Genomic DNA, 139,242 nt, shown 5'->3' with positions numbered 1-139,242 from the left:
GTTACTTACAGTGCTTGTTTCATTGCCTGTCGTGCTTGCTACTGACCGCATTTCTCTACTTATTCTTTTACGCTCCCCTCATCCTTCTCCCCCAGTTCAGGGTAGCCAACCGGAACATTTTACTGGTTAACCTCCCTGCCTTTCCTCGACCACTTCTCTCTCTGCATTTGTGAATTTTCCAGGTAGCACCAAAACATTATAGCAATGTTAATTTTTGTTTGGTCGAACATTAACTCAATGCTCTTAATGTATTTGTAAGGCCGATGCTTGTTTGGGCTAGATTCATTTTTATTAGTGTATGACGCTTTCCCCGCAGAAGATAGAGCAACGCCACTCTGCCGGAGACGAGCTTGCCAAGGATCCACCCAAATGGTTTCTCATTGTACAAAGATGCACGTGCTGGGAAACATGTTGCCGGTGGGAAGGTGGTCGGAATCATTTACTGGCTGCCGCCGTTGTGGCGAGGCCTCTCAAGCCAGAGGGGCACTCAGCCGAATGCACATTCCCTATGGTTGCCGGTTCGGTGGCCGGCGTACGAACGTATCCTGATTATAGCGAGCGACGAAGGCGAAAACAAGATGCCCTGTGCACTGTCTGCCTCCGTGTCGCTATCTCTCTAGAGATCAAAGAAACAGACACCCATCTCAAGACGGCTCGATACACATGCTCGCCGGTGACCCTGTATACATGCAACAGGTCGCCCTTCAGCAGAGCTAACGATGGCGTCGTTTGAAAACGGCGGAACGACGCGTGCCCGGACGCTGAACTTCGCAGGTGTGACCCAAAGCATGGAAGCGGGGCTGCTTTTACTCTTTTGGCTGAGCGCACCGCAGCCCCTGGCGTGCGGCGCTTTCAGGGACGTTTTCGCCATTAACGCAGCCATCACTCACGGTCCGAGTGAGGAGGCGCGTCGCAGTAGCACTCAGGGCGAGGATGACGGCGGCGATGTGCGGGGGGGGGGTGAACTCGGATGCCTTTTCAGGAAAGAGGGATCTTGTATTTAGTTACGGTGTACGAACATACTGCCCCGTGTATTTAGTTTTAATTTGGTTTCTGTTATTGGCCGGGCGCTTGGTTTGAGGCTGTAATGTGGCGGCCGCTTCGAAAGCAGGATCTGCTTGTTGTCGGTCTCCTCGACTGCCTGTCAAGTCGCTTACTCGCTGGTCATTAAGAGCGTCCTGGCGTTTGCCCGCGCCCGTTCTCGAAGAGTGCCGGCTATGCTTTATGGCCGTCATTTTTCCCTCTTTTGCCGCTCCATATGATTTTAATCGTTCTCTCCGAAGCCAAGCTGTGGCGTTCCTTTATACTTGTTTTCATTACATACAGTACAAAAAAAGCGCGCGGGTCTCCATTTTTGGTGTCTCTCAAATACTTATATGAGAAAAACGTTGCTCCTTCCCCTTTCTCCGGCAAATCATACCGCAGACGCACTGCAGCTGTTTTCATGGCAGTGTGGCTTTGTGGGTGTTTACACTGTATAAATTCGTCCGAAGCGCTTGACAATCGTTTTCATAACCAGAAAATGAAGCAAAGCATAGATTCCTACATATTACACTCTTCCATTATTAAAAAACCTTATTTAATTGATTATCCTATTTTGATAGGTGTCCATACGCAAAATTTATTTGCGGTTGCATTTATGTAGGACCAAAATAATTATATGGTCCTATATAAATTTGTTGAAATGGATCGCATATTGACACTATTTGCCTCGGCTTTCAGTGCACTACAAGCGTACAAGCTTTTTGAGGGGCGGATTCATATAGGCTCGGTTTGGGTGCCGGGGTGGTCGAAATTTCGTCATTTCGGCAAGGAGTGTCTACAAGCAAATGTGACGCCACAGGAAGGAGCCACACTTTTCTTTCTAAGCGTGGTGCCCTAGACTTCTTCCTAAATGTAGCCGGCAATTTATGAGAAGCGGAAGTTCTCGCGATAATACCACGTGAGTCTCTAAGTTCAAGATAGAAAACCTCAAGCGTTCCTCTCAGAATTGTTCGCTAACTTGAGCCTGTCATTCTTTCACTGCCATGCCAACACCAGCAAGATTACGCCATAGTGTGCAGAGTGCAAAGCTTGCTTGTACTCAAAAGTTTGCTTGCAAACATTCGCACAAACTTGCTCAAGAACAAAAAAGACCCCTCCCTCCCTGTCCCAAGAAAAAAAAGACTGAGGGACGTCACAGCAAGTTGACTGCTTGCAAATTCATACACGATATAGAAATAATTACTTTTGTCGTTCCCAAAGGCAAGTCGCAGACTTTCGGCAGGGAATCGGTGTACTACGCAGCAGTGACGAACCAAACTTTCCAGCGTTGCAGCCCGCTGCTGAACTGATCGCACTTACGGAATGCTCCTATCGCCTCCAACTTCTGGGCAATTCTAATATGCTGCAGCATGTTCTTCCGCTTAGTGAAGACCTTGTAGTAGACGCTGAAACGTCTATAACGATCAGGATTGTCATGATGTGTCACGGTCACCGCGATCAGGTTGATGTCGACCCTCGTTGGGACACTGTCGCCATTCCGGACAGAAGCATGGTAGCGAGAGAAGGACGCGCGCGCTCTGAAAATGTTGGGAACTAAAAAAAAATCCAAGGAAAGCATTTTTGGTCCTAATCGGACATGACGTCATTCAAAATCACTTGACCAATGACGTCACACGCCACACATGCGAAGTCATGTTTTTTTGACCAATAAGCGTTTCCAGCCTACCTGGCTTTTGCTAAAGTTGAGGGCCGCGCCAGACACCCTGCTGTAGACATTTCGATGGACGGCCTCCTGGGCGTCGCCACATTGCTCGCTGGGCATCCCACGCTAGCGCATCCCATGTTTGCATCCTACGCTAGCGCGGTGGAAACGGGATCGGAATCGTTTTGCAGCAGCCCCGACAGGAGGCGTTTCGACATGCGAAGGCCCCACATGCGACATCTCTCGAATAAAGTGATATATGTTCTTCCCCAAAAGCCGTTACCTTTATTGTCATGCTGCCTGGGAGCTGAAGGCCGTGCACGCCAGGGTTTTTAACGATGGCACAGTGGTAGGATCTAAGGTCAATGCGGACAGCAGATATCAGACGGAACAGCCCTACCTCACGAGTGACGGGGGAGGGGAGCTCACCGAACCCTCTCTAGGCGCAGTGCTGTGGTTACCCTCGTACACCGTGCAGACAAGCTGATGGAGACCTACAGGAAACCTGGAGACCTGATGGGCGATAAATATGCACCCGCGTGCGAGGAGCGCAAACACCTTTTCCTGTTCCAAGAAAACCGGGAGATCGCTTGCCAACTGCCCCTCAGTGTAGTCGAAGTTGTCACGTGTAAGAAACGACAGTCAGTGAATTTCTCTTCCCCGCACGGAGAGCAGGCCTAATGGTTACGGATGAGCGTTGCCGTCTCACCCATCAAGCTCCGAACCACAATGGTTGCAGAAGCCTTCTAATCAGCGTTAACAAGTGTCATTCGCCTTCGCTTTTGCGGCAGAGGGGACTCCGTGTGTCGTTCGGGGATAAGGACAACTCGTCAAGCTCGTAAACTGGAAGGGATATCAAAACACTGGAAGCATCGGCGCAGAACGGATTTTAAAGGCGAACCTAGTCTGTCTCAGCACGCCGAATACAATTTAACCCGTAGCCCGTCCCGACGAGGAGTCGATATAAGTTTCATAGAATCTAGGAGAGGTTTCATCTCATCTGTAGTGGGAAGTGCACTTAGCGCATCACGCACCTCAGAGGCCAGTTGCCGCAGCACCGTCATCATTGGATGTGCTGCGATAGCCCCGGCATCTACGGGCGTCTCATTGCGCCATATATCCTCGAAATGGGCAAGTAATCCCGCCGAATCTCGAAACCTGTGACGACACAGCATGCTATTAGCCGAGCTACCACGAGCTTCGAACGTAGCGGCATCTTGCAAAGCGTAGCATCTCGGGCTGGGCATACGGGCGACGCCGACAACGCCCTGCCGCTGCGGAGAGGGATGAAGGCGTGCACAATGAGGCGTTGGTACTGACTCTGCACTTCGTCATACCAAGCGGGTATGAGCGAAGTTTGGAAGTTTGTCCACTGGACAACTCGAAGTTTCGCAGCTGTGTCTGTCAGGTCATCTGACAGGCCACGGCGCAACACGCGGCCCTCCACTGAGCAACACAAGCGATATAGTTCTTTCAGCGCCTACCACGTACCGTGCTGCGGCCAACCAGGGAAGCGCGCAGAGCACGTGATAGGCTCGCGTGCGAAAGCGATTTGTGCAGCATGAGGAAATCAAAGAAAAACTGCATTTAATTCAGAGCACACCATAGGCCCCCAGGACCCCACTGCACGCAAGTGTTTATGTTGCGAGTGGAAATCGAGAAGTCTTTGAGTGGAGATCAAGATGCCACGGTCGACTTGTTTCAAAATTAGGGGAAGAAAGCGGGAGCATTGCTGGCCGGTGGCCATGTCTGTAGGTACGCTGTAAGTAGGTACGCAAGCAGAAAGCGCCCGAGCCACAGTATATGCGCGGTCCAGCCTTCTGGCGACGACTCATGGTGCCATGTCCAACAAAACTGTGAGCCGTGCATCAGAGTTCAAGAGATTTCCAGCTTGCTAGCCCCTGTCAAGCCCTTGTACAACACTATTGGTGTCAAGAATGCATCTAAAATTGATGCCCGTCCGTCATAAATGGATGTGGATTAGCTCAGCTAATCCAGGATATGCAAAGCGAAATCTCTCGGCTTTCATTGTGTTCATTGGCGTTGCCATTGACAACGTTCTAGATTTTGAGAAAAAAAGGGCGCATAGCTGGCTCCCTGGGCCAGTGTACGCCGTTATTCGCTCTTTGAAATACGTTACCGTGGTGATAGAGAGATGTAGGCTGCATGCATTAGCGCTGACAACATTTTTAGGGAAAGGAAATGGGGCAGTATCTGTCTCACATATCGACAGACACCTGAACTGCGCCGTAAGGGAAGGGATAAAAGAGGGAGTGAAAGAAGAAAGGAAGAAAGAGGTGCCGTAGTGGAGGGTTCCGGAATATGAAGCATTATATACGCCGCAGCGTTCATTGGGTGACCAACCTCTTGCGATGTCATTACCTGCCACCTGCCAGGGTGGGCGCGCTGCATATATCCAGTGTGCGGAACGCTATCAGAGCAGGTTTTTGGAGTTGCACAACAATTCCACTACATGAAAGCGAGGTTTAGCTATCCACTCACCCAGGGAGCCAGTTGTGCGCCTTTTGGGAAAATGAATGGCCTCTGCAACGTTGTCAACGCCAAAGAATCTCGAGAACGACGGCGGCTCACTTGTTTTCTTTGGTTTTTGAGTAAAGGAAATGGCGCAGCAACCGTCTCACATATGTCGGTGGACACCCGAACCGTGCAGTAAGGGAAGGGATAAAGGAGGGAGGGAAAGAAGAAATGAAGGAAGAGGAAAGAGAAAGTTGAATTTTGAGGAAAGCCGCGCCGCAGCGGTGGAACGCCCTAGTGGCGCATGCGCTGACTAGCGACGCTTACCCGAAATGGCTGCTGACTCGCATACTGTTGCTTTCGCTACAAAAACATTGAAATTACTGCGACTCGCATTATTGGATGCCTAAATTTGTATACTTATCTATATTTGAAACTGCTACACGATACAAGAGCATTCACACTAGGCAATTGCAGGCAGTGAACAAAAGGAGCACTCGAGTACAGTGGATTAAGTGACCGTTTCTGGCACTGAAGATGAAACTTCAACGCCTGTTCGGCCTTATTGCTTCTCTTTGTGCAGGATATGCAATCTCATCCAAATAGAACTTGTTACACTGAATACGAAACCTGCAACGCTAGGTAGTCTATGAGAAGACACTGTAGTGATATCGAATTCGAGCTTGATACCGCAGCCGTTCCTTCATGCCGTGCTAGAGAACATGGAAATGTGCGCTTGTTGTGAGCGTAACTTCTCTTTAATTAGGTAATACATTCAAGTTGTGCATAGTAAATACAAGATGGTTTTTTGCGTTTCTTCGTAGGGGCACCGGACCTCTCCAAACTTGAATTCGACGGTGTTGAAGGAGCAGACGATGATTGACGCCAGATGATGGAGACAAAGAGGAAATATATTTACAGGATGTACAAGGGCAAACTGCGTTACAGGTTGAGTCACACAGACGGTCAAGCTGTAACTGACACAGACAATTCTCACACAGAGAAACACTCTCTACAAGCCCTTACTCATCGACGCGAGGTTAGAGTCAAGGGTTGCAGAATTACCTGCCACTGCACGGAGCCTCTAGCTCAACTAGACAAGACTGCCCTCCAACGATTTTACATGCAATATTAAAGCTTATGCAAACAAAAAATTTAGGGCGGTCATATTTCGAGTCCCGCCCTAAGCTTCGATAACCAATGGAGGTAGCCACAGCCCCTGAAGGTTGGGCCCAACTTCGAGCCCGGGGCTTGGCTAGAAAAAAAAAGAAACACATACAGAAAACATTCCGAAAACTCTCCCTGGGGAGAGTTCTCGCCCTTAGTGCTTGATGCTTTCCCCTTCCCTGCCGCACCCGCGCGTCGCCTCTCGAAGGATGGAGCGTTTTTTTTTCCAGCTAATTGGCGGGACCACTAATCCACTGGCTCGCCGCAGGAATGTGAGACTGCGGAGACCCGCGACGCTTCGGTGCCATCGAGCATGCCAAAAAAGGGGCCCATCGCGGAATGCGAGGTGGTTCGCATTCCGAGGTGGTTCGCATTCCGCCGCCGTGGGAATGCTGCCTAAGACCAAGCGGCACCACGTGCTCGTTGTGTGCGCCTCGCATGCTTTCCTGTTGCGCTTAACAAAGCCAGGTGTCTTCGGCCGTCACAGCTGTGCTGTCAAGCAGCCAGTGCCTCCTGCGCCTTTGCCACTGCTTGCGGAGGAGGGGGAGGGGGCACGCGGATAGAGGGAATTCGGTGCTTCACTGATAGCTCTCCAGGTAGACCGGAGGCCCGCAGTGACTGCAAGCTAAGGGAATGAAAAAATGTACGCGTTGATGAAGCGCGGCCTTACAGGCATGTGGCGCACTGACACAGCTGAATCATAACTCAACAACACCTTAGTCTGCTAACTTAGCTGTTAGGTAGAGCAGCTTCAAAAGCAATCAGTATAAATACGGGATGTGGCTTTTTGAATAACCACCTGCTTCAACTGCGCCGTTTTGTGTTTTGTCCTCGCCCGATTTTCACGAAAAATGAAAATGAAAGTTGGTTTTTGAGGAAAGGAAATGACGCAGTAACTGTCTCACATATCCAGCTGCACTCCCGAATCTACGCCATCTATAGCGTGAGACCACGGCTTTCACACGTGCTACATTCACACGCGCATCAGGAGTCAACAGCATGTCTCGTAGCCAGCCTTCGCCACGCACCGCCACTGTATTGCACGTTTTTGATGCGCTACGCGTTTGGAAACCTGGCCGAATTAGCTGTGAGGAAAGTAAAGGACCAGTAACTGTCTCACTTCTCGGTTGGCACCTGAACCGGTCTGTATGGGAAGGAATGGAGGAGGCAGTGAAAGATAAGAGAATGAAAGATGCGCCGTTGTAGAGGGCTTCAGATAAATTCCGACAGCTTCCTGGGCTGCAAGCTGGGAGCTTCGTAAACACGGTCAGGGCATATCATGTTCAGCAAGATGAGAGAGAAAACGATAGTGCAAGCACTGTGGGACGAGAGGGACCCTCAACCACATAATCTGGGAATACGCCAGCTCTCAAGGCGCTAAAGCAAATATATATAAATTAAGAGAAACCTGGGAAGCCAGGCCTGCTGCGGGGGCGAGGTCTCTGCTCATCAGCCCGCCGCTGTGGCTCGCTGTGACCCGCCGCGGTGGCTCAGTGGTTAGGGCGCTCGGCTACTGATCCGGAGTTCCCGGGTTCGAACCCGACCGCGGCGGCTGCGTTTTTATGGAGGCAAAACGCTAAGGCGCCCGTGTGCTGTGCGATATCAGTGCACGTTAAAGATCCCCACGTGGTCGAAATTGTTCCGGAGCCCTCCACTACGGCACCTCTCTCTTCCTTTCTTCTTTCACTCCCTCTTTTATCGTTTTCCTTACGGTGCGGTTCAGGTGTCCAAGGATATATGAGACAGATACTGCGCCATTTTCTTCCCCCAAAACCTATTATTATTATTATTATGCTCCACAGCAACAAGCCATCCGCCTGGCGGAAGAAGCCGCGAGGAGTCAACACCTCTTTGGCTTCGAATCGCGGGGGTCCCGGCCCCGTCACCCAGGCCTGCGTGCCGGGAAGGGGGAGTAGGGGGCCTCCTTATCTGGTGGAAAATAAAGTTGGTATCATCATCATTATCATCATCATCTAGACCTAGCTGCGTGCGACATTCACTGTATGCGATTCCAACGAGAGATCACTTTTACACGACGGAGCACATAGCAGACAGGTTTGAGGAGCGGAATTTCTGCAAGCGTATGCAATTTCAGGACTTAAGGATGCCTCTACAACTTCCAATGCGTGCGCTGTCTTCTTTCCTTGGAGTACCTCGTGGGCTGGAGTCCAGATTAGGTTAATTAGCTCTGCCGGTGTCGGGCCGGCATTCAGAATTTTGACTGTTTCGGCAGATACCCTACCTGCGCTGTTGTTCCGCGGATAGCCGATTTGAAATCAGTTATAATCACTCGGCCATTCTGTTGAGTTAAGGCCAGCGTAATGGCTACCTCCTCAGCCGCTGTTGCGTTCCACTGTCGGGTGCTGCAGCATGAGACTCGGCCTCCACCCTCCCTGGTTGCTAGTGCTACGAAACCTGTTCTGCCTTAGTATTCCGCTGCGTCCGTGTAAACCACGTCCTGTCTGTTGGCTAGTTTTTACAGCTAAAGCTTTACTGGCCGCGAACTTGCGATTTCGCCGTGGCGGTGCTCCGAGGAGGCACATGACGTCACAACACGCACCTCGCCGCGGGACCGAACCGGTCTGGCCGGGCGGGCGGCGGCTGGCAGCGGCGCACTCGGCGCGAAAAAGAGGCGTGCACTGAGACTCCAGCCGCCGAACGCTTCGGCGGTCAAACGCAGTTGGAGTATAGAGGGTCTCGCTTTGGCTGACGTGACGTCGCCGTGCAGCGCACGTAGTACGTCGTAGTATAAACGCGCCTTCACAGAGCCTGCTCTTAACCGCTAACCAACGTGTACGGTTGCGCCATCTATGGGAGCCACTGAACCCTCCCCCGCACACTCACTGAGTAAAAAGATAAAACCTGTGCCGAGGCTCAGAATCGAACCGGGACTTTGGCGTTTGAGGTAGGGACGTTACCAGTCCGCCACCAGGGCTCAAGTTTTGACCATGAATAAAGGGGCATCTAGGGAATGCACTCTTTCGATGCAGAAGTCTCCGCGCTTTCGCTACGTATATCCTAACAGAGTTAGGCCATCAGAAATTTTTTCTACAGAACTTTCGCTCTGTTCTTTCCTCTACCCTCATGGTGTACCGGATGCATGTTCTTTGGTTCTGGTGGGATTTTGATTTTAAAGCGAAAGCTTTACTACACCAGCCAGCGAGCCATTTCGGCTCGTCGCGCCCTGTACGATGGCGGACGAACGACCTTGAGCCACCGTCGCCTAGCAACGCCGCAGCCGAGCCGCGCTCTAACAGATGGCGCCGCCGTCGACGATGCTGCCGTCGCCGCTCGCTCCACCAGGTGTGCTCAGCTGGGGTAGAGGGAGAGGACGTGTCGCCTCGCGGCGATTATATATATATATATATATATATATATATATATATATATATATTGTGACGATGAAGACGAACTGTGCAGTGGCGCGGGAAGGAGCGCTCGCGCTAGGCTACCGGCCATTAAATAACCTCATTGCCATCGATTATCTCGTCTCTTTCTTCGGCTGGCCGTCACGTAACATTTGGTGGAGATTGCGGGGTACCATCGACATCCTGGTCCGGGGAGCTTCGGCGTACTGCGTCAGCCGTGGTCGTCAGCCGTGAGTTCTTGGCGTGCGTCGCTCGGCCGTGCCCCAGCCTTACAGACCCGAACCGACCTCGCCGTTGTTCCCCCCGCCCCGTCCCCCGCCCCGACCACTCAACACGACGAAGTGAACCCGACGCAAGTACCTGACCTATCGACCCCACCGACCCGAGATGGCGCTTACACCTGAAGACACCGATCCCCTGCCCAGGCCGTTCGGCGCGTCCTGGGAACTCGACCGTCAGCTCTTGGCGACCTGCGGCCCGGAAGCTTCAAGGCCAGGAATCATTCAGCCATCTTATTCATCGTGGCGGCCAGCACCTCACCCCTTTTTCGTTCCTGTCCAACCATCCTCTTAAGCCAGTAACCACTTCGCGCGTCTCTTTGTCACCGATCGAGACGATCGCTCGGTGGCCCCGGGTAGTGTGACGAAGAAGACGAACTGTGCAGTGGCGCGGGCAGGAGCGCTCGCGCTAGGCTACCGGCCATTAAATAACCTCATTGCCATCGATTATCTCGTCTCTTTTTTCGGCTGGCCGTCACGTAACAATATATATATATATATATATATATATATATATATATATATATATATATATATATATATATATATATATATATATGCGCTTTCAGTGTATTGTAGCCGTTATGGAGAGCGCGAAAGAGAAGCACCAACGACAGAATGGAGCGAGGAAGAGAGAACGCGCTCAAGAGATGCCAGAAGAACGCGCCGCGCGACTCGAGAAGCGTCGTAACGAAGATGCGGCTAGAAGAAGTTGTGCCACGTCCCGGAGTGACTCTTCAATTGCGGGAGACCGGTTTGAGTTCTAGCATCGGAATGAGACGCTGTGTAGACGACGTGCAGAGGAAACGAAACTTTCGCAATTCAGCTAGGGTTAACCAGAGCTAAAGCACAGTCAAATTTTTGTTCCTTATGTCTGTTGGGAAACGTCCGTTTGTTCCTTATGTCTGTGTCCGAGCTGCGCTCGAGGTTCGAAGCCTAACTTTTCTAGTATTTTAGCCCCGAATGGCTACGCAGGAGTCCTTGTTTTTGTGCTACTCTGGTAGTCTAATGAGCTCGTCTAGTGTGTTTGAATTCCCCATGTTAAGAATTTTCCGGGTGGATGTGTACGGGAAAGGTCCAGGGCAGTTTTGATGCCTTTCGATGGGCTCCGGAAAAATTTCGACAACCTGGAGATATTTTACATGCAGTGACAACGCATAGCCCCCGGCCGCGGCGGCCGCGTTTCGATGGAGGCGAAACGCAATGGAAACAAATGAAAATTGTTTTTTGGGGAAAGGAAATGGAGCATGATATGCAAGCTCAGAACAATGAAATGCAACTAATAAACCACTAAGAGAAACCCACAAACAAATAAGCAAAAAATGGAGGCTACAGCAGCAGCCCACGCACTCCTGTAGTGGCTTTGCGTATGGACATTAGAAAGATCCTTAAAAAAGGATAAAAGGAACACTGTTCAAGATATGCCAGAGAAACCACGCAGAAAAATAAGTGTGTACAGGGCAGAGACCAAGAATGAATAAAAATAGTCAAGACAAACAACGAAAGGGTCTATGAAAGGCTTCTGGCGCTGGCGCACAGAAGGTCACAAGTTCCATACGCTAAACCCAAAACCTTAAAGGGGCGGAGACATCAAATTTTTGGTTGGAGTGTTCTTAGTTTCAAACATTGCATACTCCCACCCGGCGCGTGATACGTGCTCCGCAATTCAAATATGCACATTAAATATTATCGCATTATTTATACTGAGCGATTTCGGTTTCTGAGTGCAGGGGTGCATTATGACGTCACTCCCGAGGGAGAGCAGCAACCTTGGTCATGTGGGCTCCAAGAGTAGTGACACAGGGACCGCTGCATCGCCTGCTCTCGTACACATGCTGTGCATATCAGGGCCTTTCGAAATGCCGGCCAGTACTGCGATATGCTTTATTTTGGAGTAGTTCCAATTACAAAACAGATATTTGAAATTACAATACAAACATGTTTGCACAAAATGCAGTGATGAAAAGAAATATTTCATTCCTCTTCATAATTTATCGCATCCTAAGCTTATTGAGCATCTCAATTAATGAGGGATAATCATGTAGAATGGTACAATTAGTCTGAGCCATAACTGTGTTCAGGAAAAAACATGACAGCTTGACTTTGTAAGCTGCCGAACGACAATCTTTCGGCTTTTCATTTCTCGGCCTTTTGGCGAAGATCATAGCACCAAAGCGCGGCCTTGTGGTAGAGCATCCGCCTCACATTCGGGAGGTGCTGTGTTTGATTTCCAGTGCTGCCGGGTACCCACCGGTTTTAAGATTTCACAGCCATGGTGCTCGGCTCATCTAGGGTGAGATGCTTGGGAGAAGGGTCTTCGACCAAACCGTTGCCTTGACAGGTCAGAGATAAGTTCCGCCGTCAAGCAACCCTAAATACAACTCGTGCGGTAGAAGCCCATCTTTTTTTAACCCGTCATGCACACCTGCCGGCGCTTGTGAGCCAGCCACAACGGTAGCAAGCAAATACCGCTGCACTTTGCTCGAAGGGGGTTTGGGAGCGGAGAGAGCTATGGCACATCTCTCTTGAGGCTAGAGAAGTGAACGTTGTAAGTTTTGTAACTGGCACAAGGCGAGAGTTTTGAACTGCGGGATTTAACCACGTGGAGACGTTTTTGTGCCCACATTTTACGGGAATTTTTAGGTGCAGGCTATCCTTCCCACGCAGTGCACCCCTGGAGAGCCGAACACTAGGCCGGGGGACCGCCTGTTCTCATTGCATTATTTGGCTGGTGGACCGGAGGCCGCGAGAATCGTACCCACGACCTCCCGTAGCCGAGGCGAGCACTCAAGCACGAGGCCACGGCTGCGGTGGAGATACTCTTGTCACAGTTCAGACACTGAAAAGGCGTATGAAGTGATGTGGCATTGTTGAGAAACATTAATGACACAAAAAATCGATGAACAGCAGCTCAAGCTACAAGAAGAGTGACAGCATTAACAAGACGACCTCTTCCACACTCCCTTGTGACACCTCCAGCTGTGGAATGCCCCAGATGCAGCATTCTTGACGGGACATGGCCCGCTTAACTCTTCTGTATGGGTTTCACCATACTGGAATCCCTGCCCGTAACGGACGCACAGATGCTGGCACATTTCAACTAGGAATCTGTGCAGGCATTTGAGCAGATGTTTCCCTTCCCACTAGATGAAAATTGCCTGGGTGATCCGGAGTCTTAGATTTGAAAGTTTGTTAAATTTATGCTCACAAGTTTTTTCTTTTATTTTAATGGTTCATAAGAGCGGTGGCCATATGTGCTGACATTACATGTGCTTTCACAAAAGGAACAAACTCTACTTTGAGAAAATTCTGGAAATTTTCTTAACGGAACACTTTGCGTGCTTTCAGGGGCTTCATACACTGCTCATTGTACTGCAAAATAATATTTGAGGCTTTCAAGAAGGAACCCTTGAACAAGAGGGCTGACAAAGGTTGGTTTGCTCATCACTGCGAAGCACCGCCTTTTACTGCCTTTCCAATGAAGGCACACTCCGGCATCCCTTTCGAAAGCAGCAATGCTACAGGACAAGCGCCAAGCGATTTCCACAAGAAGTAACAGCTTTTTACGACCTCGTCATCACAGCTCGAACCGCTGAGAAACTAGCCTCTATTTGTTTCTGCAATAACTTGCAAGATTGACGAGGCCTAAGAGCAAGATTTACAGATCGATTTTGATGCCACACTGAGGTGGCGTGGCACCTTGCATCAGTATACTGAAAGTGAATGAATTCTGCACATTACTATGACTAAGGCTTATTCCGGAGAAAATACTTTTGAACGTAGCTGTGTCTATTCATATGCACCAGACCAAATTTAATGAGGAGTGTGGCAACCTGTAAAGAACCAACCAGTATATACAATGCTCACTTAATTGAAGACAAGAAAAAGACAGCTAGAACAGACAGGCTGCCATGCCTAATATTCATTAGAAGCAAAAATATGTCATGCCAATAAGAACGGACCGTGTGCTGGACACTCACAGTATCGTTAAAACTCGCAGCAGACCTCTGCGTAAATTTCAGTCCGTCCTTTTCCGAGACTTGACCACTTTCTTGATGGTATCCCACACAACTCCCCGATTTTTCGAGGTAAACGAAATTCCTCCTCTTGACAATTCTAGGTTGCCAGACACCCTTTAAAACCGTCACAGCCCTTCAAAGAAATACAGTAGAACCTTGCTGTTCTGTTCTTGGTTCGTGTAATCTGCAGTATCACAAAACTAAAAATTATGCGTGTTGTGCAATTTTTATTCGCAATACAAATCCTGGATAACTTTTTGAAACGATTTCCTGGTATACATGTCTATAATGTTGCCAAATTCTGACCATATGATGCATTCAGAGACCTAGAGAAAATGCCAGCCAAGCTAGTCATCATTTTTGGATGCTTTGCCCACATGCAACTGAGCGCTGCAAAGAAGACGCCGCTGCTGCCCTGCACAAAGGCAAGGACACAAAGCATCTTAGGAGCAGCTGCGGCTGTTCCACAATGCACAAGTGTAACGGGACAAAGTATCGGAAAACGGTAAGAAATAGTTGACGGGCTGGACGTGCCATGAAACTTCAGACCCATGGAAAAATAAATATGAAAACAACTTGCAAGTGCTAGAAAAGGAACTTTTCAAAATTTGTGCCAGCACATTCACAAAAGTTTGAATGAAGTGAAAGTGCCAATAAATGCCAGGGACCAGGAAATGGCGCAAAACCTGGACATAGAGGCAATCACGAGCAGAACAGCAAAAAATTTTTCGCAGATGCTAATTCAAGCTTGTTGCTAAAACATTGCATTCATAACATCCAAAATATAGAAAGGGGAAAAAGGCGGGCGAGAGAAAAAAAATAAAGGTAAGGTGGCACAAACCTTTGCCTTAAAAATGCAAAAGGCGTTGTCTCGTACCATTTACAGACGCTATGATGTCAGGATTTCACATTCATTGAAAAGCAGGGTGCAATCACCTTGAAATCAGTGGCAGACTAGTCAACAATTAAATTACTGTAATAAAATTACAGTAATTAAATTACATTTCTCGGTAATTTCTAATGTAATTCATTACTGTTGCGGCCTGGTAATTTAGTAGTGTAATTAACTACTTTCAAACAGTAATTTCACGGAAAAGCAATTAATTACTAGCAATATTAATTTCGCTGCATACCAAATCCATGCTTCTCGTATATGCCATGCTTTGGCCTCACGTTTGTGTAGATGAGCATATACAAAGTAAAGATGCAGTTTATCGGGGTTTAACGTCCCAAAGCAAGCGACTCGGGCTATGAGGGACGCCATAGTGAAGGGCTCCGGGAATTTTGACCACCTGGGGTACTTTAACGTGCACTGACATCGCACAGTACAGGAGCCTATAGCATTTCATCTCCACCGTAATGAGACTGCTGCACTCGGGATCAAACCACAGTCTTTCGGGTCAGCAGCCGAGCACCATATAACTAATGTGCCACCACGGCGACTCCCAAAGCAAGAATAAATTACGGAGGGCACTTGAGACTACTTCCATGCTTTGAAGGCGAAAAACATTCACTTTTTATTTTATATTGTTTCCTTCCTTTCTAATGACACACCTACTTATTAGCATAGAGTCATAGGGCAACACATACAATAAATGAACCATTATTTGGCAAGAAGCAACGCGGTGTTGTGGCCCATGGGTTGCGCGATCGCCTCACAATCTGAAAGCTCCTGGTTCAATTCTCTGCACCCTCAGAAGAAATTTTTCTCTTTGCTGATGATGTCATTAATTGGGGGTTGTGTACCACTTTTCCTGGACATCGACGACGACGCCGGGTATCGATGTTAATGTGCCACTTAAGGCTTGTGCCTTAAAAGCGCGCAACCAGTAATAGCCAGCACCCCTGGGAAGCGGCGCACGCGGACGAGAGGTGATGTGCGTGCAGGCGTCAGCACTGCTTTGGTGAAGAGTCTGCATATCAGTCACAGGACTGCTACGCATCTTCCTGCACTGCATACGGTCTCACATACAAACGCACTGCATGGCGACCAGGAGAGCTCCATCACCAAGGCATGTCATATGACACCTTCGCGCAGACGTACTGCGAGTGCTTGAGCAAGTACTTTGACATCGCCGCACTGACAAGAAGTCTCAACTGACACACCTCAGAAAGTTGGCCGTGAGTTTTTGTGTTTTTGTGGCTTCATTTGAGGCCCTATTTCTAACTCAAGGGCAACACAGGCAACAGCGTCCCATCGACATGCAATGTATTTCCACTAACTTGCCTCCAGAAAAAAATCGATTGAACAGCAGAATTGGCAGCCTCTCCCGCCCCTGTGCACTTCTGGGATGATGCACGGATAAGCAGTCAATGCACTCCCGCTGTTTACGCGGATGACAAATTCTTCAAAATCAGGATGGTGGGACCATATTACACATCGAACGATGTAATTCTGATTGAAGAGCGATATGAGAAAGATGTCATCTACATCAGCAAAGCGGCTGTTCAAATTGATTAATGAGGAGCAAAATTGCAAAATTTCCGACGCCCATTTTTAAGCTCAGCGGCGGTGCAAACAAAAAACTAGAAATTTTGCACTTTGAGCAATGCGCAACATTTTAGCATCAAAACTAATAAGTAATTTTTGTTACCTAAGGCAGGTAATTGCAATGTCAGGTCATTACTTTTTGACAGCAGTAATTTGTAATGTAATTAAATTACTGCTGTGAAATTTCTAGCAAAGTAATGAGTAATGAAATTTAATTACTTTTCAAAAGTAATTTTGCCAAGTATGGTGTGTGGTCAGCGGCTGCCTAGGGAACTTGCCAGTGTCCTTAAGTTCTTACACAAACGATGATACACCACCGAGTTTCCTACATGTGACAATGTTCATGAAAAAAAAGGAATATTGTGACAAAGACGACAAAGCCGGCAGTGGCGCGGTACAGAGCACTCGGCCATTCCCTCCATTCAAATCATATCTCTGACATCGCTCATCGCGCCTCACTCTTTGGCCGGCCACCACGTCATAATATTATACACCACACAGCATTTGCATGGAGGGAATGGCCAAGAGCATTTTCCATTTGGTTTTCTTCATGTTAAAGGAGTATAGGCACGTAATTGTGGTCGCATGTTTTCTTCTCTATAATGATGTGGAAAATACTTCTACACATGAATCATGTAATATTTGCCCACGGCCGCTAAATGATTTGTAATTTGGTTCTGCCATGCTATCTCGGTTTCAACAGCCGAACAATGGCGGCGACGTCAAAGGGTGCTTTTGTGCCACGTGAGGCATCGAAAAACGCCCATATAATCGCTGCTTCATCGTTATAATTTACTGCAGTGCTGAAGCCAGCTTTCCTCAAGAGCTGGAATGACAACTAATGTGGAAGCAGCGATTATATTGCAGTTTTTTTATGTCTCACGTGAACTGTAGGCACATGTTGGCGTCACAGTCCTCATTCGGCTATTGAAACTGAGACGGAAACGGCATGAGAAAGAAATGAGATTATAAATTATTTAGTGGTTATAGAAGAATACCAGGTGGTAATCAATGTTTAACAATGCCTTACGAATAATTACAAACAAAAAACAAGCACCTGAAAGTTGGGTGTCTCTACTCTTTTAATTCTTTAGACCCACCATTCTGCTCACTGATCTTGCTTTACAGTTCATCTCTTCAGTGACTTAGCAATATCACTTGTGAATCGCAACATTACTAAGGCGTCCTCCATTAACTCTTATCCTCAACTGTTCCCAACCCAGGCCTTGGAATAGAGCAGGTATTCCTAAATACCTTCTGTTTACCGGAGGCATTTTGTTGCAGAGGAGGCATTGTGGAGACTCATTTTTTTGCATGATTGGTGATGTATTAGACACTGCAGTCCAAGACTTCTTCAGCACAGTTTGGTATTGACACTGTTGCTTCCATCATTGGCGAAACGCCATTCAATGAAAGTAATGCCTATATGGAAGCTGAAGACAGCTAAACACGTACTGTTGGAAAAAACTGCACGTGTGCTAGACACTTGCTTGTTCACTCAAATACGGCCTAATAGAGCAGCTGGGACACGGGACCTGGCTTACATGCCTTTGAGGCTGCACTCGTAGCTATGTGATTAAAAGGTTTCGCCTGCGCATTATTAATAGAGCACCTGGGACACGGCACCTGGCTTACCTTCGAGGCTGCGCTAGTAGCCATGTGAATAAAAGGTTTCACCTGCGTATTCTTTGAAATACCTCAGGTATCATCTTTTACCAGGTCAACGGATATACTCAGGCTGCTTTCAGTTTGGGCATATTGTTACGTGGCGACCAGCCAAATAATAAGCGGCGATGAACGATGGCAGTGAGATGATTTTAATGGCCACTCGCCTTTAACGCGACCTTTCCGTTCCTGCTCCCCCTGACAGCTTCGTCATCTTCGTGACAATATTGCTTCTTTCACATAGTTTTTCCGCAGCGCCACGAGGTACGCTTTAATGGGGTTTTGCTGTACCTGTGAGTACTAAGGTTGCTGAATTTGATGTGTCTAAATGTGAAATCTGAACCGATTCATACACCTCCTGCATTCATACGCCCATGAGGCAACTATAAAATTGAAGTTTTGATCTATTGAAGTTCTGATCGCTAATCTATGTGATGCGTTCAGAACAGGCGCTGCCCTTGGTGGTCTCACAGAAAACTTTGACCACAATGGCAACACAGGCATCAATGGTTGCCTGCAAACTATAGCTCTCCACCATTCATGGCACGTTTTCCGCTGTTCTACTGTCTTTTTCCTCAGTGGCCCACTCATAACTCACCTCAGTTCTGACTGCGGGGCCAATCCAGCAAACAAGCCTTACGCAGTGCTTTTCGGATGGACCTTATGGTCATGCCACTGCTCTAATTACACCCCACCACTTTCGCTCGGCCCCATGACGACGTTCCTAACAGAGGTGGGGGAAGGAGGAAGTTGGAACACCAAAAAAGCCAAATGTACAAGGACATAGTGCAGTGGCCTCGCTCAATGCTCTTGCCCTGAGCTCAAAGAGCACAGGTACTTCTGGTTGAGCTTACAACTTTGTCATGCCCGAGCTGACAGCTCACCAGCCACACACACCGAAACAAATTTTTAATTACACATGCCAACAATGCCACATCTATCAAGATACGGAAGATGGTGTTAAGCCATATATGCTCTAACCAACCCAAAATTCTTACCACTGTCAAGTAGGTGACCTCGGTTCTCTTCGGCAATACATCGAGCTCATTACCGTTCACGGCTATGGTAAATTGTCATTTTGACCTCTCAGATTTTCTCATCAAGAGGCACAAGGGCAATTGATTAACTGTCTGGTTGTTGGGACCAAGTGACATTAAGCAATCACTAAAAGTTCTGGTCAAACACCCCCTGAAGGGGCCACAGAAAATCTTTCACCAAAGTTGCAAATTATACTGTTTGAATTGGGACTACTTTTTTTATCTATTTGTAGCTCAAAGGCCCACAAGGGAGTATTACCTGAGGGGTGGGCTGACATGTATTAAAACCTCCTGCCGCAGATTTTTTCAGAAAAGGCAAACTCTAGAGCTAAAAACATAACAGAGTGGAAAATGGGGACTTCAAGAGTAAAAAACACAAGACAAGCGCTTGTCCTGCGTTTTCTACCCTTGAATTACTGGTTTTCCGCGCTGTTAATTTTTTAAATATGTATTACCAACTCACCCTCGCTTATCCTGTGTTTTTCTACCCTTGAAGTCCCCGTTTTCCGCGCTGTTAATTTTTTTAAATATGTATCACCAACTCGCCCGCCTTGCTATCGTGTTAAAGAGCTAAACTATTCATCCACATCCTTGAGGCTTTTTTGCTCCCATAATTCCTACTGCACTAGAAGCCGTGTGTTGGTGCTTTAATCTGAATGCCACACACCCATATGCATGCAGCACACATCCTTTACCAGCATAGCACCACGTAAGATCATGTCAATGCCCCATTTTGGGGCAAGGGGTACAGGCACACAGAACAGTAGGAACAGAACGCAAACACTTATGTTGTTTGAGTCACTCCTGTGCTCTGTCTTTTGGGCTGCATGTCTCAAGACGGAACAACCCCCTCCCCATTTTTCTCAAAAAGTGAAAATACAACATCAACTCCTAACTTGTGAAAATAAAACGACAAACATAGAAGGAAGACAATAAACATGCCTCGTCCTTGTCTTTCCATGTATTCTTCAATTATGGGAACTACTTCCTTGTTCAGCTACCTGTCCTACCTACATTCGCCTGTGACTTCTCGCCTCTCACCACTGCGTGTCTCTAGGGGCACAAACGTTGCCAGTTTCACAGCAGGAGGCCCACTTTCAAAATTATAATTTGCTAGATCCGTGATAGCCTAGCTGCTTTGTTCACTATACAGGCAGGCTTTGTTCATTTGGGGCCTGCAGGTGAAAGCTGTCGTCTTAATAGTGAATGTTCCCACGTTTCGTTTTTTTTCTTCTTTCTGTGTAATGGCTAAGACAAAAAACTCGCCCATCCAGTGCAAAGGAAGTAGCCACATATTCGTAAGGTCTCTTCCATTTGGCTGCACTTTCTGCACTAGTTCAAGAAGTGCAGCACGAGTTCTAGGCTGGCTTGCACTCGCCGAAATGGAAGCGCAACTGCGGTGCAGCAATATGGCGGTGCCCATGAGTAGGTCAAAGAAGCGGAGAAGGTATGGCACTAGTTATTTAAAGAAATGATGACAGTTCTTTGTTGAAAGGTTTATGGCTTATGGGGGTTTAACGTCCCAAAGTGACTCAGGTTATGAGGGATGCCATAGTGAAGGGCTCTGGAAATTTCGACCACCTGGGGTTCCTTGCCATGCACTGACATCACAGTACATGGGCCTCTAGAATTTTGATGGAGGCAAAATTCTAGGGGCCCGTATACTGTGCGATGTCAGTGCACGTTAAGGGAGCATAGAGACTTAATTTTGGTGGCATATTTTCTTCTTTATAATAAAGCGGAAGGCACTACAATGCATAAATTACCATGTAGCATTCGCCTACGGCCGCTAAATAATTTATAACAAATTTTTCTGTCATGCTGTTTCGGTTTAAACCGCCGAATGACAACTGTGACGACAGAGAGGTTTTAGGTCATTAGAGGCATAGAAAAACTGTGATATAATTGCTGCTTTATCGTTTTAATATACTGATCTGCTGAAGCCAGCCTTCCTCAAGAGGAGGAATGACAACAAATGTAGAAGCACCAAATATATTGCAGTTTTTCACGCTTCACATGACCTACAACCTCTCTTTAAGGTCGCAGTCATCGTTCGGTTGTTGAAACTGAACCTGAGACTGCACGATAAAGAAATTCAGTTATAAATTATTTAGCAGCCGTAGGAGCATACCACGTGGTAATCTGTGTATAATTATGCCTTGCACCTCATTAAAAAAAGATTGGTTTGGTTTATCGGGGTTTAACGTCCCAAAGCGACTCAGGCTATGAGGAACACTGTTGTAAAGTGCTCAGGAAATTTCAACCACCTGGGGTTCTTTAACGAGCACTGACATACATCGCACAGTACACGGGCCTCTAGAATTTCGCCTCCATCAAAATTCGACCCCCGCCGCCAGGATCGAACCCATGTCCTTCGGGTCAGCAGCTCCCTTAAAGAACACCAGGTGGTCAAAATTTCCGGAGCCCTTCAATACGGCGTCCCTCATAGCCTGAGCCGCTTTAGGACGTTAAACCCCCGTAAACCATAACCTTCCAGCAAATAACTGTCTTCATTTCATTAAATAACACGTGCCACACCTTCTCTGCCTCTTCGACCTACACATGGAGGAGTTGAGAGACTGTTTGAGGCGTCATAATGAAGACCTAAGCGGTCAAGTCGGGTCGCATGGGCAGCATTTCAGCGATAATACGTAAGTCTCGTGTGTGTAGACATGCCACGATATTTTTTTTTCTCTGAAACGACGATTTCCTAGAGCATGTTCACGGTAAGACTTCTTTGCGATTTGCTGCTTGAAAATTCTTCCAAGTGTTTCAGGATTATGGCGGTCGTTGCTGTCGGCGGCGTGCAGTTGGCTGCAAATTCGTGACGGCAGCAAGGCCATCAGACAATCGGGCCTGCACTCAACCATTCGTTTTGGAAGCGGCCAGCGCCAAGCTGCATTTGAACTCTCTGAACTGACGCTGCACGCTGCCGGCACCACCGTGGAGCTTCGCAGAACTAGTGCAGAGAGTGCAGACAAATCAAAGAAACCTATCATGGCCACAATCTTAACAAAGTGGTAGTTTGGGCTTGTTGGTATAGCATATTAGAAGACATCGCGCAGCCCAACGGGACAAAGAAAAGGAGCACACAGGACGAGCGATTATCCTGTGTGCTCCTTTTCTTTGTCCCGTTGTGCTGCACTATGTCTTCTAATATCACCACAATGACCTGTCACACACTGCAACAGTGCCTTGTGAGCTTTATGCACCTCACAAGCTTCAAAACAGTCAAAGGACATCAAGCACATTGTCCGCAGTGTTCATCTCTTTAAGGCCTCTTTACAGCATCAGCTGTAAAAAGGTCTTAAGATTAGAGGTTTTAAAAGAACGCTTGCTTTTTCAGTTGCCTCATGCGCTCCATGCTACTTGGCCACCTAAGTCCAAACAACTTCCCCATGTAAAACCGATGTTCGGTGCAGGTGGCACAGCACTCATTTTAAAATTATCACAGAAGGTGGAGGGCTCACCTTGTGGCGTCTTAAAGCCTTTGCTGCCTCAGGATTTTAACGTCCCATTTGTTCAGCCTCTGCGCCAGCAAGTGAGCGCCGGACTCGAAGCAGGAATCGGGAAGGCCCATGCATACCAGAAAACTGCCTGCCAGTTTTCAAGTGCTGTTTTCTGAAATAAATATGAATTTAAAAGAACATGTTTCGCTCTGCAGACACCAAAGCGTAATCGCTTAACTCGCCGCAATTTTTGCACCTGTTTTAGAAAGCGGATTGTAACAGTAGCACACAATTGTGAAGTGCAATGAAGCCAACGCTCAACAGACTTTCCCAGCCGCGGGGCCACAAAAAATCGGACCGCGTACAAAACCTATCGCACAAACGGTTAGTTCAACTCACGACTGGCTTTATTAGTAATAAAGCCGGTCGTGGTTCAACTGGACTGTTGTCAAAAGTTTCCCACCTTTTTTCGGGAGCACGCAAAAGCTGGTAATTATGCGTGTTTTACAGGACCATGAGTTACGTTGGGCTTGGTTGACAAAAGATATAAAAACACGCTCAGCACTTGCTCTTTTCCGTAGACCTGCACAGAGCTTTTGGGCAGAACTTACGATAAAACAGATGAGTCTTTCCCTCCGGGCCTTTGGGTCCACTGGCGGGCAAGCGGGCTCCGTGCTTGTCCTGGGTTATCTTCTAACACAAAATATTCGGGCGCAAGGAAGTTGACAACGGAATGCCGAGTGTCAGATACCAGGCAATCGCTCAGTATGTGCATATTAAAAGATAGAAAGAACGAATTACTCACTTGCAACACGATTTCACGCCCTACCTGCCGACCGGCCATAGTGGTACTGAAAGCAATGCTCAGCTCGACTCAAACATGGCTAAAACAGCAAAAAAATTGCCGGACGGGACGTCTTTTCTTCAAACCGGATGCGACGTCATGGGTTGAAATAACGCTTGCGTTATTATTCTTCCCAACCACAGCGCTTCACGCGATTTGAAAACCGTTTCAGCTTCCCTTTAAGAAAGACAAAGATTGCAAACCTCCCCGCAAATGTGCTTCTAACCTTCCACCCCCCCCCCCCGCCCCCATCCCTCACCTCTTAGGATATCGCCTATACGTGACGTTTAACTCGTCCTCACACTGTTATTATCTTTTCCGTGTGTTCGCAAAGCGATTTATTTGTTCTGTGACCGCCTGTAATTGTGAGCATGTATTCTAGTGTCCAGATCGAATACAGTGAATGTCTAACGTTATGCAGATAGCCTCGCCGCGCCCGGTATTAAGACGCGCTTTAGGTGATAACCTACTGTTTCTCTCATCTTTATAAACACATGAGGACCTCATTCAATGACTTCAGTATTTTGCTTTCTAGTCTCTGCTAACTTAGGCAAGCCGGTGTTTTTCAGTTGGCTCATTTTTAAAAATAACACTGTAGTCTAGTGTTCATGGCCACTAAATACTTTAACGAAGTCATCTATGTATAACGTCTATATCTTGTTCATAGAAGCACGCTCCTCAACTGCACGTCAGACGTCAGTGCGCTACTCCTTGTTCCGTTTGAACTGCGATTTTAATTCGGTAAGCCTAAAATAAAAAGGCAGAGAAAGAAGACCTCCGCTCTCTGATTTGAAAGCAGCAGAGAAACTTCAATTCAACCCTCGTCAGAATCAACTTGCTCTACTCGCGCTCTAAGTTGGCAGCGTTTTGTTCCTCGATCCTGGACAGAATGAGCGCATTGGCTGGTAGGGGCCATTCACCGTTGGAGTGGAATCGGCGAAACAGAACGAGCAGAGCAGCAGGCGTGGAGGAAGGGGCAGCGAAAGGACAGCCGGTGCGTCGGAAAGCCGGCCCCCGGAAAATGCCCTATGCAAAACAAAACGAACAAAAAGAATCAGGCTGTCCCCTTCTCGGCTGTGAGGGATCAATTACAGCACATCGCCTCGAGCTGCAGGATAAGTCGGCTGCCTGGCCGATGCTGACTGACTAACGACCATTCAGGTTAATTGAGTCTACCTCAACGACGCCCAGTGCACCGTAACTATCCACTTCTGTGAAATTGGAGATAGAAATGCGGAAGAGGCTAGAAAGTTTAAGACTGTTCGCGTAGGAAGAGCGACACAACAGTGCACGTATGTAGAGAGTTTGGCGTGGCAAGGCGGAACAGAATAGAGCCTCTTGCCTTATACAGTACCAAAGCGGCTCTTCACCGACTAAGATCTGAGCTTCGGTTCCCTGTTTCTCCAAGAAAAACCAGACAATACGAACTACTATCGTTGTCTTAGAGCTACTAAGCTTGCGTTTAAACCTCCGGAGCAGGTTACACGACTAAGGCGATGCTGAGAGCATGGAAGCTGAGAAAGGATGGCAGACTAAGCATACCGAAATTTCATGAGGGAAACACGTGGGCATTATGGTTACCGTTTTAGGAAACAGGAGTTACCGGCGGGTAAAGAAATCAAGCTTCGTGACGCCAAAAACGGCTAGGGCGTTCAAACACACGGGCTCCATGCGCAACGCCGATGCCATCGTCGTACACTACGGAGGAGCGTGGGCGTGACTAAAGAGCATCCCAAAGGTGAGGGCAAAATGCCAGATACAACGAATTGACCCCCGCTTTAAGTGGCCAACAAGAATACAATGTCCACACTAAGCGTTATCAAAGGCTCTTTGTAAAGTCTACTCCTCACTCAGCGACGCTAGAAGCTTTATTCACGAAGGCAGTTTATCCAGTTGTTCGCCCAACTCATCGTCCGGCAAACCAGGGCGTTCGTCCACAGGAAGGCGAGAATGGCTCCCCGGCTTTTGAGCAGTGCTAGTGAAGTGTCCAGTGCTACAAGGACCAACTGGGCCAGCACGAGGTGGAAAGAGTCGGCTACGGGCACCGGCTAGGGCACTGGTGCACTTCTCGCGGAACTTCGAAGTTTCCTCAACGTGAAGCTGAAGCTTCCAGCCTGGCACATTCTCAAACGAGCACATGGGCTCAGTGGTATCAACGTAGGCCTCGCGGAGGGCAGCTCTGTTGAAGGTCGGGTCACGCAGCGTGGTAGCGCACTGAGGCGCATGTGCGCCTTGCGCCGATGTTTTGTCGCGCGAGCAGCTTTCTGACTGGCTTGTAGCTGACCCCAGTTGTGAGCAAAAGGTCTTTTTCACGTCGTCCAGTTCACGGCGCAGCTGCTCATTCTGGCGCTCATAAAAAAGAGCTGCTTCTTGGAGGCGCTTGGCAGTGAAGGTTTCATGTTCCAGGTCAACCTGCAACTTGTCCGCCACTGCTGTGACTTCACGTAGCTCCTCGCACGCTGTCTGACTGTTTTGTTTCTCCTCTTTGAGCGCTTCTTCGGCAGCATGCAAGATGCACTCTAGCTTACGTTCTTTTTTCTGAAGAAACCTAAGCATGCAGGAAGCAGAGGACGCCACATTTCTAAGCTCATCACGTTCTGCTTCGGCAGTGCGACGGGAGCGTTCAGTTGACTTTAGGTCTTCGATGCCACGCAGTAACTGATTTTCAAGATCCTCGAAGATCATTGTAGTCTGCCCAGACTTCTTTTCTGACTGTGGTGAGAAGGTTCGAGTTTCTTTAATATCACGCTGCCGGTCCCAGGTTTCATCTGGCACCGGCTGTCCTTGCTCAGTATGGTGTCTTGCACTTGCTGCCATCTTGAGAACAGCTATTCGCCGCCAGGCTTCCTTTAAATCTTCTTCGAGCGCTTCACATTTTGCAGTGAGGTTCATTCGCTTGATTCTCTCGTCTGACATCTTCTCCATAATCGCTGCGAGAGGCATCCCCCACTCCCCACAGTCTTTTCTCACCTGTTGAGCCCTAATTTTCAGGTCTATGTACCACTTTGTTCGGCTATCAGTGGAATCAGCAGACTGTGGCTGAGTTCCATCACGGGTGCCGTCTGTGGCAGAAGCCTCAATCAGAGGCGGCACGGGCAAGTCTATGCGCGAAGTGATTTGTATGTGCTTGGAGCCCTCAAGATGCCGGTCGACTGGAACTTTTCTGTCGAAGAGCAGTGAGCCTGTCCTAATGCGGCCTCCAGCCTCGTCGACACCCATGTTAAGCAGCTCAGGGCCCTCGAACTCACGGGCAGAGCTCAGCCACGTTGGCGTTTGAGGGGAGGTGTCATTGAGGTCCCTCTCGTTGACTTCTGTGTGCTGTTTGTCGCCCTCCTCTCGTGGGTCCCGACTCGCGTCCCCACACTCACTCATTCTCGGCGAAAATGCTGAGCGCGGCTTGATGTCGTGTTCTCAAGAACGCGGGGCTGAGGTCAAGGAGGTCTGAGAGGGCACCGTGTCGACGGCGAAGAAAGGTTGACTTGTCGCCGTAGGTAGACGAAACACCAGCTTGTCTCTCGAAGCTGGCAACAATAGCAACTTTAATGGTCACATGACGGATACTTGCTGTTATCGCTTCCCTTGAAAAGGCACACACCTACCGGGGAGCGGTAGCTTATTATTTCACTTTTTCGTCGTTTGCATTCAATGCATCTGTTCAAAGTTATCAACTCCAACTATTTCATCACTAATGATCTCTTCATTCCAGCAACTTAAAAAACTTATCAAAGAAAAATATTGTTACTTCCTAATTCCATTTACTTAATTTTGACCCTTTCTGAATGTCTAAGAACAATAAAACTCAGGAAAAATACGCAGGCGCAGAGAGTAGTCAAGGGCAAAACTGACTGCCGTATTGTGGCAGCAGTGAGTTTAGGCTGTTTTGGCTCTGGAATTACATTTTGCATGTGTTTATCTATCTTTCAGCAATGTTTTGAATTTGTGAGGCAGGTAATTCTGATTGTCCCTCAGGGCAGCATCTTACGACCTCTTCTTTTTATCATATATAATAATGTTACTGGAGCGAAAAAAATATATTTACAAGCATTTACAGCAACAAAGATGACGGCACCCGAGATAGCTGCAAGCGGCGCCGAGCGCACCGGGAGACCTTCGTCGTCGTTGACGGAGCGAGTGGCCGATTGCGAGGACACATGGAGAGCGATATCATAGCTGACGTAAGACTCTCTAGGCAGGTCACGGTTCGCCACAGAAGTCGGAAAGAAAACAGGCGGGAAACGGCGCAAAATAAACGAGGACGGGAAGAAGGTGACACGGAATCGCGCTGACTAACGGCTGATAATTGTTATTGGAGCACTTGGAAACAAATATCAGGATGGAAAGAAAGATGGCGCGAAAAATACATGACCGACACTAAGATCACATCACATAATGACGAGTTCTTGCCTGCATAACAGAGTGGCTGATTGTGACGAGTGAAATGAAAAAAAACAAGACAAAGGACAGCATAAAGCACTCCTAGCCTCCAAGGTATTTCACTTTTTCTTTTCGGAGCGACATAGTAGGTGCGCTGACGCAGGTTAGGTTAGGTTAGGTTAGGTTCTGGTGGGATTTTGATTTTAATGCGAAAGCTTTACTACACCAGCCAGCGGGCCATTTCGGCTCGTCGCGCCCTGTGCGGTGGCGGACGAACAACCTTGAGCCACCATCGCCTAGCAACGCTGCAGCCGCGCTCCAACAGATGGCGCCGGCGTCGACGATGCTGCCGTCGCCGCTCGCTCCACCAGGTGTGCTCCGCTGGGGTAGAGGGAGATGAGGTGTCGCCTCGCGGGGATTTTATATATATATATATATATATATATATATATATATATATATATATATATATATATATATATATATGCGCGCTTTCAGTGTATTGTAGCCGTTATGGAGAGCGCGAAAGAGACGCACCAACGACAGAATGAAGCGAGGAAGAGAGAACGCGCTCAAGAGATGCCAGAAGAACGCGCCGCGCGACTCGAGAAGCGTCGTAACGAAGATGCGGCTAGAAGAAGTCGTGCCACGTCCCGGAGTGACTCTTCAATTGCGGGAGACCGGTTTGAGTTCTAGCATCGGAATGAGACGCTGTGTAGACGACGTGCAGAGGAAACGAAACTTTCGCAATTCAGCTAGGGTTAACCAGAGCTAAAGCACAGTCAAATTTTTGTTCCTTATGTCTGTTGGGAAACGTCTGTTTGTTCCTTATGTCTGTGTCCGAGCTGCGCTCGAGGTTCGAAGCCTAACTTTTCTAGTATTTTTAGCCCCGAATGGCTACGCAGGAGTCCTTGTTTTTGTGCTACTCTGGTAGTCTAATGAGCTCGTCTAGTGTGTTTGAAATCCCCTTGTTAAGAATTTTCTGGGTGGATGTGTACGGTGCGAGGCCCAGGGCAGTTTTGATGCCTTTCGATGGGCTCCGGACAAACTTCGACCACCTGGAGATCTTTAACGTGCACTGACAACGCATAGCCCCCGGCCGCGGCGGCCGCGTTTCGATGGAGTCGAAACGCAATAGAAACAAAATTGAAAATTGTTTTTTTAGGAAAGAAAATGGCACAGTAACTGTCACCACTCCGCGGACACCTTAACCGCTGCGTAAGGAACGGGATAATGGAGGGACTGAAAGAAGAAAGGAAGCAAAAGGTGCCGTAGTGGAGGGCTCCGGAATAATTTCGACCACCCGAGGATCTTTAACGTGCACTGGCAACGCACAGCACCCGGCCGCGTTTGGATGGAGGCGAAACGCAAAGGGAAAAAAATGAAAATTGGTTTTTGGGGAAAGGAAATGACGCAGTATCTCTCACATCTCGGCGGACACCTGAACCGCACCTCAAGGGAACGGTTAAAGAAGAGGCTGAGAGAAGAAAGAGATGCCGTAGTGGAGGACTCCGGAATAATTTCGACCATCTGGGGAGCTTTAACGTGCACTGACTTCGCAGGACACACGAGCGCCTTTTGCGTTTCGCCTCCATAGAAACGCGGCCGCTACGGTCGGCGGGCAGTGGACGCCGCAATCGCACTTTGAGGTAGTACATTTATAGATTACTCAAAGGCTTTTTATTCCATTATTCTTCAGACAATGCTTGCTAAACTTAATTTCTATGGCTTCCGTGGCGTTTTTCTGTATATATTGAAGTCGTACCTATCATTTCGTAAACAACAAATCATAATGAACAATAAACTATCCGACATAAAATCCGCTGCAGCTGGAGTTCCACAGGGAAGTGTACTGGGACCATTACGTTTTATCGTCTACATGAATGAAATCGTTCTCATTGGCCTGCTACCAACTTTCTTAATACATGCTGATGACTCCAGCCTATATTCTCCTCTACCAGCAAAAACGCTTGACCGAAGAAGCAAACAGGTTCTTCAACCTTTTAAATACCTGGCCCATGCTAAACTCATCAACTGCCGACATAAACAAAACAAAAGAAATAAATTAGTGTGCGATACTGAGCTTTTACTTAAAATTGGGCCAGCGACTTCGGAAGTTGTCCCTGTTGTGAAAAGACGTGGAGTCTTTTTAGAAAAGCATTTATCGTGATTATCACATGTGGATAGGACTACTGACAAGTTATCAAAAATATCTGGTATCTTAAGCAAAGTACGCTCTCTTCTGCAAAAGGTAAAACTAATTTTTTTTTATAATTCAATGTTTGCTTCTGTCCTAAAATATTATTCTGCTATCTGGGGAAATACTTTACACCCTAAACTAAGCAGGCTGCATATAATACAAAAAGAGCAAGATGAAGTATTGCTAACATTACACGAGAAGTCACAACTAGACCTTCTTTTAATCCCTTAGAATAACTCCAATACCTCAACAATACAGTACCAGTCTAGTAAAGCGGTAAAAAAGCATTATCTACCAACATTTCCTTATGAATATGGTTCAGCCAGAACTTTGAGAACACACTCATGCCATACGAATTCCCGAAGAATGGCTCATATGCTCTGGTATGTTTTTCCATCATTACTAAACTCATTTTCTTAATCTCATCAATTTTTATGTCTGAATATTGCTGTGCATTTTTCCTTTTCTTTTTCTGTAAACAGTGTCTAGCTGATTATCTCCTCAAGTGAAATTAATTTTTTTATGTTGTTGCCAATGTATATGCTAAGGCTAAGTACCAATACTTGAAACCTTGTACTGGGGGCAGGCGCACAATCAAGCTGCAGTTTGAGCTTTATGTCTACGCCCCTAACATCTGAGTGATGTAAACAAAGATTTGAATTTGTTATGCATGATGAAAAAATGAAAGCAAAATGTGCCGGCACTGAAGATCGGAGAGAGCAATCGAATATCTAGTTTTTCGGGGAGCATAGTTTCTCATGACCGCTTTTGCTGTCTGCTTGGATATGGCGAGTTTGACAGTTTAGATGCAGAGACTGACAGAGCACTCCGTTCACAAACTGAACGTTAGGGAGACAATAGCGACCTACGTGACCGAAACGAATCAACATGTGATCATTGCAACGTTTGTTTCCTACAGTACGAACGATGACATTGAAATTCGGTTCTCTGCTGCTCGTGTAGGTCTGTTCACACTACGAGTGGCGCAAGCCAGTTCACTCAAAGCACCACGCATTCCTACTTACTCCACCCCCGCCAGTACTCACTGGTTTATTAATGCCAAAAAATGTGTAATTACACGAACCGATAGGTTGGTACGCTAATGAAATGCTATTACCACTTACTGGCAGGCAGGCCGAATAGCTGCATCTGCAATGAGAATTCCAACCTCAGTCGGAGAGGGGCACTCCTTAAGTCCTAGCGTTTGTTCTATCTCTGGCACAGTTATGCATCACTTAAATAAGTTGACTTTTTTACAGTGCATTGGAAGTGATTTCAGTGGTGCGATTTTCTACAATGCATGCCAAAGTTTACAGTCCCGTGCATGAGGTGCGTTCTTTCTTCTTACAGTGCTCTGGCTGCATCTTTGCTCGCTTTGCAGTTGGGTAAAAGTCTGTCTTGCCGCTTTAATTCGTGCCGTGCAAATAAGATTCGTATTTTTGTACTAACGGCATGTTTTTTTTCAGGTTGTGATGCCTACACGCTCCCAATTTTGCTGAACCTGTGGGGTGGCGAAACAAAGTTGTGGCCAAATTTGTGAACTCCTGCACCGTGTGTTCCCCAATTAAAACAAATTTGCCAAAACAATTCAACAGCTTAATCTCTTAAAATTATTTGGAGAGTATAGTTTGTAAACCAGGTGCCGTGCTTCATTCCACATTGCAATTAAGCAGAGGTGGTAGGCTTCTTTCTGTCTGCATTTCATTTACAAAGTGCGTTGACGCATAAGATTGTTGTTGGCGCAAGTATTTTCTGTTCACCAAATAAGCAAACTGCTAATGCAACTCGGAGCCGGCAATGAGGTGGAGAAATAGACATCGCAGACGCACTGAGACCTTCGCAGAACATGGTGTGCGTACATACCTGTGGCGTTCTTTTCTACTTTCGTCGACTACTGCCGCAACCGGCAATACAACATTGATGTCTAGAGGACGCTGGCATTGCGTACAATATTGCAGCTTCTGTTATGCAAACACAAACACGGACTTCAGTGGTGGCTAAGCAGCCGGACATTGTTCCACGCGCCGGGTTAACAGTCCAGGGGAGGGTGCCAACAGTGGAGTGCCGTGCAGTGCACGTGTGTGAGAGTATTTCACCCTCTCCTGCGTGCTCTTCGTAGAATGGTGTGTACGTCAGGTTGCATTTCATTGCGCACGTTCTTGCGGCGAGGCGGGTACACACGGGCGGCGACGAACCACCTTTATTCGTGTCGTTTGACGTGGCTTTTGTCCCATGTCTGTGACGTCTTTGCTCAAAACATAGGGTGTCTATGACGGAGCTCGTTGATAGCCTACAACGCGCTCAACAAGACATTGCCCCGCTAGCTCCAGATATGAAGAATGACTGCTCGTTAGCAGGAGTCAACCTCAGCTCACGGGCACAGGGAAGGAACATGCGAGCAGTGCTTTGTACAAGTGATGCTCTCCATGCGTCCATTGTACATGATGACAGTATATGTGAGGGAAAGTGCCTAACAGTTGGGCCTTGAAGGTTGCGTTTCTTCGAAACTGAGTTTACTAGAGGTTGAAGCAACCTGCACCCATGGGAAAGCAAGAGCGTTCGCAAAGCTCGAGTGAGGAAAAAGAATCCTCTGAAATCTTGATGGTGAAGAGTGCACATACTTGTACAGTGCTTGTCGATATTACTTATCTTCTTTTCTCAATCATTGATTGGCTGTGTTTTCCTTTCCCCAATCGTTCACTGGTTATGTTTTCCGTTCCCCAATAATTTATTGGGTGGGTGTTTGTGAATTTACCTAAGTGGTTATTGTCCCCACCGAGGGTGGAGACATAAGGTTCAAAACCAGGTGTCTCGGTCGGAATAAAGGGCAGGTTTCTTCAGGTAACACTACGAGTCAGTCGAATGAAACAACTTTTCTCCTTGCTTGCTTCTTTCTTTGTTTATTAATAAAAAGTTAACCTTTCCAGAAGTGTCCTTGAGCAACGTGATTGAGCAATATCGAATCTGCAAGATGACAAGCCTCCTTTAACCATAATCATAAACTCTCTTTCCCTCTATACGATCGAGAGGGAAAACCAACTGCCACGGTCAAGACAGGATTTGCTACGTCTTTCTGCTCGAGACATCCGACGGAGAGCGGAAAGATTTCTTTGTACATCGGTTGTGGCGGTTCCTTTTGTTGTTTTTGTGTTTTGTTACGCCTATAAAGCTTCATTTCAGTGAATAAAAGTTCAGTTGATTGTCTGCGCTTGTGTTGTGTCTCCTCGTTCGCTGTTGTCCTCGGTTTTTTGCGCAGCCAAGTATGAATCCACACCAACTAGCCCAACTTTCTGTTCTTATTGACGCAGGAAAGCTTCGGAGAATGCTGGCCGAGATCAACCGGAAGCAGGAGGCTCAAGTCAGCGAGCAGCTGAAGAAGATAGGTGACCTGTGAGTCGTGGAGGTGCTAAGTCAGTGAGCTACGGAAGGAACTAGGTGTCCAAGTTCAGGAGGTTAAAGGCGAGAACCAAGCAACCAGCAAGTCAAAAGAGGCAGAAGTTAGCAAGCTGCTGAAGGAACCAGCCTGTTGCATCGAGAAAGTTCAAGTTAAAGAACTGCTGGAAGAACAAGGCGGCATCATCGGGGAGGTTCAAATGAGAGAGCTGCTGGGAGCCAGGGCTTAATTCACCCACATCGAGGAGCCTGTCGTTGTCACTCAGGACGGCGAGATCGCCATGGCGGAGGAGAGCAACCAGTGAGGTACGAGACCTGTCTGCTTTCTAAAATTCACCATGTCAGGGTAACAGTTACATGCTAGAAACAATAGCATGGAAAACGGAGATGACTGCCGCACGATGATCAGGAGGAAAGATTCGACGTGTAAAGATACAGCAGAAGGAGGCAGAAAAGCTGCTTAAAATCGAGAATTTGAAATTCCTAATTCAGCTGGAAAAGATAAAGCTTACACAGATGCAACTGAAATTAAACCAGGAAACAAAAGCTGTTGGCAAGATCCTGTTTGCGGCCGTTCAATGTTCTGACTGCATGAGATTTGGTCATTTGATGATTCAATGTCCGAACACAAAGCAAGCACAAGATGTTCCCATGATTGTCATTTTAAACATGGCAGGGCCAACAAGCTTGGCCATTCTTTGGCCAAAGACCACTAAGCATGCATCTTGCTACTCCTGCAGCCAAGTCCAGTTTATTCTAAGGGCACACGTTTGCCAAAGTAAACAATTTCTTCTTTAATGCATCTGCATGCCCCTTGACTTAATGCCATCTATGCTGTATGAAAATATCACTTGACAGAGTCGCCTTTGCCTTGTCTCTGAACTGCTTGATGTCGAAATGAAGACGGTGCATTAAGTTTTCATACATTCCTAGCCTGCTATCGAGTAGCAACCACATATGTAAGTGATCGCAAATATTGGGCTGTTTCCCCAGATTGTGCCAGCCACCCAGAGATGTTGCACAAATGCGGGTTTGATCCTGTGCCAGACTTCCTTCTGCCTGACAAGAAAGTGAGGTCCAAGACTAGACCTGATTGTTCCAGACTGGTCCAAGAAACAACTAGAAAGAAACCCCTTCACACAGAGCAAGCTTGCCTCATGGTTGCATCTCTTTCTCATCCTTTGAAAACAAAGAAACTAACATTTACCAGGCATGGCTGGTGTGGCATAGACACCGCACCGCCAGACAGTGGCCACCGAGAAGTGGTAGTGGTGGTGCTTGCGGCTCCGGTAAATAACCATCGATCAGCCCTTGTGAGTGTGGCGTACTGCATCACAAGGATGACCACATGTAGGAGCTAGTGGCATTAGATAATGAGCCCCTTTACAACAGCCATTATTTTCGGGCTTTTACTGGAACTTTACTCTTGACAATGACTACAGAGCACACAGCCAGTAGTACAGTGGCTTCTTAACGTTCCAAAGAAGCACATGAGAGGAAATCGCTAACGGTGATTGCTCAATAATAATAATAATAATAATAATAATAATAATAATAATAATAATAATAATAATAATAATAATAATAATAATAATAATAATAATAATAATAATAATAATAATAATAATAATAATAAGTTTTGGGGAAAGGAAATGGCGCAGTATCTGTCTTATACATGGTTGGACACCTGAACCGCGCCGTAAGGGAAGGGATAAAGGAGGGAGTGAAAGAAGAAATGAAGAAGAGGTGCCGTAGTAGAGGCCTCTGGAATAATTTCGACCACCTGGGGATCTTTAACGTGCACTGACATGGCACAGCACACGGGTGCCTTAGCGTTTTTCCTCCATAAAAACGCAGCCGCTGCGGTCGGGTTCGAACCCGGGAACTCCGGATGAGTAGTCGAGCGCCCTAACCACTATTGCTCAAGGCTTCAGGAGGCAGATTCAGTACAAACCACAGCCGAGGCGCCGCGGAAATGAAACTACTGTTGCACAGACACCATGCATAGTGCTTCATGCTGGTGGTTGTTGCGGTAAGGGTAAAACATTCTAGTGGCAGCCATTCTCACCTCCACTCTTTTCTTCATCAGAAGAAGGCACACTGCAGCAGCTGACACTTCTCAATTTAGTGAGCTCATTGCTGAAGAACTGCGAAGCCAGCACATAATCATTTCAATAATGACTGCAAGGCGCCTGACCGGCTTTTTTGTAAAAGACCTCACCATTTGCAAAAGAGTTAATTCAAAACTTCCAAGGTTAATAGTGCCGCACAATTTGTCTTCATTGACTGCTATTTACAAAGTACCATCCAACTCTAAGCATTCCTTAGGTTGGCAAACATTAAAAACGAAGAATGCACACAAGGTTAGAACTTCTCATGAAATCTACATTAATTTTTCCAGTATTAACAAACTGTACCCTCTCTGCTAAAATTAACCAGGAAGCTGTGGCCATGGAAGCAGCTGGCTAGCAGCGGATACTCCCTGCTGCGGTCGTCAGCCCTCGGCATCTGCGAGGTTAATCTGCGTGACGTGAACTTGTGCTGCCACTATTCTGCTCTCAATAAAACTAGCCTCCTGATAAAATGAGAGGTGGTAAAGACAGCTTGCTTACTTTCGGCAAAGAAGGTACATCCTAACACTTCGCTTTGCCTCTGAGAAGAGTGGTTGTGCATTGAAGAATAATGCAAATCTGGGCAAGTTCCTTCTGCTTCGAGAACATAGCACAGAAGAAAGAGGGTAACACAAATTAAGGTAGAATGGGCGCTAACTTTTAGCAGAACGTTTACCCATAAGAGAAAGAAATATATTTAAACCCCGATTTATCGAAGTGGGTAAAACTGGCAGTTTACATCGTAGTACTGAAATTTCGCTACATCGAAATTAGTCACTTAGCATGCTAAGAATCTGCCAAAAACGCGCTGAGGATAGCTCACGGGAAAACAACTATTTGCGATTAAAATGGTCCTTTATTTCTGCCCTTTCTTCACCAGGAACAACAGCGTTATGCGCGTCTTGCTTATGTTGCGAGTTCCCAAGCCGTCTCAGCACGTCTATCTCGCCTACCATCGTAGCATGGACAAAGAGGGCGACGCACCCGTCTTGTGTTTTGGTTCTAAGCCAATAGCCTTTAGTGGCGCATACTGCGGTGACCGTCCGTCCATTACATCGCCACCTAGGCCACGTGACTTATTTGCTGTTACCGTTCGTTCGTTACATCGCCGCCTAGGTCACGTGAGAGAGCGCCAGCTGCTCATCTCCTCTTTCGTGAAATGAATTCAAGCACGGCAAATTCAAACCAGCGCGATGAGTCGCAAACAGCTTTCGCCTTCCCGCACTTAAGCTATATCTAAGTGCCTCCAACGAATTTTGCTCTTATCACCATTTTGTAAGTGCTCCGACCACACCACGGACACAGTGACGTCTTCAGTCGCTGCCGGTGACGGGAACGTTGCGGCAGGCCAAGTCGACTACCCCCACCGCTCCTTACTCTCCTTTTTCTCCATGTCGCCAAGAGCGAGAAGACTGTCCTTGAATCACCAACAATTGAAATAAAATCAGGCTGATCCTGCTCCTTATGTTTTCCTCCGTAACCGCGTGTGTGTGTCTTCTTGCACATACGCACATCGTGTGAGTGAGCAGCGAGGTTGGCAGGTGTGAAGCACACAACTGGCTTTACAGCTGACGGGTGTGCCAAGCACTAACCGTTCCAGTCCTTTTTCCCAAGCTTTGGGCAGCTGTAAACGCGATAAACGCAGTGCGCTCCCATTGAGCACCGGCAGCGTTTTGTTGCATTCGGTGCCAGTTTTGGGCTGAAACATCGTAACAAGTGTTAAAAAATACAAAGGCAACGAAAAGATACTGATGGGGCACATGCTAGACATCAACGTGATGATAGAGTTGATGTCCAGCATGTCTCATTTTTATTTTTTTCTTGTCCCTTGCATTTTCTAGCGCTATTTACCATGTTTCAGCCAGTGAATCAATAGCGCCAATTAGCCAGTCTTTCTTCTTTATTCAATTTTGGGTGAGACAGTGACGGCCACAGGCTGATCTGTCAGACTGCCGAGGTTGCGGAGAAGCTCGGCCAGCCTTGCTCCGGCTACCCCAGATGCCGTGGCCAGCAGTGCGTCTGCCTATGCACTCTGTATGGGAAATCCGGGCATGCAGGTCTCATATATTGCGTACACGCTCTGATGATTCGCGCTTCACCACAGGCTCCGCTCAACCACGAGCGCCTGCGATAATTTTTCGGCAAGTTCGTTTTCAGCCAGCAATGAAATTTCGTCACATTGAACGTGCAGTACAATCTACATCGTTATACTGATTCTGAATATACATGACGTTCTATGAATGCGAAGTTAAGAAAACGAGAATATTTCGTTATATCGAGATTTAACAGTATATACAGGCTACAATGATGATATCATATGTGGCTATGCTCATAAAATGCTCACCTAGGGCACAATCCCATGCTTCTGCAGCGCGATGGACAGCTCACTAATGCACGCGGTGTAAGCCTCATAAATATGAAAGACTTCCACTAGTTCCCTTAAAGCGCTTACTGTGCCGGGAACACAAATGTAAACAGATCATCATCATCATTATTTATTATACCCTTAACTCGGGTGTGGTATTAGATAAAGAGGGGGAGGTTACGAATGAAAAGAACACAAAAATTGATGACCAAAATAGAAGCACAAAACTCAAAAGGCTCAAGTACAAAATCACACTTCGAATGATACAGGCGCTGCAATCAAAACGAAGAGGAAGCAACAATTTATGACTTCAGATGACACATCAGGCATTGTTTAAATCTAACAGGAACACGTTCGATTACAACATGTTCAGGAAACTCTTTCCATGTCCCAATTTCTCCTGGTAAAAAAATATTTGTTAAATGCGTGTGTAGATCCATGTAAGCGCCGGATGCTGATTAAGTTGAACAGACGAGATGATGTACGTGTGCACTGGTGGCACTAGTAAAGAATCACAGAAATTGGGGCAGTTGTGGTAAAGTTTATGAAACAGACAGAGGCAGGAAATTTGCATCTAAGGGCTAGTGGGCTGATACCGAGAGATGACTTAAATTAATACTGTTGATGCTGTAGCGAATGTCATAGTTTGAAGATTTAAAACAGACAGCGCGATTCTGGATGGATTCAATTTCGTTAATGAGGTGCGCCTGATTAGGAGACCACATTGCCAATGCGTATTGGAGTTTCGGCCGAATGAAAGTTTCGTACGCAAGTTTACCAATGGATGGCGGTGATTGTGAAAGTGACCTTCTTAGGAAGCCCGGCGTTCAAGTGTCAGCAGCTAGTTTTGTGACATGCTCATTCCATGTTAGTTTATTGACGATCAGGTCGCCTAGACTCAAGTTGTGATATGATAGCTGAGTTTAGTGAATATGCATAAGAAACGTTGGAACCTTTACCTGAGACGTGCATAAATTTTAATTTATAGTTACGTTCAGTTCCGTCATCCAATCTGAACACCAATTTTCAATTTTACGTAAGTTGTTCTCCAGGGTTAGCTGGTCATCGTGAAAAGAAATGTGACGGTACCACATGCAGTTAACGGCGAACAGACCAATGGATGATGCTATGATATAGGGGAGGTCATTTACGAAGATTAGAAAAAGCAACGGCCCGACGTTACTTCGTCAGTGGCGGAATGATACTCACCGAAGACTGTGCATTGGAAGCGGTTTGTGGGGAAACAGTTAATCCAGGATAAGATTAGTGGACCAATACACAGGCATTTAAAGAATACGCAGGCAATTTAAACATTAGCCTTTAGTGGGAGACATCATCGAGTGTTTTCGAAAACTACAGAAAAATTACTTCGGTTTGGAAAGACGAGTCAAGGTTAAAGTTAAGGTCAGAAGTGAATTAACAAAGTTGGGTCTCGCATGAAAGGCCAGAGCGGAAACCATGCTGATTTGCAAAAAAAAGAGTTATTTTCAAGGTGGTTTGCAACATTGGAGTAAACGATGTGCTCCATGATCTTACAGGCAGTTAATGAAATAGGGCGATGATTGGATGGATTCCCGATTTGAACACAGAAGCTACTCTGCTTAGTTTCCAGTAGTCCGGAATCGAATTGCTAACTAAGGACTGGATGAATGTGATCTTTAAGATATTGCTGGAAATAATTTTAGTAGAGTGAAGTACCTTTGCAGGGATATTGTCGGGGCCGGGGCTACTTGAGAGTTAAGGCTGTCAATACGTTTTACGACTCCTTCGGAACTGATATGAATGGAGGGCATCTGGACGAAGTTTAAAGGAGGCACGGTAGGTCTGCTGAGGGCAGGTTCACATGTGAAAATAGAAGATAACTATGAATTCATAGCATCAGAACGCTGATCAGTTGGTACAGGGAGGCTGTCATGATTAAATAAGGAAATGTTGTGGCTTTTACTTCGTGAGGAGTAAGTATATTCCAAAACTTTAGGGGGTTGGTACGGAGGACGCAGAGTAGGTCCTGCTGATGAAACTTTTCCTTTGAGCGTCTTAAAAGTTTTGTGTACTGCCTCACGCAAGTATTTTTCCCATTTGGGCTTAGAATGTGGTGTCCTGGCTGCAAGAAAAAAGCGTTCTTTTCTTTCGGGATAGCTTTCTCAAAGCGTTCGAATACCACGCTTTTCCTGTATTGCTATCAATAGAAGCGAGAGGGACGTACTTGTGAATCAGAGATAAAAGTTTGTGCTTGTATAACAAGCAGTTTTTGTTCACAGATTTTAGTGGCAGGTTCGCGAAAAGAATGAGAAAATATTTCTAACTGTTAGTTGATACCAGAAATGTCTGCCCATTTGTAGTCGCGCATGTATTGTCGGACAGATGGTTGTCGGACAGGGTTGGGGAAGGATAAGTCGAATAACAGCATTTTGTGATCGCTCACACCACTGACACATTGCACTGACTGTACCAAATCTGGAGTGGTGGACAAGACTAGATCCAATGTGTTATTATTGCGAGTTAGCGTGCTGACTTTTCAGGAAATGTTAAAAGTAAAAGCGGGGTAAAAAAATTCTTTGGACCGGCAGGGGGATGCAGATAAGCTGATCAATTCAATATCAGGAAAGCTAAAATCGCCACAAAGTATATAATTGTCGTGAGGAAAGCGAAAATTAAATTCAAGAAAGACCTAGTGCAGATCGCTGGTGAAAGAGGCATCAAAATTCGGTGGGCGGTAAGAGGCAATCAGTGCATTTGTGCTTCCAGGAGGCGAAATATTTACACAGAGGACTTCACTGCGGTAGCCAATATCAACAAGTGAAGGAAGGTGAACCCGATTTTACCAGCACGAGAAACCCACCGCCCCTACGACCAGCCCCATCGAGCCTATGAATGGCGAAAGATGACATGTCTTCAAGCAGTTCGTCATTACTGCTGTCCGGAGTCAGCCATGTTTCGGTGAATACCGCAATATCGCTCTGATTGTTTTTTAAAAGAGCTTCCACAGTTTCCTTCTTTGGGATGAAACCGCGGACGTCAGCGAGCACTACAGGCATTGTTCAATAGATACGCGGACGCACTGATGGGAGCTTGGACTTGTGTATACAACGCCAGGACCGGGCGCCGGTTCGTTCGCGGTGACTGCTATGCTTTTAATTCTTGCACGGACTCGGAGACACCGTCATAAATGTACACCTTGTTGCCAATAACGAACTTGTCAAAATGCATCTTGAAGTTGGGACACCTCTGCTGGTTGGCAGCTCTCAACGAGCGCTAAAAACGCGACGAACGCTTCGCGTCATCTGCCACTTCGCTTCGATGCGCGGCCGTGTCGGGCGCAGTGGCCCTCCAGAGAGCGCAACCATGCGCTCGCGTTACAAGAGAAGGTTGCTAGTGACACGTCGACAGGACCAGATGGTACTCCGATTATATTAATAAAAAAGCTTGGACCAAAACCCAAGCAAACATTAATAGAGGTAGTGAACAAAATGGTAGTGGATGGCAAAGCCCCCAATGAATGGCGATCAAGTAGAATGAACATGATATACAAGGGAAAAGGGGACAAAGCGGACGTATGCAAATACCGTCCTTCAGAAACGCACTGCGATGAGTCTCGGTTAGCCTGAGCAGCTGTCTGTGGAAGGAATTTAGCAATGAAAGGGGAGCATGCCTCTAGCGTGCGAAGATGCGGTACGCGCGCGCGCTTCTTCGCTGCTATCGCGGTGGCCTCATTAATCCCATAGAATCATCGCTATATTTGAATCTAGAAATTGTGTATTTTAAGGTGCAGGCGACAAGAATAAAGCGGATGGCAGAAACAAAATTGTTGGAGCGAACCCACGCAAGCGCATTTCGTACAGCGCTGTTTGTGCCGTCTGCCCCGGCATGGTTTCGTTTTTGTGCTATCGTTCGCGAAAGCGTCGATGTAACTCTGCCAACACACGCACAAAAAATCACGTGGTTTGTAAGTGTGCTGGCGTTGGACTGGGTGCTTCCAGAAGTCGCCGAACGCAGCTGCGAACAAGTGCCTATATAGAGTACGTGTATAGTCTCGCTTTTTTCTGGTCGGCGTCACCATTACGCGCGCATTGAACGAATTCCGGGACGGTGTAAACTACCATCGTGAGATGACTTTCACGACGTACGACAAGGGAATTATGCAACAATTGCATTATGCAACAGATATAGGCGATCGAGTTTCAGTTGTAGGGGCTTCTGTGGCAGCTGGACTATCTGGCTCATATGAAAAAAAGAAAAACGTACCGGGAAAAACGGAGCAACCGCGAACGTAACAGCGGGTTCTACTGAATGTTTGTTCTGCAAAGGGAAAATTAATCCTGCCTCTTTTCATTTCGAGGGCTAGAAGCGCCAGATGCGGAATTCCATCTCATATCTATATCACTGTTTCGCTGTGCCGCATGCAAGCACTATGATCAGTGCATTTGGTGACAAAACCTTTTATGCGCGATCCTTCCTCGAACACACGCTCACACAGTGAATTCTCGTTGCTTCGTACTCGCTTTTATAGCTCAAACTTTCGGTCAGTCTATTAGAACTGCATTAAGAGCGCGAAGAGTGAGCGCGTGTGTACGGCGGTGGTTTTGTAGCCGTGCTCCCTTTGAGCAGTCTTATATATAAATTTGTCGTTATAATAAACTTTTGAGATTCGCGACAAGTATTTTGAAGATGAAGACAATATATCCAACGGTTATTACGTTTAGGGACAAATTGTGCGCGCGCAAAGGGTGGGAAATATATACACTATTGTGCGTTTTTATCGCTGACACTTTCAAAAATTTCCCCGCCTCAACCGCTGGCTCGTTTGCGGTGAAACTGCACACAGATCTTGCGTATTATGGTAACTTTTGTATCGTAGCAAGTTTGACAATGGTACTTACTTAGTTGAGCCGTGCATGATGCGAAAACGTACACGTCTACGTAGAGATCGGCAACCAAAACCCGCAAACGACGCTTTTTCGCTGAAGGGCCGCAGTGGCGCCATCTGTCTGTTTTGGGCACTGGAAGCCGTCACGACTAGGCCGCAGAGCGAGCATTGCAAACAATATTCTTTAAAAGGTAAAGCCTCGTTAAATTATTTGTTCTGATATTTTTCCGCTTTATTAGTAGAAAATGTTGTAAGCGCTTCAGTAGAAGCAGACGAAACGACAGGAACGGCATATTCAAACGGCCCGCGCTCCTTGCAGGGAAAAAGCGTCGTCTGCGGGTTTTGGCTCGTCGATCTCTCGTAGACGCTTACGTTTTCGCATCATGTGCGCCTGAACTAAGTAAGTACCATTGTCAAACTTGCTACGATACAAAAGTTACCATAATACGCAAGCTCTGTGTGCAGTTTCACCGCAAACGAGCCAGCTGTTGAGGCGGGGAAATTTTTGAAAGTGTCAGCGATAAAAACGCACAATACTGTATGTGGCCACGTACCAATGCTCAGGTATTGGTTTGGTTTAAGGGGGTTTAACGTCCCAAAGCGACTCAGGCTACGAGAGACGCCGTAGTGAAGTTAAACCCCCATAAACCAAACCAATACCTGAGCATTGGTACGTGGCCACATACAGTATTGTGCGTTTTTGCGGGAATTTCGACCTGGGGATATTTAATGTGCACTGACATCGCACAGTACACGGGCCTCTGGAATTTCGCCTCCATCGAAATTCGACCGCCGCGGCCGGGATGGCACCCGCGTCTTTCGGGCCAGCAGCCGAGCGCCATAACCACTCAGCCACCGCGGCGGCTCTGGTCAGGCATTCGACGTCTCGATACTTCAAACTATTAAGTGACCGAAAATTTGTTCAAACTAAGCTGATTAGAAACAGAGGGTAAAGGGGCAGCTTTGTCGCACTGAAATACGCGATTTTGACGGAAGCGAAGTGCCAGTTTGTAAATACCGCAGGTTGGAATTAAGAGATTTCCCTGTCTGTGTACAGTACACACCTTACATACCCCTCTGGCAATAATGGCCCTCAGCAGCTGAGATAAGTTAGAAGAAAAAAAAATTAATCTGACAATAACAGGTGATGCAACTTCACTCAACCACATAGCTCAAGCCACTGTTCTGCTTGAGGAAAGATAGGACACAACAGTAAGAGAAGACTATAAATCTATAATAAGACTATAATAAGAGAAGACTATAATATAAAAAAAGACTATAAAAGCTTGATATTACCCAGTTTGTGCACCCGAAGCATAAATCATGAAAATCAGGTTAAGTCCAGTTCCTGCTCAAAAAGTGCCTTCAAGAGGATGTAATTTTCCAGTCCAACAGTCTGAAGCTACTGTATAGAAACTGGCAGACGTCTTGAACTTGAAGGCAATAGATTAACTGGCCGTGTGATGGTTTCCATGTCATGTTGCATGGCATGAATTACTGCGGAAGACATCGTTTTCTTTATGCTCTTCTACAGTGCAGTTTCGGGTAATGCCAATTTCACAAACTGCCAGCAAGAGCCCAGTGCTACAGAATCCGCCTCGTTTGCAGCGAGTTGCAATCCCAGTAGCACTGCTAGGGCTGTTATCTTTGTAAAATACCTACAATAAACATTCAATTCAAAGGGCCTAGATTATAATGTTCAGCAAGAGCTTCCCTAGCACTGTCATCGCTCAAGTGCTGAATGAGGGGGTGGTATGGGTACAAGCATCCCACTCAGTGATGATGCAATTAGAAAAGTCACTACCCTCCTGTAATAAAGTTGAAACTGGCCCCTCCTATGCAATAAACGTAGGCACATGCAGAGCCCACAATCATCCTGTTCATTCCCTGATTTACATTTTCAGTGGGCTTCAGCACCCGTTTAAGTTGTCTCAAAGCAGTATGTTAGTGAAATTTCTTTGTTTTCATTAGCTTTGTGGAGCATTTTCTGCTGCAATGGCATAAACAGGAAGGCACTATGCGGTTCTGCAGGAACACTTCAGACTGTGATGCGACACACGGCAAGCACTTACCTCAAATATGAGTAGGTTACTCAGAGGAAACAATGTGGTGGTTGGGTATAGTCTTCAAAAAAAAAACTGCTTGGTAACACGGCTTTTCCATACGGCCAACGAAGTTGTTACTCATTTATTCATACACTTCATTAATTACTAACAAGGCGTGTCAGTAGGAATACTTTATTTGGCAAGGAAGTCCTGGCCGACGTGGGCCTAATGCGACTGCCTGTACGCCAAGGTGCAGACTTGTGGGCACATTCTTGAGCCAGTAGCCTGGAACGGGGAATAGGAGCCTTGGACCAGAGAATGCCGCGCCATGCAAGGTTGGCTGCTGCAGTCCCTCCACTAGTATCAGTCATACACAGGGTTGGATGCCATGAAAAGAGAAAAAGTATGCAAGCTCAGAACAATAAAATGCAACTAATAAACCACTAAGAGAAACCCACAAACAAATACACAAATAATGGAATGCATATGAAGGAAAAAAGATAAAGACATCTCCCAACAGGCTACAGCAGCAGCCCACGCACTCCTGTAGTGGCTTTGCGTATGGACACTAGAAAGATCCTAAAAAAAAGGATAAAAGGAACATTGTTCAAGATGTGCCAGAGAAACCACACACAAAAAGAAGTGTGTACAAGGCAGAGACCAAGAATGAATAAAAATAGTCAAGACAAACAATGAAAGAGTTTCTGAAAGGCTTCTGAAGCTGGCACACAGGAGGTCACAAGCTCCATATGTTAAACCCAAAACCTTAAAGGGGCGGAGACATCAAATTTTTGGTTGGAGTGTTCTTAGTTTCAAACATTGCATACTCCCACCCGGCATGTGATACGTGCTCTGCAATTCAAATATGCACATTAAATATTATCGCATTATTTATACTGAGCGATTTCGGTTTCTGAGTGTCGGGGTGCATTATGACGTCACTCCCAAGGAAGAGCAGCAACCCTGGTCATGTGGGCTCCAATAGTAGTGACACAGGAACCGCTGCATCGTCTGGTCTCGTACACATGCTGTGCATATCAGGGCCTTTCGAAATGCCGGCCAGTACTGCGATATGCTTTATTTTCGACTAGTTGAAATTATAAAACAGATATTTGAAATTACAACGCAAACATGTTTCCACAAAATGCAGTGATGAAAAGACACATGTCATTTCTCTTCATAATTTATCGCATCCTAAAGCTTATTGAGCATCTCAATGAATGAGGAAAAATCATGTAGAATGGTACAATTAGTCTGAGCCATAACTGTGTTCAGGAAAAAACATGACAGCTTGACTTTGTAAGTCGCTGAACAACAATCTTTCGACTGTTCATTTCTCGGCCTTTTGGCAAAGATCATAGCACTGAAGCGCGGCCTTGTGGTAGAGCATCCGCCTCACATTCGGGAGGTGCTGTGTTTGATTCCCAGTGCCGCCGGGTACCCACCGGTTTTAAGATTTCGCCGCCATGGTGCTCAGCTCATCTAGGGTGAGATGCTTGGGAGAAGGGTCTTCGACCAAACCGTTGCCTTGATGGATCAGAGATAAGTTCCGGCGTCAAACAACCCTAAATCCATCTGGTGCGGTAGAAGTCCCATCTTTTTTTTTTAAACCAGTCATGCACACCTGCCGATGCGTGTGAGCCAGCCACAACGGTAGCAAGAAAATACCGCTGCACTTTGCTTGAAGGAGGTTTGTGAGCGGAGAGAGCTATGGCACATCTGTCTTGAGGCTAGAGATGTGAACGTTAAGTTTTGTAACTGGCACAAGGCGAGAGTTTTGGACTGCGGGTTTTAACCACGTGGTGACATTTTTGTGTTCGCATTTGACGGGAATTTTGAGGCGCAGGCTATCCTTCCCACGCAGTGCACCCCTGCAGAGCCGAAGACTAGGCCGGGGGCCGCCTGTTCCCATTGGATTAATTGGCTGGTGGACCGGAGGCCGCGGGAATCGTACCCACGACCTCCCGTAGTCGAGGCGAGCACTCAAGCACGAGCCCACGGCTGCGGTGGAGATGCTCTTGTCACAGTTCAGACAATGAAAAGGCGTATGACGTGATGTGGCATTGTTGAGAAACATTAATGACACAAAAAATCGATGAACAGCAGCTTAAAGGGACACTGAGCAGAAATTGAAGTTGGCTTGTATCGATAGAATACCAGCTCCTGATCACAAGAACGCCACTCTTACTGAAAACAAAGCTCTTGTAAGGTAGAAAATAGCAAGAACCAAAATACAGGTATCGCCGCCACAGGCCGATCTCGCAAGTACAAGCGTGCTGACGTCATAGGACAAGAGACGCCACCTTGGAGGAATTGTCCTGCCTACATGGAGGTCGCGAATCTTTGAGGCTATCGAAGGAAGGCTGCACGGTTCAATATTGAAGTAAGTTCTGTTTTAAAACCAACAGTGCACTTTTATCACACAAGGAAGACAGACAAAAGGCAACCTGAATGTTGGAAGTAAAGAAAACTGATGCTTGGCGGCGCCACAGGCAGCCAGGAGAGTTTCGATTTGATATTGCGCTTTGCGTCTATGAACTTTGCGTGCCCCGAGGCTTTGTTTTTGACGCGCCTCGATTTACAAGCGCAGAACAGCAGAGGAACTCCAAGTGCTAGTTAACCTTTGAAGGAGCTTGTTAAGGCTGGTCAGGTGATGAAAAACAGCCGATGAAAAACTATGATGGCACGATGGTCGGTGATCGTAGAAGGCCGTTCGCAGTATAAAGAGCACTTGTGCTCTTCGCACGCTCGCTTGGCGAAACATTCCCGGCTGTGCCAGGCAACTTCAAACTACTTAACGGAAATCGTTTATTAGGGACGGGAGATAAGGTACAAGGCAGTTAAGAAAAATTGCTGACGGCCTAGTGCTGTTAGGCCAGGATGTACGTAACGAAAGTGCGAAGACTTCTGCATCGGAAGAGTGCATTCACTAGAAGCGCCTTTATTAATGGTTAACCTTGAGCCGTCGTGGCGGAGTGGTAGCATCTCCGCCTGAAACGCTAAAGGCCCTGGTTTGATCGCGAACCTCGGTGCAGGATTATTTTTTATTCAGTGATTGGGCGGGGGGTTTCAGTGGCTCCCATAGATGCCGCCACCGAATACGTTGGTTAGTGGTTAAGCGCAAGCTCTGTTAAGGAACGTTTATACGCCGGCGTAATGCGCGCGCACGCTGCATGGTGACGTTACTTTGGCCAAAGCGAGACCCTCTATACTCCAACTGCGCTTGACCGCTGACGCGTTCAGCGGCTTCGGCGCACACTGACCGCACTGGCGGAGTTCTTTGAGCATGTCTCTATTTCGCGCCGAATGCGTCAGCCGCCGCCGGCCCGGCTAGACCGATTCGGCTCCGTGGCAAGGTGCGCGTTGTGACGTAATTCAATAGTTTCGGCAGTTGGGCGGAGCTGTTCTTTTCGAGCTCTCGGCTAATTTAATCCATTCAAAGTACACATCTGAAGGTACATGTAAGTGGGCGAGAGAGCCCGATCCAGTGGACCCGTTGGATCTAGCGGAAGCCGTTGAAGCGTAGTGCGTCGGCTTTAGTTTCAAGCCGCCAACTTTAAACGCAAGCGCCCTTGAGCACCCGCCCGTTTCTTGTGGCAAAACAATAAATAAGTGAATTTAATTGGCCCTTGCAACCGTGGGAGACCTCGACGCAGCCTGCTGCACCGTGCAACCGCGCCGTTAAAAGAATGACAATCCGTTGTCCCCAAAGCCCCGGTCAGCCTCCGATGGCGCCGACCTTGTCCTGGCCCTTCACGACTCCCCGCACTGGGGTTATGATATCTGATTATCAACGGCTGCTCACTGAGGAAGGGGGAAACGACCCGCCGGTGCCTAACCTAACTGTGCTCCCTGAAAAGCATCACACGCTCTCTGGGGCTAAGGTCGCTGAAATGTGGGCTGGAGTTTTTGCGAGAACTTCGTCGTCGGATTCGGGAACGGGATCACTCGTTACGCTGGCAAGACACCGGTGCAAGCGTAAACGAAGCGACGGTAGCGACCCCTGATAGACGCCTTCAACGTGCGGCGGCGGTAGCTTTCATTTCGGCAGCTGCTAGACCGCACCGCTAGCGGCCAGAAGTCACGGAGTCTGCGTTTACATCACGTTTCACGTCACTTCGTCCTGTGACGTCGTAAGAGTTCTCAAGTTTGAATCGGAGCGGCGGGAAAAACATTTCTACTTGGAATCCAAATTTCTTTGAAATAAATGCACCTTTTGCTCGCGGACAAGCGGCAACAAAGCCATGAAATGCCGAACTATCAGATTTTGCTAACAAAAAAAAAATTGATAGAGCTCTTCTCAGTGTCCCTTTAAGCTACAACAAGAGTGAGAGCATTAACAAGACGACCTGTTCCACTCTCCCTTGTGACACCTCCAGCTGTGGAATGCTGCCCCAGATGCAGCATTCTTGATGGGACATGGCCCACTTAACTCTTGTGCATGGGTTTCACCACACTGGAATCCCTGGCCGTAACGGACCCAGAGATGCTGACACATTTCAACTAGGAATCCGTTCAGGAATTTCAGCAGCTGTTTCCCTTCTCACTAGATGAAAAGTGCCTGGGCGATCCGGAGTCCTAGATTTGGAAGTCTGTTAAAATTATGCTCACAAGTTTTTGCTTTCTTTTAATGGTTCATAAGAGTGGTGGCCATATGTGCTGACATTACATGTGCTTTCACAAAAGAAACAAACAACTCTACTTTGAAAAAATTCTGGAAAATTTCTAAACGGAACACTCTGCATGCTTTCAGGGGCTCCATACACTGCTCATTGTACTGCAAAAGAATACTTCAGGCTTTCAAGAAGGAACCCTTGAACAAGAGGGCTGAAAGGTTGGTTTGCTCATCACTGAGAAGCACTGCCTTTTACTGCCTTTCCAATGAAGGCACACTCTGGCATCCCTTTCGATAGCAGCAATGCCACAGGACAAGCACCAAGCGATTTCCACAAAAAGTAACAGCTTTTTACGACCTCGTCATCACAGCTCGAACCGCAGAGAAACTAGCCTCTATTTGTTTCTGCAACAGCCTACAAGATTGACGGGGACTGAGAGCAAGATTTACAGATCGATTTTGATGCCACACTGGAGTGGCGTGGCACCTCGCATCAGTATACTGAAAGTGCATGAATTCTGCACATTACTATGACTACGGCTTATTCCACAGAAAATACTTTTGAATGTAGCTGTGTCTATTCATATGCACCAGACCAAATTTAATTAGCAGTGTGGCAACCTGTACAGAGCCAACCAGTATACACAATGCTCACTTAATTGAAGACAAGAAAAAGACAGCTAGAACAGACAGGCTGCCATGCCTAATACTCATTAGAAGCAAAAATATGTCATGCCAATAAGAACGGACCGTGTGCTGGACACTTGCAGTATCGTTAAAACTCGCAGCAGACCTCTGCGTTAATTTCAGCCTGTCCTTTTCCGAGACTTGACCACTTTCTTGATGGTATCCCTCGCAACTCGCCGATTTTTCCAGGTAAACGAAATTCCTCATGACAATTCTAGGTTGCTAGACACCCTTTAAAACCGTCACAGCCCTTCAAAGAAATACAGTAGAACCTTGCTGTTCTGTTCTTGGTTCGTGTAATCTGCAGTATCACAAAACGAAAAATTATGCGTGTTGTGCTATTTTTATTCACAATACAAATTCTGGATAACATTTTGAAGCGATTCCCTGGTATACACGTCCATAATTTTGCCAAATTGTGACCATATGATGCATTCAGAGACCAAGAGAAAATACCAGCCAAGCTAGTCATCATTTTTGGATGCTTTGCCCACACGCACCTGAGCACTGCGGAAGATGCCGCTGCTGCCCTGCACAAAGGCAAGGACACAAAGCATCTTAAGAGCAGCTGCGGCTCTTCCACAATGCTCAAGTGTAAGGGGACAAAGTATCTGAGAACGGTAAGAAATAGTTGACGGACTGGACATGCCATGAAACTTCACCCCCATGGAAAACAAAAATATGGAAACAACTTGCAAACGCTAGAAAAGGAACTTTTCAAAATTTGTTCCAGCACATTCACAAAAGTTTTAATGAAGTGAAAGTGCCAATAAATGCCAGGGACTAGGAAATGGTGCAAAACCTGGACATAGAGCCAGTCACGTGCAGACCAGCAAAAAAATTTTTCATAGGGGCTAATTCAAGCTTGTTGCTAAAACATTGCATTCATAACATCTAAAAAAATGAAGGGGGACGGTGGGGGGGGGAACAAAAAAATAGAAGGGAAGGTGGCACAAACCTTTGCCTTAAAAATGCAAAAGGTCTTGTTGCGTACCATTTGAACAAGCTATCATGTCAGGATTTCGCATTCATTGAAAAGCAGTGTGCAATCACCTTGAAATCAGTGTGTGGCAGACTAGCCAGTAATTAAATTACTGTACTATAATTACAGTAATTAAATTACTTTTCTCACTAATTTCTAATGTAATTCATTACTTTTGTGGCCTGGTAATTTATTATTGTAATGAACTACTTTCAAGCAGTAATTTCACAAAAAAGTAATTAATTACTAGCGATATTACTTTTGCTGCATACTGAGTCCATGCTTCTCCTCGTGTCTGCCATCCTTTAGCCTCGCGTTTGTGGAGATGAGCATATACAAAGCACAGATGCAGTTTATGGGGGTTTAACGTCCCAAAGCAATCGACTAAGGCTATGAGGGACGCCATAGTGAAGGGCTCCGGGAATTTTGACCACCAGGGGTACTTTAACGTGCACTCACATCGCACAGTACACGGGCCTATAGCATTTTGCCTCCACTGAAATGAGACGCCACAGACGGGATCAAACCAGAGTCCTTTGGGCCAGCAGCCGAGCACCATATAACCAATGAGCCACCGCGGCGACTACCAAAGAAAGAATAAATTACGGGGGCACTTGAGACTACTTCGATGCTTTGAAGGCAAAAAACATTCATTTTTTAATTTATATTGTTTCCTTCCTTTCTAATGACACACCTACTCATTAGCATACAGTCATTAGGTAACACATACATTAAATGAATCATTATTCGCCAAGAAGCAACGCAGTTTTGTGGCCCATGGGTTGCGCGATCGCCTCGCAATCTAAAGGCCCTCAATTGGTTCAATTCTCTACACCTTAGGAAGAAATTTTTCCCTCTGCTGACGACATCATTGGGGGTTGTGGACCGCGTTTCCTGGAAATCGACGACGACGCCAGGTATCAATGTCAATGTGTCATATAAGGCGTTCCCCTTAAAAGTGCACAACCAGTAATGGCCAGCACCCCAGGGAAGCGGCGCACGTGGACGAGAGGTGACGTGCGCATAGGCGTCAGCACTGCCTTGGTGAAGAGTCTGCAAATCAGTCACAGGACTGGCATGCATCTTCCTGCACTGCACACGATCTCACACACAAACGCACTGCGAGCGCTTGAGCAAGTACTTTGACGTCGCCGCACTGACAAGAAGTCTCAACTGACACGTCTAAGAAAGTTGTTCGTGAGTTTTCGGGTTTTTGTGGCCTCATTTGAGGCCCTATTTCTAACTGAAGGGCAACATAGGCAACAGCGTCTCAGCAACATGCAATGTATTTCCCCCAACTTGCCTCCAGAACAAATCAATTGAACAGCAGAATTGGCAGCTTCTCGCGCCCCTGCGCACTTCTGGGATGATGCGTCGATAAGCAGTCAATGCACTCCCGCTGTTTACGTGGATGACAAATTCTTCAAAATCAGAATGGTGGGACCATATTACACATTGAACGATGTACTTCTGATTGAAGACTGATATGACAAAGAACTCATCTACATCAGCAAAGCGGCTGTTCAAATTGACTAAAGAGGGGCAAAATTTCTGACGCCCATTTTCAAGCTCAGTGGCGGTGCAAAAAAAAAACTAGAAATTTTTTGCACAAACTATGACCAATGCGCAACATTTTAGCATCGAAACTAAGTAATTTTCATTACTTAAGGCAGGTAATTATAATGTAATGTCATTACTTTTTGAGAACAGTAATTTGTAATATAATTTAATTACTTCTGTGATTTCTAGGAAAGTAATTAGCAATGGAATTTAATCACTTTTCAAAGGTAATTTTGCCACGTATGGTGTGGGGTCAGCGGCGTCCTAGGGAACTTCTCAGTGTCCTTAAGTTCTTACGCAAACAATGACACACCACCCAGTTTCCTACATGTCACAATGTCCATGAGAAAAAGCAATATTGTGACAAGACCACGAAGCTGGCTGCGGTGCGTTACAGAGCACTCGCGCTAGGCCAACGGCCATTAAATTATATCTCTGCCGTCGTTCACCGCGCCTCGCTCTTTGAACGGCAACCAGGCAACAATATTATACACTACACAGCATTTGCATTGGAGGGAATGGCCAAGAGCATTTTCCATTTGGCTTTCTGCGTGCTAAAGGAATATAGACACGTAATTTTGGTGGCATGTTTTCTTCTCTACAACGATGCAGAAAATACTACTACCTATGAATCACCATGTGATATTTGCCCATCCCCGCTAAATAATTTATAATTGAATTTTTTCTGTCACACTGTTTCAGTTTCAAGAGCCGAACAATTGCTGTGACATCAAAGAGTGCTTTTGTGTCATGTGAGGCATCGAAAAACGCCCATATAATCTCTGCTTCATCGTTATGATTTACTGCAGTGCTGAAGCCAGCCTTCCTCAAGAGCCGGAATGACAACTAATGTGGAAGCAGTGATTATATTGCAGTTTTTCACGTCTCACATGACCTACAGCCTCTCTTTGAGGTCAGTCATCGTTCAGCTAGTGAAACTGAAACAGCACAAGAAAGAAATTGTTATATATTTTTTGGCAGCCATAGGAGCATACCACACGGTAATCCGTGTATAATAATGCCTTACACCTCATTACAAAAAAAGATCGGTTTGGTTTAGGGGGGTTAACGTCCCAAAACGAATCAGGCTATGAGGGACACTAGTGAAGGGCTCAGGAAATTTCGACCACCTGGGGTTCTTTAACGTGCACTGACATCACACAGTACATGGGCCTCTAGAATTTCGCCTCCATCAAAATTCGACCCCTGCAGCCGGCATCAAACACACGTCTTTCGGGTCAGCAGCCAAGCCCCATAACCACTGAGCCACCACTGTGGCGTCATTACATTAAAAAGAAGAAACCACACACCCAAAAGTTAGGTGTGTATGCTCCCTTAAAGAACACCAGGTGCTCAGAATTTCCGGAGCCCTTCATTACGGCGCCCCTCATAGCCTGATTCGATTTAGGACAAACCCCTGTAAGCCATAACCTTTCAGCAAATAACTGTCACCATTTCATTAAATAACTCGTGCCATACCTTCTCTGCTTCTTCGACCTACACATAGAGGAGGTGAGTGATTGAGGCGTCATAATGAAAACCTAAGCAGTCAAGTCGAGTCGCATGGGCAGCATTTCAGCAATAATTCGTAAGTCGCCTGTGTGTATACATGCAACGATTTTTTTTCTTTCCGTGAAACGACCATTTCCTAGAGCAGGTTCATAGTAAAACCTCATTGCGATTTGATGCTTGAAAATTCTTCCAAGTGTTTCAGGATTTTGGTGGTTGTTGGTGTCGGCGGCACGCAGTTGGATGCAATTTCGTGACGACAGCAAGGCTATTGGACAATCGGACCTGCACTCGACCATTCGTTTTGGAAGCGGCCAGTGCCAAGCTGCATTTGAACTGCCTGAGCTGACGTTGCACGGTGCCGGCACCACCGCGGAACTTCACAGAACTAGTGCAGAGTGTGCAGCCAAATAAAAGAAACCTATCATGACCAATCTTAACAAAGCTGTAGTTCGGGCTTGTTCGTATAGCATATTAGAAGACATAGCGCAGCAAAACGGGACAGAGAAAAGGAGCACACAGGACGAGCGCTTATCCTGTGTGCTCCTTTTCTCTGTCCCATTGTGCTGCACTATGTCTTTTTCTAATATCACCACAATGACCTGTCACACACTGCAACAGTGCCTTGTGAGCTTTATGCACCTCACAAGCTTCCAAACAGTCAAAGGACATCAAGCACATTGCCCACAATGTTCATCTCTTTAAGGGCTCTTTACACCATCAGCTGTAAAAAGGTCTTAAGCTTAGAGGCTTTAAAATTAAGCTTGCCTCTCCAGTTGCCTCATGCGCTCCATTCTAGTTGGCTGCCTGGGTCCAAGCACCTTTCCCACGTAAAACCGATGCTCGGCAAAAGTGGCACAGCACTCATTTTAAAATTCTCACAGAAGGTCGAGGGCTCACTTTGTGGCGCCTTAGAGCCTTTGCTGCCTCAGCATTTTAACGTCCCATTTGTTCAGCCTCTGCGCCAGCAAGCCAACGCCGGACTGCCAGCAAGCCAACGCCGGACTCGAAGCAGGAATCTGGAAGGTCCCTGCATACCACAAAACTGCCAGTCAGTTTTTAAAGTCGTTTTCTGAAATAAATATGAATTTAAAAGAACATGTTTCGCGGTACAGACGCCAAAGCGTAATTGCTTATCTCACAGCAATTTTTGCACCTGTTTCAGAAAGCGGATTGTAACAGCACCCCACAATTGTAAAGTGCAGCATTAAGTCAACACTCTACAGACTTTCCCAGTCGCGGAGCCACAAAAAATCGGACCGCGTACAAAACTCATCGCACAAACGGTTAGTTCAACTGGACTGTTGTCAAAAGTTTCCCGCCTTTTTTCGGGAGCACGCAAAAGCTGGTAATTATGCGTGTTTTCAATGACCATGAGCTACGTTGGGTTGGGTTGACAAAAGATATAAAACACGCTCAGCGCAAGCTCTTTTCTGTTGAACTGCACAGAGCTTTTGAGCAGAACTTACGAAAAAACAGATGAGTCTTTCCCTCCGGGCCTTTGGGTCCACTGCCGGGAAAGCGGGCTCAGCGCTTTATCTGCTAACACAAAATATTCGGGCGCAAGGAAGTTGACAACGGAATGCCGAGTGTCAGATAACGGGCAGCACTCAGTATTAGAGATGGGTCGCTCAGGAGTGAGCCGGATCTTCTGAGCCGCTCTTTTAAAAGAGCGGGTGAGCCGTGGCTCAGGAAAAGTGAGAGGCGGTTCTTTTGGAGATCCGGCTCACTGATCCATAGGACCGTAGTCCAGCGTAGTGATCCGTGCCGAACGGCGAACTGTCTGTTCCGTCAGAGCTGTGTCGCTGGGTCTTCTGCCGGGTGCGATTTTCGCGCCATCTGTTAGCAGTGCGAGAAAGCTGGTTTGTCGTTCAGTTAGCCGTGTCGAACCGTCCGTCAGAGCTGCTGGGTGCGATTTGCGCGCCATCTATTAGCAGTGCGAGAAAGCTGGTTGAGTGAACGGGTCGCCCGCTCTCTGAACGAAAGATCCGGATCTCCAAAGGAGCCATTCGGCTCACTGAGCCGAAGACCCGGCTCTTCAAAAGATCCGGATCTTTTGAAGAGCCGGGTCTTTGGCTCAGTGAGCCGTTTGGCTCCTTTGGAGATCCGGATCTTTTGAAGAGCCGGGTCTTCGGCTCAGTGAGCCGAATGGCTCCTTTTGGAGATCCGGATCTTTTGAAGAGCCGGGTCTTTGGCTCAGTGAGCCGTTTGGCTCCTTTGGAGATCCGGATCTTTTGAAGAGCTGGGTCTTTGGCTCAGTGAGTCGTTTGGCTCTTTTGGAGAGCCGCTCTTCTGGTGAACCGATTCTCTCGTTCAGTGAGCCGTTTGGCTCTTTTGGAGAGTCTCTCTTTTGGTGAACTGCTTCTCTCGTGCAGTGAGCCGTGCAGCTCTTTTGGAGAGGCGCTTCTCTCGTTCAGTGAGCCGTGCGGCTCTTTTGGAGATCCGCTTCTCTCTCGTTCAGTGAGCCGTGCGGCTGTTTTGAAGGGGCGCTTCTCTATCGTTCAGTGAGCCGTTCGAAGAACCGTTCAATCAGAGCCGGGTCTTCTGGCAAAGTGCGTATTTCTGGGCTAGTTGGTTGAGATACATTCCGAGCAAAAGAGCGCTCGCAGAGCTTGTCCTCGCTTTGTGTTGTCCTGCGGTGTTGTGTCTTCCTTGTTGTCGTCCGTTGTCTGCGATCGCTGTTTCGCTCAGAACGTGTCTTCTGGCAAATCATTGGCAAAGAATGGCGCCGTTCGTTGACAGCTGTTGTTCGAGCGATGTCTCACGACTCCCACCGATCTTGCATCGTGAGCTGGTGCAACATTTCGAAGGTATTAGTAAAAATACCTATAACACGGTTATTCTACTAATGCACATATCGTTTTATTTAAAGCCAAATAACTAAACTCTATAGCAGAGGTTGCAGTGTAACCTACTAGTTATTTGGCTTTCATGAAAACAAAACAATATATGCATCCGTAAAATAGCCGTGTAGTAAATTCAGGCATGGTCTCTTCCTTTTCTTTAGAGAGGAACAGGGCCTCTCCAGGCAGTGTTTGAAGATGGGGACGATTGTCAAATGCAGATGATTAAGAGAGGAAATATATCTACATAAATGTACAAAGGCAAACTGAGTTACAGAAGAAGGTCTCATACAGACGGCCGAACTAACTCTAACTAAAAAAAAAGGTAATTCTCACACAGAGAACATACACTACAAGACCTTACTTATCGACCCACGTGTTAAAGCCTAGGTATATTTGCAGAATTACAAGCCACTGCACGGAGCCTCTAGCTAAACTAGGCAATACCGACTTGTGATTTGTAATGCATTTGCTTGCGTTTTTGTAAGTTTTATAAACAAAGAAGTTAGGGCGGCCGTATTTCGAGGCCCGTCCTAAGTTTCGATAACCAATGAAGGTAGCCACCTACAGCCCTGAAGTTTGACACAACCTCGAGCCCAGGGCTTGGATAAAAGAAAAACACATAACGAAGATTTCCGAAAAACCTATTATTACGGGAGCCCTTACCCTTATTGCGTGATGCTCTTTTCCTTCCCCGCCCTACCTGCGCGTCGCCTCTCGAAGGATGACAAGTTTTCTTTCTTTTTTTTCTCAGCTAACTGGCGGTGCCACTAACCCACTGGCTCGTCCCAGAAATATCAGATAGCGGAGGCCCGCGACGCCTCGGCGCCATCAAGAATAGAGACGCGCTTGAAGGAGCCGGTAGCATGCAGAAGGAAAAGAAAAAAAAAGAGATGGTCCCTGCGCCACACTTGTGGAGAGAGGGAGTGGAAAGGAAAGAACCACGGCTCACTCGTTCTTCGTGTGTCCGTGTTTCATTGCGCTGTTTCTCCCCTAAATGCATTACCAACTAGCCCGGAACCTTGCTCTTCTGCTAAAAAGACCCGGCTCTTTCCTGAGCGACCCAAGTGAGCGGGTGAGCCGTTCAAATGATCCGGCTCACTTCAGTGAGCGGAGCTGTTCTGAGCCGCTCACTGAAGTGAGCCGTTTTGCCCATCTCTACTCAGTATGTGCATACAAACAGATAGCAAGAACAAATTACTCACGTGCAACACGATCGCACACTCCTCCCGCCGACCGGCCGTAGTGCTACTGAAAGCAATGCTTGGCTCGGCTCAAACATGAACAGGAAAAAAAAAGCCGATGTGAAGTTTTTTGATCCAACCAGATTCGACGTCATGGGTTTAAATAATGCTTACGTTATTTCGACCTGGTTGTAAGCGAGGCAGGATTGGCTGTGAGCGCCCGTACGTCATTAGTCGGCGATGTGTCGCGTTTGTCAAGAAAACTTAGCGAATGTTGCAGATTATTGTTACAAGTGATGTTTTCTACGAGAAAAAAATAATTCCGAAGCACAGACATTGAAGTACAGCACTTGTTGTCATGACAACGGTGGGACGCCAGCACAGGCGCCTGCTTGCAAATGGTGCCTCTCTGCCAAGGGTCAATGCGCGCCGCTCGGTTGACTTGCACTATGTGCACGGTCTTTTTACTTCGCTAGCTCGGCAGACACAAACGGTAAGTGCAGTTCCATTCATAAGGTCTGTGGCGCGCTCCTTTTCTTTCGCGAGGAGGGAACGGTGCATTTTAAAGGTGCTCAGTGAGAGTTGCACGACTCAGGATGCCGTTTCGCAGGTTGCTCGTTCACCACGAGAGGCCACAAGAGAATAGGTTCGAGAGCCCAATTATCCCAGCCCGCAGGAAGCACGGTCGCTCATCGCGCCGAGAGTAGTTCTCATCTAAGAACAAAAGGCCTGATCCAAGGATTATGTAAAGCACGCGCAATACAGCAGCATAGCACTAAGGTGGGTTAATTTCTGTATATCTTGTTCCATGCCTATGTATGCATAGTAAGCTGATTCTTGGATGCACGCTGGCTTCGGCAGTGTGGTCACTAGGGTGCACGGCCAAGATTTAAAGTTGTCTCTTTGAGGCATAACCCTCTTGATTGCGCTATGCGAAATGCATCGAAATATAGCGAAATGTAGTAGCAGGTCTGAGCATAGCTAGAAAAAGGTGGGGGGGTGGGGTGGATATGGCAGACATGTATGGCAATAAACCTGTATGTATATTGTGTGGCATCTGTCGCCGTCCATTCTGTGATGTGCGACGTTATAGGAAGTTTACGCTTAGTCAGGCATGTTATTGTCTTTTCGTCAACTTCCTTGACAACTATTTTGTTTTGAAAATAAAAACTCAACTTCGGCTTCGCGTGTGCCTTCTTCACGCGACACCACTGCTCTATGGTGAAGCCACCCTACCAAGTTATAAAGCCATCATGTTGCAGCGTCAAGAAAATGGTTCTGAAATTTTAAAAGAGGTCAGAAGTGCCCGTTTTTGTAGCGTCCGTATTTGGGATATGGGTGCGCCGGACCGGGGACCACCACTGTCCACACCGGTTCGTAAACATAGGCCCTGAAGTTTAATTTCATAACAAAAATGAGTATGGCTGCAAAAACAAAAATCTGCTTGGATTTGGAAGGTTGCATGCACACCTTTGCAGAAGAACTGAGGATTGGGCGAGTTGGTGGTTATCCATCGCATTAAAAACCAGCGTTAAAACACACACAAGAGGACGAGACGAGAGACACGGAAGGCGCTGAACTTACAACTGAATTTTATTCGACAGTAAGAAGTCAATTTATACAATACACACACACATGTAAGATTGTCCCGTCAAACGCAGATGTACTGTAATCACCCAAATGCAATAAACCCCCCGCCCTCAAAAAAAAAACCATTAAACAAATTTCCAAGGCAGATGCGCTATCATCAACCCTGCTACCCACAATGAAGACACCAAAAAAAAACATTAACCAAATTTCTAAGGCACGTGCGCTATCATCAATCCCGCTACCCACAATGAAGACACTTCATTGTGGGTAGCGGGGTATATATGTAGCCTTCAGCATCTGTTATAATGTGTTTCGGTATATATATGACGAAGCGTGCCTGGAATTGTTAGGATGCTCAAATACCCGAGATGCAGTGTGTGCAGGGCAATAGTCTCTGCTTTAATGCCTGTAATGACTTGACCTGAGTTTATTTGGTTCTGTGTGAGTCCGACAATTTCTTGCATATATTCTTTGCTGTGAACTTCTTTGTTCAGAGTCTAACCATGCGGAATACCCTTCAAACCGGTCTTGGTTGCTTCGGTTGTGTCTTTGCATTGTTGTTTTATCATTTCTCAGGGCAAAGTTCTCAACTGGCTTCTGGAGTGAGGCACTGCGCTCCACTTGCTCCACACCCAAGGCAGCTTACATTCTTAATGACTTCATCATTAAATGCTGTAATGCTTCTGTGTCGCCAATGAACAGAATGGTTGCTAGCCATAGCAGGTGAGTTGTGATCATTTAGAGCAAGTTCTTTTCTCCTAGACTGCTCATTAACTAGGTCAGGTGCACTGTGGTCATTTTCTTCAGTAAAGGAAAGACTCCTCATATCTCCTGCTTTTCCAGTGCAGTAGCTTTTTTATGACTTTTGATAGAGCTTCATTGCTATGTATTGAAGCTTCATACTGATCCCAGGAGCTATAGTCATGAGCATAGTTCCATCAAACCTGCTGATTTCTGGTCTAAAAAGTTTGCCTATTGGCCTCGCTTCTTTCTGATGCATCCTGAGAGCTTAAATAGCGAACTGATGCACGTGGATTTTAGTCGGTAGCATGTTGCAGTTCCGCATTCCTTCGCATCACATTAATCTATAACAGATGGAGGCGCAGCTTCCAGCTGCTTTTGGAGCTTGGCTCCTAGCTCCCAGTCATCAGGCGCTCTTTGTTTTCATATTCCGCATTGGGTGGGGATGCCTCTATCAAAAGAATGGTCAGATTAACATGCAGCTCAACTACGGGTTTGGATAGGGAGGATGCCAAGATTTCAATTACTGTTGCAATGCCAGCTGAGTGCCGTGCACGACAAAGCTTTTCAAGTTGAAGAGAAAAGTGCACAAGTAATGCTGGTATGAAATACCGTCGGTGCTCGGTGTTTCTGTCGCTCTAGTGCAGAAACTGGTTGTCTTCTTCTTCAAGGACGTCGGGTCCTGGCTGCAGGCAGTGTAAAGTTCTACACTTTCAGTGTTCTCGGTAGCAGCTTCTGTAGTAGTCTTCAGCTCTCCATTCATACCTTCAGAGTTCTGGGTTTTTGGTACCATCCTTCTCGGAAGTGACCATAGTTCAAGACCCACAAGGGACACCAAGGCAGAGCTATTAACTGGAACCTTAAATGGCTACTGAAGAAAGATGATAGGGTACGTTAGAAGTGCTAGCTGCAACGAGAGCTTCACCTCTTCTGTGATGTTCAGTTCATCGGTACCAATTTCCAACTAAGCTCTCTGCAGTGAGTGCCTTTGCAACTGGGGCCATGTGTCGTACTATTTTCTGCCTTGTCGGCGCCGTGCCCACCTCTCTTCATCTCTCAGTGCTTCTTTGTTCTCTCCAACAATTGTTTCTTTTGTAAATTAATTTAGTCAGCACAGATCCTTCGATCTGTCAGCAATGTTTTCACCTCTTGGCTGGACCAAGCTTACCTGCCAGCTGGTACATCTGGTCATATTTGGCATAACCATGGATCCAGATTGTTCAGGGCTATGAACCAACCCCATTACAAGTCTTGGGGGAATGTATAGTATGTGGATAAAAATGTCCACTATTTGTTTGAGTTAGCATGATGGGTGCATTTCGAGCAGATTTGATTATTGTGGTTGGCTCAGAATTATGCCTTTACTGTGCAGGACGTGGATGAAAAATTTGCTCGGGATTCTCTCCAAATTCGGCTAGCTGGCACTGAACCAGAGCTGGTGCAAGCTGTGCTTGCACTTGGCAAGGTGAGTGCACTGTGTCAGCTATGTTACATGCATTGCATTAAATAGTTGTCACTGATTTCACTTTGAATTGTTGTCACTGTTTGCCTACTCACCTTTGCTTTGCTGTGGCTGCATAAAAGCATTACAGAAAACATGCTAACAGCAGTTTATTATGAATGACATACGCACTGGGAGTAGTGTGAGGGATAAGTGTGACAGCAGTTGGAAAAACAGTAAAAAAAGAAATGTTTCTGTAATTCAAGTTTGATTTTCTTTTTATTTGTTTGTGCCTTTTCCCCTACTTAATACTGTGTTGTAGCCCCTCGGTTCAGGTTCTTTGATTTTGGCTGCATGGTGGTAGAACGAGCCAGGAAAGAGAATTACAACCCATCTGTAAATTTTCATCCTTTGGGTAATGTTTCAGTCATGTCTACACGCCAGTTGACCTGTGGGATCCTTTTGCAGTTTCTTTCAATTTGCAGTGGTTCTTTGTTTCAGGATCTGTGCAAGTTTCTGGAGCAAGGAGTTGTCCTTGGCACCTTGAGGCGCCTCCTGTTTGAGCCCACAGAGCAGAGCAAGAAATGGTGTGTGCAGAATGTCCCCTCTCTGCTCCTAGCATGCGTGTATTCCTATAATTGTCCTGCATTTAATCGACGCATGGCCTTTGCTGGTTCGCATATTTTTCTTTTTCTCTGGTTCCTTTCACATTTTTTTTCTTTTTCATGAGGGGTTGTCAGAATGGCATCATACACGTTCATTCGATTGGGGTTGATTGGGATGGAGCCTTAGCGTAAGGCATAACTTATGCCAGCTTAAGAAGTTTTTTCACAGGCTTTGTCTTGTGGTGTGTTTGATGCCTGAGGTCTGCACGTAGGTGGAGTTTCAAATATGATACATTATCCCCACTTCTTCATGAATGGGGGAGAAGGAGATTGAAAGAAATCAAGGAGAAAGTTAATCAAAGTGGCTCACATAACTGACGAGTCAGAGCCCATTTTTTGAAGTAGCCATTCTTTTTTTCAACTGCCATCGTGCTTGTTGTAGGTTTTACCTGTGCACTGGTGTTTGTGTGTGATGACCTGTGCTCGTCACTGGACGAGGGGCAAGTTCTCACAATGGTGCGTCCATTCTTGATGCCGACAGACGCCTCGGAGGTGTCTCTCGCTCGACTGGCGTACGCAAGCACGGCCTTGCAGCGGTTGCCAGAGCTCAGCAACGTCACTGCTGACAGTGAGTGCAAGTGCTTTACTTTGCCACGGTTACGAACCTGCGAGGTCTTGATTATCACCTGCAGTAGTTGTTGATGTGTGTAATGAAGGGCTCCAAGAACTGGGGTAGAACTTTTGAGGTTTCTTGGTTCTTGGCAGTGCTTCCATCTTCCCATGACAAGGACACTGTGTGATGCCTTGCTGCATTTGCCGAGCTTTTATGCTTCTGCTTGTGCATTTTGTTGAGTGCAACATGTTTGGCTCATGTTTGGCACCTAGCACAGTCTACTAATGTGCCAAACTGTACGACTTTGAACATAGTACTTAACAGGAGGCAACAGAAGGAAGGAAATGCCCTCTGTTTTGCAGTGCAAGCTCATGAACAGTGTTCCTTCATTCAGAGAAGGATCTGTTCCAAGGAAGCTGCACCTGCCATTTCATTTCTGACTCTTGCTGCAGAAAAGATAACGGCCGCTTTGGAGACTGAGGATGTGGACACCATCGCGGAGTTGCTTCTTGCTGATCTTGCCGAGGCTGCTGGAAAGATTGACCAACCTCTTACTGTGGTCAGCTAACAATATTTTTTCCCAAGTACAGTAAAAGCTCATTGCTTTGGCCTCCGTTAATTCGGAAATCCGGATGATTCAAACTGATGGCTCTGTCCCAGCGAGTGTCGGATGCTCGCTAATTCAGACGCAATGGATCTCACACCGGTTAAATCAAATGGACTTCCGAATGGAGGCTGTGTCCAGGTATGAATGGTGCGGCAGGAGATCGTCGAAATAGCTTTACTCAAACCTGAATTTCATGCTGCATAGTCGCTTGCTTACCTCTCACTGCGTGCAATGGCAGGCAGGACGACGAACGGGTGGCCTCATATCGGAGAACACTTTGACAGCATAAGTTCTCTTTGATTTGGCTGCACTAGTTTCATGGAGTTCTGCAATGTTGGTGCCAGCATGCAGCATCAGCTCCAAGTGCAGCTTGCCACTGGCTGCTTCCAGAACGAGTGATAGAGTGCAGGCCTGGTTGTCTGGTAGCCTCGGTGTTGCCTTCAAATTACAGCCAGCTGCATGCAGGCAACATCAACGGTCACCGTAATCTCATACCACATGACGAATTTTCAAGCGGCAAAACACAGTGCAGTGTTGCATGTAACCAGGCCCAGGAAATCTTCGTTTTAAAAAAGTTGTTGCATGTACAGTCGAGCCCACATGTAACGGCCCCACTTAAGACGAACTTTCGGTTGTAACGAACGAGACCTGCGCAACCGTCAAAATATACATTATTTCAATGGCACAAAATCACACGTATAACAAACGTCATTAAGCCCTGCTGATCGGTTACAGCGAACGGACGGTGCTGTGATGCGAGATAACCTGCCTCCAACCCCTTTGTGCGCCCGGCGTGCGGTATGCTTTCCCAAACCTCATCACGAGCGAACTGCCCGCCCTGTTTCGTGCCGCACTTGAGCGAGCTACCCTTTCGTTGCCGACGCGACTTCCAAGATCGCCCTCCCGCCCCTCCTCGCAACTCCACTCCTTTATCCTCACCCTCTTCCAAATCCACGCGTGGCCTCTGCGAACAACGCCACCGCCGCCAGTATCGATCGCAGAGGCCACGCACTGTGAAGCAGGCTTTCCGTGGGAGCCAAGAGGTGGCTGCACTGACACTCACGGACGCCCCTTATTGGTCTCTCCGATGGCGCTGTGCGTGTGTATCCTTAGCTTGATTGGCTTGATTGCCACCTGTGCATGCTGCACGCCCACCCCGTCACGCGCTTTTGTCACTCTTGTTGCGGTGCGGACGTTTCGTTGGCTTAGTTCAAATCTTGGGCCCAGGTTGTAATTCGGGATGGCGGACGGGAACACCGAGCCCACTTCCATTGTGTTCAGCTGTAGAGATTATGAAAGCGGCCTGTGCGGTGGTGACGGCCACTGGCTAGCAAAACTGCTTCCGCAAGGGCGGCTTCGTCGACACAGTGTCTGATGCCGAGCCTGATTCTTCGGAAGATGACCAGCCCAGCGGCAATTTGTGGCGGCGTGTCACCAACTCCGACATGGGGGTCATGACATTGGTTGGAATGATTTTACTTCTGTTGATGACGCCGACACCACGGAACAGTGCACAAACGAGGGCATCGTTTCTGAAGTGCGGAACGAGAGTGACGCAGAGGAATCAGATGAGGATGAAGCTTCGGAGCCAGGACCCATAAGCGTGCCTGTAGCAATGAGCTACATAGATAGCCTCAGACAACTCGTCTATGCCAAGGGCCTCGGCGATAGCACGCTTCTGCTTAAAATAATATGGAAACCTCAATCATCGGATCTGCGCTGCAAAAAAAGACGATCATCGAGGACTTTTTCGGAAAGAAAAATTTTTTTCGTTTGACAAGCAGCTGTCTTTAAAGCTCTGGTCCACTTACTACGGACTTCGGGATATAACGAGCAGACGCCATGTGATGGTCATGTTTGTTATAAGCGGACTCGACTGCATAGCACAGATGATTTACAAGATGCACTGAAATGCTACCCATGGGACTTGACTTGACCGCTTAGGTTTACAGTTCTGATGCCACTAACAGCTACTTGCCTCCTGCTTTCTAGACAGAACTGTCAATAATTCACTAATGACATAAGCCATCCTTTGTTGTCATTAAAGTTGCCACAGTGGCTCAGTGGTTGTGGTGCTCAGCTGCTGACCCAAAAGGTGTGGGTTCGATCCCAGCTGCCGCTGTTGAATTTCGATGGAGGCAGAATGCTTGAGGGCCGTGTACCGTGGGATGCCAGTGCACATTAAAGAACCGCAGATGGTCAAAATTATCTGAAGCCCTCTATTACGGTGTCCTTTATTGTCTGAGTCACTTTGGGAAGTGATCGAAAACAAGCGTAGTGCTTCACAGCTGCTGCCTCTGCTTTGATGCACGAGTGTTTGTTAGTTACTGTTAAGTTTTGTGTATGACGTGTGCTGCACCATTTTTATTTGAAACCTTGCAGAAAGCCCCATGTGGATTCTAAGGCAACAAGACGATGCCATCTGCGCTACTTTGGACCTTCTTGCCAACATATTTGGTACAGTTGTGGAGCACTCGGTCAGCAAGGGCAGCAGCCGATCAGTTTCGGCAGCTGATGCAGAAGTTGTTCAAGGTGCATTCCTAGCCTTCTTCCTTGCACGTGTGCATGCGTGCTTGCATGCTTGTGTGTATGTGTCCTCATTTTACATAGAAACACACTCATGAGATGAAATGCAAGTGTTCAATTACTTAGGGTTTCAGAGGCTGCTTTAGCCAGTTTTGGGAACTGTGGGTACATAAAGCTTAATACAGGGTCATGTGTGGCACTTCGCACAAATGAAAGAATGGAGGTGTTGCAGAATAAAAAAAAGCGCACAATGTGCAGTTAGTGAGCTGTGTGTCATCCCATAGGAAACGTGTTAGTCTGGTCATCTAAACCGATGTTAACGAGTTTGATTTAAACAAATTCTTTAAGTTTTGTAGTTCAAATAGGATTCAGAATTCGCCTTCATGATTGCTGGGGCGACGTGCAGGTGAGCATGAAGGCATTCCGAAAAGTCAAGCAGCAAGTTGTGACGCATGTGAAATTTCAGTCACAATTTACTGCAATGTCTCACAGAGGTACAGAGAAGTCAGAAAAATCAGATGCATTCCAATCTTAAAGTCTGAAGAATTGGTTAACAGTTGTATTGCAGAATAAGCTTTCAAGTTAGTTTCGTTTTGCGAATGCTTCTTTGAAGCAGAACCCGCATTTCAGAACTCCTTCATTTGTGGGAAAATTTGTTGCATTATATTGTACAGTATCCTGAGAGGGTGTTGGAAGTATTGTATATATGTGGCTAAGGACCACATTTTTTCCACCATTTTGGCAGATTTCGGCCTTTACCTGAAAGCAGAATTTTACTGCTTTTTACTACTAAAGAATTTTACTAAAGAATTTTTGGGACGCTCCTCAGAAGGTTAAGGAACTTTTATACTTCACTACCATCTGACCAATTATGGAGTATGCCAGTGCAGTGTGGGACCCTCTAGTCAGAACCTATTGTGATATGCTGGAACGCGTTCCGAATCGTGCGGCGTGGTTTGTCAGCAACAGATATACTTTTAATTATCGAAATAACAGTATCAAGCAGGACCTGAACTGGGACTCTCTGGAGGAGTGCCGTTTACGAATAAGGTTAGCATTCCTTTACCACATTTATTTCAAGGAAACTACTATTAACCCCGAAACTTGTTCGCTGCCACCTCATTTTGTATCCAGAAGGCACAACCACGACTGCAAAATACATGAGATAAAATGCGGTACTAATGTGTTCAAATTGTTTTTCTTTCCACATGAATGTTGTAAGCTGCCTCAATGTATTGTTGAATGCCAGTCCAAAGCAAAGTTCCGAGCACTGTTGTTGGAATTGTGATGTGCACGCATGCTCAGCTGCTGTTTTTCTGCTTTTCCTCTTGCCCTTCCCTGAAGAATTGACTGATGTGAATGCGCTGTTGACACCTTTTTATCATCGACCATAGATTCTTTCCCATCCTGTACAAAAGGTTGGCACATGCTGTAGGATTGATTGTGTATGTATGTATCCCCCCTGCAGTTATGCCTTCGTGGCACTGCAGAAATGTAAATATATAAATAAACAGCTGATGATGTGCTAGGGCTGCAGGATTCCAAGATTGAGAAAAGCAGTGGGAGGCCCTGAGCCAGGTAGAATAGTGAAATTTGGCTAGTAGCAGACAGGGATCATGCAGCTTGTGGAGGGCAGGAAAATTGGAGACTTATGCAAGTGGCTGTAGACTCAACTGCACCATCTGGGCTTGTGTTGCAATGTGTAAGGCCCTTTGGTTCTGGATAAAACCTGGTTTCTTCCTGCTGTTGAACCCAAAAAGATTCTTAAAGACCAGGTTCAGCCCAATTTCTGTGCAAATGTGCCTGTAAGAAGAAAGTATGGTTTGATGGTGCACAAAGCTTAAGAACTGCTGAAGTGTGGTGGAAGTCACATATTTCTTCTGACAAATTTTTTAACAATTCTGGTTATTTTATTTTCCTTTTAATGTTTATTGTTTGTCGATTTGCTTATAATTTTAGGATAAATTGAACACTACATGTACTGACTGGTATTTCATTGCAATAATTATACCCATAGTTATGAAGCTGTGTTCGAAGGTAGGTGTGCATTTAGTATGCATGCTTTGAATTTCAGTGATTGTTTCTGCACTGCAAAATGGAGGACAGGTCTCTGCTGTGTGAGTTTTTTGCAATGGAGTGAAAGTAACTGTAGCAGCGTTTGTTACTGGGTCAGCCGCCCAAACGTTCTCCCACAGGACCATCGAGCTTCTGAATACCTGTGGCTCAAAGCTCAAAGCTCTGATTGCCCTTTCCGAGGTTTTCTGCATTAACCAGTGCAAGGCCAAGGGCTCAGAGCTAACAAGCATTTGAAACCATAGAGCTATACACAGTAGTGCTGGGACCGTGCAGCAAGTCAGCGTTAACGAGGTCGCGATAAACGGGAATTACTGCAGAAAGCTAGTGTGAAAAAATAGTTTAGTTATGCTCACGGAAAACGCTGTTTTTTTTTCTTAGTCATTGAAACAAAGCAATGCATATAAAGTTTGATATCTTGCTGATCCCTCAGATTTTTTTTCCAGCTAAAGACCAAGGGTAGCATGGAAGTTGTACAAGTCAGCAAGTTGCGTGCGATTTGTGCCAGTGACCTGGAGCAGGCTGGGAAATTTGTGAATGGCCAGTGGTATTCACTCAGTAAAGCAAGCTTTTTCTGTAAGTACAGTTTTTGGCGTGGCATTGCTTAAGGATGCATGTATTAAACTGACTACTCTGCACCTACCCATGCTTCAAGAACAGTGAAGTACATGAAAAAAATTTGATTGGTGAAAAAAATTTGCTGCTTCTGGTATGTTTTTCCAGGAAAGTATTTTCCATTTAAAGGGCTCAGTGTGCTGTGAAAAACCTTAATAATGTGCTTGCTGTTGCCTTTAGTCAAATTTCTCTTTCCACATCTTTGTTGGCCTGACCTTGTAGCTTTTCTGCATGAGATTGCTTGAGATTGGCTGCTACCTACAGTTTGCTTTTTGTTGCTTTTTATTGGTGGTCACATTCTTTGCTTGGCAGTGTCATGCGGTTTGGGAAGTAATCTGATCTGATTTCTGCGTTGGCCTGAAGTTCAAGCTTTTAGATGTGGTGGCAGGTTTAGTTCGCTGTAACTTGTTCGCTGTTCACTTGTTCGCTGTAACTGCAGTTTCACCATGAGGGTTAGTCCTTGTTTATTGTGATGTGGTGTCATTTACTTCGTGCATAAATTAATGAAGCAAGCGCTATTTTTTGTAATAAATGAACACTCATTTTAATTGCAGCCATTATAAGTGTTCTTGACTCTAAAATGGCTGTCTTCTGGCATTCAGTATTACATCTTAAAACCAGCCTGAAGGCAACACAGAAGAGATGAGCACAAGACGAGGCTGGTCTAACAACTGAAGTTTTATTGAAGGCAAGCAGCAAAAGAAGACCTGCAAAGAGATGCACGCGCACAAACCCCAAAGCAGTGAGAGGGCGAAAAACAATCGAAAGGCACTGCCATACTAGTAAACGATCTAAAAAAACAAATTCCTGAAGGTTCACCGACGGCTTAGCCACGCACATGTCCTTAGCCTTACCGATATAGTAAGCCTCAGCTATGTCCGGACAGATTATCACTTCCATAAACCACTGATGTACCGCGAAAATCGGGCGTGCAAAGAGACAGGTCGTCCTCCGATTGCATTGACGAGGTTGAGCGTGCAGTGCCAGGTAAGAATTCGCCTTCCCTCCTATACAGTGAAGGTGCTCTCAGTCTGCCGCACATTCAGACATCTGCCTGTCTGCCCATAGTAGTTTCAGCTACAAGGCAGTGGAACGTGAAAAACCCTTTTACTTTTGCAAGTGGTGAACCTTTTTTATCTCCTACTGTGCATAGCAGATGATTACCGGTAGTTTTATCGAGCCTAGTTTGAACGGTGGTGCAAAGGGCTCCTACTTCGCTTTTAGCTATCAAGACAACAGCAAGATCATACTTAAATTTGGTGCGATTTTCTTGAGACGGTGCAAAATGCCATGGAGGTAAGGTATAGAGGGCACATTTTTGTGCTGCTCCACTACGTGAGCATCATCCGAGTGGTGTTCCTTTCCCTCAAGCGAGTGAAAACACACTGACAGGTGCACGAGATGGGCAAAGGGGAACCCAGCTGCCATTGGCATGGAAACCTGCTCCGAGAATGATCTCTCAACACTGTAATGGCATGACTTCCGTAAAGCGGTCGTGATGCATGCGATTGCCAACCCGTCCTTCACCAGCCGCGAGTAGTTCAACTCATAGCTAAGAGGTTTTCCTGATCTTAGGCTATGGTGCCAACACACGTGGTCGTCTACAAAGTGCAGGTCTATATCAAGAAACTGCAAACGGTTCTGCTTAGTGAAAGTCAGACGTAAAAGATAGGCTTTGACCGCATGCCTTAAAGATTTCTAAAATGTCTTGTGGCAACTTATCTGAGCCCTCCTTGTCCATGAAAATTAGGTAGCCATCAACATAACGAAATGCTACTATGCCGAGGTCTTCCAAATAGAGCTTTGATGCCGTATCGACTCTGTACAGAAAAATGTCGCGGAGGAACGGTGCGACCTGGGACCCTCTGCATACGCCTGATCTCTGATGTAAATACTGCCCTGCCAACTCGCAAGAGTGGAGTTCTGTGGAGATCTAGTTTCTTGTGGACAGCAACCTGGGCATGTGCTCTGCAGTGAGCATCGACATGGAGGACCTGTACTATTCATTGTCACATGATAGACTTCTGAGGCATGTGCAAGACTGCATCAGGGTGGACAATGAACAGGCTTTTACAGACAGTTGCGTGATTTCGGTTGCTAGCTTCATGGGGCTGTTGTCCTTTTACCGCAAATCTGGATTTGTCAGTTGTCAGGGCGTTATTTACACCCAGGTCGTACCTTTGATCAGCAACACTTTTTAATCTAAAGTCGATAAGGCATTAGAGCCCTGTTTGGAAGACCTCAGCATAGGAGCATTTCGTTGTTTTCATGACTACCTAAATTTCCTGGGCATGGAGGGCCCACAAAAGTTGGCACAAGATGTTTTAGAAGTCTTTAAGGTGTGCAGTCAAGGCCTCTTTTTTACGTCAGAATTGTCTAAGCAGAACCGTTAGCAGTTTCTTGGTTCAGACCTGCGCTTTGTGGACGGCCATGTTTGTTGGAGCTACAGCCCAAGATCCGGGAAGCCTCTTTTTAGGTACGAGTCAGGCCACTCGTGGCTAGGGAAGGGTGGTGAAGAGGTGTACTTGTCTCTGGCTAAGGCCAGTAAAGATGGAAACACTTGATGGGTGTGCAATCGCATGCATGACATCAGCTTTACTTAAGTCATGCCATTTCTGCTGAGGACGCATTCTCATAGCAGGTTTCCAAGCTAATGGCAGCTGGGTTCCCACTTGCCCATCTCACCAACCTGTCAGAGCGTGTTTTCACTTGCTCAGGGGAACGGAACACATACTCGGATGATGCTGATATACCTTACCTCTACAGTATTTCACACAGTCTCAAGAAAGTCTCGGCAAAGTGTAATGTTGCTGTCGTCTTAACAGCTAAGTGCAAGATAAGAGGCTTTTGCGTGGCCATTAAAAAAGGCTTGATAAAACTATGGGTAATCATCCACAATGGACAGTGTCACGTATAAAAAGGTTCACCACTTGCAGAAGTAATAAAGTTTAATGTGTTCCACTGCCTTATGGCTGCAACTACTATGGGCAGACAGGCAGATGTCTGATTTTGCACCTGACTGAGCACTTTCAATCTACAGGAGGGAAGGCAAATTCTAATCTGGCACTACACACTCAATCTTTTGAACGCAAATATGAGGATGACCTATCTCTTTGAACGCCTAATTTCCGCAACACATCAGTGGTTTATGGAAGGGAGAAATCTGTCGGTAGATACTTGAGGTTTACTACATCGGTAACGCTAAGGACACGTGTGGCTAAGCTGTCGGTAAACTTTCGCCGTAAGGAATTTGCTTTTTTAGATTCACTAGTATGCCAGTGACTTTCGATTGCATATCCTCCTTTCACTGCTTTGGGGTACTGTGCGCACGCATGTCTTTGCGGATCTTCTTTTGCGGCTTTCTTTCAATAAAATTTCAGTTGTTAGTCCAGCCTCTTGTTGAGCTCATGTCTTCTCCTGTGTTGTGTCTTCTGGCTGGTTTTAAGTTGAGTCAGTACCAGTACTAGTATCAGTATATCTCTGTTGGCTACTACCTGATGCTGTCACTTGTATTTTGCAATTTTAAGTTATAGGCTTTTCAAGAGCGCATCGAATAAAGGCTTTTCTTTTCTTGCAAAGCTGCAAGTTGTGACTGCTTATTTCACATTTCTTGAAATGCCCTTCGTTGAGATCTGGCTGTGTACATGTGCCTCAGGTGCTTGGTTTTAAACATTTTGCCTCTCTGAGAAGCAGCGCCGGCATTAGATGACTGTAATTTGCGTGTTTGAGGCCAAAAGGCGTACGCAGGCATCCTTTGCATGCAGATCAAGATGATCTTGGCCCTCTCCCGGTTTTCAGCTGGAAAACTAACTGGAGTAGTTTTTCATTTGGGGTATGACGGGGGAGGTTGAGCGCAATTTTGTAGGATTGTCTAATTAGAGCATCCAGGTCATCTCTTTCTCTGACTGTGAGGGTGACGTATGCTGTACAGTAGATGACTCTGCTAAGAACGAAGGCTTGGATAAGTTTCCTGGTCTCGGCTTCTTTAATTCCTCCTCGCCTATTTGCAATCCATCTGATGATAAGGGAGATTTGGTTGACGGTGTTTCTCAGTTTCTTATTTAGTGTGACGTTTTTTGGTTCTCAATATTCTTAGTGTTTCCACTTCTGCGATGGCTGCCCCTTCCACGTAGATTTCGATCTGAGGTGCTTTATTTTTTCTTTGTTTCTTTGACGCTTTGGGTGTAGGATGAGGACTTCGGATTTTTTGGGGGGACACGGAACTCCTGCTGCTTGTGCCTCCTCTACTACTACATCTGCCGCTTGTTGTAGCGTATCTTGTATCGTGCCGATACTCTCCTTAGTGGTCCAAAGGACGATATCGTCCGCGTACAAAGAGTGTTCTAGGTCTGGGATTTTGGCGACTTCGTGTGCCTTTTTGTTGACGGTTATGTTGAATAAGAAGAGGGACAGGACAGATCCTTGTGGCATTCCTCTGTCTCCTAAACTGATGGTGTCGGATTTGATTGTGCCAATTTGAATTTTAGCCGTTCTATCGGAGAGAAAGTCTTTGATGTAGTTAAACGTTCTTTCGCCTGCATTCAAGGGGCTTTCCGAAGCACTTGCGACTTTATCTTTCCTGCTGATTTTGTCAGGTCACTAAGGGATTAGGCGTAACATTCAGACATGCCATCCAGATGGCGTCCGAGTATTGTCACTTTGTTTTTACTGGCGCTGCGGTTTTTAGTGACTGCAAGTTATTTTTGCGTGTGTGTGCATAAAGCTTACATGCTTAGGTAACATTGCGTGCATTTGAAATTTCAATAGAATTTTTGCTTTTTTTGCATTTTTAATCACAAAGTAAATGAAAAGTATTTCTAATGCCTATAGGAACAAAATGGCAAACTGAAGAATAGCCGCTACGTGGCAACTCAAAATAGTTTTGAGCAGGTAGCAGCGCTACTACTTATCTTTGCGCTACATATAAAAGAAAAAGTGGGGAAGCGCATAGGGAAGTGCCAGCAAGCAAGGAAGTGAAGCGCATGAAGACAGTTCTCGGTCGACATTGGAGCTGCGTTCGACAGGCTCCAAGGAACGCGAGCAGGCAAGTCGGCTGGCGGTCACGAGCAGTCAGTTTGGGCAAAGCTGTCCGCTGCCACTCCACTGTGTGAATTATTTGAATTGATCGGCGATCAATTCTTATTGGCTGGAGGTGTCATTACTTCCTTTTCTTCTTCTGCTTAGACTGCACAAGCTGCCATTGCCGCCCGCCGTTCGAACTTTCGCCGGGATGAGTGGTGAGGCTGCACATGTCGATGCTGTCACCGGCCGGAGCTACATGTTCCGACGCGGAGCCAGCGGCGTGACGGTGATCTACTACCCGTTCGACAATGCCGAGCACGGGCTCGAGCCAGAGTTTTGGCTCCTGATCCTGGCTGACATGAAAGGATGAGGTTGCAAGGTTCCCCAGGGTATGCTCAACAAGCTGCTCAATTCGCTGAAGGGAGACGGCGAAGCACAGCAGAGCGTGTTGTACCACCCTGAGGGATCAAAGATCGGTGCGTTCAAGCTTTAGAGCAGCTTGTTTTAATTTGTACACCGAACACTTGTGCCGATACTTTATTGTCGTCTTTGCCTGATTGTACAAGCATTAGAACGGCACGCTCAACAGATTTTTCGACTGCGGTGATGCTTTGTAACCGTACGGCAGTGAAACGAACGTACTACTGGATTCAGGACATAAGTACTTGTCGTGGTGTTATGTACTTGTGCCAGCGCAAAAGTACTCAGTTGTTCACTTGCATGCATTAGTGTGCTATAGCAGGCGCTAACATCATTCTGCTATTTTTTCACTTTAGTTCAGCCTACAAAAAATACAAAATTCATCAACTTGGAATTGTTGATCACTGTCTTGATCTAGCTATTTTCTGTTCAGAACAGTGCAGCCACTCAACAAGGCTGCCATTTATGTCATGATGGAATTAACGATTTTTCATTGTACCAGCATTGAAATGAACATATTATGTGATGCAGGATATACTTATTGACTGTTTTGTTCTATGCTTCTGCTGTTTTATAAAATTGCAGTTCTTGAATCAGTCATTGGTGAGAGAATACCTCTGGCATTCAGTGAACTCTGTTCAGTCTGTCGAGCCTAAAATTCACTAGTGACGTGACACATAAAGTGAGTGATGTTTCTAGTTCAGTATCCTTTAAACAAAAAAAAAGTGGTAGGGGTTTAACGTAGTTAAACCAAGTACACGTGTGAAAGCAGGGGACACTTAAGTGCCACTCTGAGGGGTTTAGTAGGAGAATGCCCATATAGGCAGAGGTGGTAATTCTCTACTTAACATTCATAGATGGCGGCGTACCACTACTAGCGCAGTGACGCAGCGGTTAAGGGATGTGCCACTGCATTGACAGGTGTCTGTTTCTATCATAGCCACCGGTAGGGATCGTGCGACTCATGTTGCTCTTCCCGAGAAACCTTTTGCGGCCAATCATTATTTTGACTGCCACGGTGGACAGTTTTCTCACAATCCAATGCGCAGAATGTGATGTTGCCACAAGCTTATGTGACCTAGGTGGTGAGATGCCCTCCTCCCAATGGCTACAGTTGGCGCGATGCTTCTCCAAACTTACCTGAGCTTCATCCTATTGGCTGCAGCTTGCGTGATGCTGCTCCGAACTGACCCGAGCTTGGGATAGTACAAGCACAAGACAAGATTCTTGCTAGGGGTTGGTACATGTGGAATAGTGCTTTCGCACTAAAAGCATGAGGGAGGGACAATGGCTGTCAGTGACTGAAATATGACAGTGAGATGATATTAATGTTGATAAATATCCAAGTGTACTTTAGTTTTACAAACTGAACACGGACGCTCAAGTAGCTGTGCTCTGGTTTACAATACACACCGATTAATAATTAATTAAAGAATTTACTAGCTGAAGACATGCATGACACTCTCTTCTGGTACAGCAGATTGACTAAACATTTACAGTTGTGTGGCCAGCTTTATTCTGGTGTTTGGATATAAAGCTATTACACTTTCGGGTACAAGCCGGTAGACTGTTTCTTTCCTTTTTGTCTGTCCCAACATAGTATTTGTGTTGGATTATGAATGATCTTCCCTTTCAGTACAAATTTAGCCTCACATTTAAACACTCTAGACAATAAAGTTTTTGCTTGCACTTTTTCTTCTTTCAAGTCATGCTTTAGACATTACAATACATAGATCACCACCTGGTACTCACTTGTGACTGCTAAATTTATAACTGAATTTCTTCTTGGCCCTGTTTAAGTTTCAGTTTCATCAACCAAATGATGGGTGTGACAAGTAGGACACATGAGACACGAAAAGAACGGCAGTTTACCTGCTGATATGTTGCTTGTTGTCATTCCAGCTCTTGAAGCAAGCTGGTTTAATTGTTTTAGTGAATTAAAACTATGTATCAGCATTTATATTACAGGTTTTTTTTTCGTGCCTCATGCTACCTAAGTGTGAACCCCATGTCTCGGCACTCGTTCGGTTGATTAAAATGAAATATCATGAAAGAAGAAATTAAGATACAAATTACTTATTGCTAATAGTTGTCCACATGGTGGCATAAGTATTCTAATGTTTAACGCATCATTTGAAAGAATAAAACGAACTAATGCTGGGTGTCTATAGTTCTCTAAGTCATAATGGGAACAAAACCCAACACTGATGGTGTGCGGACAGTTTAACCTCATTGAAGACATTTTGGGTGCCTTGTACAGTGCTTTTAAATGTAGTAACTCTGATAACTTCCCTGAAAATGTCCCTTTCCTCAAGAAGCTGCCCATAACAACCTGACTAATATACATATTTTTTTCCATTCAGACATTGGCATGGATTCCAGTGTTGTGCCCCTTGGAGATTCTGGTTATTCTCTGGTTCAAACTATTGATTACTTCTATCCATCTGTTGAAGACCCCTACATAGCTGTAAGTGTTCAACATTGTAAAAAAATGCTTACCTGCATTTAGTAACCTGGTGGCAGATTGTATACTCAAACTTCAACATCACAGTGCTCTGCTGTCACTTCAGTCGACTGTACAAAAAATACTAAGTGTTATTTTTTGCAGAAAGTTATGTGTCTGTAGTTTTAATACCAGGCGATAAAACGAAACAAAGCAGCATTAAATATATATTCTTGTAGCTGTAAGAGTATCACCAAACTTTTTCTATAATCTGAGTTTCTAAGTGCTAAGTTTGTTCACTTATTGGCTAGTCTGGATAACAGGTCACTTATTGAGCAGTCTTATTGGGCTCAAAACCACACTATAATTATACTTTCTATAAGCGTGTAAATAAATCTGATTGTAACGATGTGTCAATACGATAGCAGCGTTTGTTACCTTACGTCGGCGGTTGTTCTAGAGCCAGCCAGCAGCGCGTGCTCAGCGATAGCACTGCCGCTACTGCGTTGACACATCTTCGTTGTTACACAATAATGAATCAAATAGGTGACAGGCCTCATGTTGGTGTCCTTTGCTGGCACCATGTGTACAGGATGTTTTCTTATTCATTGTTTTTGTTTGTTGCAGGGCAAGATAGCGTGTGCCAATGTGCTGTCTGATCTTTATGCACTTGGCATGACCCGCTGCGATAACGTGCTGATGGTAATGGCTGTCAGCACTAAGCTCACTGAAAAGCAGAGGGACATTGTCGTGCCTCTTCTCATCAGGGGGAGTCAAGGTAGGATCGGCCCTGCTGCAGTAAAGCCTAAGATGTTTGCATCAATGTTTTGAGGTGTGTGTAGGCCATGGCTGCCTATCAGAGCTAATGTGAGTGTGAGGGCACTAGTTGTGTGAGCTCTCAAAATTTGAATGCAGTCTCAGATTTCTTTTTCAAGTTCGTGCGCTTAGCATGGTGAAGAGATAACTTGAGAGAAGATCTACAAGAGATGTCCATGTCAGAGAGCAGCTGTTCAAGTGTTTCAGCTTTTAACTCTTTTCACTGCCTGAGTTCATGCCCCAGTACTGAAGTGATAAGCATGGTGCAAATAGCTTAAATGGCATTTGTTTCTCCACAGGACTTGGCTGAACAAGCAGGCACAAGGGTCACAGGAGGGCAGACTATGCTCAATCCTTGGCCTATGATTGGTGGTGTGGCATCATCAGTCTGCAGAGTCTGAAATCATCTCGTGAGTGCAGTAATCGTTTCTCTTTTTTTTTTCTTTTTCCAATGAATTAAGTTTTCCATGCTATTTTTGTCTGTGTTAGCATTTATGAAATGCAAAATGTGAGCATTTGAGGCTCTGTCTGTTGGGTACTATGATGAATTTTTCCAGCATGAGCGTCGTTTTCAAAGTTCAGATAAACCTTACTTAATACCCAAATAATCACCACACTGATGATGTAGTTTGCCCGTGGAAATACCTGACTGTACAGCCAAAGCTCATAATTTGAATTTCTGGATAATTCGAACTGTACGACTGGGTCTGGCCATGCTCCACTGGGTCTGTGTGAAACAAAGCCCATTAATTTGTTAATTCGAACAACCACCACCGCGCCTGGAGGGCGGGGGACGCGGTGAACCAAGAAACATTCCCACTAGGCTTCACCACCTCTGGAGAAGTGGGCAGGGTTAAAATGGCGTGAGAGGCTGGGTAAACGGGGGAGGGGTTTCTCTCTGTGCTAGTGGTAGCAACTAACTGCATGACCTCTGAGCCGGCTTGCTTGTATGTGTTGGTCTCGAATGCTTCAGTAGCTTGCTGTGTTGGGTTTTGCTGTTGAGAAATCGATCACATGGCCAGCGACGAGATGCTTACAGTGAATCAGACATGTCGCAGTGTCTCCAGCACTCCAAATCCGAAACCATGCGGTCGTGCGCGAAACGACGACGTGTGCCAAACGAATGAGTTGGAGCTTGGCTGATGTTTGCTGTGTGTATTTGTCTCGGTTTTTCAGTGCCCTTTGCATGTGATTGGTTGCGGCCGGAGCAGTCAACCTACACGGTGTACCGCATTTAGAATTGTCTTCCGTTTTCAGTAATTACTGTGCCAAAATGCTTGAAGAGAAGGTTGGAACCATGCATGAAGTCAATGCCAGAGCATTATCGAAGCAGGATATCACCAAAAAGCACACTCATTGGTTTGGCAGTGTGCGCCTTGAGCCAGGGGAGGCTGCAAAATCGGGCAATATACGTGTGGCCGCTCGGTTTACCTTTGCTTGTCGACTTCAATGCTTACGCAACCTCGCGACTCACAAGTGTGAATTTGCAAGTCACAGAGGTTGCACTATATGGTTTGGTCAAAAAGCGCCAGACGTGAGACGGTAGTTCTTTTGACCATGCTCAGTGGTGGTTGTATGCCTTTTGCAACTTCAGTGGGGCCCTCCGCTGTGGTAGTTTGGATGCACTGAATGCTACGCGCCTCTTCAGTTTTGAAGGTGAAAAAAGGCCTTCAGATAAAAGGTAGGAGGTGATGAAGGAATACTTTCGGACAATGATATGGCTAATCTCGCTACCCGACTGCTTCCCAAATGCATATTCTGTTCACTTTTGTTTGTTCGAACTTCAGTCAATTTGAACTGTCGTCGTCCCCGTCGAGTTCTTATTAACGAGCTTTCACTGTACTATACAATTCACTTTTGCACAAGTTCAAACCATGTCTTATTGGAATTGTCGTCATTATATCAAGTGCTATCCCGCACCCACCAAAGATGTTCTGATACTATTTTGCACTCCACTAAGTCAACGCTGATGCGTTTTGCAAGTAGAGTACTTGTAGCAAAGGCCCAGCAGGTCAGTCGCGTAGACAGTGAAATTTTGAAAATGGCAATATAATGTAAACAGAAAAAGAATTGCAGCAAAAACCTTTGAACATATGCCTTCCCCCAGAGCAAAGAATGACAGCAATAGTAATGCTATGCCTGTCTCAACGTTATCCTTTTAGAAGGTTTGCTACAGAAGTAGTCACTGCGTCATTAAAGGCAAGCTATTTCAGAACAACAGGAAAGGCCCTAGACAAAAACTGGAATGTTCATCAGCCTGGCCATTTAACCTAATTGCTAAATGTTATGCTCCCTTTACAGGCCAGACAATGCACAGCCTGGAGACGTGCTGGTACTGACCAAGCCCCTTGGCACCCCGGTGGCAGTGAACGCTCACCAGTGGCTGGAGAAGCCGGAGCGCCATGCTTAGCTGGGCAAGGCTGGCATCAGTGAAGAAGATGTACGCAGGGTCTACCTCCATGCAATAGACTCCATGGCACGTCTCAATCTCAATGGTTGGTGCTGATTTGTTCGTGTCTGCAGTTTTTTTTGTTGCCTATTTGCTTATGTGCTTATTTACGGCAGTCTCTGCAATGCCTTCCTGAGGTATTGTAGAGGTGAAACATGTGCACTCACAGAAAGAGAGTGGACAGATACTAAAGTGCATACAAACTGTGAGCAATGCTTTAAGAAGGTGACAACAAAATAGTTGATAATTGAAGTACAGCGCAGTGGTCAGGGCAACAATAATAAATTCGTGTCCCATGATGAAGACAGCTTCCACTACAGTAATCGTAACATAAATAATGAGATGGGATATGATATAGCATTGAAAACGAAAAGTGCAGGACATTAGTGCAAACAAATAAAAAGAAGCTCCAAGAATTTGATCACGCACTTTAGGAGATGTTGCTGCACATGGTAGATTCTGCAAAATATGCGTGAGCAAAGGACATCATGACATGAAAATGCACAAAGAAATTGTGGAGTTCATTTGGAGAAAAAGAAGGGATGGGCAAGCAGGGAGAAGGATTAAAAAGGCAGAAGTGAAGAAGATAAGTTGTGAAAAGATGAACGCAAGAAGAGTGATGCTGTCGCAGCTAGGCAAGAGGTGGGAGAAAAGGAAAGTCGTCTTGTTGAAATATTGGTTAAGGGCCTGAGGCTTCCCCCACCACCAGTTGTTTGTTTTTTGTTGTGAAGCATCCAATCCTTGTGGCTGTCTCTTTACTACCACAGCCGTTCACTCCAGTGTTATGCCAACAAATAAGGAAAAGAAAAAAGGAAATAAATAAAGTCGTGTCTGGATAGTACAAACAAAGATACAGGTTAGATTAGATTGGAAAACACTAGCCTTGAGAAGGTGGTGGGGCTGGGAAGTACTGTATTTTGCCCATCTGGTTTTTGCTTCCTCGTTTATTACATGGAAATATCTTAGCTTGTTAGCAGCCCATGGGAAGGGGGACAGTGATAACCTGGCGACCAACATTAAAGACTGCAGTAATTGAGTTACTACCACCTTACAGGGTATGCTGGTAGTATCTGTGCAGTCTCACATTTTGCAAGTGCAAGTATGTGTGTTCCACTTACTAGTACTTCACTGTCTGCATGCAAGAAGGCTACCACAAAATTGCAGACTTTTGACGAGGAAAACTTTTCATTTTGATCAAAGCAGGTCTTTATCAGACCAGCTACATTTCTTTCCTTTTATATCATGAAATGAGAGGCATTGTACGACTATTCATCAGTTGTGTATTTTGTGACCAAGTGAGCATTGACTTTCACTTCGCTCCTGCTTGTGCAGAAACTGTGTTAAAACAAATTTTTTGCCTTTGTTGTTCCAGGAGCTCGGCTGATGCACAAGCATGGCTGCCACGGTGCTACAGGCGTGACAGGCTTCGGTATGCTCGGCCACACCCAGAACTTGGTGCAGATGCAGCAACGCTCAGTGCGGTTTGTGATCCACACGCTGCCCATCAGAGCCAATTTCCTGCCCTGCTGGCCGCCACGGGGACCTCCTTCAAACTAACGCACGGGCATTCGGCCGAGACCTCTGTTGAGCCACTGACTGACAATCAGTCGAATTTTTTTTTCTCTATTGTAGGATTTCCTTCTCATGTCTTTCACAGCTTCTTGAAAATAGATACAACACAATTTTTCAAACTTTCACCGTCAGGAAGTGCTAAAATGTATGCAGAGTTTAGAGTTACATGAAAGTGATGGTGTTCCTGTCGGAAATCCCCAGTTGTTCCTTGGAAAGATATGTTGTTGTCTCCTTTTGGGTGAAACTCTTTTCAGATTTTTTAAATGTAATTCAGATGCTTTGCTCTGAGTAGTACCAGGAGAAAAGTAAACAAAATTGACAGGACAATCATGAAACCTGATGCGAGAACGCTGTAATTGCAGTTGGATTTTCGCTCAGTGATTACTTTGATGTTTTTACTTTAATGAATGCTTTTACTTAAAGCCGAGTGCAACAGAATTTTTCTAGAGGGTGTCTATGTTGGCGGCCCCCTAGCTAGTGGGGCATGGTGAGGCTGTGGCCGGTTGGGGATGCTTCTGGAGGGCAGCTGACTTTCCCACTGTCTCTTTGGATTTGATTTTACTGTTGCTCTTTTTGCTCTGCTGCTGCATGGGCTTCTGGTGTGTGGAGGCAGGCAACGGGTTGGTGATGGATGCGTGGTTCTTGTGGAGGGTGGAGTAGGGAGGTCTCTGGCACTTGTCGAGGCTTCACATAGAGAAAATTTCTTGTCTTCACACAGATAACGCTGCCCTTAGTACAACTGTAGCCAAAAATTTTTTTTTACTTAGCAATGCGAACTTCCTGGAAACGGCAATAAATGGCAACAGCGACATGGCGTGTGTCCTTTCCACACGCTCTTTGATAAATCAGAGCATAGCGACGGATTCATCGCGTGACTTAGTATCTTGGATCACCCACCGGACACCCAAGATGCAATGAACAAGTTAAAGCATCATTTGGGGTGTTTTCTCAAAATCTCTTGCCAATATATTAGCATATGGAATTTATTTATTTTATTTATTTATTTATTTATTTATTTATTTCAATACCTTCAAGGCCTCTGGGGGCATTAGTGGAGAGGAGTGCATGAAAAATATATAGTCATAACACAGGAATTGCAGCAATTTTGCGGCAATACAGGAATTGCGGTAAAACAGCAGCAATTTCATTTCAAGTTTATTTCATAGGTTGCACTCGTAAAATTTATGGCGTTAGTGAGTTACAAGTTTCCTGTTTTCCTTTCTCATGTGGACTGCTGATGTGCCTTCCAAAGGAGAATGCCGAAGGATCGTGCAAAGAAATTGAGCAGCAGGAGGGATACCCAGCGTGGATCATAGAGGATGTTGTTGAAGGGGAGCGGGTAGCAAGGCTGACGGACTCTCTACGCGTGCTCGAAGTGCCTTCAGCCGACAAGGAGTCCTAGCTTTGGTAACACAGGCTTGGGAATAGGGGACAGGGAAAGAATTGGTTGTGAGGAAGGTTTCCAGCCTTGCAAGGAGTTTTGAAAGAGTGAGCTGTGAAGTTTTTACTGATGGGGTACCTTATGGCTGTCATATGCAACTACGAATGCCACATACACGAGTGGCGACAGCTTTGGTCTTATGCTGCATGCCACTGACATGAACATTAGCTAAATGGACTCCAAACAAACATTTTGTGTTGTGTTAGTGATATTTTATGCGCTTTATGAGCACACCAATATTTTTGTTAGTCATGAAAGATAGTCTTCTACAAGCATTCGTTATGTAAAATATTTTCCCCTTTTATCATATAGTGGTGTTGATGGTTTGTTCAGTTAAGAGACTGGCTGTTCCTTGAAGAGACCTTCATGAATCTGTGCTGACTGAATATTACGGTGGTGTGGAGGATGGTTTGTCTCCCGTGGGCATCTCTCACAGCCTCTCATTGCTTAAGCCTCAGCCATTTGGCATGCATTGGGAATAAAAATAGTTTGCAAAAATTCTGGCTCTTGTCTTTGCTGAGAGCGTGTGTGGGCACACTGAAGCTTTACCCATCAGTATCATTAAGAGCAGACATTACTTAGCACCATTAGATACAGGTTGCTTCATCCAAGTTTATGTGAAACGACTTTTGAATTGAATTTTTGTGAAGACCTAATTTGCTCGTTTTGTCACGACTCATATAAACAGCACATTGCAAAAAATTGCTCCCCTGAATAATGTGGTTAAAAAGAGCGCTAAGGAGCTTGTCACTTATCCTTTCCAAAATTAATTCCTTTCCAAAATTTATTCCTCAGGACTTTACCTGATTTTGTGAAATATTAAGCTTGAGGAAAATTACTTGTTTACAGCATCTCATTTCGGAACATGAACATTGTGCTTGGTCCAGTGTCTACTTTGGGTTCTGCACATGTCAACAGTGCATATAGCGCTCCTGCACATTACTGCGTGGTGGACGTAAATGTTAGGCAATGCAGCATGCTGTAACGACAGATTCAAACCAAACTGCACATGATGCTGCCATCAGTGAGAGTAACAATGGGAACTTTGGTTGCAAGTGCATTAAACACTTGAAGGTTCCCATATCTGATCATGGGCTTTGGTTGCTGTAGCATGTGGCGTTGTCTTTAGCGCTGTCTTGTTGCCACTGCACGCCCCAAGTGATTGTGACGAAGCTAGCGCAAGGCGCCGGCTACGTGCAAGGAGTGGTCGCGTGATCATAGGTGAAGTCCATGGCTCTGTTTAACAGATAGCACTTTCAAACGTTTTGGACGCGGCGTGGCCTTCCTTCCGTTTGCCCCATGGCATGCTGCAGCAATGAGCTCCCGAGACTTCGATGCCTGCTGCTTGTACTTTGATGCAGGTGTCACAGTGCACGGCTATCAGGAAACCTCTTTCTTCCTTTCTTCTTTCACTCCCTCCTTTATCCCTTCTCTGAAGGTGTGGTTCAGGTGTCTGCCAATATGTGAGACAGATACTGCACCATTTCTTTTCCCCAAAAACCAATTTCATTTTCATAGTGGTTAGGGGTGTTCCGCTGCTAAGCTTTAGGATGGGGGATGAAAAGAAAATTTTGTTTTTTGAAAGGATAGTGTACCATCTCGGTGAACACCTCAACCCTGTGGTGAACACCTCAACCCTGCCGTGGGGAACGGCAGAAAGTATATAAAGAGTGAAAGAAGGAAGAGAGAGGTGCCGTAGCAGAGGCTGCCTGATAATTCAGACCTGGCGGGGTACTTTAATGTGCACTATAAATTGCCACTTGTTATACGGGACATGAACGTTTGAGTGCAGTGAGGCCGTGCAGGGGCTCAAGGACCTGTGTGTCCTAAATATTTTGTAGCGGGAGCTACACTAGGCTACCAGTCGAGCATTTCGTGGTACACGCGAGGGGAAAGTTGTGCGTATGCGCGGATACCATGTTACATGGGAGAGGCCAATTGTGCTCATGCGCCGTTACCATGGCAACCGTGAAGGAGTGAGTGGCTTCATCGCTGCTCTCCCTCCTTTATTCCTTCCCTTATGGCTCGATTCAGGACCACGTACCATCGGCAAGGACCGTATGCCTTGCTATGTGTAACAAAATTTTCTTTTCTACAAATCATTACATTTTGACTTAATAATTCTTTTTAATCCCGCACATTATTATTATTAGTATTATTATTTATTTATTTCGAAATCAAAACTCTTGTCCTTTCTCTGCTCAGGAGGTAGAATCCACCGGTGTTGCATTGCCGCGTGCTTTTCGTTTTTAATAACTGAGTGCAGGCGAACAGCCACCCGATTCTCGGCCGATCCCCCAGTGTGGGCATGTGCCATCCTTTGATAGGCTAACAACAATGACATATAAACTCGTATGACATCATAATCATCATCATCAACATTTTCATACACACGTAGAACGGCTGCTGCCAAGAACGCTCGCACGTTGTGTCACGGCAGCTGGCGGATTGCGGCCGCTAGGCCTATCGCTTGTTCTCTGGATGGTCCTGTGCTCAAGCCTTCCTGGCTGCTCTAAGGCCCTGTCACGACCGGCGCCGGGTGGCCAGCCTTGCGTTATTTTGCTCTTAAAGAAGCTTGAGTTCAACGAGGGATCTTTGTTTTGCCTAAGGTGAGTAATTTTTGCTCCGCGACAGCGGCGCCCTTTATCGCGAATGCCTATTTAGTCTTGCGTGGAAGACTGCTCGCGCCAGCTGCAATGACCGCACAGTTTTCTTTAAAATATGCCACCAGAAAACGTGAGGCCAGTAGGACTTCGAGATGCATTGCAGCGTCCCGACAGCGTTCGTCTTCTGTTAGACACGCAGCACGTTTGTGGCTCCCGTTTCCCACTTACGTGCAGCGTTCCGAGCATGACGCTCTGCATCGGCTGCATCTATGACCCTTCCACAACGAGTCTTATGTGCCACTTCGCCTGTGGTAGCTCTATCATTACTGCTGCGGTTGGTACTGCACAGGAACGCAGAACGCTGCGTCGTCCAGTCACAGCAGGTTATCTTGGGACGCGTTTGTACCCGCTGTGGTGGCTCAGTGGTTAGAGCGCTCGGCTACTGATCCGGAGTTCCCGTGTTCGAACCAGATCGTGGCGGCTGCGTTTTTATGGAGGAAAAACGCTAAGGCGCCCATGTGCTGTGCGATGTCAGTGCACGTTAAAGATCCCCAGGTGGTCGAAATTATTCCGGAGCCCTCCACTACGGCACCTCTTATTTCACTCCCTCCTTTATCCCTTCCCTCGGCTCAGGTGTCCGCCGATATATGAGACAGATACTGCGCCATTTCCTTTCCCCAAAATACCATATATTATTATGGGACGCATTTGTCGTTGTTTATAGCCATTTTTGTGACTTCTTTTGTTGCCCCGAGTGATTAGGACCAAGCTAGCGCGAGTCGCCGGCTATGGGCAAGGAGTGGTCGCGTGATCGTCGGTTAGGTCCATGACTCTTCGCTTTAAAAGCTAGAGCTTTAAAAGGTACTGGACGCGGGCGGCCTCCCGTCCGTTTACCCTGCGGTGTGCTCTAGCAACGTGCTCCCAAACGAGCTGTCCACGAGATTTTCTTCGATGCTGCTGCCTGTGCTTTGATGCTGGTGCAGCTGCGCACGTGATATCAAAACCCATCTGCTGCTGTGGCTTATTAGTTATGAAGAAAACTATTAAACCTTACGCCCCTAATCCGGGGCAGGGATAGTGCACTGACATCGCCATAGCGTTTCGCCTCCATCGAAACGCTTAGGCGCCCGTGAGCTTTGCGATGTCAGTGTACGTTTAAGATCCCCAGGTGGTCGAAATTATACCGCAGCCTTCCACTACTGCACCTCTTTCTTCCTTTCTTCTTTCACTCTCTCCTTTATCTCTTCCCTTAGGGCGCAGTTCAGGTGTCCACCGGTATGTGAGACGTATACTGCGCCATTTCCTTTCCCCAAAAGCAATTTTCATTTTCATAGTGGTTACAGTGTGCCGCTGCTGAGTTCTAGGACGCGGGATGGAAAGAAAGAAAAATTGCGGGGGGAAGGAAAGGTAGGTTAAATCTCTGACATATCGGTGAACACCTCAACCCTGCAATGGGGAAAGGGAGAAAGTAGAGAGTGAAAGAAGAGAGAGAGGTGCCTTAGCAGAGGGCTCCTGATAATTCAGACCTCGCGGGGTACTTCAACGTGCAGTATAAATTGCCACTTGTAATACTGACATTGGCAAAACGTATATATGGAGAACAACCTATGCTTGCAGTGCTCAGAACATGTGTCAGTCAGGCATCGATAAAGGAGTGAGTGAAACAACTGAGAGAGAGGTGGCGTAATGGAGGGCTCCGCGAGCAAGCTCGGCAAGCCGGGGCATGTCTTTTTATCTTTCTTCATTCAATTTCACATTCCTGCCTACGCACGCCCCTGCGGCTCCATACTGCGTCTTTCCTTTCCTCCTTGTCCTCCTCGCAATTCCAGCTAGGGCTGCTAAGTCCTGCACAGCAATACGAGAAAGTTACTGTGCACTTTCCTCAAAATACGCAGCCGTGCGCACGTGCCCGCATTCGAATGCCGCGTTAACGAGGTGCGTGGTAGTCCACGTCGGATATTGCGAAAGGTGTGTGCTGTGGGGTGTTCGGATATTCGCCATGCCGGCAGAAGTGAATATTTACATTCCGACGGGAAAGTCGAAAGCATCGTGATATCGAGCTGAACAAGAACACACCGTTAGCGGTGGCGAAGACGGAACTACTGAACTACTTCGACCGATATGCCGGCGCTGTTGGTCGACCACGCGGCCATATCTATCGGGAGAAAGAGAGTGTTGAAAGAATTCGTATGCGGGGGGTGGGGGAGGGGCAGTCGGCTTCCGCTGAAACCCGTAAGCATAGCTCTACAATTTTATTTATTGGAATGTACGTTGGCATGGCCCACCCTGCCAGGTGGCAGTTATTGGTTGATCGCGGGAGGTTGTTCAGCCAATGAACGCTGCGGCCTATTGCTGCAGTGCCGCGTGTCTGCCACAACGTTGTCAGCGCTAATTATTGCAGTCCACATCTCTCTAACCACCGCCGCGTACCTCAAAGCGCGAATGAGGTGTCCACTGACCCATAGAGCCAGCTATGCGCCTTTCCTTTCCTCAAAATCAACGTAGACTTCGATGTCAGTGGCAACGCTAATGAACAGCTTTGTATATCCTGGATTAGCTAAGCAAATCCTCGGCCAAATTTTTTGTGCTGCAAAGAGTGTGAACAAATGCTAATCTGAGCCTTCATGAATCCTTGCCCTTTTGAAACTATAGCAATGGAAGCAGCGCCAGGCAGGAGAGGTAGTCCAACCGCAAGGCTTGTTAGAATTTAGCGGCGCCCTGCTCGATGACAAGATCTCCGGTTCGTTGCTCGGGCTCATGCCAATGCAGACAAAAGTGGGAAAATGGTCTCAAGCTATAATTTCGGCGCTCACTGACTATGCGCTACGTAGCTGTTGTTCCGAACCACTCCATTGCGATGAAGAGCCGTAATCAACTAAGTCCTTGCGATTCTCAACGCGCTCGTCCTTCATCGGAAGGACGGTGCTGGCCCATAATAGACCTATTGCCCCTTTACGTATTTCTGGCCTACAAGCTTTTCATTCATCCGAAGCTTTCCGCGGCGGTGTGGCGCCGTTGTCGGCCCTGGGCAACCATTGGCGAGTGGGGCTGCTCGTGTTTTCAATTCATTCTAAGCATACCGATGCGATGCCGAGGTGCCCATGTGTTCGTTATTCACCCGAAGCACTTCGCTTCGGTGCAGGCCCGTAATCGACCTAGGCATGATGTTGCCCTGTACGGTAATCTTTCATCGAAAGCACTCCGCTAAGGTGCCGGCCTGTAATCGACCTATACCACCTAAACATGCTGCCCCGCGTGTTCGTCATCCTTCGGAAGCGTTCCGCTACGGTGCCTTGCTTAGGCCACCTAGACATAGCAGTGCCCCACGTGGCAGTCGTTCATCCGAAGCACTACGCTCCGATGCCGTTTCGCAGTCTACGTAGGCCTTAGACCTTGGTAGGTCACCTCCCTGATCGATGGAGACTACTTGGAAGAAAAGAACCCTCATCCGACGCGCCGATTGCCCAACTTTCTGGTGCAAGAATCCCGATACCCTCTGGTTTTTGCAGAAGTCATATAGGGCGTTTTGCGAGATGTTCGTTGTTCGTCAATTGGCTAGACCCCTCTGCGATTCCGAACAAGACTAGAAGGATGCGGTGCTTAATGTGTCAGTATGTGGTATCGGTGTGTTAACAATATAATAATCGGTCTTTGAGGAAAGGAAATGGCGCAGTATGTCTCATATATCGTTCGACACCTGAACCGCGCCGTAAGGGAAGGGATAAAGGAGGGAGTGAAATAAGAAAACAGGAAAGAGGTGCCGTAGTGGAGGGCTCCGGAATAATTTCGACCACCTGGGGATCTTGAACGTGCACTGACATCGCACAGCACATGGGCGCGTTAGCGTTCTTCCTCCATAAAAACGCAGCCGCCGCCACCTGGGGATCTTTAACGTGCACTGACATCGCACAGCACACGGGCGCGTTAGCGTTTTTCCTCCATAAAAACGCAGCGGCGGCAGTGCACGTTAAAGATCCCCAGGTGGTCGAAATTATTCCGGAGCCCTCCACTACGGCACCTCTTCTTCCTTTCTTCTTTCACTCCCTCCTTTATCCCTTCCCTTACGGCGCGGTTCAGGTGTCCAACGATATATGAGACAGATACTGCGCCATTTCCTTTCCCCCAAAAACCAATTATTATTATTATTTTTAACGTGCACTGACATCGCACAGCAGACGGGCGCCTTAGCGTTTTGCCTCCATAAAAACGCAGCCGCCGCGGTCGGGTTCGAACCCAGGAACTCCGGATCAGTAGCCGAGTGCGCTAACCACTGAGCCACAGCGGCGGGTGTGTGTTAACTGCAATCACAGTTTTTATGCAAGAATGAAGTCGTGGTGCCCAACATCAGGGATGCTGTCACTCATGCCCATAATGCAGCTGCTGTATTCAGCCCTAATTACTTATGCAAAGCCTCTTCGCAGCTCGCACCAAAGGCCAAGACAGCGAGCAGCTCCAGGTCCACCCGTCCGTCTTCTGGTGTGACCGCTCAAGCAGAAGACATAGTTGAACTCAACTCAGAAGCCAGTCGGCGAGTTTGAAATGGCACAATAGTCACCTGCCACTATGGAGCCTCCTGCAAAGCCGTTTCTTCCGGGGCCGATGGCACCGACGACCGCGTTTTGCGCTCGCGACCGGGAGGACAACTGCCGGGAGATGGCGCTGCGCGTCCATTGTCTGGACTCCGGCTGGGGCACGCCGACAGCGTCTCAGCTTCGGCGGCTTCTCGGTCTGCAGTGCGCCGTGGGCCAAGTGGTGGCCGGAGACTGTGGCGAGGTCGCAGTCTACGAGAGCCCCACTTGGACGGCAAACGTGACGCTGCAACTGGAGCGGTCACCCAAGGACTCGTTCATGCATATCGTACTTAAGTGGTGAGTGCGCGACAAGTACTTCTGGCTTTCCCCTTAGCCAGTCTTCGGTCGGCCTCAACAATCATATTGTCAGGCCTCTACTGTCGCGTAAGTTGAGAAACTCCTCATATGCGCTGACATGGGTCCAAAATTCGGAGGTTTGCAGATTTGTGCGCACTGGAACTAAGGTGACTGCAGTGCCTTTTGAGCAATGCAGATGAATTGTGAAGCACTGCTCAGAATATGGTGATCGAGAGGAAGAGGTGTAGAGCTTCATAAACAACTTACTGCGCAAATTATTATCGGCAACTCCGTCTATTCAGTCTCAGAAATCAGGGGGGGGGGCGTGTTTATGCAGACATTTCAATTCAAAATTTCTTGCCTGGTGCAATTAATGAACTATCGGTTTCTGCGGGCTCATAGCCGCCATATTGAGGTGGCTAGGGTGGTGAGAGTACCGCCATTTGTGTTCGAACATATGGCTTCTTAAGCTTGTACCAGCTCTTGGTTCCGCGCGTCAATTTTACATTCACTTCCGCAGGTGCGACCAATGCCAGAACGCCTCTAATAACGGCGCGGCTGCGGGCAAGTCCGGCCCGCCAGAATGGTGGCTCGCATCCGAGGAGCTCGAGGAGTCCTGCGACCCGTACAGCACCCAGATAGCCACGGAGCACAAGGACGTACCCGTAAACGCGTTCGCCCTCGGCTGCTTCCTCGGGTACAACACTTTTGTGGCGCACTTTGACAGCACCTACACCATGCCGCCTCCTCCATCGCCACTCTCGTCTGCCAAGTCTTCGTCCTCCCTCTCCGGCAAATCAATGTCTGTGAAGCGGGGAAAGAAGGGAAGAGCGTTCAAGTCTAGCTCCCCTTCAGATGGAACAAGCTCATCTGCGAAGACGTCTTGTCCCAACAGTGAGCTGACCTCATCTGAAGGCTTTAAGGTGAGATGATGTTCCTGTAGGGTGTTTTCTGACGGCGTCCGTCCAGAAGTTTGAGTTATGGCAGTGGTGGTTGCATGGTGGAAGGTCATGGGAATAAACTGCATTGCAGTCTGTGAGGACATAAAGTGTCGTATCCTAAAAGCAGCGTGTTTTTCTGCTGGGCAAATAGTTTCGATGATGCTGAGAGCCCCAGTCGCAAGAGGGATATGAGAAGGGTAGTCAGGACTTGTCAATGCATCATTTTTCTGGAAGGCAGTGGCAGCTCATAGGCACATTAAATCTAACCCTTTTTTCCTGGACAGGTTTTGGGTACGTGATGGCAAAGCAGAGCTTCGGGCCTGGTGGTCACGCACTTTGGCACATGGGCCCCTTATCCATTCATCTGGTTCCTTACATGTCTAGTTGGCTTGCTTGGCGCGCAGCCTAAATTGTTGTGGGGATTGAATTCTGCGAAGAGCGGCTCCAGAAAGATTTAGAAACACTAGTGAGAGGGGAAGGGAGAGTGCTTCACACTGCGTGGATGATTTCAAACAACCAATTTTATGTACTCCTTTCTGTATCAACGACCTGCAATTCGTCGTCCAATTTTTCTTACGGTGCAGCGATTTGGGGTGACGCGGCTAGGTTGCATGACATCGCAAATGATGAGGAAATGTATCCTCAGTCTTAAAAGAGGACTCTGAAGGGGTTTGATATACTGTGCTTACAGTACATAAAGCTCTTCAAGGGCCTGGAACGTATTAGCCACGCTGAATGAATTGGCAAGTGCAAAACTGTACCAACATGGATAGGCATACTTAAAAAGTACGGCAGTTTCGCAGTCGGAGCGGAATAATTCGGTTTAGGCCCTTCTTCTGAATGCCTTCTCTTCCACCAGGTGACGCAGTGCAATGCGCACTTTGAGCACTGTTCCAATGGGTTGTACCTGTACTTCGTGAATGTCCGCAAGCGTAGCTCCACGCTGTTCCGGCTGCTGGTGCGGTACTCGACCATCTGCCGCATCATTCTGCGCAAGACGTCGCCGACATCCACTATTGTCTACCTGCAGCTGTTGCACCCGCCGCTGCTTTACAAGGTTTGCGCTGGCAACAGCGCCACCAGCCAGTGCAACCGCGAGGGCGACTACCTGCCACAGGTGAGCAGCGCTATATCGTTAATTGCTTCCAATGGACTAAAAGAAAAAACCTGCCGACAAACACACTCCTGTACTCTTACGGTTTCCCCTTCCGCTACAGTTTCCTTTAGTCGTAGAGTTCTACATCACTGCGTAGAATGGCAGCTGTGGGGCAACACGCAAAATTGCAGGACTGCAAGGAAAGCTGTATAGAAAACTGGACCACTGACTGCTGTGGTGAAGGGGATGTTAATGGGCGTAAAACGTATTTTAGGCGTCACCGGACTTCTGCTGCTTAAAAGAGCGCGGTGTAAAGCTTCACGACCACTACCAAGAGTGGACATACATCCTTTCGCTTCTGCGTCCTCTGCTCCTTGTGTACTTTCACTCTAACCGCCTAGCCTTTGTTTTCCAGTTACTGGTATCTGAATTTTTTTTTTCAACCATGTCCCGCTCCCCTTCTTTCTCGAGAGGCAGTAACGGACATCGGGGAATGGGAATCCACACAAAAATTCCAAAACGACTACGCCGGTATGCCAATAGTTTAATTTGACGGGGCAAGAGCCCATATATCCTTATCCCATTCACAGGGCATAGTGATAGTGTGGCAGTACAGTCATGACCTCACTGTTTTTTGCTACACAAACATATAGTTATGACAGTGGTGGCTCTAGAAGCTCCTTCTTAATACAGCCATTAGTGTAGATGATGGGCGCTGAACTTAGGTCAGTCATCATCATCAGCAGCAGCAGTAGTGTAACTGTGACAGCATAGGACAGAGGATTTTGCTCTTATCCCCAATTAACCCTGTTCTTTGCAGCGGCGATCACCTTATCTCTGCAAACTCCCTGATTTCATCCGCCCATATTAGTCTCTGTCTCGCACTGCTACACTTGCCTTCTCTTAGAATCCACTCTGTTACCTTAAGTGACCATCCGTCATCGTGCATTCGCATTACGTGCTCTGCCAATGGACTGCAATGCTATTCTTGATTTCTTGATTTCAACAAGAACATCAGTAACCTGAGTTTGTTCCTTGATCCATGAAATAATAATAAATTGATTCGTGTCAGCCTCAAAATAAGCCGCACTACAGCTTGCTCACCCACCACCTTTCCTGTCGCAGTTCGACCTGTCCGACACCACCCCGTGGGACCGGGCCGTCGAGTTCGGTGAAGGATCCTTCAAGTGCGGTTCCGACGTTCTGGGCAGAAGTCGCATGATGCGCCTGACGCTCAGTGGACCACGCCACTGGGCACCTCTCTGCAACCTGATCCTGCGCACGCGCAAAAACGCGCAGGTTTTTTACGCGCCGGTGCGCGAGCTGCATGCGCGCGAGTTGAAGGCAGTGGCCAGGCCCAGCGTGCAGGACTTCGGCGTCGTGTACGCCTTGCTCAGCGTCTGGTCCGAGGGCTTTCAGGTAGGGATTTAACTCATTGCGTGGATTTCTTGTAAGCTCTACCCCAAGAACAAAGGTCAAAAGCTGAAGAATTAGAAATGTTCCAGGACGTCGGCGTGAAACCTTCGATCCTCTTGAACATTTCTTGTTCTTGTCACTTTCAAACTTCTCGTTTTCTGTAGAATAAGTTAAAAGACATACAAAACAGACAGTACAAGACACCCTTTGCGTGTCTCTATACCCGTTGGAATTGGATCAAGTACATCACATAATTTACATGTACAGGACCTCCAAGATTAATGTCAAGTACGTTCTAAACGTAGCTGCCGCATGTGCTCAGTGGTTACGGTGCTCGGCTACTGACCCGGAGGACCGGGGTTCCAATTCCGGTCGCGGCTGCCACGCTTTAGTGGGGGCGAAACGCAAAAGCGCCCGTGCGGTGTGCGCTGTCGTTGGTCGTTACAGATCCCCAGGTGGTCGGAATTACTCTGGAGTCGCCTACTTCAACGTCCCTGATAGGCTAAGTCGCTTCGGGACGTTCCCCCCATACCACACTATACCATTTTAAATGCAGAATCAATAAGGATTATCACGAGTGAATGCATATTGCTTCCAAAGTAAGGGTTACTCCAATGGGTCGGATCTACGCTATTGACGGATAAAGATGGCCTTCGTTCGGGGATTTGCTGCGTTGGCGGTTTTGGCATATCGCGCTGTGCCATGACCTGGCGTAAATATAAAACTGCGTCACTATTCCATGCGCGCATTTTTGCGGACCTACGGTGTCATTTTGGGTTTCAATAGGGAGCTTCCCGAAGCGAAGTAGAATTAAGCGGGCGTACGACTCGAACGGCGCTTGAAAACTGCACTGTCGAACGCGGACGAGCAACACCTGGATTACCGCCTTTGCAGGTCACCGATGAGCTGGCGATGGACGCTCAGAGCTGCCGGGAAACGCTCCTCGAGTTGTCTGCGCGCGCCGAGGAGTGTCCCCGTGCCCTGGAAGAAGCCCTCTTCGAGATCTATTTCTCGCTTAGCCAGGGAAAGGTGAGAGCCCGGTTTTTCAGGCTGGCTTTAACAACAAAAGCTTAAGGGCCCTCTTGACGTCCGCAGCCCGCTCGCCTCGCACCTGGCCTGGCGTTCAGTAAGATTTGTTTTCTGAACTATGTTAAGTAAGCTTTTGCAGAATTCTGTACTGAAGGCAGCAGCAGAACAGTGGTTTTCTTAGAGCGAAAGCTCGACTCTTCCCACAACTCGCAAGGTCAAGTTTACTGCGCGTTTCACCTCGAACCGGCGCAACGAAGGCGTAGCAAGGAACGTCATAATACGTAACTCGCTGTGGATTCGCCACAGCTGCGCTCGCTCCGGGCCTCTTCGCTGCTCTGCCACGTGTCTAGCAAAATGTTGCAAAAAACAGTTGCTTCGCTGGCGCTTGGTCTCTGTCTTGCCATGGATAACGCGCACCAGACCGACTCCAGGGCCAAACCATATGTACCCTTGCTTAACAATTTCTTTCGCTCGTATCACTAGGTTAAACAAGCGCTAAACCTCTGTTAGCTTTTTTTTTAAATTGAAGAGTGTAACTACAGATGTGTTTTATGTAGCAGAGCATGTTCAGTTCGTGCCCATGACAACACTATACGCGCTCGTGTGCAGTAGTGGAACCTGTTTTTTTTTATAGTGACGGTAAAATTAGGCCAGTGGCAACGTTAGGAAGCCAGTGTAACGAAATATAAAATTAAATTGAAAGAAATTACATTCAAGTTTGCAATATCCTCTTTCTTGGGAACGCGCGACCGACCAGAAGCGATGGACCTCCTCCACCATGCGGTGCAATATCCTCTTTCTTGGGAACGCGCGACCGACCAGAAGCGATGGACCTCCTCCACCATGCGGTTTACTGGGAAGCACAAAAAACGGACTAGGGATGGATTAGGCGACACAGAAACACGTTCACGAGCGCTTGTGTCCCCTATTCCGTCCCTCGTCCGTTTTTTGCGCTTCCCAGTAAACCACATGCATAAACAAATAGCCTGGCAGGTTGTTCTCCTGAACTCCTCCTCGAGTTTCCGCAAGATGAACACCTGAGAGGCACCTGCTTCTTTCCCGATGAAGTTGTTACAAGTGTAGTGCACTGTTGGCATCAGCATTCCGCCTCATTCCTTCACGGCGGCTTGCAGGCTATATAGGGCAATGGTAGCGGAAGTGGGGACTACCAGAGACTGCATCGAAAAGTGGCATGCTGCTTCCTTAGCAAAGTTTCACTTGAGCCTTCCAAAGATGTCGTGTCTGCATTATTGTCGGCACTTTGCATGCCGTGACCAAGCTTGCTCACGAGAATTTTCGTTAGAAAATTCAAAGTCTGGTTTCCTGTGTCTTCCCAGAATATCGCAAAAAATGTGGATAACGCTTGCTTTCATGCATGGGAGCCACCGTTGTCGGAAATTTTTTATTGTGTGCCTGATCGTCGGATAAATAGCATAGGAATGTGTGCACGCTGATATTAATATAGCTGCTCTTTGAACGGTTGCGAACAAATGAGGGGATAGGTCGTTCTATCTCTTTCACTGTGCTAGTGTACGGTGCATACGGACGTTCAGGGAGCGCTTATTCAAAAGGTCTAAGCGTAACACCACGCGTTCGCCTGGGAGACCTCTGATGTTCGTGCAGAGCTGCATGACATGGTGTAGACTGCGCTGCTTTAAGGTGGCTACAAGTGTGCGATATTACAGAACTGAACGAGGAGCTCAGTTTGATACACAAGGAACTCGGTATTAAGACATGTGATCGGTTAAAGAATGCATGCAGAAATGCAGTATGCTAACTGTGTGATAATAGGGGCACACAAATAAGTGAACGGTGTGTAGCTAAGCAATTTTGTGGAGCTTGATCTCAAGGTGTCATTTTAAGCGGAAAGTGAGGAAAAAAATTCACTTTACACATAAGAAGTGCCGGTGAACCCTGAACATAATCGTGTTTTTAAATTTTTTTTCATTTCTCCTCGGACTACAGTTCCTTTCAATGCTTTATGTACATCAACACTATTGCCTCTTTTTCCTACCGATCTTTGTGCAACGCTTCTATATATCCAGCATATCAAGAACAGTGTCCTTGTGGCGCGGTACCGCGCAGGTGTTCTGGTTCCGCAGTGCCCTGGAGCACCTGTACTTCCGGTATTGGGCGCACCGGCAGCGCATCGACGTTTTCACAGGCTCGGTGATCGCCCAGGAGCTACCATCCCACATGGTCAAGGTGCGCAAGGTGATCCTGACGCCCACTCGGCGCGTCTACATGCCCCCTCAACTTGTGTGCAAGAGCCGCCTGCTTCAGCACTGCGACCCAGATTATGCCCTGCGCATCGTCGTGCGGGACGACGATTGCAAGCTCATCTCCTTTTCGCTGGGTGCCTGCAAGGACGACTTTCTCAGCGCGGTACGCTGTTGGGGGGTTCATGATCGCCCTGTGAACAAGTAGCCGTAGCGTGCTTAATTTTTGGAAAAATGCAGTATCTGAAGTCTCAAGGAAAAAAATGGCTGGCGGTTTAGCATTGCTAAGCACAAAAGACTGTGCGAAAGCACTGTTTTTTTCACATGTACACCACCGCCACGTAGCTCAGAGCGCTGTTGAGATGTCCTCTTACTCGGGGATCCAGTTATGTTCCTCCCTTTACTCAAAATTGGCATTCTAAACATGCCACCGGTTTTGAGAGAAGGAAAGGCATGTAACTGCCTCAAATTGTAGGTGAACAGCGCCGCCTATTCACAGTGCGACTGGCGTGTCCACTCACCTAGTGAGCCGGTAATACACTTGCTACTGAAAGGCTTCACACGCACAGACACCGCTGATACCCGAGGATTGCGGCTACTTCCTTTCGCACTGAAGGGCACAAGGAATCAGAATGCCATGCGACAAATCTGTATTGGCAGTAGTGCTACATTTCAGTCTCACATTGATGAGCTTCTATTTGCCTATTTTAATTTGATTTCACCGTCGCTTTTTCGTTCCGCTGCTGTATGGATTCATGTAGCTGAAGTGCAGAGGAGGGCACAAAACTGCATGAAGATATTTGATAGGAACACTGAGGAAAATGATGCATTTGATGGGCTCCTTGAAATGACAATGTAAACCGTCCATTTAGTTCCTCTCTTTTACCTTGGGCTTGTTTTCTGTAGGTGATCAAGCCTCCGCTGTCGTCCGGCCTGAAGATTGGTGGCCGCCGGTTCATGTTCCTGGGTTGCTCGACGAGCCAGTTACGCAGCCACGGCGTCTGGTTCTACGCGCACGACAATCAGGGCCGCACCGCGGAGCAGATACGCGATGGTATCGGCGACCTCTCTACCATCGTCAGCGTGCCCAAGTTCATGGCACGGCTTGGACAGGTCAGAGGCCAGTCACGTTCTTGTTGAGAGAGGTGACGGGAAAAGCGACTAAATCGCACGAAAGTATGTGAGGGAATCTCTTCTTCACGTTTAGTAACGGAGCTTTTGTTTTCAAGAAGGTTGAGCCAAGTGTCTCTGCCATTCACCATCATTCATCACACTTTCATGGCCAGGTGCATTGCGTTAATCCATATATGTTTGGATCGCATTGTAGCTATGTGAGCCCTTCATTGATCAGCGGTCCGCAGGGATCAGGCGCCATGTGCAGTGACTCATATCTGACTGTGAAATTATCCACATCATAAGTTATGCCTTGCGCGTTTTCGAATCGAATGTGGGAGTGTTAAAATGCTCCAGAGGGGGAATGGAAAGTAAGACTAGCGTTCATAAATAATTACGACACTGCACGGACTGTGTCCGGAGATCTAACCAGGCAAATCAGCCTCCTTTCGGAGTACCAATGCCTATTATGGAGGTGTTGTTTCCATTACACACTTTCTACTGCTGAGAAGCCACTCTTTAATGTTCTCTATATTTGCGAAAGGTTTCACAAATTTCACAACTCCCAGCTGCACAAACATGAATTCTGTATCACCATTATTATAGCCAGCCAGCTATGGCAAAATGGCCCATTCGGGAGACCTCTTTTCCTGCATGCAGGCTTTTTCGCAGTCGTTGGGTCTGTTAACGGTCCCGAGCCAAAACACGTCTGTGGAACCGGACATCCGCCACGCAGCCCCTGGCCGCAGCAGCGATGGTTCCCATCGCGAGTACATCTTCAGCGACGGCATAGGGCGAATATCGCACGGCCTGCTGCGCAAGGTATGTATATTATCGTCCTTATCGACAACCAGTCTAAACTTACAACCTTTGCTAATGTGTCGCTCAGGTCACCAAGACAAGCGTGGCGGTGCCGGCGGTGATTTTGCCCGCACACCAATTAAGTTGCTCCCGCGCGGGTAGCGACGAACTTCGCTGGTGCCAAGACGCTCCCGCGCAATTACTATGCCTCGGCATGAATCGACTAGAGAAATTGGCAGCATGCCAAGTAGCGGCAGGGCTTTCTGAAAAATTCATTGTTGTCACACCGCTGCCAACACTCATACATTCGCTTTGGACACCCGGTAACTGTCCTGTGTGAGAGACAGAGATAGGGAGAGAGAGAAAACTACCTCGAGTCAAATCCGCACTTCAAAGTAGTCATCCTCCGCAGTGTGTCTGTCCGTCGGCCGGGATCCCGAAGGTCACGGAAGCAGACAGAGCTTGACCGATGGTTTCACTTTGCACTTAACGGGGGGGGGGGGGCACAGTCCTGCGAGTTTTTTTTTGTTAATAGCAGAAGCCTTTTTTCATGCCTCCCGCCTCCCACAGCCATCTCATCCGATCCAACTTCTTGACAGGAACAATATCCCAAAACTCTGCCGCCCATGATAATGCTTCGCTTCTTTTCGACAGGAGGGGCCATCGCATGTCTAAATAATTTCGTGCGGGTCCTTGAAACCCCTGAAAACCCTGGAATTTGATAGGACTGTTTTCAAGGCCTTGAAGGACATGGAAGTTTTGAAGATGCTTGAAAACCCTTGAATTTTAAAAATTTTTATTTTTAATAAACATTAAGTGATTGTATATAATAAGATATCAACCCACCTGAAATCCCGCTGCGATATTGTTAAAAATAGAGTGTAAGTTTCGTACAGTCAAGTAAGCGCGTGCCTAGCGGACGCTCGTGAACGTCTAGCCACAGTGACGCTGGCTTGTTTACCGTTTACTCTTCGGGGCTGTTTACTCTTCGGGGCTCGAGCGGGGGTGCTGCGCACGAAGAAGTGGCAAGCCCGGTATCCGGCCAGATCAATGCGGACATCATGTGCACAATGTGTGGGCAGGATGAGGATTCGATAGAGCATGTTATTCTGTTGTGTAGATCACTCCACCCCTGCCAACCGAATACATGTACCCTTCTGCAGGCGCTAGGTTTCGACTCAGGTCAGCCGACAGAGGGCGGAACGACCGACAGCGAGGTGAATGAGCAAGAAGCCTTTTCCAAGGCCAGAGCGGTCGAAACAACTAAACGCCGCCTTGAAAATTGGAATAGGCTCAAGTGATGGGTGGTGGTGACGACACGGCGGGGCAGACTCTGTCGTAGCGTCCCAAAAAAGTTGGCTAGGACTTCAGTGTAAGGTCCTCCGGTTAGAAGCCCCAAGATCCAATATAATCTAATCCACTTTCCAGTTGAGTAGATAAATGGCCGCCATTGTGTGTGTGGTTGCGCGGTCGAAGCGTTACATTTTGTGCGCGTTTAGCGCTTGCGTGTGCGGTTGTATCGTCACGTCTTGAGCTCGTGTAACGCTTATGCGCGCGTGTGCTGTTCCATCGTAACATTTTCTGCGCGCGTAGCGCTGATATGTGTATGCGCGGTTGTATCGCGAGATTTATTGCCCGTGTAGTGCTTGGGTGTGCGTGTGCGGCGGTATCGTGACATTTTGTGCATCTGCAGCGTAGTGTGTGCCAGTCAACGTGCGTGGAAACAATACCCGGAAAATGCAAATTTCAGAGGTCATGGCTGCACAACGACGACTAACGAGAGTGGCTTGCGTCGGACATGTCAAATCCGCACAAGGCAAAATGCAAAGTTTGCTGTAAGTGTTTCGACATCACTGCCATGGGGGAGTCGGCACTAGAAAGCCATCTAAAAAGTGCAAAGCATAGAGAGCACATGCAAGCCGCCGGGAGTAGCTGTATGGTAAGGAGCTTCGTGACGATATCTGAATGTCAAGCTAATGAACCACAGACAGCGCCATCGCAGTCGTCAAACTTGATGGATGCGTGCAAGAAGCATGGACTTGTGATGGACGCAGGGCATTTCACAGCGGATTAGCTGTGATGCTGTACAAGTAGCAGGTGGCATTTTCAATTTTCCCATCACTAAGGAATTGAGAGCATCTGTGACTTCTCCAAAGAGCCAATACCGTGCCTTTTTGAAAACACATAAAAAGCAGGAGCGCGAAGATGCGAAACAGCGGAAAAAACGGTGCATTGATGAAGAGATTGAAACTCTCAGAAGGAGGAAAAAGAAACTAGAAGCCGTAGTTGCAGAATTGACAGCTTCAGCAGAATTGTATGCAGAAAAAGCAGAGGCAACCAGTGGCCTGACTTGCATCATGAAGTCGGACATCCTAAGGAAGACTGCCAAGAGCAAGCAGTAGGAGGTCTTGGACATAGACATAAAAATTGAGGAGAAGCGAATTGGGGCCACCTAAGGACTGATTGAGTGTTTGCTTTGCTTCATTAGCGAATAAATGTTTGCATCATCTAACAAACTGAAAGTGGTCATCCGTGTAACAAACAATGATGAGAAGGGGTTGAAAAAGGAAATATGCTGTTGCCATCGTTTTATCCGAAGACAAGTTTCTTTGTTAAAATATTGGCTCCAATGACAATCCCCTTTTTCAGTGAATTCTCATCATTTCACGCCTCTTTCTACCGCTGCACATCTGTCTTATTTGGATTTCTAACTGCGAATGTGGTCCTTGAAAATCACGCAGAGGGCTTCGAAAGTCCTTGAAAACCCTGGAATTTTTGTCATATACACCAGCATAAACCCTGTCTATTGTGAGGAGTGGACGTGTCATCAATGTCCAAATGCTGCCCAAGTCCAATGTCTAGTCATCCACCATACATGAGATACGTTTCTGCTCCATGAACTACAGAAACCTGTGATGCATAGGACGGTATTTTTGCAGCGATATCTGTATACGAGACATCCTCTGCGGCAGGCAGTGTCACCATCGGTGGTGACTACTATGTCCTGACTAAAACTCGCCTCTTTGCCGTTTAGAAAGTCCAGGGACGGTGCTCTCGGCAATGTGTCCTTTGTGGTTATGATGACCCAGCGGATCTGGCCATTGTGACCCTAATTACGTGAAACACGAGCACAACGCCAGGAGAAAGCTTGTACCGGTACGGAACTGGTTATCTTGTAATCCCGCAGCTCCCGCATAAGACAAGGTCCTGGCGGTTTTTCCTATTTTTGTTAAAATATAATGTATGGAGTGACCTAAGTACATAGCCGTTCGTAGAAGCCTTCATTGTCCGCCCTTCCGCAGGTCCACCACGCCTTGGAGCTAGAGGAGGGTGAGGAGCCGTGCGCTGTACAAATCCGCTACGGTGGCTGCAAGGGAATGCTGTTGCTGGACCCGACGCTGAGCGGCTGCCGCATCGTCTTCCGCGAGAGCATGCGCAAGTTCCACTCGGACCACTCCGACCTATACGTGCTGAAGACGAGCAAGCCGCGTGCGTTGTCTTCATGTCCTATGACCGCGACCATCGACAGAAAGCGCTTAGAGAAGCAGTTGGACACAGAGACACATAATTCTCCCGTGCTCTCTCCCGCAGTCCACTATAGTCGGATGCAACTGAAGAGCGAATCGACTTTTTCCTTTCAGTTAAAGGACTCCCTTCCAGCCATTGGCGACGGCCGGCTCTCATGACCCTGCTAGCTAGACAACGCAAGGAGCGGCGTGACAATGCAGGGAGGGGACTGTCCCCGACCAAAGAGGGAGTGGACAATCTCTTTTCATCTGGCGCTTCCCGCATGTCACGCTAGCAGGGTCATGGAAATCTGCTGATGCCATTGGCTGGAAGGGGGTCCTTTTATGGGGGAAAGCCGCTTCGTTCTTCAATTGTATCCGACTGCAGTTACGCTGTGTCCTAGTGGGCTTGCGCTTGGCTCCTTATGAGCATCTTAGCGAATTTTCAGGGATCCATAGTTCGGGGTGCTGTTCCACGCTTACAATGAATTGTCGTGCAGAGTATCCCACAATTTCTGTTGAAGTGTAGTGCCGTTTTTTCACGTGGCCACGAACAGTCATCGAGAAAAGTTTACGTGAAGCAGGATTGTAGACGAAATTTTCCTCTGGGTCAGATAAACCTGATAACTGAAAGGCCAGAATACGGGAGGGGTACTTATTCTCTACCCACTGGAATGAATACCAAATGAATGGATAGCGACGAAAGACTGCTTATTTGTGCGAAAATTTAAATGTACATTTGCCTCTCAGTGTTGCACTTACACAGCGGACTTAGAGCTTGAAATTTTCGCAGTCGTGCACTGTTCTGTACATTGCTCCTCGCTACCACAAGTAGACAGAAAGCATAGTCATCGAGCCACAGTATGATACAAAGCATAAAAGGGCACGCCTTCCTTCTGCGGTGCATGTCGCTGATTCATTAGTGAGGATAATACGTGACATGCATTGCAAATTGTAAGAATAGATTACTGCAACAGAGTTACATTTGAGCGTGCTGCCGCGACAGTATATTTACGCCCATGATGATTTACCGTGCTCCTCGCAGGCGTTCTTTACCTGAACCGACACATGATCACCATCTTGGAGCAGAGCAACGAAAGACTGCTTATTTGCGCGAAAATTTCAATGTACATTTGCCTCTGAGTGTTGCAGTTACACAGCGGACTTAGAGCTTGAAATTTTGGCATTTGTGCACTGTTCCGTACTTGGCTCCTCGCTACCACAAGTAGACAGAAGGCATAGTCATTGAGCCACAGTATGTTACAAAGCGTGAAAGGGCACGCCTTCCTTCTGCGGTGGACGTCGCTGATTCATTAGTGAGGATAATCCGTGACATGCATTGCAAATTGTAGGAATAGATTACTGCAACAGAGTTACATTTTGAGCGTGCTGCCGCGACAGTATATTTACGCCCGTGATGATTTACCGTGCTCCTCACAGGCGTTCTTTACCTGAACCGACCCATGGTCACCATCTTGGAGCAGAGCGGCATAAAGGCCGAGGTGTTCCTGATGCTGCAGAACAAAATCCTCGATTCCTTCATCGACAGCATGATGGATCCCCATGAGGCCGCGCATGTGAGAAATTTTTTTCATCTTCGCAGCTTTTGTGCCATGTGTGGTGTCAGTGCACTGTTCTACGTATAACTGAAGCTCATGTACGACAGCCGATCCCATACTAGACGAATAACTGAACCCTATATACGACAGCTGATCCTATTTTTGTCGAATTACTGAAACCCATGTTTGACATCCGATCCCATTTTAGTCGCATTGAAGGATGGATTCAGGGTTTTGGAGACAGGGTCAACGACCTATGAAGTGGGAAGGTGCTTGTAAACTGATAACGAAACTGTGCGCCTTACTAATTGTGCAGGTTCTCCGTTCCTACTGCGCCTGGCGTCTCCCGTACAAGGAGCTGGCCGGCGTGGGCATTGACCTGACAGTCGAGCCCTTCTTTCGGGCTCTAGTTCGCGCCGTCAACAAGAAGGTCCTGAGTGAGTGAAACACATGAGCTTAACCGCTTTTGTTCATTTCGTCGTCGGGGAAGAAGTGTAGAGAAGCAGCACCCTGGCCCTGACTTCGTCCTTTTGCCGATTAATTACGCTAATTTCCGGGATCTTTCAAAGTTATCTCAAATTTCCAATTTCTTCACCGGATCCTCCTTGTCAGTTTTGTGCGATGTTTAGCGCAAAAATAAGGTTCTTATTATGAGGCTAATGTTAATGTTACGGAAAATAGATTAAATGCTATAGGTGACACCATCGAGAACCTGTCGCTTGCATTAACCAGCCTATTGTGGTAATCGTTACAGTCGTTCCCTTTGCATATAGCATAACCACACATTTCTGGAAGGTAGTATCTGGTCTTAAATGCCTTCAATCAGTGTCACAGTGAACAGCAGAGATGTTTTGGACCCGCGTACGAGCCTTGTAATAGCCCACAAACGCATATACGGCAGCGAAATGACCGGCTTAACATTCAGCGAATTGACGACAAAGATTATGGTCAAGTCAAAGATTGCCCATAAAGATCAATGTTTCCTGAGGCAAAGAACTTCAGCTCGTAAGGCATTGAATGGCCCTCAGGGAGCTTGTCTGAACTTGTCTACAACAGCATGTGTGAACGACGAACCCTTGCCTCTTCACGCCGGATAATGTATACACCTTTTGCAGAGGAACTGAGGACCAAGGCTCGTATTCTGGTTCCTCCGAACTACGGGCGCACCATGTTCGGCGTGCTGGACGAGACCGGCACGCTCGAGTACGGACAGGTGTTTGTCCAGTACTCGAACGACATGCTGCGGTACAAGGTCAACGACCCTGCGACCATCCTCGAAGGTATCACAGCAACCTATTTTCGTGCTAGCAAGCATAGTGCAGCAATGTCTCGGTGCGTTTAGGCAGCACCTTTCATATTTTATTCGAAAGAATCCATTAATGTGACCGTGGTTGAAATGGTAGGGGAATAAAGTGCCCGAGTACATGCTTCGAAGGCATATGCAAACGTGCTGCGTGTTCGAGGGCTGTTGTCGCAGAAATATAGATTCTTGTAGTCGGATCTAAAAGTAGAATTCTCCGACGGTACTACCACGTTATTGTAGTCTGTATACATGAACGCACGCCTAATTTTCTCGTGTGCCGATTCTGAACGAAATTATCTTGTTTTGGCCTCGCTTGCGAGCTCCTTCTCTGGTTACGGCATTCTCATATCTGAAGCCGAAGCTAGGACTTACTAATGCTCAGTTGTCCAAGAAATGTCCCGGATATATCTTGTGAGATATCCGTGGTTTGCACGGATCGATGCTTCTATGTTGACAGCACCGGATACGCAATAGATATATACAGTGGTGAGGTACCCGTGCTTTGTGCGCAGCTAATCGCGGTAATCTTGAGGAACCGGCATCTGGAGCCGAAACAGCATACTATACTCGCCGCCAGCTGAAATGCCTATCTCTCTTTCTCGTGAGAGCGTGGTAAGACTGCGCATGGGAAAGCCTTGCGCGTCGCCCTCGTAGCTTCACTGCATAGCCACAAAAAGCTGTCCGCGAGTATATCCATTTTATTCATTGGCTTGGAATGAAAGGACTATTCTATTTTCGTTACATCGCACAGAGGAGCCGAAAGGTTGACGCATGAGATTGTTTTTTTTTTCACCTGAATTTTCAGCCGCACTTTGCATTAAAGTCACTGAGTATTCCATGCACGGTGGGATACGCAGGTGACGTGATCGTGACCAAGAACCCGTGCATGAACCCGGGTGACATCCGGAAGCTGGAGGCGGTGAATGTGCCGCAGTTGCATCACGTGCGCGACTGCATTGTCTTCCCTCAAAAGGGGGAGCGGCCACACCCCGACGAGATGGCCGGTACGCACCCTTCCTGGCGCGCTCCCTGTTGACACTGTGCTATGCGGAGACGGATGTAACCGTCGCTCTCTGCGCTTGTGACGGATAGCGTGCCTTAGTTTACGTGCGCGTTAGGTCAGGGCTCTGCCAAGGCCAGGACTCTGCGGGCTTTGACTGATGTATGTTGTGAACACAGTCACAGCGTGAGAAAAAACGTATTGTGAGGTTCCATTACCTGAGGTATAAAATATTTCTCAGTTTCTCATTTCGGCGTCGCAACTATTCCTCCACTCACTGATCTCCGTTTAATTGGGTCATTAAGCAAGGACCTTCGCCATCACTGCTTTGACAGACGGCCGGATGCAGCTTGTTTCCAATGGTACCCCTTAATGTGGTCTCTACCTGTGCTTAGGTTCTGACCTGGATGGTGACGAGTACTCAGTGCTGTGGTACGAGGACCTCATCTTCAATAACAACTGCAATCCTATGCACTACCACAGCGACCCGCCAAAGGAACGAAAGGCGTCCATTGGGGTGAGCAATATTGCTTATTTTGTGGTCTCTTAGTCTGCTTAGTCTTAGTCTGGGGGGTGGGGTTGGGGAAGGGCTACATAATTCTGGATAAACTATTTTAGGTGCTATTAGTCCAGTTGTACCGACTGCAGTGTTGTCTATAATGAAATATATTCGAAATTTTTCAGCTACATCAACGGTCAGCGGTGGAATACGACGAAATCTGGATTGTCGCTGTATTTTTAACATTGATCACAAATGGGTTGTAATGGAGTATTATTTGCTAGATGCGGCCTTTTGGTTCGAAAAGAGGCTGTAGTCGAGTTTTGGTTCCATTGTACAATAGACTGTAACAGCGGTGAACCTATTGTCTACGTTCCGAAATTTTACTTCCGTGTAGAAAGCAGAAATGAAGGACTCCTGGCAGCTCATTTTTCGCTCGCAAGAGGCAATGCTCTTTGCTCAATGGTGACATTACCTTGCAAACCTTGCGTCTTTTTGACCATTTTAGATTGGAGCGGTGGCTTGACCATCGGACTGTGTCCATAGTTGAATAAGACGAGCTGTCGGGCTAATTGTATCATGTTGGTTAACCAGTATGTGTGTCTTGTTGATTATTGAGGTTTACTAATATGTGTGCCCTGGATGTTAACCAATATGACTCTGTGCAGCTAAGTCGACACAACCAAACCGATCCAAGCAGATCATTATTGGCTAAGGAAATCATCCAAAACTTTCTTAGGAACAAACTTGTCTGAGTTCCGGCGAGATACGAGTGATGACGTCAAGAGAGTGTGCAGCATGGCTCACTTTAAATAATGACACCTTTGTGTAAGAAAACAAGCACATGTAACGCATTGCCGCGGCTTTGCTAGTGTATACGTAGTTGACTGGGAGGGGACGGCTGCTAAAAGTCTACATTTCTCGCCGGCTCAAAAGTAAAGTGAGCAGCACAGGCCTAAAAGGTTCCCGCTTGTGCTCGTTCCCTTAAAGGTGCCACCAAATATTTTGCACACGTGTAAAGACCCTGACCTTCAGTTTTCAGACGAATGTAAATGGACGGGGCATGAAATCTGTATATCCTCCGTCTCACGAGAGAACTTGCCATTCGTTTACGGTGGCCACAGATCCAGGACATGGTGGACTTCTTTTGCCAGTACATCAAGGGTGACAAGATTGGCCTGATTGCCAACGCGCACCTCGTCTGGGCTGATATACTGGACAGCGGCATCAACTCGCACCGCTGCCGCGAACTGGCACGCAAATGTGCCGTCAATCTTGACTTCGCCAAGTGCGGTGACCTCAAGGGCTTTCAGAACTCTGAGAAGCCACCCATGTACCCGGACTTCATGGAGAAGCTGGACACGAAGAACACCTACTGTTCGCGCAAGGTTCTCGGGCAGCTCTACCGAAATTGCAAAAAGGTATACTTCAGCGTTTCCCAACTTGTGGCTCAGGCGACTGCAGTTACTCTAATGGCGAAGACGGCGGAATTAAACGAAAAACTCTGCTTTCGAGGATAGTGCAGTTCATAATGCCCACGTCTCTTCTGTAACTCGTGCTTGCTCCTGGTTGGTGTTGTTTGGCGCTGCCTTTACTCCCTTACTGCTCACTCAGGTGTTAGATCTCAGGGCCTCATCTGTGACTGTTCCAAGATGTTTAGGTTTCTCGTTTTCAAATGAGCGACAGGACTTCTGAAAGTGCCGATGTTTGCTTCAAAGCTGGAATCTGCAAGATCCCAGTTTGAAAACACTTGAGCAACGTTGCATCAACCTGTAGCTTAGGGCCACTGGACCTCTTGCATGAACCTGTCGGTCTTTACGCAGGTTCAATTTATAACATAACATCAACTATGACAGAGCCGTGAAGCTTCTGACATGAAGGTTATATGTTTTCATGAATGATCGCATGTCGATCATTGCATAAGCAACTAATTTGTTGCGGCCGTGCTTTTTACACGATATTTAGCAATATATTTGACGGTCGGAACTGAATACGTTGCTCTATGTACATAGCACATAGTATATTCGAGATATACCCCATGGCTGCTTCTGGCGATGTACTTTGTACATTTTGTTCATCGACAGTGACGAGTAGAACTGTAGCATTTGTTTGTATTCGAGATGCTCAAGAAGTCCGTTGAACTCTGGCGGCCTGTTTGGGTTTTTCGTTCTCTGTGTCATTGCTGGAGCACCAACCATCAGGGTGCAATTAATGAGCTTCTATACTACATGCCAGTGTTGCTAGGTAGAAGCGTTTTGACTTGTTTAACCTGCCCTCGGTTGCTCTCTACCGACTACCGTTCAGTATTATCACGGGGAAAATCTTGTCACTTGTCGCATCTAGCAGTAGTTATGAGGCCTCAGGACCAGTGCTCCTCGACTATCGGGGACCAAAGTAACTGGCCTGTCCCTCGCGCCGAGGATCGACACCACCAGTGCGCAGTCATGCGCGCTCGCATGCAATGTGGCACGTTTGTGAACTTGAAAAAGGAGGCCAGTTAATTTTTGTCCCCGATTGTACGTTCACGGATGCTGTTTGCATTGTTTACTCTTGATGTGCTGAATGCGCGCAACACACTGTTGTGTCATCCTTGTGTGGTTCCGATGAACAGGTTGAACTGAGCTCCGAGTGCCTTGAAGTGGTGGAAGAGAGCCTTCCGGACCCCCGACTGCTGCTCGAGGGAAGAGAACAGTTCCTGAAAGAAGCCACGTCCGCCTATAAGCGGTACGCTTTAATGCCTCTGAACATTACACTATACGAAGTGTGTTGCACTAAAGGAGATGGCAGACAGAAATTTCACCCTTTATCTTATTAGGCCAATGTGCTCTGACTACTGTGGGGTAAAAATGCGGTCATAAAACCATGGAAATCACTTGTCGTATTAGGCCTCTCTCAGTTAGTTGAAGCACAGACTGCTTCGGAGCCGTGGGTTGTGAATAATCTGTTTTTGCACTAGCGAGGCCTGTAAGGAATTAAAATAGCACGTGGGGAAATATTACCCCAATTTAGTGCTCACAGTTCTATTTTATTGACAAGTTTTTGTTATTTAACAGTCTCTACGGTAATACTAAGTCTCTATAATAGCAGGCACCAGCAGCTTCATACTGACCTTACCACAACTGTTTCAACGAAGGGTGCTGAATATTTTCAAAATGACAACTTTATATACCATGGAGAGTACACAGCTTCTTGCAACATGTTGAAGGTCTTAGGCATTCAACAATTAGCGCCTTCTTTTATCCCCCGGCAGGAAAGACGGCGTAACTCAGTGGGAATATATTAAGCTTGTAATATTGTGAAAACTGGAGAGTCCTGAGAGATTCTGCTCGAACATAGTTATTATCGTGGCCGACTCTTTCTTCTGGCTGCAAACTCTGACCTGCAAAAATGCTTCGTGCGCTCATGCCAACTATTTCCGACAGCCGTAGAAAAATAATGGGATGCACCGAACGACCAAAATTTCCTTGCTCATTTTTATTTTTTATCTCCACATGGTTGCAGCCGTCCGAACTAGGACCGTTTGTTAAAAATTCCCGTGCTTGCTCGCATCACTTGTACAGTTAAGTGACAGTACCTTATCGTTTTCGGTTGCTTGCATTTTCCATTACTTGCACCACCTGCACAGTTCATTGACAGTACACCATCATATTCCGTTTGTGTCAGCTTCATAGTTCAGTGATAGTACCTCATCCTTTTTAGTGGCCTGCTTCACCTTCACAGTTCTTCTTTACCTCAGTAAACATGGCACATACCCACGGGGGGGGGGGATTGGCCAAGGTGTAGTGGCATAAACAAAGAAATTTCCACGGGAGATTACGACAAAATTTCAGCACCAAGCATGTATTTTGAAAAATGTATCAATCAAATTGACGGAAGAGTATTTAAAGTTAAATAACACAGTATTTTGGTGAGAAAAAGAAGAGCTCGAATAATATTAAAAGAATTAGCAAATCAACCTACCAGTTGCAATTATCTATTCATGGAGAATCCCAAAAATTGAACCCAATGCAAATCTTTTGGCGCTCGCACCAAACGATAATAACTTTGGCAGAGATAATGGGAGCCCTAACCTGGAGAGAGGGACCTCCAGGCAAATCTTTCTCTGAAGTGCGAACTTTGTGCAGTAGAGGAGAAAATGGTCTAAACAGATTCAACCTCCCCGCATTAGTCACATGGGTTTTTCGGTGTCAACCCACACCTGCATAGATATAAATTCAAATTGGGAATCCTGCACCGCAACCGCGTCATATTTACTTACACAGCCTGGATTTACAAGAACGGACTTTCCAATTATATGCTAAGTGCTGATAATTAGTGTTATTTAGTAGGGGATCACGTAACCTGGCTGATATGTGTTGGAACCACTGAAACCTGGAAATCGCCAGCAGGCTGACATTCGGGGCATATAAGTGTCAATGAGCCGTCAGGAGCCGACCTTGCTACATAATCAGCCACCTCATTTGAATGAAGACCTGTATGGCCAAGGACCCAGACAAAACGGACATTCTTCAACGTGCATGGGACAAAAATCGCAGGAAACGGCTCAAAAAATCTTTTTTGAAGTTTCAAGGGAGACAAACTGACAAACAATCAGCGAGGATATTAACGTCAGACACATGACATGGAATTTTGTGCAGGCTCATTCCAAGAGCCAAAAATTCCACAAAGAATATAGGAATATAATCTGGGATGCGGACAGAATAGTTCCATGCCAGAAGCTGTGAAAAGATGGCACCTGCAGCTTTTTGGCAGTTGACGGAGGCGTCGGTAGAAAGCACCGTATGATAGGGGTATTCCTCTATGTGATCAGAGAGAAGACCATTTAAAATGTTTGCTGGCATGTGTTTTGCATGAGATGGGACGATGTGGTCAAAATGGAATTCCACAGCTGCCGGCGTGTCGTCAACCCACTGGAAAGAACTGCGATCAACAGCAATCGGTGTTAAAAAGTTCTGTACTAACATAATTTGTGGCATTTGATACCGTGGCCAATGATGAGAAAAGAATACGGCCGGCTGAGACACAAAAATAGGAGTGCTGACATTAGTCACCGGGTCCATCGACTAGAGGAAGGCTCGCACCATGAATATTTGAAAGCGGGAATTTAGATCAGGGATATGAGCTTCCAGATAAAGCAGGGCGTTTGAAAATTATTTTGGGAGGCCAAGGCAGAGACGTAGAGCTCGCCTTTCTAGTAAGATTAAGGATTGAATCTTGTAGTTTGCGCTACCAGAGAACAGAATGCAACCAAATTCAAGTATAGGTCTTACATAGGCTTTGTATAGTAACAATAATGTTTCGCGGCGCATCCCAAACTTTTTATTGGCGATTCTTGTCAGCCGGCCTGGAGCGCGTTCTCCTTTAAGAAGGGTCTAATCTAATGCAGGGTGATCAGTAACACCTAGATATTTTACGGATTCCACTTGTGGAATCAGGTTAGAGTGACGGACTAATGAAATGTGCAAAGGCGTGTCTGGAGGAAATACCAAAACGCTGCATTTGTCTACATTCAGGGTTAAATTACTACCCTGCAACCATACTCTAAGAGCATCCAAATATCCCTGCAGAATCTGGTAAAGCAAATGGATATCCCTGGACGAGGCGAAAAAAGCTATCTGATCTGCATACATCACAGATCAGGACGAATGGACGAATTATATCAGGACGAATGGGGATGCCACTGAGCAAAATATTAAAAAGCAGCGGGGATAGCACCGATCTTTGCGGAAAACCTCTTCATTGATAATATGTATTAGAACATAGGGTTCACTCAGTGCAATAAAGGTATATGTCCTTGAGAAATTCAGATATGCACGCATAAATGCAGGTTGGAGGTTGTTACTGAGCAAGTCTGTTAAGCAAAAAAGTATGTTCTACGCTGTCATAGACCTGCGCTACATCAAGAGTGCCCAAAGCTGAAACTTCCCTTCTGTGTAGCGAAAGCCGAATTCTGCTCTCTAGATCCACATGTGCGGACCATATAGAGCATCCGCGGCGAAAGCCAATCTGGGCTGAGCTGAGACCATTGACGTCATGAATATGTTTTGTGAAGTGACTGTGCACTGTTCTTTCTAATAATTTGACTAAGTTTGAAGTCAGCTCAATTGGCCAAACATTATCTAAGACATATCCTTTTCCTGCATGTTTCATGAATAAAATCATTTCCGCTGTCTTCGAAATGTTTGGAATCGATGCATTTTCCAACGAAGCATTGACCATATCTAAGAGGTCGCTTGTAAAATCTTGGGGTAAAATTTTAATCGTACCAACAGTGACACCATCTGGTCAAGGACCTGCAGGATGCAACATTGCCAGGACTGAGAGGAGCTCTGATGCATCAACCTCGGTATAATTCGAAGATGGTGAGATTGTGCACAAAGGGACGTTTCTCTGCATCTGGAAGCGTAATAGCAATCCCTGAGCAATACGCTCCACGGTTTCCTGAGCCTTTGTGGTGATAACACTGTTGAACTAGTGAGGAGAGAGACTGCTGAACTCTTGTTATGCGCCATGAATCTATACAGGGCCTTCCGATTGCGAGGATTTGAAAGTTATGTGTTTAAATTTTGGTTATGTTCCTCCTTGGCTTTTGCAGTTGTTCTTTTGAAAGATGCTGAGAAGAATTTGTAACTAAACCAGTTAGCTAGACTCTGGTTGCAGAATAGCCGGGGCCAGGCCCCTTTTCTGCGACGATAGGCCTTCTCACTTTCTTCTGTCCACCAAGGAGACGGCTGTTTATTAGAGACTGCTGTGGGTACAGCGAATATTGAGAGGTCTACTGCATTTTACAAAAATGAAACCGTCTGCTGAGCTCTGTCTTCCCAGCTTGTACTATAGAGTTAAATGAGGAAGACGTCAGATTTTTATAGATATGGTGGTTGACAATTTTATGGGTTACACAACTAGCTTTGAGCGGAGATAACCGGATAGTGAATGTTATAGGAAGGTGATCACTAGATGTACCCGAATCCTCTGTCGACCAGTCAGTCACCTCTAGCCTACCTGCTGATACTGTTAAGTCAATGGTAGAGCGAGAAACCCCTCGCATAAAGGTTATTTCTCTAGAATTGCAGCAGCGTACAGAATTTGCAGACAGCCACGACCAGAGAAGCTTGCCACAGGAATCAGTACGACTTCCCAGTCACCATGGTGAGAGTAAACTCCCCTGCGATGGCTGCACTGCTTGTGCCTGTCACCAAGCTGTCTAAAGAGTCTGTCCTCTGTGCACCTAAAGGAAAATAGAGGTTAGCAATTGTAATATCGACGCAATGCGGAAATAAAATTTTGATCGCTAGAAGGTCACAGTCAGGGAGAATTTTCTTAGAGATAGATGCCTGATGACACAAATGTTTAGATAGCATGGTTACCAATCCGTCTCCCCTGCCAACATTTCGATCTGACCTGAAAACTCGAAAGTTCCTCATTTAAAACGATTTACAAGGTGATAACCAAGTTTCTTGTAGAAGCACAATATATCAGGTTTATGTTTGTGAATAAGTATTTCTAGATCTGGAAGATAAGACAATACGGATCGGCAATTCCATTTTAACACTTTAATACCTGCCATGATTAATGACCAATTGAAGAGGTAGAAACCGTCTCTTTAAGGATGTAAACATGGGGAAAGTTTGGGTGGTCCTTTTTTAGCTTTCATCTGTGGAGAACTAGAATTAGTGACGAGGAAGCAAGGCGCTTGAGCGTCGGGCACGACATTTCGACATCTGTGTGCAGGTGTCAGTGCGACATGCACTGCTAGGAACAGAGATGTTAGGTGGGACCTGGGGTGCATCAGGAGGTGATTTTGAGTGATCCTGCACAAGCTGAAACAGATGCAGACGTTGCTGAAAGGACGGTTGTTGATGGTGACACAGATTGAACTACAACAAACTGAGCCACCGCCTCAGAAAATGTGTTCAGCATTCGCTCAACCACATCATTTAGGGCTTTCTACACTGTGGTCACAGTTGAGGCAGTCAAGTTGGACTCAATCTCCCCAACAGAAGCGCGCACACGACTAGCGTATGAGACTTTCCTGTTAAGAGCAGCGTAGGCATCGACTCTAGAGCACCGGTTCTCTTTGATAATGTCCAACAAGCTACGCTCTTCACTACGTTTTGCGCAATTGGCATCATCAGCTGAGTGAATGTTGCTGCAGATGCAATGAGGCTGCTCTGAGGTGCAGTTATCAGCAGAATGACCTTCCCCATATAAACGGCAAGGGGTCTCCGACTTGAATGCTTTGCCGCTATACCCGAACCGAGAGCAGTTGATGCATTGAAGAGGGCGGGGTTCTAGTGGGTCCACAAGGTAAACAATTGGCCAGATTTTAGTTCAGAAGGGCAGGAAGAGCCAGCAAAAGTTATTACAGATTCAGCAGCAAGACGTGAGCCATTTGCCTCTCTACTACAGCGGTAGACTGAAAGGACCCCAAGTCCTGCATCCGGAAATTCTTCTAGAATTTCGTGCAGAAATGGTGCTGGGTCAACACCACGTACGATACCATTGAAACATGCAAGCTGTTCAGGAATGAATGCTTTCACCGGCAATGAGCTGGAAATTTTGCACTAAAGCAAGTTAGCAACACAATAGGCGCCTGGGGGGGGGGCTTGCACACAATGCCTGAATGGCCAAATTGACGCATTTCAGAGATCTGCAGATAATGGACTGTCAATGGTCTTAGCTCCTGTTGACTTAAATGGGGGGTTTTCATTTTGTTTGCACCCTCACCGATTGGGACGAGAACCACGGGAATTGCATCAATGCCATTTTTTGGAAGGACTCAAGCGGCAGGCAGGCTTTGGGCTGGCAAGCTGGCAAACCAAGCTGCCAACCTTTCACCTGGGGAGGTCAACGACATCTTTCAGCAAAACGCACCGTCAGATTCACATGAACTGTGCCTTAACCTACACCTTGGCCAAAACCCCCTCACATAGTGCGGGCTCACCAATGATGAACAAGCCGGAACCACCAGGAGAACCAGAGAACAGCAGCTGCCAGCAAAACACATCAGCCAAGCAAACTTCTTCCTCCCCGTTTCCAGTCACAAATCACAGTTCAGTGACAGTGCTTCATCCTTTTTCATTGCTCCAGGTATGCAAAGAAGATTCGGGCACTGCTGAAGTCGTACCGGATCGAAACCGAAAGCGAGGCTTTCTCCGGGGCTGTGTCCAAGCTCAGCAAATATATGAAGGAGAACGACCCTACGGACATGTCCATGGTGCTCGAGAGCCAGGTCGAGCATGTGGTGCGCCGAACGCGCGAGGAGTTTTTCTCTGAGCAGCTTGAGGAGGCTCACGAGAATCTTAAGGCCTCCGCCTGGTACCAGGTGAGGCGTACTGCGCTTTCAATCTGGTATTCAGCTGTGCTATCGTCAGTGCATATTGAGGGAAGCTGGGCATTCGAACAAACGAGCCGAAAAAAGATATGGCTCATGAACGCAACGATAAAGGCTGCCGCTTTAAAATCTTGACAACGGTGTTGTAGTCGTTTCACTTTCTTTGTCCTTCGCTTTGTTATTTAGCCTAATGTAGAACTTAATGGCCGAAATAACATCTCAGGGAGGAATACCAGCACCCGCAGATTTAACGCGGATGGTGAAGCATGTGGCTTGGAGGACTGACCCCAGTGCCACGGAGCGTTGGGCGTTATGTCTGAGACCATGTTGCACAGTGTGTTTGCAGCGGCTGACGATAACAGGTGGCCATAGGATGGCCTGCCGTCTCTATCGTCGTTAACGGTGCTGATGTCACTCGAAGAGACACGCTCGATAAATCGTGTTAAGCTTGCGGGCGGTGTCACAATGCAAGATAGGAGATATATCTGTATTACAAATTAACTTTCATTTGCGGTTGAGTGTGCGTGTCTGCGTGTGCAAAAGGAGCCGATGTCACATCACGCCCTTAAAGGTGGAGGTGCAGTGTCTCCGCAAAATTTTCAGCGTCTTTTGAAGACATTTCACTGCGATGCATGTTTTGCCAAAGGTCCATGGTCTTGCTTCGGCGTGTTTCGTTCGACGCGACTGCACACTGAACACCTTACGGCGACTAGTTTAAGGCTAACACCTTGTGGAAGACACATTGTAAATGTATTATGCTGTGTCGGGGAGCAGGTGACGTACGAGCTTCAGTCCTCCGAAGGAGGCATCCAGAGCTTCCCCTGGGTGGTGTGCGATGTGCTCATGCGCATCGTGGTCAACACGTCCTCTTGCCTCCCTGTGCCGGCATCGCGCAACAGCTTCTGCCAACGACTCGGGGCGCTGCTGCTTGGCCTGCCGCACCCTGGTGGCGGCGACCAGGACGGCACACAGCACGGCGACACGCAGGTGCTGACCAACCTGCTCAGGCTCATGTACGACTGGATCGACTCCAGTCGCGAGTTTCTCTTTGTCAAGAACACAGAGGAGTTGGGCGTCTACAAGAGTATCATGCGCGAGGCCTGTTTTAAGGTGCGTGATGGCAGCAAAAAAGCTGCGTTGGGTGGATTTCCTGGGCTACGAGACCAAAGAGTAGACCTACAAGCTAGAGGGCTTGGCTCCTTTATGTGCTTCGTGCATAAGGCTCTTTTCTGCATCGCCGTTTGCTGGCTAGAGTTCGCCATCCAACGGCCGTAAGAAGCGGGGTAGAGGCAGCAATGTGCTTCGCCTGTTTGAACAAAACTCAGTCTGTTTTTTAAACATAAACGTAGCATACAGCTACATGTGGCAGCTTTGAAAGGAGGCGCCATGTGCTGTTGTATGGGAAGCTTGCGAAGTGCTGGCATTTTGTTTCGTGTTCTGATATCACAGCTGCGTCGATGGTCTACCAGGATGATGATGACGACCTTGTAACTCGGTATAGGCGCCAATTTGTGTTGTGTGGTATGAATATAACGTTTTAACATAGCACCCACGTACTGCGCATGTACCGGATGAGCTGCACTTGGCCAGCGGTAAAGTAGACGCACCTGCATTAGACAATCGGCTGGTACGATCACGACTGGGATAGTACGTCTCCGCTGTCATAACTGAGTAATAACGAGCAGTCATTCTACACTGACGATTTCTCCTGCCTTATGTTCGGCTTTTTTTCAAACAACAGGGAAATGTGCACGATTGGGCACGTAACCTGGATTGAGGTTTATTTTGTGAAAATCCCGAGAGCTTAAGTAGGCTGAGAGGGTATTTACAAGCTCCTTCAAGACATTTTGCACGCTCCCAGTATGAAGTGAAGGCGACTCTATGTGGTAACACAGTAAGCGAATGTCATCGCTCTACCAAGAAAAACGTATTCGTAGATAAATGCACTTAAATATTGTGTGCCATCCTCAGCGTGGGGGAGTTATCGGTGGAGGCTCACTATTCACCTCCCATCACAGGTGTCCCGCTCCATCTCGAGGGACATGCCGCCGCACAAGCTGGTGATCCTGTGCCTGCGCTTTGCGTGCGCATGGTGCCTCAAGATCTTCCAGGGCGGAAGCGACGGGGAGGTGATCTCCAAGGAGTGCCGGCACCGCTACCGGCTGGGACACCTGGCCCTGATCACGCTCAACCGACTTTCCATGTCCGGCAACCTTGCCTACCTGCGCAGGGCACCCGAGGGGTGCCCCTCCACAGAGCTGATCAGGTATATTTCACACCTTTCTTCTAAACAGGAGTGACGTCGCTTGAAGAACTGAATGAATCCAGTGACGTCAAGGTGCATTTGCCCTTAACGCTGTGACGTTACCGAACTCGCCTGTGAAACCTGTGAACAACCAGTGTTTGGTGCTTTCCGGTGTCGCTGACATCATCAGGAATGCATATGTCCGGGTTGGCCAGGCAATCCTGACATCGAGGCGCACTTAAGCCTCAGATGGAGATTAAAACTGCCTGTACAAAATTATTTGCAAATGATTATTGTCTCTGTGCAGCGGTGGGTCGAGCTCATTGTCATGATTACTAGGCCTGTGGACCTCTTTCAAGGCAAAGAAACTGACACAGAATTTTTTCTGTTACCCTTTAAAGGGGAGAACAATCAAAATACGTAGCAGACAGCTTCTAAAGATTTCCAGGCAGCAGCGGAGGCATCGATTCCTGTTTTGAGCAAGGGTACTGCTGGGAATTCTGTACCAGTAATGCTCCTCTCTCCTATTGACTCAAACCCGGAATTGGTCGTTAAACATTCGCGTCACCTTTGTTGAGGGCTTACGTTGTGCTCATGTTCTACGGAACCTTAACGTAGAACACCACTGACACAGGAAAGACGTCCGTGAGTCTGTGAACATTTTTCCGTGCGCACCGCTACATGCTTAAGCAGTTCACAAGGAGTCTAAGGAGAGCAAAGATGTAGGCCAATTGGTGAGGCCTTGTTGCTTGGGAATACACTGCACATTCATCAGATATTGCATCAATCGGCGATAATCGTCATATATTCATTACCCTCCTCAATGCCTTGCTTTCATGCTTTCCTTGAGGTGTTTTCTAACGAAACGCTAACGAACCGTGCCATGAGCCCCAATTGGCAGGCTGTGTGACTGCCGTTTGTTACGTGTGTACGTTACCTGCATGCTTGGAGAAGTGCTATAAAATCGGCATACGCCGCCTCAGTGCCATTTATTGAGGAAGTTAACAGAAACAGCCGCTGCATGTTTCGCAAATCCAACCTGCGAATTTACAGCTTTTTTAAAGCACCCTTACTCGCAGTGCATCGATATTTGTATTCACCGCAGTATCCTGAAATGCGTTAATAGTAGTCTGTCAACCTGTTGGCTGTCCCCAGGATTTACATCAACCGGGAAGACGAAGAATTCTTCGAAATCCTGCGCCGCTACGAGGACATCATCAAGAAGATCATGATGGACTGGTCCGGCGTTGAGGACATCCAGTGTGACCTCAAGACGGACCGTATGGACGAGTGGTTTCTCCAGCTAATGGTCACCGGGAGCCGCTGGGCGCTGGAGCGCCTCAAGGAGATCGTTGTCTACCCGTCTTTCCGCGAGGTGCTTTTGCTCGCGTTCGAGCGGGAGAAGAACGCCATCGGTGGAACACTAGAGTGATTGCCTTGATGCTTTGCACCGGCAACAGAATTTTTCTTGAAGGTGTCTAGGTTGGCAGCCCCCTAGCTAGGGGGCATGGTGAGGCTGTGGCCGGTTGGCGATGCTTCTGGAGGGCAGCTGACTTTCCCACTGTGTCTTTGGATTTGATTTTACTGTTGCTTTTTTGCTCTGCTGCTGCATGGGCTTCTGGTGTGTGGAGGCAGGCGGGTTGGTGATGGATGCATGGTTCTTGTGGAGGGCAGAGTAGGGAGGTCTTTGGCACTTCTTGAGGCTTCACATGGAGAAAATTTCTTGTCTTCACACAGATAACGCTGCCCTTAGTGCTATTGTTGCAAACTTTTTTTTTACTTGGCAATTACAACTTCCTGGAAACGCCAATAAATGGCTACAGCGACGTGGCGTGTGTCCTTTCCACAGGCTCTTTGATAAATCAGAGCATAGCGACGGATTCATCGTGCGATTCAGTATCTTGGATCACCCACCGGTCACCCAAGATGCAATGAACGTGTTAAAGCATCATTTTGGGTGTTTTCTCAAATCCTCTTGCCAATATATTAGGACATAGAATTTATTTATTTATTTATTTATTTCAATAACTAAAAGGCCCCTGTGGCGGTGGAGAAGGAGTGGAGTGCAATAATATATTTATCATCATAACACAGGAATTGCAGCAATTTAGCAGCAATAGAGGAATTGCGGCAAAACAGCGGCAATTTCATTTCAAGTTTATTTCGTTTGTTGCAGTGACAGTTTATACCGTTGAAATGTATGGCATTAGTGAGTTGCATTTTCCCTTTCTCGTGTGGTCTGCTGATGTGCCTTCCAAAGGAGAATGCCAAAGCATAATGCTAAGAAAGTGAGCAGTAGGAGGGATACCCAGCGTGGATCATTGGGGATGTGGTTGAAGGGGAGCGGGTAGCAAGGCTGACGGACTCTCCATGCATGCTCGAAGTGCCTTCAGCCGACAAGGAGTCCGAGCTGTGGTAACTCAGGCTTGGGAGTAGGAGACAGGGAAAGTATTGGTTGTGAGGAAGGTTTCCAGCCTTGCAAGGAGTTTTGAAAGAGTGAGCGATGAAGCTTTTATTGATGGTGTACCTTATGGCGTACATGCAACTACGAATGCCACATACACGAGTGGTGACAGCTTCGCTCTTATGCTGCATGCCACTGAAATGAACATGAGCTAAATGGGCTCCATACAAACATTTTGTGTTGTGTTTGTGATATTTTATGCACTTTATGAGCACACCAATATTTTTGTTAGTCATGAAACAGTCTTCTACGTACGTTTGTTGTGTAAAGTATTTGCCCCTTATTTCATATAGTGGTGTTGGTTTGTTCGGTTAAGAGTCTGGCTGTTCCTCTAAGAGACCTTTATGAATCTGCGCTGACCAAAGATAACGTGGTGTGGAGGATGGTTTGTCCCCTGTCATTGCTTAAGCCTGTTCAGCCATTCGCCATGCATTGGGAATAAAAATATTTTGCAAAAGTTCTGCCTCTTGTCTGTGCTGAGAGAGTGGGTGGGCACACTCAAGCTTTATCCATGAGTATCATCATAAAGATCAGAGATTACTTAGCACCGTTAGGGACAAGTTGCCCCATTCACCTCTGTTATGTTGTAAAACGATTTAAAGTTGCACTGAAGAGGAATCTGAACTCAGCTTTTTACCACGGGAACTCTATCTACACGTTCTGGGCATTCTTAGAAACTTCTATTTATTGTCCTGTGCTGCCAATTACCCTAATTAAATCGGAATTAACGTACCGGCTCGCGCCTTTTTTGAACTCAACGCGGTAGGGAGGAGGAGTCAACTAACGCGTCGAGTCCGCGGCGGCTTGTCTCTCTGCCATTGGTGGAGTGATACGTAAATCAGAGTCCACGTGTATCTTTATTTCCGCGGGCCTAATTTTCGGGTGTATTGTCTGTGAATTAAACAGTTTATTCACAAAAACATAAAAACTAAATAAAAGCGAAAGTGAGCTGCCACTGTACTCAAAGGCACTCGACGCGTTGGTTAACTCCGTCTACCTAGCGCGTTCAGTTCAAAAAAAGGGGGGAGCCGGGACGCTTAATCCGATCTAAGTTTCTAAGAATGCCCGGGATGTGTAGATAGAGTTCCCGTGATAAAAAGACGAGTTCAGATTCCTATATAGTGCACCTTTAATTTCTGTGAATGCCTAATTTTTTCGTTTTGTCCCGAATCACATAAACAGCACATTGCAAAAAATCGCTGCCGTGAATATTGTGGTAAAAAGGAGCACTAAGGAGCTTCTCACTTATCCTTTCCAAAATTTAGCACTCTCGAAATATTCCGGTATCGTGAGTTTGCCTGAATGTGTGAAATATTAACCTTGAGAAAAATGAATTGTTTACGGTATCTCATTTCGGAACATGAACATGGTGCTTGGTCCATTGTCTACTTTGGGCATTGCGCATGTTAACAGTGCATATAGCGCTCCTGCACATTCCTGCGTGGTGCACATAAATGCTAAGCGATGCAACATGCTGTAACATGGCGGATACAAACCAACCTGCACATGATACTGCCATCAGAGTATCGATGGCAACTTCTGTTGCAAGTATAATAAATACTGTTGAAGGTTCTCATGTATGATCATAGGTTTTGGTTGCTGTAGTATCTGACCACTGCGGCAATGTTTGAGAGTTATATCCCAGCTGCAATAACCATATTTCAAATGAGGCAAAAATATATTCAAAAACCGGGGGGCACTCAAGCCTCACCATAAAGGTATAATGCGCAAGCTAATGGATCAATGCCCCATATATACAAAACTGGGCATCCTGTACTTAGCATTCATAGAACCCTAGGAGTACTCATACCACTCCTGGAGCAGTAGGGCAGCGGTTACGCAATGCGCCACTAACCTGTGAAGGCCGATGCTGCCACTGGTGGGACATGTGCGATCCAGGTTTCTCTTCTCAGCAGCCTCTCTCGACCAATAATTATTATAATTGCCACGGTGGGCAGTTTGTGCACAGTCCTGTGGGCATGTTGTGATGCCGCCACAAGGTGACATGACTTAGCTGGCCCACCCACCTTCTAAGTTGCTTCTCTGGGGATTTTTCGCTTACTGTGGCCGATGCCGACGTCGAATGTTCTGCCACATGAACTCCCTAAAGCTATCGCGTTAAAAGCACCTGTATTCTTATATTTCCGTGCACACTGCAAAACCCCATATGGTCAAAACAGTCTGGAGTACACCAATACATCTGCCTCACAACCGACTGTCTATTTTGGGCGCATAAAAAGGCAGTGGCCAGTAGCCTTCCCCCATCTGCTAGCAGACCCTTCTCGTCTGCCGTCAGTGAAGAAAAGTACTCGTTATTACAATGTGCACGGGTGTAAAATCTCTTTGTTCATCTGCTCAGACAGCTTTTGCTGTATGAATCGTCTCTGGATACATTCAAACACGCCAGCATACTACAAAGACCGACATGCATCTTGCCTTCAATGTAAAACTTATATTTTACATCCACATGGTATTTATTCAATCTTGGCCCACGATGTAAGCGAGGCCCTATGCAGTTGAATGAATCCCTGTGCAGTGTGAACGCTTCTCGCGGTCGCTAAACCCAGCGATTGTCATGTGCCCTCTGGGCCTAACCGGAATCATCTGGGTGCTCGGCGTAGCAGCAGTCCTCTGGGACGCGGCGGTCGTTGATAATAATAATAATAATTGGTTTTGGGGGGAAAGGAAATGGCGCAGTATCTGTCTCATATATCGTTGGACACCTGAACCGCGCCGTAAGGGGAGGGATAAGAGAGGGAGTGAAAGAAGAAAGGAAGAATTAGGTGCCGTAGTGGAGGGCTCCGGAATAATTTCGACCACCTGGGGATCTTTAACGTGCACTGACATCGCACAGCACACGGGCGCCTTAGCGTTTTTCCTCCATAAAAACGCAGCCGCCGCGGTCGGGTTCGAACCCGGGAACTCCGGATCAGTAGTCGAGCGCCCTAACCACTGAGCCACCACGGCGGGTGCGGTCGTTGACGACGACGCTGACTCAGACAGGCTGAGGTTCGCCGATAGCCTCTTGATGGGCCGGTCCAGTTCGTTGAGCGCGTTGTGCAGCTGTCCCAGCAGCACATTGCGCTGGCCGCAGTTGCCGTTGTAGTCGTCCATGTCAACGGTCATCACGGCGATACTGCCCATACGCATTCGCTTGGCGAACAGCACCTGCGCGGTATTTGTCGACCATTAACTGCCTTGCAGGCGTAAACACAAACCCGGAAGGCGTACCCGTCCGACGGCTCACTCACTTTGGCCTCGGCTGCTGAGCCCAAGGTTGCGATTTTGAATCCAGCTGTGTCGACCGCATTTAAATGAAGGTGAGAAACGCTAAACTCTGTGGCAGCTGTTAGCCCGTTTCGCGCATGTGGTGCTTCCACGTGGTTTTACTGGCCATGTGCAAAGTTTAGCTACCACTGCGTTTAGCGTTTTTATGGATAGCATAAGAGTCCCATGTCCCCGCACTCGCCAATGGTGTCACACCTTGCGACCAGCAAGGTAAAAACTGGCAGCTTAGCATATGCTAGAGCCACCTGCCAAGAACATACAAGAGACAGCTGCGGCATGCCACTGTTGGCAGACGGCAGTGCAGAAATGAGCATCACCCTCTCCTCTTCCTGGGGAGAGGTGAGAAAGTCAGCAAGATGACCGCTGTTGGAAGAACCTTGTCATATGCCACGGCTGGCAGGTGCAAAGTCATGCATGGCACCTCACAGTGAGGTTCTTATGTTCCCGCATTGTCACAGCTTATAACGATTAGGTGTCCAAATTTTCGCAGCTCAGCGTAAACGGCAATTCTTTAAATGGTGTGTGTAACTAGTACAACTTAACGTGTGCATGACCTTCATTTGTCATGAAGTGTTTTTACACCCCCACAGCTGCTTTGAATGCGCTGTCGATCGTACCGTGCGTTTACCTCATTCCACATTAACACCGGTTCTTCCGCTACGAACAGCACACCACTGCGGTCACTGTAATGATTGTAAATGTCTCCTGTCTGTTGGACTCCCGTGCAGTGGCGACAGCGCTCTCTTTCTCGCTTCTATCTTCTGAAGTGCTTGTTCTTGACGCGCCGTTTCTCCTCTCCCGCAAACTTTCAAAGCGCGTCTCGCCAGCCGCCTCGAGCGCGGAAGGTGGTGTGCCTCTCTTTCTTCCGCAGTGGTGAACGGTGTGGACGGCGCACGACGCCATTTTTTTGGTGGTCTTTTTACCGACAGCTCTCGCTGTAAACCGTCTGCTGTGCGACTGGGGGCCGCGTTAAAGAACCCCAGGGTGCCTAAATTTATGGAGCCTTCCACTGCAGTGTCCCTCGTAGCAAGAAATGAGACGCAAACAAGACAACTGAGCAACAAACAGCACTGTAAGAAGCGTCTAGCCAGGGGAAGCTCAATGCTGGCTCCTGTTATTAATTTCGAAGGTGCGAAAACTTTTTGCTGAAATCTTAATCAACCTCGCTTGTATTTACTCTCCAGGAGGTAATATGTTGGTTTTATTTGTGTTTCCACCTCAGCTTCCTTCTTTTCATGGCTGATAGTATAGAGTTTGGGACTTTAAAGCTCATATAACTCAGAAACGTACCTTCAGGCCGTGAACGCAGCACAGTGACTTGCGCTTTCAGTTATGTGATGTGGCATCAACGTGTCAGCAATGCATTGGTCATGTGAGAGACGACGTGACAACCTAACTTTGTCTATACCCAGCTTAAGCATATCGCAATAGTGCGTGAGGGTAATTCCACTCCTGAACAGCTGCTCCAGCATACGTCCGCGAAAGCTTTATGGCCGTAATTCTGCGTTGCGGAACTTCAGATGCTACAATAACAAGACAGGGGTAAAGAGCACTGGGTATAGGTTACAGAATGCAGGGGACGATAAGGGAAGAATTGTGTAGGTTTTCGCTGTACACGTGGTCTCAAGCACGGCGGCCACTACCTGTGACGTGAGTGCAAGCCACCGCTCCGGAATGTCCTGATGCATGCGCCGCCCTGATTTTCAAGGCGTGCTTCACGGATATGTTTTACAGACAAACAGTAGATTGAGTGCGACGCTTCGCAAATCAGAAACATTGCGAGCTAGGATACGCGCACAGACGTTGTTGAGAATGGTGGCCTTGTTGTCGAAGCCAATCCACTGTCCTTTGTCCCGGTTGACGGCGATCTTGCAGTCGGCTTCCTTGTTGTACAGTGGCACCGACAGGTCGGAGCTGAATTCGAGGCAGATCTGCGCACGCGTGCACCGCATGCACGTGGTCAGTCGGCATCTTGTGTGCATAGACATTGTGCAAAAGCGCCGTGAGTGTGTGTAACTGTAGCACGTTTATTATGGTTGCATCTGGTAATACAGTGTTTAGCACCGCGCCGTACGGTAAGCACGCTAACTACGGTAATTCCAACCGCACGGATAATATGGCTAAGCAAGCATGGCGGCGTTAGCAACGACAAAGCTTTAACATATTCACCTCTCCTATGCTCTCTACATAGTGAAGAGAAGTGACTTTGCCATAAGGCAGGCTATATCAGCCCTAGAATTGACAGTGCAAAGAAAACTACCGTTGCGCACACATCTTAGTCAAATTAGAGACCGGACGAAACGAAACCCTCCTGGACACAGATCCTCTACGGCCATTTTAGAAAGTGACAGTCGAACCTTGTTATGACGAAACGATTTATAGCGAAAAATTGAATACAACTAAGCACTGGCGATTCTCCTTGGGAGCGCGGTAAATATGGGCTATGAAGAACCACTTCGTTAAAACGAGGTTCAGTTGTATATCTATCGATGATAAGTGCCATTTGCGGTGGTATTGTGAAACGTGCGAAGAAGCGATCAGTGGCCAAGGCGACGACCAGGATCGGTGGCTGCGTAGAAAAGACGCGACATAAGCACCTCGAAATAGACGAGAAGCCCGCGCTCGTCGATGAACGGTCTCGGGGGAGCGGGTCCACGGACGCTAGCTCGCAGCTCGTAGCTCCCAGTGTTGCGTAGCCTGTAGGCGTAGCCGAACAGCGACAACTCCAGGGCTACGCGCTTCCGGGAGCGTAGCTCGCCGAGGAACGCCTCGCTCGCCTCCACCTGCGCGTCATGCATGCTACGTTGGATCAGTGCGTGGGTAAAATTGAAAATTGGTCTTTCAGTAAAAGAAATGGCACAGAGATTGTCTCGCATATCTCGGTGGACCCCGGAACCGCGCCGTAAGGGAAGGAATAAAAGTCGGAGTGAAAGAACAAAGGAAGAAAGAGGTGCCGTAGTAGAGGTCTCCAGAATAATTACGACCACCTGAGTATCTTTGACGTGCACCGAAATCGCACAGCACACGGGCACCTTTGCGTCCCGCCTCCATCGAAACGTGGCCACCGCGTCTGGTTCGAACCCTGGAAATCCGGCTCATTAGCCGGGCACTCTATCCACTAAACCACCAGGGCGGAAAGTGCGTAGGTGCAATCATTTAAACCTGCGCTTGCACAGAATTTCTGGGATAAGCGATGTGGCGGATGGGCCACCTGCCACTTACTATAAGACGGACATCGCTCGCCATTTCCGTTTGCAGTAACGCATTAATAATCCGTGTGAAACCGGAAATCAGGCATCCACAGCTGAAACAAAATTTGTTCCTCGACTAATCTGTTCGTGTCGCTTGGAAGGTATGTAAGGCGAACAAAAAACAGTTGAAACGTATCCTGTTTTTCGCCTGTGGTGATTATGGCACTGCAGTATGGATGAGCGCACATTGGACTCCCAGAGATGCCTCTGACGCTTAAACTGTATTGCACAGTGGCTGCTTCGATTTCTTGCCAGCCGCTCGACCGCACTATTGTAGCAGTGCTAGTGGCCCAGTTGGAACCAGTCGACAGACGCGTGCTCTTTCTTTTCGTGCACCGAAATCACACAGCACACGGGCGCCTTGCGTCTTGCCTCCATCGAAACGCGGCCGCCGCGGTCGAGATCGGACCTGGGAACTCCGGATCAGTAGTCAAGCGCCCTAACCCCTGAGCCATCACGGCGGGGCAAACGCGATGTCAGTGCGCGTTAGATTCCAGGTTGTCGAAAATATTCCGGAGCCCTTCACTACCAACCTTTTCCTTCCTTTCCTCTGTCAGCCCCTCCTTTCCCGTTAAAAATCCCAGGTGGTCGTAATTATTCCGGAGCCCTCCACTACGGCACCTCTCCCTTCTTTTTTTCTGGCAGTCCCTCTTTTATCGCTTCTCTTACGGCGCGGTTCAGGCAAGATAACCGCCGGTCCTTAAGGATGACGGTGTGGATTCGAAGAGAAAGTAAGCGTAGCAGGGGGCGGCAGAAGGTTAGATGGGGGGATGAGTTTAAGAATTTTGCAGGCAAAGTGTGGATGAAGCTGGGAAAGGGCAGGGTTAATTGGAGAGACGTGGGAGATGCCTTTGCCCTGCAGTGAGTGTAGTCAGGCTGATGATGATGATGAATAAATTGTTCCGCCTTTGCCTTCTGTAGGCTCCTTGCTGTCAGCTCGATGACATTTATTCTGGCACTCATTGATTGCCCGGTTTACCCGATATATTGTTTCGGACAAGAGGAGCATGGAAGCATGTCGATAACATTAGACGATGCGCAGTTAAAGCTTGCCTTTATATCGAACCTGATGTCGCCTGTCGCGCCTCTAACAGTATTGCCGCTCTTTAAATGATTTCATATGTCTTGCTGTGAGGACACATCTGCATGCCACGAAACGAGAGAATTGGCACTAAGAGCTATCGCTGCGAAATCGCATTCTGAGCCCCTTTGCACAAGCACTCATCTATCAATACACGCCATCATGATCCAGCAGTACTGTTATCTTCATGATATTTATTGACATTAATAGCCATTGTAATCATCGACATCATCGCTTTGTCTGCTTGCCGGAAAAGCTGCTCCCGGTAGCTCGCGGCGTGTGGCAAAGGCGGGACACTTGTTTCTCTTGTCCTCTCCGTGTCTCCTCCCTTGGTTGTGTTCGGCATGAGCTTATAAGGAATGCTACGGACATGCACCACGCATTAGATATGTGAGAGACTACACTTGGTTCCTACAGGCGGGGCTAGGGCATCGGCGCTCGAGCCGAATAAGGTGAGCGCTAGGTTTGAAATGTATTCAATCTAAACGATGAATTGCAGCAGAAACCGGCGCGGAAGCGAGCAAGCAGGTGAAGAAGTAATGGTGGCGATGTGGTGCCGTTACCGGTACAGCCTTTGTCCAAATTTTAGAGCACATGGGGTCTGCTTTTAATCTCCGTACAGGGGCTTTTGTAGCGTCTGTGTAAGTACGAATTTTCAGAAGAGTGAGGTCTAGAATTACTATTCTCTCCACGAGGCCTGTTGATTTATAACAATGCACACTTCATGCATCAAAAGAGCTTCCTTAGCTGTAAACAGTGCACAGCAGGTATACTTTATGTCTGAAATTTACATCATTGCAGTTAGATCCAGTTGATGCCATTTACGCTCCACATTTTTGTGTGTCGACAGCAGCCACTTGAAAGATGACTGGTGAAAGCGTTACCAGCACATACGTCCTAAGGTGTGCATGGTTTTTGAGTTTACCAGATATTGTGGCGCTCCAATTTTCAACACTTTTCTCCGTCAAACTACCACAGGGTAGACGCAGGTGCCTGCGATTAAAACGGCTTTCCTCTGTTCGTAACCTCTTCTCCTCAGGCAACCCCTTACCGTGCTGCTGTCGTCTTCATTGCGGGAACTGTCATGTGAGCTCGTGTCCTTTAAAGGATTTGGTCATGCATAGCGATATATGCGCACAGGAGTGTTGCATGCGAGAAAGGCTGCATGTGGTTGGATATTCAATAGAGATTCCCGCTCGGACTCTACCCTGCTTCACTGCAGCAGCATAGGTTCACTGTTGACTGAGAAGCTGTAGCTGCCAGGAAGCAGTGGCACGGCTTATCATCAGGGCCGCATTGCGCGCGTATTTTTTGCAATGTAAGGAAACACTTAATCTCGTGTGCGACATTTATCAATGCTCTTCCGTTTCTATTGATTTTGTTATCAGAAGTGCCCACCGGAGAATACTATCGCTGGAAGCCTGCATACTTCTCGGACGAAACATGGCGCAAACTCCCGGATGACGTCAAGAAGCGCTACGATGGGAACGTCGAAAAATATGGATCAATAAAGGAAAGGAAAGTTTGTACTCGTTCTAAAAGTTAAATCATATTAATTATAGTTTCTCATCGCTGCTAGAACCTTAGTTGTGTTAGCGTGCGACTGATTTGTCGAGAGCTGTATCATCATTGTAAGATTTGTAAAATCAGGCGTGCAGTGCAAGCATCATTGTTATTGTGGGGTAGTTGAATAGCATCGTGTTTCTAGCATGCCAAAACAGAAACTGGAGAACAGTTGGCTGCGTTTATGCTTCTTTATATGCGTGCTTTTTGGTTTTGTGTGCTTTTGTCTACAGGAAGCCTAGTTGTGGCACTCGGCTTGGAGATGCTATGTGACCAGGCATTGTATGCTCCGAAAACTTCTTATGCCACAAAAGAGTGCGATAAGATCCGGCGACTTGAGTTGCAGACGCTGGCTGTAACTCGGTGGCTCGGCATCCTGTCTGCTAAGGTTGTAAGCAGGAGGAAACGTTTCTCCGTCATCACTTCTGCCAGCCAGGAGTAGTGGTGCAGTAGGAAGCACTGGGGAAGGACCGAAGCGGAGGCGGGAGCAAGAGGTAGCGAAAGAGGGGGACGGGGGGATTCGACATGCTCGAAACGGGAGTAATAGAGTGACTCTCCGCTTAATTTGTGGTACCGGGTTCGTACCCTGGACCAGGACGAATTTTTCTTCAACCGCGAAGTTCCTGAGAACGCTGTATAGCTTTTCTTTGTAGTCGTATGGCTGTGCATGGGTGGATGCCAGTGAGTAATGCACCCTTATTACAAATATACTCCACCTTGGTGGATTCCCCTAAACATCTGAGCAGGTATATGTGTGTGTTGTTAATCGAACTCTATGCTGGAAGTTTCGAATGGGAAGCACGCATAGCGAACACGTCTAAAACTGGCGCTACCAGCGCTGGTGCGGATTTTGTGGTTTCGGACATCAGTATTTCCGCTACTGCGACAAGTCTTGTCCAAGTGCCGTAAGGCGAAGCTATCATTCTGCCTTGGCGCGTCCGACCCAGTGACACTCAGTCGTCGCAAAATTATTAGTAATTAGGAAACTGGCACCGCCGAATGGACCTTGTAGGCAACGTGCTAAAAATAGGGTGACGCTAAAGCTATCCCTTAAGGGTATGACGCCACAGCGTTAATGGTTATTTGCTGCAATCTTTCGTAATTAACGCCTCTTTCTAATCACACATACTCATTAGCATGCTTAAGCAGGCACACTAGAACACGTGAAACACATGAAGACACTCGAACTCTTTCCTTAACCAAGTAGAACGAAAGTGCCTCTTTGGCCTAGGGGTAGCGTATCTGACTTGCAACCCATGGGTCATGGCTTCGATTTCCAGTATATTGCAGCAGTTTATATAAAGCATAGTTAATTTACATTCCTACGTGTTATGATAACATTTCAGGCATGCTAAGGCCTCATAGCCAAATATAAATATGGTTTTTGGCTGTTTCCATTCCATAGGGGAACGTGTGACCTTCAGAACGCTGCCGACCAATCCTTAATTAGCGCAACAACGCGCACGGCTTTTCTTCTGAACGTCTGCTTTGCACTGTCGCATTAGCTCTGATTTCCTTTCTTTTTACTTTTGTCTCAGTGCCATTCAAAGTAACTTCATGGTGTACAAACAATGAGACATTTGGCAAGTATAGTATTAAATGATGTGCTTATGAAGAGAAGGATGATCGGTGGCATCATACACAACATAACAAAAGTCATAGTTCAAGAAAAATACTGAATGAGAACCTCAGAAACAGTATTATTTACACACACTCTCTCAGTTTACTTGCCGCTCTCCACTCTAACAAATGCAATCACTCCGATGCACGGTGACATCATACACAACATAACAAAAGTCATAGCTCAAGGAAAAAATATAGAACTTTGCTGGGTGCCGAGTCATCTCGGAATTGACACAACGAGAGAGCAGAACTCTGCGCTGCAAAGGCTCGTGGCAAGCAAATAAAAAAGAAAATATTCTCTTTAAGGATTGCATGAACTCGGTAAATTGTAAAAAAAGCAAAAAATGACAGTCCGCTTGGGACAATGAAGCGAATTACAATATACACTTTGTAAAACCAGTTTTAGGAGAATGGAAGTCCTGCACCCGCTGAGAGCGTTTCAAGGAAGTGATTATCTGCCGTGTCCGTATAACACCCACACATCTAACACATAATTTCCTACTGACGAAATAAGAGAAGCCCAAATGTGATTTATGCGAAGATGAGCTAACAATAAACCATGTTTTATTTTCATGTAGAAAACTTGGAACACTGAGGAAAATGTATTTTGAAGTTTTTTACACTGAACACAGGCAATTTCACCCTTAGGTGAAATTCCACTCTTAGGTGAAGATGCACTTGCTCACATTTCACATATTTTTATGTTTTTAAAGACAGCAGTTTTCAACAAATTGTAGATCTGATAATATTGAGTAATTTATAAGAAGAGACTTTTTTAACGACACCTCAGCTGTTTTCCATTTCTGAGAAGAAGGCTGTGGTCTTTATTCGATTGGTTGGGAGCCTCAACGTCCTTGCACATGCAATGATAGTTGCAGAGGTTACTCGACTTTCGTTAAAGCTTTGTCTTTTTTTTGGCATCACTAGGTAGAAAAACAAACATTTTAGGCCGTCTACACCACCAATCACTTTTTGCAAATTTTATAAAGTTCTGCAGAAAAATTTTTTATACCTTGTGCTTGGCGCATGATGGCCATAGCTGCCTACGTGCCATTAAACACAACAATACTTTTTCTCGTCGCCGCATCATGTACGGGCTGTCATATCATCCTGTTAACTGTACGGAGTGTCGCGCTTGACCGCTTACTTAATGAGGCCAGTTACATTGTCACAGGACATTCGGGGTACACACGCCTTGATGCGCTCAAGACCTTCAGCAAGCTCAATGACCCTTCAGAGCTCCTCGACATGCGCACCCACACGCACCAAACGCGACTTCGCGGCACAAACGCAGGCGGATCCTCAGGCACCATGTACACACATTTCCCACTTTGCCGAGCAAGACGCCACAGCAGGAAACCACGCCACTCACTGAAGGGAAGCCACTTCCACTACATATCGATGCGCATCTGCGAATGCGGCGCGGCGCTCACTCCCCTCAACTGAACGTGTTCTGTACACGGACGCTGCACTTCCTGCAGACGGCAGCAGCCACACTTGCTATGCGACTGCGTGGTACGACCAGACAACAGAGAATCAGGGCCGATCCCCCCCCCCCCTCCATACATCGGCAGGAGCGCAGTCAAGTAGCTGAGCCAAACTAATGGCCATTTCAGACTATTTGCAGTCGGCTTTCGCACTTTCTTCTGAAACTGAACCCATTCACCGTCGTCTGTGCACGTACTCTCAAGCTGCCTACCGGGCATGCGCCAGCGTTCTTTATATGGACCCTATAATGCAGAACATAAGGCATAACGCATGCCTGCTTCGCGAACGCGGTCAGCATGTAATCATCCATTCGGTAACATGCGCACTTCGCACTTTCCGCGCACTTCGGTATCCATGGAAACGAGAAGGCTCATAGAGTATAGCACGCGCTGATCTCTCTCGCATCTGATACTCCTCGTTCCGTCGCTACCACACCTGAGGTAGCAGATCTGATCGCGGAGAGGCCTGTGACGAAACCACTTTGCGCCGCCTTCCTCACTGCTCTGGGCAACCCCCTCTCTATACCTGCGCTTGCTCTGGTGGTATTCACGCGAAGAGAATCGGTCCTGCTGCGGCGGATTCAAACAGGCACCATTCTTAATCCTTTCTTGGTGGACCGTTTTCATTGGGACGGCAGGATGCCACCTGTATCTGGTTCCTGGTCGAGGTGCAACTGCGGTGCGAATATGAACTACCTGTTCTGGGAATGTCCTCTGTACACACCACCTCGCCTTCGAGTGCTGGCCACGTTTAAGCAGGAGCCGTGGACTTCTTCCATCTGGACCTGGGCCTGCCCCGATACCTCGTCTCCAGATTGTGCCATCGAGCTCTGGCGGGCACTCCTCATGTTCATCCATGACTCTGAGGCGTAGCTGGTTGACGAACGGCTCCGCAACGCTCTCGAGAAGCACACAGCCTCCACTTAGCTGCCTCCAGGAAGTTTTAATAAAAAGGAGGCAGCCTTACCCCTTCTCCTTAACAACATCCCCTTCCACCGTAGCGCCTTCGGCGCATTCTAATGTGGAATAAACATGGGCTTCAATCAGTTAGTCGCGTTAATTATAGCATGTACTGAATCTATGACGGTTACTGATGGCCAGCTACAAATCTTTAACTGCTACCAGGCGCCCATCTGTTTCGGCAAAACAAAAAAATTGAAGAGACAGGTAACGCGAAAGCGTAATGGATTACTTCCCATTTATGCAAGCGGTCATTCTCTACTTTACATTCACAGACCCCTGGGAGTCCTCATACTCCTCCTGGCGCAGTGGTGCGGCGGTTAAGCGATCCACCACTGCCCTACGATGGCAGGCGCTTCCATGTTCTTGAGCCTTGTGCGCTATAGGTTGCTCTTTCCGAGCAACCAATAGTTAATTTAACTACCACCTGCCACGGTAGGCAGTTTGCTAACAATCTGGTTGGCAGGCTGTGAGGACGCTGTAAGGTCACGAGACCTCCCAGGCCCACCAGCCTCCATGGTTGCTTTCTGGGCACCATCTGCCGGACCAATGCCCGTGATTTTAGAGCGTGGGACTACTTCTCGCGTTTTGTAACCCTGGGTAATGCGTTATAATGGCAAATCGTAACCTAGTGATTGCCGCGGTAACCGACGTGGTTACGTAATGGAATAAAATAAGAGATGAAGAAAATTTATTGAAAAACACGAATACGTAGCTTACAAGGATTCAAATAAGAGTCGAGCAAACAGAGGACACGGGGCATGCAGAGGTAGTGCGGTACAGGAGGAAAAAGTCTCGAAATCAAAAATCACAACTTTGTGCAAGCAGATCTTATGGACTTCATTCATACATTTTGAAGGAAAGAAAATGAAATAAACTCCCGCGGGAGCCCCGGCCACAGAGCATATTGAATTCTGCGCAGTCAATGGTCCTTTGAGCTCTCACATAAACAAGGAGAGACGCAGGCCTGTGACTTCACAAGCCAAACAAGATTAGCTGTAAAAACCTACAGGGCAATTGAGAGAAAGGGTTCGCCTAAAGTGTAGCAAATGCATAGATTAATATCTTGCCCCTAGTGACACGGCACACTTCCTGAGTTTGATGTGTGGCATCAACCACCTGCGGAGGAAGCTGTGCTCTCCAAGGGTAAGGAGTTGGCTATCTAGGTAGCCCGATAAAATCACCGAGAGATGGACGTGCTACCATCAGGAACATGAGCCGACGTGGTTGGCGCAATTATACGGCAGCATTCCTGTTTTTCCAAAGGATCAGACCGATGAGCCGCGTCAAGAGGCTCGAACTTCCCGCGCGGTTTTTTAGTGAAAGCTACAATACGCCAGCCACTTCGCGAGGTCAGCGTGGCACCACTGGTCTGCCAGCTGTGCGCATGCGCAGTGACGTCATAGCCCGCAGCTGGTGTGCTCGCCGCTGTGCCGACGGCAGAGCAGACACCGGCGGCCTCGTCAGTTGTGCGCATGCGCGGAGTGAGGACAGAGCACGCAGCTGGTGTGCGCGCCGCGCGCGTACATTATGCTAGCATTGCTAGCTAGCATTATGCTGGCATTTAATATCTGATTTAATATCTGCTACGGGTCCCATTTGGGCCCAAGATATTAAACTCATTTTTGGAAATGTGGCGGAGTGCTTGAAGCTTGCATCACCTCTGCCACAGGTTGGCCTGGTATTGCATTGCCTCCGGTATCGGCCTGGGGCATAATAGCGCGCGTCTTTTCTTTCACTTTTTGCTCTCCTATCTTTAACTCTCCTACTTTCAGCACGTGGCAGCGATTGTGGCTCAACTAGAGCTAGTGGGCCGGCCTGTGCACTTTCCTCTACATTTTTCCTGACAACAACAGCAAGCAAGCAAGCGGCGCTATGGCTGCCGTGGCAGCTGCCGGCGGCGTGGCGCGCCGGCGAAAGCGAGTGGGGGAGGAGTGGAGAGGGGGAGAGGGTGAATCCATGTCTAGGGACGAAGATGGAAAAGGAACTCCAAGCTAAACACAGCGGCGAAAGACTGACTTTGCAATTCGACTGAGCGAGTTGCACTCGGCCAGCTGTAGCTATCGCGTAACTCCAGGTTTAACCAGAGCTAAACAACAGCTATTTATTTTTCCTTCGCGCGACACAGGGATGGAAAAAGCGCGTGAATCTAAACGGCTCAATGTGCTAGCCATAACACACTCTTCAAGGATATTTGTTTGTGCCTCAGCCTGAGCACAGTTCATGCAGCGCGAGTCTGGAACCAAGCGCCAGGAGTGGAGCCTGTCTTTGGAGAAGCGTTTGGGTGCAGGTGGGCTGGAAACGCTGATTGGTCGATGGGATGCGCTTCTCCGTGACGTTTTTCTGCTTCTCCCTCGTACTCAACCGGATGTGGGGTCGCCGCGCCTCTCTCGGCCTGTCCCTAGACGGCCTAGGGAATCGCTAGGTCCGGCCGTCCGCCGTGCTTGCGTGGTGCGCGGGCATTCGCTTCGTGAACCTAGGCGGCGGCGGGCGCGTTTCGGGAGCTGTCCAGGTATGGCTTTTTTGCGTGGTGCGCTCGTCGGCGACAGCCAGCTGAAATTTCTGTGCAGTTCTCGCTTACGGCTTTCGCCGTTAGTGAGAACATGCACTTTCAGCTTTAGCGGCCACGACGCAATCAGCCTAGCTGAAATGATTCGAGAGACATGCTTTCGGCACGCCGATTTTGTTGTTCTATATGTTGGCGGCAACAATCTCGACAGAGGGGATGACCCGCGAGAAATCGCCAGCCACATAAAGGTACGCATTTTATCTCAAATTTCGCTTCCAGCCACATAAAGGTAGGTATTTTATCTCAAATTTCGCTTCATGAAGTGCTGTACCGCTTACCTACATGTCTTGCGCATTCCAGGACCTCGTTTTGCTGCTGCAGGAGAACGTGGCCAGTGTCGTGCTGGTCTGCAAAGCTTGCCACGCCATTTCGATGAGCCACGTAAGGCGCAATTTGAGGACCGCCGGCGTCGCCAGCTGAACCGCCGTCTGTCAGCCACGCTGAAGCGCTTGTCGGGCGTGCACATTCTCAACCCCGAGGTAAGGGTTGAACAACATTTTCGCAAGTTTTCTCGAGCAGAACTCACCAAATTGCGGCGCTTGTAGAGTAACTTTTTTTGCAGCATCGTTTCCTGGATGCTTCTGGCAAGCCGATGCTGTCCTTGTTTGCCGCAGACCGATATCACGTGGCGAGAGACCAGGGCATCGACCAGATGTCAAAGATTATCGTCGCGGCCCTCGTCAAGATCTACGGACCAGGGATAGCGTCGGCTTCAAGGGCAAGACCAGGAGAGGTGTACGTCGTGCACCGGTGTCGTCGGTGCGGAGCCAAAGGGCACAAGACGGACCACTGCTGGGCCTACTGCTCACCGCGCCGCCACACCGCTGCAGGTCGCGGTTGAAGTGCTCCTGCAAACGGCCCTTTTTAGGGCCACCTCATTGTTTCCTGGCAGATCGCGAGCGTCCCGTTTCGTGCCCGTATTCCCTTTCTGTCGAAATCGACGCCAGACATCAAAATCGCGCGGTGTGAGCTAGTAAATCGCTGGTAGAGACAAAAACTCGTGCTTGTATACAGACTTACCCATCTCCAGTGCGCCTTTGTTTATTTCCGTAGGCACTACTCGCGCTTTGTAGAAATCTACGCCAGCCGCGAAATTTTACATGTTAAACCTCGCTACAGCATTAGCGCAGCGTGCCTTCGTCTTTTTACGTTCTAACTTTTATGCAGCGCACCTTTGTTTGCTCGTTACTTTTGTTCTTTTCAGTCGTTTCCTGAATTCGTCCAAAGAGCCGGGCTAAATGGATGATTATGGAACCACATGGCGATTGCACTGCATACAGCACGACTTTGGTCCCTGTGTTTTTAAATAAAAACATCAGATGTCGAAGGTCATGGTCGTGTCAGAGGATGGCTTCCACAGCTGGGGCCTAACCATAGGGACCGCACACGCTTTGTCGTCGTTGCCAAGTGAAGAGGCCCAAGATGGCTGGCATCCTTAATAAAGATCCCTTCTCGGGGCCGCTTTAGTGTTTCCTGGCAGATCACGCGCTTTCCACCCTGTGCACATGCTCTCATTTCCAATTAAAAAGGTCCTTTAAACCCTGCACAAGGCATGAATTAGCAAGTGCTAATAACAAGATGTTGCATGGTACTTGAATAGCGGCTACAATGACAAAGGTGAAGAAGTGCAGGAGTTACACGGAAATAAAAAAGGTTGGGGGTGCCCACATAACAACCTGAAATGGTTTTGGACAGGACTTCAAGTTAATTGCATTTGGAAGAGAAAGACAAAGTTTAATTTTGCAGTGTAAGCTTGCTTCTCTAGAATGAACAGAGAACGTTGCCTCACACTGCTTGGGCCACCTTCCTTGACCCCATGAAAAAAAAAACAGGATGCCTCTGGGAAACTATTTGCGGAATCTCCGCCCCCCCCATTCAGGAGGGAAGGGTGGGTGGGGGGGGGTGACGGCCTCTTCTTTGTCGGGCTCGGCGCGACGCACGATGGACAAGACGGCGAAAGGAAGGGGGCTGTCAGTGACGCATGTTCCGCGCTCTTCGCTTAGCCAGCGTACAAGTCCCTTCGACAGCCTGAAATGCCTTCGGTGGGCATCGTCACGCATGTCGGAAGGATTGTCATGCACGTGCGACCGCCGATAACATTCCTTGCAAGCTTATTCATTGCCGTGAAAATCACGTCCGCCCCGTATCTCGCCCCAATTTTTTTGAGCCGGTGTGAAATTCAATGGATGTATGGAATGGCCACCACTTGTCTACGTCCACCGTCCTCTTTTTT

The 139,242-nt window shown here is 47.2% G+C and overlaps 2 protein-coding genes, 4 long non-coding RNA genes and 3 pseudogenes across 8 annotated transcripts; 7 read left to right on the top strand and 2 right to left on the bottom strand.

Annotated features, from left to right (window-relative positions):
* The first annotated feature begins 42,906 nt into the window (after window positions 1–42,906).
* Window positions 42,907–49,983, top strand: LOC144112769 (uncharacterized). Its single transcript, XR_013310457.1, has 3 exons — window positions 42,907–42,980; window positions 43,109–43,189; window positions 49,588–49,983. It is a non-coding gene; the product is annotated as an uncharacterized LOC144112769 (long non-coding RNA).
* On the bottom strand, window positions 45,013–58,320 carry LOC144112765 (uncharacterized). Of its 2 annotated transcripts, XR_013310453.1 has the most exons (4): window positions 58,236–58,320; window positions 55,657–55,726; window positions 55,088–55,217; window positions 45,013–45,191 (listed from the first exon to the last, which is right to left on the bottom strand). It is a non-coding gene; the product is annotated as an uncharacterized LOC144112765 (long non-coding RNA). The 2 variants fall into 2 exon arrangements; XR_013310452.1 differs by lacking the exon at window positions 58,236–58,320 and having other exon boundaries at window positions 55,657–56,153.
* A 124-nt stretch (window positions 58,321–58,444) lies between these two features.
* On the top strand, window positions 58,445–61,990 carry LOC144112766 (uncharacterized). The gene is made up of 3 exons (XR_013310454.1): window positions 58,445–58,707; window positions 58,825–58,994; window positions 61,918–61,990. It is a non-coding gene; the product is annotated as an uncharacterized LOC144112766 (long non-coding RNA).
* A 501-nt stretch (window positions 61,991–62,491) lies between these two features.
* On the top strand, window positions 62,492–66,343 carry LOC144112762 (uncharacterized). Of its 2 annotated transcripts, XR_013310451.1 has the most exons (4): window positions 62,492–62,573; window positions 63,133–63,219; window positions 63,657–63,763; window positions 66,194–66,296. It is a non-coding gene; the product is annotated as an uncharacterized LOC144112762 (long non-coding RNA). The 2 variants fall into 2 exon arrangements; XR_013310450.1 differs by lacking the exon at window positions 62,492–62,573 and having other exon boundaries at window positions 63,040–63,219; window positions 66,194–66,343.
* A 10,215-nt stretch (window positions 66,344–76,558) lies between these two features.
* Window positions 76,559–83,494, top strand: LOC144112763 (inactive selenide, water dikinase-like protein; annotated as a pseudogene).
* Window positions 83,495–85,604: 2,110 nt separating this feature from the next.
* On the top strand, window positions 85,605–121,647 carry LOC144134870 (uncharacterized). The gene is made up of 21 exons (XM_077667709.1): window positions 85,605–85,797; window positions 90,216–90,662; window positions 91,183–91,585; window positions 92,463–92,720; window positions 93,825–94,118; window positions 95,010–95,144; window positions 97,230–97,529; window positions 98,270–98,476; window positions 99,137–99,298; window positions 102,580–102,766; window positions 104,224–104,360; window positions 104,659–104,779; window positions 105,458–105,622; window positions 106,503–106,649; window positions 107,041–107,162; window positions 108,269–108,565; window positions 109,756–109,868; window positions 116,235–116,469; window positions 117,253–117,588; window positions 118,497–118,744; window positions 119,879–121,647. Exons 2-21 carry the CDS (start codon window positions 90,358–90,360, stop codon window positions 120,153–120,155), a joined length of 4,449 nt encoding a protein of 1,482 aa, XP_077523835.1. The 5' UTR covers window positions 85,605–85,797; window positions 90,216–90,357; the 3' UTR covers window positions 120,156–121,647.
* A 946-nt stretch (window positions 121,648–122,593) lies between these two features.
* LOC144134771 (chitinase-3-like protein 1) lies at window positions 122,594–127,273 on the bottom strand. Its single transcript, XM_077667632.1, has 4 exons — window positions 127,073–127,273; window positions 126,278–126,406; window positions 124,138–124,355; window positions 122,594–122,624 (listed from the first exon to the last, which is right to left on the bottom strand). Exons 1-4 carry the CDS (start codon window positions 127,271–127,273, stop codon window positions 122,594–122,596), a joined length of 579 nt encoding a protein of 192 aa, XP_077523758.1.
* A 2,398-nt stretch (window positions 127,274–129,671) lies between these two features.
* LOC144134673 (uncharacterized) lies at window positions 129,672–134,407 on the top strand (annotated as a pseudogene).
* Window positions 134,408–135,978: 1,571 nt separating this feature from the next.
* LOC144116638 (U2 spliceosomal RNA) lies at window positions 135,979–136,155 on the top strand (annotated as a pseudogene).
* Window positions 136,156–139,242: the final 3,087 nt, after the last annotated feature.

Source organism: Amblyomma americanum, chromosome 1, assembly GCF_052857255.1.
Source record: "Amblyomma americanum isolate KBUSLIRL-KWMA chromosome 1, ASM5285725v1, whole genome shotgun sequence".
In the NCBI taxonomy this organism is placed as follows: Eukaryota; Metazoa; Arthropoda; class Arachnida; order Ixodida; family Ixodidae; genus Amblyomma; species Amblyomma americanum.
The sequence above is the reverse complement of the archived record's forward strand: the minus strand, read 5'-3'. Positions and strand labels throughout refer to the sequence as shown.

Excerpts from the sequence above, each read along its gene's own strand:
- LOC144134870 (XM_077667709.1), top strand. The coding sequence starts at position 90,358 with ATGGAGCCTCCTGCAAAGCCGTTTCTTCCGGGGCCGATGGCACCGACG. Across the intron at positions 91,586-92,462 it reads CCTCATCTGAAGGCTTTAAG|GTGACGCAGTGCAATGCGCA; the intron begins GTGAGATGATGT and ends CTCTTCCACCAG. Across the intron at positions 107,163-108,268 it reads AACGAAAGGCGTCCATTGGG|ATCCAGGACATGGTGGACTT; the intron begins GTGAGCAATATT and ends CGGTGGCCACAG.
- LOC144134771 (XM_077667632.1), bottom strand. The coding sequence starts at position 127,273 with ATGCATGACGCGCAGGTGGAGGCGAGCGAGGCGTTCCTCGGCGAGCTA. Across the intron at positions 124,356-126,277 it reads AGGCCACCATTCTCAACAAC|GTGCTGTTCGCCAAGCGAAT; the intron begins GTCTGTGCGCGT and ends AATACCGCGCAG. Across the intron at positions 122,625-124,137 it reads CCCGCCGTGGTGGCTCAGTG|GAATGTGCAGGAGCGCTATA; the intron begins GTTAGGGCGCTC and ends TGCACCACGCAG.